This window comes from Phoenix dactylifera, chromosome 7, assembly GCF_009389715.1.
Source record: "Phoenix dactylifera cultivar Barhee BC4 chromosome 7, palm_55x_up_171113_PBpolish2nd_filt_p, whole genome shotgun sequence".
In the NCBI taxonomy this organism is placed as follows: domain Eukaryota; kingdom Viridiplantae; phylum Streptophyta; class Magnoliopsida; order Arecales; family Arecaceae; genus Phoenix; species Phoenix dactylifera.
The window spans coordinates 7,352,543-7,464,011 of NC_052398.1; the positions used below are offsets into that span (position 1 = coordinate 7,352,543).

Genomic DNA, 111,469 nt, shown 5'->3' on the forward strand with positions numbered 1-111,469 from the left:
GAGGAGTACGGCCATAGTAGGTGGCTGACAAGGGTAGACCTTGAGCATCAAGATTTTCCTAGGTCGGATGTCTTGAGGTCGGGCGTTCCGAGGTCGGACGCCGACTTCGGCTGTTCAGGGTCGGCGATTGTGCGGCTTCTTGGGGGCATTTGTGTCACTTGGGGGAAAAATCTTATTCCCCCAACAATGGGTACTCATGGTTTCTGGGGAAACAGTCAAGTTGTGGAGGCTTCAGGCTTGGAGGCGACAACACAAGGCCAGTCTCCAAGCTTTAGCATTATATATACTATCATAATCTATATATATATATATATATATATTCATAAATTATAGTATACGGATGCTCGTAGTTTTATTTATTTTAGGGCCGTGTAATCATGCCATGCTACAAAGAAGGGCGAAAAAAAGGCAGAATCAATAAACGTATTAACCATCTTAAAAATTTTTGTACAAATTGCATTGTTTTCCTTTCTGATTGGCTGCAGTAGAATTAGTGGATGATGTTGTTGTGCCTTAAAAACCTAGCGGCTTTGATAAGAACTCGCGCGAAGGAAGGAGTCCAGATGGAACTTTTCTGCACTTGGTTCTGCACTTGGCTCGTGGTCCAGTGCTTGGGATGGTCCATATCCAAAAATAAAGATGCTACTCCCTGGGGGTAGTAGGCGAAGCAGTGCTCACCCGGTAAATGCTACAAAGTTTGTGCCAATCTGGCTTACATTTTTCACGGCATTTAAAGACTTCTGCAGAAAAAAAAGAGGGAGAGAGACGGGTAGGCTCCATTCCGAGCGAGGCCCAAGGGCCAAGGAACAGCGTTCTCAGAAAGAACCATTATGGAAAACTGAAGACCTAGCTGTATTATCAAAGATTAATATGCGATTCACTTGTCTATCAACATTAAAACTTACATATCTGCAAAACATTACACTAACATTTGAAACAAAGAGTATCGCATTCGATTAGCACCACTATCCCCGGCAGCTAAATACATTGTGGGAGGCTTAAAACCATTGAACTCCTCAAGAGGCAGGATATTATTGCACACGAAATGACCTAAGAAAGAAATGAAGAAAATGGAAATCAACTGTTTTTCAAGTTACCGGTTGACGACTCTATGCAAGAGATATTACGCACCTAGAAAGTAAGTGATGAAGAAAATCGAACGCATCATGCAGAGTAACAGCCAAAATTAGGGAATCAGCATTTAGAGTTCCTGAAACACATCCCAGCTGTAAAAAAGATAGTTCGGACGCGCAACATAGTCGCGCTAAAATGGTAGAAGCACCTAGAAATTTCGGTTCTGTAATTTGACCTTGTATGAAATAAATGAAGTGTGCAAAAGAATACAATTTCAAACATAATATAGTAAATGTCTTCCAGCAATCTCACTGACACTATAAGATTAAACAGTGCGAGATGCACTTTCTCACCAAGCTCCTTCAAATGACCTATTCAACAAGGAAAAACTGAAAATTTACATCTTCAGGTATAACTAGAACAGCGCCTCAAGATTTCCCTCAGTTCATCCCCGAAATATACACTGAATTTGATTGATAATGTGTAAAAAATGGATGCTCCAAGCCAGCCCACGAGGCGCAGTCACCGAGTCATGAACCACGAACATGGATGACCGAACCAAAGATCAAGCATTGCTCTTAGTTTAAGACATGGAATGTGCTTCAGATAGCTCTGGGAGGGTTTTTAGAAAGATGACATTTTGGGAGGGGATCCTTTGGGTCGAAGGAGGCAAAACTCGGTTTGGGGTTTGAAACAGGAGATGGGCATCCAAACAGTGATTCCAAATGAGTTCTCTTCCCTGGCAATACCAGTATTTACTGTGTTGCTAGTTTAGCAAGAATGACCATGTCTAATATTTTGACTTCATAGGTGTCATCCAATTTCACTATGCCGTCAGAACCATCAATGCCAATGAGTTTTCCGGTGACTCCACGGAGTGAACCATTCATGATCTTGATTTTGTCGGATTTCTTTGGCCTCACCACCTCCAACTCTGTTGGAAGTGCCGTCACTATCTCTTTATTTGCTGCTGACTCAAGAGAAACCTTGCATGATCCATCCTGCAAGTCAAGCATTCATTTCATGTCAATTACAAAAAGCCACCACGATAAAAAAAATGAAAAGATAATATCCAGTGATGTTCACAATTCTAGTCAACTAAATAATCACATTTTGCATGTGACATGCGCATACCATCAGCACATCTCGGATGACTCCAACATGCGAATCCTCACCAGGCCTTTGAACATTTACCAAAATGTCAGGCATAAACCAATTGCCTTCTCCTTCACCTGCAACACAGCAATTGATTGTGAAGTTATTATTGTCTTGGACATGCTTGTCATTCTGAACAGTTCATCATGCTTTATGAACAAAAAATCAGCCTTGTGGCTTTGTACTTTGCAATGATACATGCGTGCATATGGTTTTGAGAAAATATTTTGAGAGGGAAAAGAGGACAGAACAAGAGGCAACTAAAAATGTTCTCCTCATAATGTTGCACATATAGCTAGATGCAGCTTAAACAGATGCAAGCATGTCAAATGGAAGATGGAAGCCATATTTAATGAGTCTAATTCACAAAAGGATGAACTAGGGCTATTTGCAAAGATAAGCTGATTAAGCAAGGTAAAATAATTCATGAAGATACTTGAAGGGAAATCATTGACTGGAAGAAGATAGGGGAGGGTAAGTCATGAAGATCATATATTCCAGTACAGAAAACAAAGAGAATGGCACTGACCAATTGTTGGAGACATGATATCCAGCCCAACATTTCCAGGTGTCATGGGCTGTCCACCAGGAGTACCAGGAAGATAAGAGGCAGAGTTAGGGGTCATTGGCTGTCCACCAGGTGTTGATGGTACATAAGGGCTTGGTGCACTTCCTGAAAAGAGCAGATGATCAAGTCATATGTGCCATCCATGATATATATAAAAGTAAATCACAAAGTCACAAATTCATATAACTACCATAACTGCTTTCCCTTGGTGTTCCAGATTCAGTATAACCTCCTGGAGTGTTAGCCCAACCTGAACCAGGAGTAGGTGCTTCATATGGCCTGGCAGGTGGCGTTGCGGGCTGAAATGAATTGGAAATGCATATAAAGTTGATTCAGTATCATTTGAATAAACTGATAGTAACACAAATGAAAAACTGTCTTAATATAACATTTAACATCCAATACTGTCTGTATCACCCAGAACGAGACAAGATACCAAACCTGATATTGTGGACTGACTCCCCAAGTGGCAGGGTTTCCATCTTCCCAACTATCCCTGGTACAATTATATTGAGATCACGAAAACCAATATAAGTCAGCCACCACTCCCTTCCAACTGCTAGTGAAAAAGATAATATTAAAAACCTAAGCAACAGCACGATTACACATTTCATGCTTTTAGGTAATTTACCTTAATAGAAACAAAATGAGTCTAAAATACACATACTATATGTGACACACCTGGTTTTATTTAAACGACAAGTTCAGAAACTTCTTTTTTCAATCATGCCAACATCAAGTAACTTGCCATAGTCGACATAAGAATGAAAAGTACAAATATGTCAATCTGATCTTGGAGTGTCGTTTCACCATTCATCCACCTAAGGTCACACCTCCATCATTTCTATCACAACTTGCATCCATCTTTTATTCTCATACTTGCCCTCGCAACCCTCTCCTTACTAGTCTATTTTACATCAGATGTAATTTACCTCTTCAACACCTGAATGTGCAAGCACAGATATACACACTACATAAGTCATACGATAAGATTCAGCAGCTCCTATGGATTGTGCACCCCGTCTGTCCCCCAGAGAATGAAATGGCACAAATTACAGGAGCTAGTGGATCTCTCCACGACCCACATGGCATGCTTTGTAGGTACCTGTGACGTATACAACTTCCTTTCCATCTATACCCCCACACCGCTTAGAATTTTCAAAGGACATCTCTAGATACCCACTATGACAACAATATCTTCACACTCATCTTATGGTCATGCACTAATTATTTCCTGCTCCAACCGATGTCCATCTTGTATTTGAACATCATAGCATATTCCATTTAGTCACACAGACATCAAGCAATTACATAATTACAAAATGTATATCCATGCCACCAACTTCACTAGGATCCAAGAGAACCATCCTCATTCTTTCATACAATTTAAAATGCTTATATAGAAAAAAAAATTACCTTAGAGATTATCCATATCTTTTCAACCAACACCATGGAACCACATTAAGTCGCATTTCAATTGCATAAACTTGATTATAGCCAGAACAGAATTCAAAACTTTTTTTTGAAGCATTCATCCACATTTTAGCTTAGGCTTATTAACCAAATAAATGTCCCAAAATATTTTGTACAACATTGAACTTCCTTTGAACATCACTTTCATTTCATGGAGCACTCATTTGGTGTTGCTTTAAAGAAGTCCTTTGGATACTTCCAAAGTAACATCAGTACTTCCTTAAAAAAAATAATTCTTTTGTGATATCATTTGAAAAGTGCTATTACGAGAACGTTGAGAAGCAAAATTCAAAAAAGTGCTCTTAGAAGAAGCTAGAAAAACTGATTTCTAGGTCTTCTTGTGAGATTGCTCATTGTCTTTCAGAACTGGTAAGCCCGTCCATAAACATATTCATACAATATGTCAGGACCAATCATTAAATATACCAAAAGGTTCTTTCTGTTTAAGAACCTAAATATCTCTGTTTTTGAGAATGACTTTTTAAAAAGCAAAAGCAACACCAAACACACTCATAAAAAACTTAGAAGTAATCAAGAGAGAACACCCCTAGCAGTCAGAAGCTTCGACCTATGGTGCAGCACCCACTCTGAAAACTCTCAATTATCTAACTCTTGTACTCGCTTCCTTATGGTTCCTTGATCTATTGGAAAAAATCTGGTTCCCCATTTCCAATCCTATGCCTGCTGCTACTTCAGGTAACCTAGTACTAGAAACTCATGAATATCTTCATGAGTCTTTGATTACCATTACTTCATCAGTCATGGAGTAATTAGTAAGCGCAGTGTGACAACTTTCTTTCTTAGTGCTAGTGTAGCACCAATAGATACAAGTAAAATTTTGCAAAATGGGGACTCAATAATAAATATCAACAAAATATGAAATAACTATTGTTAAAAAGGTGAAGTTTATTAATATAATAAAAAGATATTAACTTCTTTAAATATTTTATTATTCATTATGATTTTCCTTTATATTTCCATAAACTTCATATAAATTTTTTGCACCGTCAATTTCAAGGAGTAAACATCAAACAATGCATTCCACTTCTATAATAATAAAATGGAAACAACATGCTGTGCCTCAAGTATGTTTTACAATAATTGCACTTATAACACTACTTCATGAGAGCAATTGTCTCTCTCCCCTGACTGCATATCTTCAAACAGTAGTTAAATACATGTATATAGTCATCTCCCTGCCCTAAGCCTCAGAAAATAATAAAATACAGGGTCTTTTTTTAGCCCTTCGCCTCATTAGAACTCTTGGCATGCTTGTTGTTAGTAGTCATCTCATAAACCTTTCAAATTCTTGCTGGCATCAATTTTGCTTGCCAGCGATATCCTATAGCCTTACTGGAGGGTTCATAATCCAAAATATATGATCGTTAAGTTGCAGCAATACCCTACAAAGTCAGCTATAAAAGAGCTCCCAGAAGAATCTTGATTTTAGCATCAAAGAAATATCTACTGAAAACAAGAAGAGCTAATTGCTGACTGCAAGCAGGAGGCCTCTATTTTTTATTTATTTGAAAAATAAATAAATAAAGGGACTGGTTCTCATCCCTATGTTTCCTTCCAAGCCCATCAAAATGCTTTTAGTGACCTCAAATGAGAAATTAAATGCTAAACAGTTGAACCTGCTCATCAGAGATCAATGGATGTTCTAAGACATCGCATAATCAAAATGAAATTCCCACCAGAGTTTCAATTGCTTACAAAATATATAAGAATTTTTATGCATCATCATTTAAGACACAACAAAGAGATAGGAGATTGCCCTGACAAATTCCCTAGCTGCACAAATCAAATGCTTGTGCCACTGTAGTTTAAAAAATCTTATCAGATGCGAGACTCACCTTGCCTCATGTCTCAAAGAGACTCACCGAACACATTGAAGATTATGGGTGTAGCCTCTTAAAGTGTACTGTGAAAAGATGCTCATGTAAGTGCACGTATTGCACTTTTTGTTACAGTATATATGGGCAGCCATGATATATTTCTTACCAACAATGTTCTTATTAAAATAAATGCTCCTCGTTCAAACTCTAATGTTAGCTCAAGGATACCGCAGACATAAGTCATGACATTTTAAGTCTTTTAATACCCTACACACTGACCAAGATCCCAAAAAAACAAAAAGTTCAGTCCTACGTCATTAAGGTCAGCCAGTCTCATTTGGAAATATCCAAGTTTCCAATTTTCACCAATCTCTAAAATTTGCCATTAAAGAATTTGGTAGTTATCCAAGCATCAAATGTGCACTGAACTTGATAATACATGCATGACATGGACTCTTTAAGCTCGACATGAAGTCCAGGTAACACTGATTATCATGCACACTTGTGAATATGTATAGGCAATTAATGTAAAAGAATATCAGAAACTAAACTTGCTTGACAAAATGTTAATTCCATACAAGGATATAAATTGATCTTTTGGTCTAAGCATCATAAACAATTTGAACTTTCTTAGGGATTTGTAGTTTGGAATTACGAGCATTGTAATAATTATTTCAAGCTAAACTGATATAATTGCTATATAAAGTAGGCAATGCCACTTGACAAGGATGTCAAGTCTTGATGTATCTAGAAGAATATGACGCATGAAACTTCATGAAGTTCAACATAGGACACATCTGTCTTATATATTTTGGAGTCAGAAGTTCAACATAGCCATTCATTAGAAAGTGAATGCCGGGGCAGTATTTACTACATGATGATTGTCCTTACGACAGGACTCATGTTTGTTGGCTCAAAAGATTGGACTCACAAGCCCCAATGATAGAAGTTCAAAGGAGCACATTTGGTCATAGAAGATTGATAAATTTTTTGTTAAATGTGACAGACATAATGAAAGAAGCACATGAACGCAAATCCAAGACTAACATATTACTTACAATATGGCAGATATTGCAATAAGATAAAATGAAATATATAAGTGGACAAACCTTGCAGGGCTCATTGGAGCCCAGGCCCGCATCGGTGTTCTCATACCATCATGCAAGGGTGTTGCTGCACAAAGAAGAAGGATAATAAGGAAATGGAATTAGTAAATTTAATAAAGACTTCACCATAAGAAAAGGCAATTAAAACAAGATTCAGGTTTTGATTTGGAACATGTAAGCTGGATGCTTACTACCCTTGTCTTAAAATTTAGTATAGAATAACATATATACATATGTTATCAAAATAAATTATGTATGACCAACAGACCACAATATCATCAGGGCCGGCCCGAGCCCTAGGCGACTGAGGCGGTCGCCTAAGGCCCCGGGCCAATGGAAGGCCTCCGGGAGCAGAAGCTAGCTACGAGTCTTCCCCCTTGATGGAAGGGAGGTGGAGGGTTTCCTGGCCTGCAGAGGGCAATCGGGGAAGTTGGGGACAGTAGTTTTGTTTTGGGTGGAGAGAGAGAGAGAGAGAGAGAGAGGAGGGATTTGGTTGGCTTCATACACACCTGAAGCCACTCTTATCTTTCATCCCTTCTCTTTTTTGGTTTTGGTCTTGGTTTTCCTTCCCTCACATTACTCCTGATCCAGCTGGGCCATCAGGAAGAAAGATAGGGGGATTGGAGATGGACTTCTTGGAGGGTGGAGATTCTTTTAATTTTCTCCTCTCGGTTTCTTCTCCCCTCTTGGGTGGTAGAGAGAGAAAAGGAGGGAGGGGGTTGAATGGCTGCTGTGCCGTGATGTTGCAGTTGCAGCTTCGGTGCTCACTTGAAGGGGGAGATGGTCTTTAGCAAAAGAAAAGGAGGGTAGAGAAAGAGAAGGAGGGAGGGGGGGTTGAATGGCTGCTGTTCCGTGATGTTGCAGGGGCTGCTTGGGTACTCACTTGAAGGGAAGATGGTGGGATGGGACTTTTATTAATTAGATGGAGTGAATTTCCCATAATGACCCTACTTTCTCTTGGACAAATTTTTTGACCGTGAAGCGCCATGGGATGGTCTTTTTCCTATTCTGCTCTTGCTTCACATGGTAAACAGTATTGCCAAGAACAGTTCCATGGCCCTTTTTTTTTAAGTATTTTTTTAATATTTTCATTCAAGAATTATATTAAACTGAAGAGGCTTTTTGTCGACCTTTATTAGATTAATGCATCTTTGTTGAAATAGTGTACTTGACAGCAATCTATTTCCATAACATTTTTTTAAGTATTTTATATTTATTAAAAAAATTATTATTTAAAAAAAAGAGGCCCCATTTACTGAATTCGCCTTGGGCCCCCAGATGTATTGGGCCGCCCCTGAATATCATAATGCAAGAAACCAATCGGTTATGTACAAATGAAGTAAAAATAGATTTTTCCAATCATCTTATGGAAATTTGAAAATCAGAAAACTATACAATGACCAAAATTCACTAGTAGATATTGAAGCAAACTTACCTCCAGGATCTCTCATTGGAGTCTGCATTGGATGCAGCGGTGTCCGTGATGGATGCATGGGTGTTTCACTACCCATACCATATCGCGATTCACTGGTGAAAATAAATGTCAAATCAGGAAAAACATAATAATGCATCTAGCTACAACAAAACAGACATTCTCATGCAGTATTACCGGAATGGGGTTGCTATACTAGCTGTATCAGCAATATCCTCTCTCTTAACTGCAAATTTATAAATTGTCATTCTGCTATTAAAAAAAACAATGAAGAAAATTAAGAAGCAAACTGGCTCTTACCTGTAACAATTTTCATTTGCGAATCCAGCTCCACCCGCACCAATGAACCTGTAACCTCTTTAACACGGCCACGATATCCCTTCAAGGGGCCAGATTTAATTTTAATACATTTATTCACTAAAGAATCATGACCTCTGCCACCTCTGTGTCGTCCACCAACTGCATCAGATTTCACATGAGGTTTATTATAGAACTCCAATCCATAACAGAAGATATTATTTACACAAAGAGGCATGAAAAAAAAAAATCATGTAACATAGCAGCAAGACCCAGCCATACAATCTATAGGAGGTCCTCTAGGAGGCAATCTTCTTGGGGATTGAAGAAACTGGGATGAAGATCTCAAACCACCAAATCTCGAGTCAAAATGATCTAGACCCTACAGCATAATCATCTATGCATTAGACATGATATCAACCAGTAACATGTACCAACCAAGACCAGCACATCAGATTTCAATAATCCTGTAACAACCAAAAGCACTTAAAACATACATTTCTGTCATTATTCCCATGTGATCCACCTACGATTACACAAGACTGAGCTTTTATGCAGATAAAACCAGCATGCTCAAGATGATGGCGATCATAGATGAACAAGATCCCTTTATGTATGTGTTCAACAGGACCTTGCTTCCCCTGGTTGAGAATAATAAACCTATGTCAAAAAGAAAACACCATAGACCAAATACTGAAATGAAAGCATCAAGATCTTTTTTTTATTAGGTAATAGAACAAGGAACTCAATCTAACCTTGCAAGGTCCCTCGATAACCCGCACAACATCCTTGACTGACACTAGATTGTTTGACCGATCCTTGGCGCTAGTTCGTCGTTCAATCTTACTTTTTATTTCTCTCAATTTAACAAGCACAACCTCAGGTCTATCTGGTACTCCTTTGAGAACCTAAACACATGCAAGAAATCAGTTTAGGAATATAATAAGCAATAAAAGGGCCATTACTACCATATGGAATCTTCTTTCTTGCCTGAAATGCTTCACTTTCCACACGTATAATTACACCAAAGGACATATTGCTGCACAACATTCAACTAGTGAATAAGACCACGGAAAAAGGTTTGCCGCTTCACATAACAAGCCAACAATAAAATAGAAAACTTACTCTAGAAGCACAAGATCATGTAACTCATAATCCCCAATTCTTGTAAGCCCTGTAGTTATTTCAGAACTCTCCACAACATGGTCCGCAAAAACCCGGATCTGAGTGACATTTAAAAAAACATCATCAGCAACAAAGTAAAAATAATATCCTATATGAAATGCTTTTCCAAGGTTATATTGTAAGAGAACAGCTTACATCTTCCTTTGTAGTGTCTGATAAGATGATCAAAACATGGCCCTCGACTTTTACCACCATACCAGTGGCACCTTCTTGAACACCAGAGACCACTTTTACATGGTCTCCTGGTTTAAAATACTTGCATAATTCCTTTTCATTAAAAGCCAATGTTTTCTGCAAAAAAACAATGCAAATTACTTTACTTTTTTTTTCTTGAAGTTATATGCTAAAACTAGACACGGAAAGTAGCAAGAACACATAGTGAAGAAGTGATTACAGGCAACCCTGACATCTTTGGTCTGACATGAACAGTATCATCCTCAACTTTCTCAACCCATCCCATCAGATTTTTGAGATCTCCACGAACAACTATAACAGCATCACCTTTCATGAAATGGCCCTTCTTCCTGTTTGCAAATAAAGTAGATAAACTAGCCAGATCCCCATCAGCATCATCTCCAGGCTTCCGAAATTTTTCAAGTTCATCAAAAGTTGGCTGTATGTTTTGGGAACTAATTGATTTTATGGACATTGTTTTGTACAGAAATCCATCTTTGAACATCAATCCATCAACCATCTCGAAATATTCACCAGTATCTTTGTCCCTCCTGCGCTCAACCCGGATATGCATCTCCCTAACCACAATTAACCAGAAAAAAAAATGAGCACAATATTTTCTGGTATATAAAATTCATCTTATAAACAAAATGAAGAATAAGAAACAAAATTACCTTGCTTCATCAATGTTAAAAAAGCGTGGTGGAGGAACAAATGTCTTTTTCTTTGGAACCTCCCTACCTTCCTGAAAATGTATAATTTACATAAATATGCTTGAAAACAGAAAAGAAACAACAATGATTGCAATAAACATGAGATAGAGAAGGGGGGGAAGAGAGAAATATAGAGAAACTGACTGAGCAAATTGACAGAAATGAATTCAATAAAGCTCCAAGAAGACCAGTTCAGCATTCAAAATAATGACTAACTTAATTACTAATTTTGAATAGGAATAAGTATAATGCATTTGAAATGAAAAAGAATGGATTACACTAAGAAATAAATAAACCAGTTCAGAAATTTTCCTTGTTCAGCCAAAACACAAGTTTAATGCACACAGATATAAAGATGAAACGAGATGATTTCTTTCCTATTCAAGTGTATTAAAAACAGATTCATACCAATTTATTATCAAGAGCTTGTAAAGAAAATAGCACACACATAATGAGGAAAAGGCTGATTTTCTTTTCTATTTAAGTTTATTTAAAAGAGATTCATACCAGTTTATTAGCAAGGGCTTGTAAATCAATTCTTGGGATTAGTTTGACTATCACTTTCTGGCGTACATTATCAACATCAACAACCTGCAGAAGGAAAGCTTGCTTAGAAAAAGACGGACATAGAACATAAGACATAAGCTAGCAGTAAAGACAACCATACCTTAGCAAGATCTCCTTTATAGATTCCAATCTTCATCCGAACCCATGTATCCCTGGAGAGATCAACAGTTTTGCTTTCAACTGATAGAACATCAGTCATTTCTTTTATTGGTACAAGCATCACCTTCGCTGAAGAGTATATATTCCGCAAACCTTTGCAAGCCTGAATACATAGAGGTCAGCAGCAATCTAAAATTTTCAGGAAGAGGTACCAAAAGGATATAATAACAAGATCAGTTCAGACCTCTTTAACATGAGCTTCTTTCTCTGCTTCAACATATATATAGTTTTTAAGATGGTCCAGTGCAATAGCTGACCTGATCTGGAGATCTGACCTATCTATAGATTTTTGCATGAGGCATATAGCTGTCTCACGCTCATGACCAATCTGAAAGACATTTTGAAAGATGTTAACTAATGAAAGCAAAAAAATTAGGAAGACTATGACTACTAAGCAAGATCAAGAAACAATCATACCGCACATTTCACCATCCACAGTTTTGGGTCCTTGACTGATGGCAATAGAGCTTGCTGTTCGACATCAGTGGCATCCTCACCATATTCTACATGACTTGACTTTGCATATCTTTCATATACTTGTCTCTCCATCTCTTCAACATCTTCTTGATCCTCCTGCATCATAATTGATGGACGATGTACCCTTCTTCCCTCATCCTCATCAGGTACGTCAGCTCCAGCATCATTTATAAAATCTGCATTTTTCGCACCATTAGATATTTGTTAATCGATGAGCAAAGTGAAGTGGAGACAGGAACAATACTAATTGAACAAAGGGATAAAATCCAGTCAAAGGCTGAATTTATTTTTTTTTACACAAAAAAAAAAAAAAAATGTCCATGCATAGAAGGTATCGAGTAAAAGTCATTCAATGTACATGCACACGTGTGCACACGTATGTACAGGAGTATGTGCAATTGTGGATCAAAAGGTGCCAGAAGGGCACATGTCCCCTGACCCAATAGAGTCGTTTACGCCTCCATTCCAGCATCACATAAATAGCTCTGCAGGTCCCCATCCCCTTTCACTCCCCCATGGGCCCGCTCCTCATGCATTGCCTTCCACTTTCTTGCGTATGACTGTTCCCAAGCCCCACTCCACCAGGCCCATTCTGGCTTCTCCCAATTCTCAATTGCACAAAAATAAGCCATAATCTCTTACTCCATATCTAGTATCTCATTAGCTAACTTATCCCATACCACCTGTTCTGTTTTCCAATCCCATGTTGCTCTTAAGATCTTGCTGTTCCACAAGGATGACTCATTATGTCCAGGTCAGGCTTACAGAACCTGATATAATTATTCTCAATAATCTTTTTTATATAGGTGATCTCAAGGTTCGCAATCTCGATACCGGATCTCATACGGCACCATCCTGTTACCATATCGATGCACCCGATACGGAGGTTGGTTTGGCGTACCGACATTGGTTATGCCCCTCTATATTGCGTATCGCTTCAATACCAGTATGACGGTAAGGTCAGTACGCATCGATACTGACCAGTATGTCAAACCATGAGTGATCTATCAGTATACTCATTGAATTTCATGAATAGTTATCTTTATATGGTTAGGCTGCCGAAGGAGCCAATTTGCAAGGTGCCACGGTTATTGATGTTGATGACATTGATTGAATGTTAAAGAGATCTCCTGTTGCTTCTCTTAATTATTACTGAAGTAGCAAGGATAGATAACACATTCAACAACATTAATGCTGAAATACCTCTAATATAGAAAAAGCTGGCCATTGTTATTGTTTTCTCTGATGATATTTTGTTTCTAATATCTTTTTGTTTCATTTGAGATTCATTTAGATCCTAAAGCATCCAATAGGCTGCCATTACTTGTCAGCAACCAGACAATAAAAAACCTATCTCATACTTAAAAGTTATTCTATTTTCGCAGACATTTAGAAAATCAGGTACAAGTCAATTCAAAAAACAAAAAAAAAAATTCTGCTTCAATCTCTGAATATAAGGCCAGTACCACGAAACCCTATGACTTATATTTGTGATTAAGATTCAATAAACTCTCTTCAACAGCCACTAATAATTGGAAAATAGTTTATGAGAATGACGCTCCAAAGTCCAAACAAAAACCTTAGTTCGAGCTGACAAGGTTATAAAAGAATTTGGTGACAGCAAAAGATAATGTGTTCGACAATATTTATTTTAGATATCATAGTGTTGCCGCTAATTCTACATGAAACCATACACAAGTTTCTTTCCTTACCCCAAAAAAGTTTGTGAGAAAATTATAATATGATATGTCAACTATTCAAGTTAATTTGGTCACAGGAAGGTTGCATTAGGTTGGATTAGGTCGATGAGCTTGGTGGATATCATTCATATAAAACTTGGTACTTGTGAAATCTTTACCGTTCCTTTTAATTGTTTGCTGCATCTACTCAATATCAGATTCAATCATACCTCCAATGACAAGAATTCTTGCATCATGTTTCGAAGCATACTTCGAAAAGTTCAACTTCCTAAACCAAATAGAATCCCTAACTCTTATTTCCTCCAAAACACATTGGAAAACGAAGAAATTTATAAAGAAACATAAAATATCGATTCTTTTTCCCAGAGGACCGCAAGAAGAAAGAAGAACTAGGGTTACCGTCTTCTCCTTCCTCTTCCTCCTCCTCGTCGCCACTGTCGACAGCCGCTTCTAGGTCGAAGAACTCCGCACCGGTTCGCCTCCTCTGCCTCCGGCCCCGGCGGTCATCACCGCCGAACTCCTCCTCCTCCTCGTCTTCCTCCTCCTCCTCATCCTCCACCGCGGCGTCGTCGATGAACTGGGATCTGCCTCGCTTCCTGCCCACCTTCCCTTCATCCTCTTCCTCCTCGTCCTCCAGCTCTTCCTCCTCGTCCTCCTCCTCGTCGTACTCCTCCTCTTCGTCGCCGCGCCCCATCGCTGCTTCTCCGGGACCGATTAGGTTCGGGTCGACCGATTTCGATCGGAGGCGCTGCTAATAAGTCAAAGCGGCAACGGGTAGGGTTTGGGTCGGGTCCCTTATAACTGCATCCAAAACCCGTCGCAAGATCCGAACCCGTTTTTACAACCCTGTGGATTGCGCAATCATCGCTTCAAGATCCGTGCAGCTTGATGAATGAGGGCGTTGGAGTGCTTCGAGACTGTGCGGGGCGCGATCCAACGGTCGATCGTTCTTTCGCCCGAAAGATGCAACCCGAACTCGGAAGAGCCTCGGACTGGAGACGGGCCGAGAAGAGGTGGGAGAAAGGGAAAAAAGAGACTGAGGCGGTGGAATGATGAGAGGAGTATGGCTCCTACTCGATAAATTTATAAATATAATCATTGAATTTTAATCTAACGCTCGAGTTGTCAAACCATAATAACGTTAAGTATCAAATCAACAAATCCTACATTTCTCTAATATTGATTATAAAAAGTAAATTTATAATAACAATTTATATATATAATATTTGATAAAAACATGAGTTAACTCAACCTCCAACTGATTCGAGCTCGGTTCACTAAATTTTCGAGCTTAAATTTAGGCTTGAGCTCAACTTGTTCCTGAATTAGCGAGTTGATTTCGAGCTAAATTTCGAATTAAACACGGGCTAGGTTACAAATAGCTCATTCATATGATTGTCCTAGACTATTGCCATCACATCCTATCTATTTTTACTTCTACTACATTATTCCATGATAACTCTAAGATTGGGACTAGGATAAGAGTTTTTTCTTTTTTCAAACAACTAACTCATCTAAGAGTGAAGCATCTGCAATTTTCTTAATTTTTTTCTCCTATTTGTTAATTGTATAAACTTTCCTAATCACTTAAAATCAAGCTTTAACTAAATTACTGTTTAGTGCAAAAATTTAATATTTGTATGAATATAATATTAGATTTTAAAGGTTTGTCTGATCACTGATGATCCATCCATCCATCAATTGGAGGGCCAAGCTCAAACCCAACTTATTTTTAACTGGAATGATGTCTTACCTAACTTAGATCAGGCTCAATTATGATAAAATTTCACCAAACTAATTTATCTTAAACATATTTAGACGAGTTGATCAGGAAATGAAAACCTAATTTTTTACCATGGGATGGCAAACTGATAAAATGGAATCATTTGCAAAATTAAGAGTTTTATTAACTTTATTGGGTCTTTTAGCACCCCCAGGTATTGTTGGGTCTCCTAGTGAAGTTCCAAGAAGAGCTAGTCAGACTATTGATTGATGGGTGTGTTGTAGAAACCTGCAAGTAGATAGGATCGAAGTTATTGTTTAAGTATGCTCTACTGCAAAATAAAAACTTGGGTTCACAATTCAAAAACGGCTCTTGACAGATTTTTAGAGCATGCTTTAATATATATTATTGCTCATGAATATGAAAATTTCTTATGTGACATTCGTTGGGCTTCGAGAGGAATGGTTTCTACTTCACAGGGATGCAAGTGGTATCTTCTTGTCTTGTTCTGCACTAACACAAGGGGAAAATATAAATTTATACCCTTTTAAGTTTGCCCATTTTGCATCATGACCAGGGCCGGCCCGAGCCCTAGGCGACCGAGGCGGTCGCCTAAGGCCCCGGGCCAATGGAAGGCCCCCGGGAGGCTGACCAAAAGAAAGCAAAGGCCCCATATAAAACGGGATCTGGAGCTGGCTACGAGTCTTCCCCCTTGATGGAAGGGAGGTGGAGAGTTTCCTGGCCTGCAGAGGGGCAATTTGGGAAGTTGGGGACAATAGTTTTGTTTTGGTTGGGGAGAGAGAGAGAGAGAGAGAGAGAGAGGAGGGATTTGGTTGGCTTGATAGACGCCTGAAGCCACTCGTATCTTTCATCCCTTCTCTTTTTTGGTTTTGGTCTTGGTTTTCTTTCCCTCACATTACTCCTGATCCAGCTGGGCCATCCGGAAGAAAGATAGGGGGATTGGAGATGGACTTCTTGGAGGGTGGAGATTCTTTTAGTTTTCTCCTCTCGGTTTCTTCTCCCCTCTTGGGTGGTAGAGAGAGAAAAGGAGGAGGGGGTTGAATGGCTGTTGTGCTGTGATGTTACAGTTGCCGCTTGGGTACTCACTTAAAGGGGAGATGGTGGGATGGGGTGAATTTCCCATAATAACCCTATTTTCTCTTAGAGAGAGGTTTCTTTATGGACAAATTCTTTTCTTTATCTTGACGATGAAGTGCCATAGAATGACCTTTTCATGGTAAACAGTATTGCCAATCATTATCTTAGTTATTTAATCAGTTTCATGGTCCTTCATTTAGAGTAATTACTTTTATGTGCTTCCATTCAAGAATTATATTAAATTGAAAAAGCTTCTTGTCTATCTTTGTTAGATTCATGTATCTTTGTTGAAATAATGTACTTGATAGCTGTCTATTTTTATATATTTTTTTAAGTATTTTATATTTATTAAAAAAATTATTATTAAAAAAAAGAGGCTCCGTTCATTGGATTCGCCTTAGGCCCCAGAATGTATCGAGGTGCCCTTGATCATGACCCTCTCATTTCTCTCAAAGTAGTCCTCCAACTTAAATTTTGTGGCAAAGATATCTCTCTTATTTCTATGTTGACTTGATTGACTGTCATCCATAAGTAGCCAAAATATCACCATCACTGCCATCTTTTTCTCTTCCTTATCCCAAATGACCACCCTCATCATCGCCTATCGTTTTGCCATTGGCAAGCCTCCATTTCAAGAAGATGCAACCCCTTCCCTCCTCTCCATCACGATCCATTGCATCCAAAGCCAACGCCAAACTCCAAAGCAGTCTACTTCCAACTTTACCTATTGCATTTCCACACTTTTGAAACCAAAGCTAGCAGCCGTGGCAGCCACCACCACCATCTCCGATGATCCTATGCTGCCCCTTCCTCACCCTCTCTCCCTGTCCTTTGGCTATCACCTTCCCCCCTCCCCATTCATCATGATCCGTTGCTCAATTCCGATTATCATGGATAAGATTTGAAAGATCTTCATGTTGGCCATAACGAAGTATAAGATTGTGTACTATGCTAAGGTTGGGGGCAATCGCCTCTCCAAGGATGAGAGCATTGTCATCATTGAGTCTAATAAGGCTGAATAAAGGTCGAGCATATCTATGATAATATCCTCGCTACCACCATCATTCATGAAGGTTTATTTCTCTTTTCTATCATATTCGGTATATCTTAAGAGTTATATATACTCATGTACAGACTTCATATAAGAAAAATAGTATAGTCTGATATAGAATTACACTAATAATGAAAAATATTGCTAACTGATACAAGCTGTTATGTGATCTCTAAAATCACTCTAACAAGTCATGCTAACAAAAAAAAATAATATATGTTGATACAGAATCACGCTGATAAAGATAAATATTACGAGTGATGCAAGCTGTTACGTGATCCCTCAAAATATGTTAGCACCCCTTCCTCAAACTCAAGATAGTATATAGGTGTCAACTTGAGTTTGAAAACTGGATCACGAATGTACCGAAAATCGACATACTAAATAAAGAGCTGGAGTGGCAGCTTAGAAGCTAACGTGATAGACTAAGAGCTGATATAACAACTCAGAGACTGACATGGTGATAGATCAAAAACTGATATGGTAGAACACTAGCTATTATGGCAGCTCGAAGCTGATGTAGCAGATTAAAAGTTGACATAACAACTCAGAAGCCGATATGGCAGGCTGATGTATTTGACTGACATGACAGACTGACATATCTGTCGATTTGTCTGATAATGTAGCAGCGAAAAAACACATTGAAGATGACAGTTGTAGCGAAAACATGGCTCAGAGAGAAAGCAACCAAATATCGACGATCCTCGTAGATGGAGGCAGCATAGAAGAGGAGTAATTGGCTGATTGACTGATCTGATGATGTGGCAACGAGAAGATATATATAAAAAACAATAGTTGTAGTAAGGACAGAGCTTAGAGAGAAGGCAACCGAAGATCGACAATCCTTGTAGACGGAGACACCATGGAAGATGAGCAATCAACTTTAAATCGTATGGCAAAGGAGCCGAAGACAACAAATAAAACCAGAGATGGAGAGAATTGGGTCGAGCGATGGTGAAAAAAGATGATCGAAGATCTGAAGTGGAGTGAGGAGTTGCGAATCTATAGAAAATAAAGGATCTTCGGATATTAATCTATCATAATAGAAGATGCGCATAACTACTAAAGAGATTAATATTGATTCATTAGAAAATAGAAGATCTGCTGAGAAATAGGGATCTGCGGATCCACCGACAAATAGAGAATTTTCTAAAGTTGATTTACTTAAGAATAGAGATCAATAAATCGATAATGTGGGTCTTCAAAGCTTCTAGAGATGGTAACAATGGGCACAACAAAGATGGAAGAGATGATGGAAGCAGGTTACATGATTGATAGCTCTAATACCATGTTAAAATATTAGCAGAAAAAGACAAAAACAAGAGAAAAAGAAAGAGAGAAAAGTGATTTTTTTTTTGTCATATTCAGTACATCTTAAGGGTTATATATACTCGTGTACAGACCCCATACAAGAAAAATAATATAGGCTGATATAAGATCATACTAACAATGAAAAATATTACTAATTGATACAAGCTATTATGTGATTCTTAAAATCATTCTAACAAGATCATTCTAGCAAATATATATATATATATATATATATATATATATATATATATATATATATATATATATATATATATATATATATATATATATATATATATGTTGATACAGAATCATGCTAATAAAAAAAATATATTATGAGTGATGCAGGTTATTATATGATCCCTAAAATTATGCTAATTTGCTCCTCTAGCTTAATCATAGCAGCATCATTGATAGTGGAAGACCCAAAGAAGCATTAACAATGCTTCGTACCAAGAAGCTCACCAAGTAGTAGAAGGTGGATATCAAGAAGGTGTTTGAAACCTAGTCCTACGAAAGGATTACTTAGTCAATGTTGAGGCTGCCACCAATGTTGGGAATGATTGGAGGTGCCAACGATTGGAAGCGATCCTAGGGGCAAAGGTAGGATAAGGGTCCCTTAGGATGAAAGCAATAGGGGGGAAAGGGGTAATGGTGATATGTTGATGGTGGAAATGATGGTGTGATGGATGTAATGGTGAAGGGGTTCGTGGTGATACTGATGGTGATGGTGGGCATGCAAGTTTTTTTGGAAAGGGAAGAAGGGGCGATTGTGATGGTTTTGGTGATGGCATTGATAGTGGAGGTGATGGGCTTGGTGGTCTTGTTGTGCCGATGAAAATCGTGAGGGTGTTGATGGTAACAATACATGGTGATAGTGGGTGTGTGAGTTGCCGAAGGGAGAAAGGGGGCAATGATGATAGCCATGGTGATGGTGTTAATGGCGAAGGCGATGGGGTGGTGATGAAAGTGCAAGTGGTAATAAGTAATAGTGATGTTGGGCTTATGGGTCATTAGAGGGGGAAAGAGGGCACGATGATGAACGTGGTAATGGTGGTGATGGTATTAATGGTAGTGGTGATGGTGGTGGTGATAGTTATGGTAACGACAGCATGTCGCTTGTCAGAGAGGGAGGTTGAGGGATCAAAATCATTGAAAAATGAAGAGGGATTGAGGTCACCAACGTGGGAGATTTAAGAAGAGATTGGACTTGCACTAGAAAGGGCTCAAGAGGGTGAGAGAGCCAAACATGGAGGGGATTTGGAGCTTTTTCTTTTTTTCTCTTCGATTAGACTTAGACAATAGTACATTGAGAATTTTTGAAATCTCTAAACATGATGGTCGGTCCCGTGAGCCTTTTACTAAAGCCCATTTAACGAAGGTGGATAGGAGGAGATCACGCTGCAAAATGGTCAAACTTGAGTTAAAAAAAAAAGTAAGAACCGATGATGGCAGTCAATGCTTTTGGAGTTCGGTTAATAAGCTTAACCAAAAGAAGAAAATCTCTGTTAATAGTGTAACGGAGGATCCCCTCTGATTGGGCTCCGCGCATTCCAAGTTAATTTCTTTTTCTTTTTCTTTTTTTTGTTTTGAGTGCTTTTGAGCACATTTTTCTAAGGCGGCAGCGCATATGACAGGTGTGGGCCCTTTAATGGCTTTGATCTTAGAATCTTAGGATATATTTTTGCATGCCCATGAACCGCACATACATCTAAACATTCTAAGCAGATAGAGAAGAAAAATTATTGATTAGATCAAGTCCACCAGCTCAACCGTGGACCATCTAACCAGAAATGAAAACCGGTATTGTTTCGTTCCTTTCTCTTTTTTTGTGAATACAGTTGTTCGTTTGTTGTTGAACTGGTCCACTGCTGAGCTAGTGGACTTGGTCCAACAATAATATCTCGATAGAGACCATGCATAACAAGCCACCCAAATGTCAACGATGCCCTGAGCCCCCCACGCAGTTCTGCCATTTCATAAAAGCGACCTCTCAGCTCAAACCGGGTGTTGTTTTGACGGCTTATATTGTGTACCACATCTGGCTAGCTAGGAACACTTGCATATTTGAAAAGAGCAGCCAAGCATCTAGGTTAGTTCTGGAGAGGGCTCGGGCACAACCTACGAAGATCTCCCACCTTGGCTATGTAGGAGTTCTTTTGATTATTTAGGGCACCTAAGACTCTACATATGTTTTTGTAGTATCTCGTATGATGTTTATCACCTGGGAGCTACTCCTCATGAGCTTCCTTTGAGGTGAATTTCGACGGATGTGGGTTAGAAGAGGTGGCACTGGCTTCATCATCAGAAATCCTAATTTCAGATAGGTCGCTATAAGCAAGTGCTAGATATTCATCTATTTAGTTTTTAGGATAGAGTTGATAAATGCTTGAGCTGGCCTCAGTCATACGCGAAGCACCTTGAGGGTTGATACTATTTTGTTGGAGGGCGAGTCTGCGATGATGATTAGCTGGATTCAGAATCAGACTAGGGTCTTGCCCATGATCCAGAATATATGGCACTTAGTTAGCAGGTGTACGTTTTTTTTGAGGCGATACATGTTTACCGGAAGGTAAACAACATTGCAAATTGAATGATCTTGTATTTGGACGGACATTTCTGATTATTTGAGCCTGGTGTATCAATAGTTTTTAGGATATCTTATTTTCTAGTTCTCGGGAGGAAACAAGAGAGAAAAAAACAGCGACCCCTCCCTACAATTCTCACAGCACCAAACAGCCATTTCCGCCTACCAAATCCTGCACGTGGTGAGGGAAAAAGCTTTTTGGTATTTTAAATAGAAGAACAATTTGGCGTCATGTTGCGTGTTTGGCAGATGACTCCGCCTCCCCCGAAACCCTCTAATTTCCTCTCCCTCCGATTGGCGTCCTTTTATTTCTTTCCTTCCCTTTCTTTTCAATTTTAGTCCACCAGCGTTTGTTTCGTCGTCGCTCGAATGATCTTCGATATTCGGCGAATCCGGCGTGTCTGCTTGCCTCCCACGCCGCATTTGTTTCCGTGCATCTCGGACGGCGGCGGCGGCGGAGCAGCGGATCCGAGGGGTCCTCCGAGGAGGAGGAAAGGGGGCGGAGGAGGGATGTGAGGTGGAGCTGCGCGTAATCTAGCGGATCGGAAGCGTGGCGTCGTCGACTAGGGACGTGTCGAGGACGAGAGGCATCAGCGCAAAATGAAGGAGAAAAGGGGAAGAACTTGGAACGACAAGCGCAAGACATTGTCAAAGAGGCAACTCAGAAACTAAATCAAAACGGTAATTTCTCATATTTCATATGCATTTTCAAAGCACCTTAGATTTGGATTGGTAGAAGGGTATTCTTCTAAACAGCTTCTAAGAGACACCCTATCTTATGGCTATCACATATCCTAGGCAGTTCAGAGTAGCGACCCCTTTACTGGCCTGAATGGAATGCCAAGTGTCTTGGCAGGCACCTAAACTTATACTTATCTAATAATTAATTATTGTAAATAAATAATGTATAGTTTTATATGTAGATTCTTTTGTGGACAGCATGCTATGAAACTTCTACGATTAATATTTGTGGGAACAAGAAAACACATGTCGGAAAAAATCTAAAATATTCTCATGATTAGTTGTCAATGACTTCCTGTCATTCTAACATTCAAAGAGGAAAAGGGTATTTGATGGATGGTAGGTACATGTAATAGATTTAAGAAGGAAAAATGTATCTTGTGACTGTTGTGATCTCATAAACTGGTTGGTTATTAAATAAATTGATTAATACTTTAGGCCTTCTCTAGCGTTGATTTCATTTTATGTTGTTTCTTAGAGAAAAAGAACCCAAGCGAAAAAAAAAGAGAGAAAACCATGCTTGGTAGGCTAGTTCTTCAAAAAAAAAATTTCTGTTTTGTTTAAAAAAGTTGCAAGTGATATTTTTCTGAAGTTTTGAAAACAAAAAAATAAAACATCAGGCCATTGCCTCTCTATCTCTGCGGCAGGGCCGGCCCAATCCTTAGCCGACTGAGGCGGTCGCCTAAGGCTCCGGCCTGAAGAAGGCCCACCGCAGGAAAGGCTTCAAAGACAAAATAGAAAGAAAAAAAGGCCTACTGTCGCCTTAGGCCGGCCCACTGTAGGAAAGGCCTCAAAGATAAATCGGCCTTAGGCCCCCCAATACATTGGGCCGCTCCTGTGACTCTGCCACCATCAGCACCCACTACAAGTACCATCTGCCACTGCTGCCAACAGCACCACAACTACCAAAGCAAACACACAACAAGCACGCACTACAGAGAAATGAATAGAGCTATATACAAAGGGGAAAGTGGAGTTCATATACTGCGAAGTTCATATACAAGCGTTGCAAAATGAAAATCCAAACAATTGGATATGATCTACATGGTTAAAACTGCTTATACACTAAAAAGGAAAAAAAAAGATATTTTTAAGACCCGTTGCTTATGCATCAAGTCATCCCATAACTGAAAGGCATGCCATCAATTTGGGATGACTTGATGCATGAACATGATGTTTTGTTTACAGATATTTTAGATCATATACATTTTTATTTTGTGTATGACCAAGTTGCATTGTAGTGGTTCATATTCTCAACATAAGCACCAAGCAGCACTAAGGGCCCTCGTTGCCTAGGTGCTGACATTGGTGCCTGGCTGTCATTTTGCCTAGGACCCCTCATTGCGGCCGGTGCCTAAGGGTCACATCCTGAACATCTGCATTTGACAGCATAATCCCATGCTATTATAGTGTGCCTTTCATATACCAACTTATCTTAAGTGCAAGAAATAAAAATTAAGATGAGTTGCTTATAAAATGAGATTAGTCCACTCTATGTTTTATATGTGTTAATTTTATCCTTATCTGTTTCAAAGAGTATTGTTTGTTTGATACTTCAGTGAAAAGATAACTTTATGTGTGCGCATTCCTGCATATGTGTGGTTATGAGCATATGCATGTACTGGGGAAAGATTTGGAAGATACCATCCAATCGAAACCTGCAAACTATAATCAAATACAAAAACTTAACAAACACAACCAAGAGTTAATTCAGAGCACCATCGGGTACATCCGTCCATGATAATCCCATTCACCACCTCCATTTCTTTGGAAAAATTCCTGGATACCACCACAGACCAAAGAATAAAGAAGCAACCTATATGTTGTATTCCTCTACTCTTCAGGATAGTTGGAGTGAGAACTACTTGAAAGTTCTAATTCTTTTCCCAATTAATAAACATTGTTTCGATTTATTTTGGGTAATTTCCTTTTTTTATAAGCATTTTGGCATTACTTACTGTAAGTTTTAAGGATTGCAATGTTTAGTTTATTTTCTAATGTAATTCATATTTGATTGTAATATAACATGCATGACTGTTCTTTATACTTGGCCTTTTGGTGCTGCGGCATTTACAATTATATAAAGGAGTTCCTAATACACTTATCTCATGCTATTCGTTGTTCAAGACATTCGGGCTCTGGTCAAGGCAGGCTGAAACCTAAAACAGACTCCTGTAAGTTCCTTCAGATATTTTAGTTAGTAGGTTTGAATTTCTGTAAGAATGACTAAAACTTTACTTTTTACCTTTATCTGTTCACAATGAGTATTTCCATTTCAGTCTTATATGAAATGATGATTTATTTTAAACATTTCAGAAAGACAGTGGTTTTCTTCTATGAATCAGTTTTTGCTGCTCCGAAAAGATGGACGTGAATTGCAAAAGCTACAAAGGTGCTTCCCTGAGGTAGGTGAATTAAGCAAATGTCGAGGATGCTACTCAGGAAACCTATTGAATTTGAGCATTGTTATTACAGAAGAGGGACTTATCTCGAATGTGAGAACCAAGGCCTTATCTGATTTTGTTGTTAACATTTAGGTTAATTTTCTCAACCTTAATACCAATGTTCAGAGGACTGTTTCTCAATCAATTTCCTTCGGATTTACTTATGTGCTTAATCATGTAACTATTGATTTTAATATCAGTTTAAACTATCCATCATTTGAAAGCAACTAGTCAGCTTTCTCAAAGCAGTGGCTGATAATGTTAGTGATTCCTTCCACAAAAGAATGGCCAATTGATGCTTAAAAATGGAGAACCCTATACGTGACCTATTTAGATCATTAGGAATCAGGTTTCAATTCAGATAGTTGGCTTATCGTATGTGCCTTATGTATGAAAGCAATTTGCTATATCATGCCTTCCTCAACCTCTTAGTCTGGACTCTTTTAAAGTCTAGGTAACCGTGGAGAGTTGCTATTAGGTCAGGCCACTGCTTCGTTGATGGATACTGTCTACCTTCACCATTTCAAGAATGCCTGGAGTAATCACTCTTTTGGCTTCCCATGGTTTTGTCTTCATTTGATGTCCAGAACTTTTGATTTCAAAAATTTAATAGAGGCATGAAAAGTAGAGATCTTTTTTTCTACTTGAGGTTTATGAACAACTGTCCAAACTATCCTTTTTTCCCCTTCTTGGTAATGCAACCTCTAGAATCCTCAAAGGGATCCTACTAACAGTTGATTGGTGTAGATCATTACCCTTCATGGCCTGCGTTTTGTGTTCTGGTTGGTAATTTCAACTATCATTAATTTTATAATATAATCCATAGATATAGTTGCTGATCCATGACCAGAGTCTCTTTGAGCATTTCTTACAATTATCGGTGCATGCTCCAACTAATTTGATAATCAGGCAGATGAGAATGTTTCTCTGTCACCCATGCCTAGTTTCCATGTCTTTCATGCTTTAACAGTGGGTGACAAGTAGCATATGCCTAGGCACATATCTTCAAAGCTCTAATACCCTTTTGCGGTAATATGCCTGGGTTGTAAAAATAAGAAAAGCTAGGTGACTTAAATTGAACCCAGTCTGTGATTGCCGTCAGATTGTGATGTCTTCAATAGCTACTGTAGAGATCATATTTATTTTGGTTCCTTTATTCTCATTCATGAGTTGGGCATATGGAAGATTGTGTGCTTTGCTTATAATTTTTAGTGCTTCATTCCTCATTTTGCACCATTTTTTTATTCTCTTTGGTGCAGCTGGAAGAATGCAAAAGGTCCACACATAAGGTTCCTGATTATCTGGTTTCATCGACTTAAACCAGAGGCAACTGGGCATTATAGCACGGTCATCACTGAAAATTTACTTACCTTGAATTCCCAAGAAAAACTCCTGAGGTGGCGAAGCAGAAGTACGGAGTTGGTATGTTTAGATAACAGCAACACCACATTCTTTATTCTTTCCTTGTAGGAAACTTACAGGCATCCTTCTGTTCGTATGTTTAAGTGGGTATGCATTGCCCATCACGAGTTGAATATAGTCTTGTTATAATATATAATTCTGCAGTTCTCAATTCAGAGATGTGCCACAGAGCAACTGAGAAACTTTGCATATCGTTTACTCCAGTTATGCTGCAAGAACTGCAGCTTGTGATCTTTGTACTGAATACTGAGGCAGTTCAAATGGAGGAGGTAACATGCAGAGATCTGAAAAGAAATCTTAGTTTAGGTTAAGGTAAGAGTTCTCTCCTCCCAGAGGCCAGTATCCCTTACCACTCTGGCATTAATCTCTGATTAGCTGCCTTAACCCACGAGGTCTTAGTTTATCGTAAACAAGTTCTCAAGGGGCTAAATAGGATGAAGGGATGTATGATCAAGATTTACATTTTATTTGATCATATTCCTCGATAGGAACAATCTTTCTAGTGTGTATTTTTGCTATCTATCCATAAGGTAGGTTATACTTATAGGAGTGCTACAAATTTAGACATGATTGGTTGAATGGGTCAGTTTATTTTACCACTCTTTATTCTGGAATAAATTACTCCTCTTTATATGGCGTAGTAGTTTATTCCAGGATGCGAAAAGACGAAAAGTTGTGTTATAATTTTTTCTGAAAAATCCATTTTACCCTCTTAAAAAGCCATTTATTTCAAGTACTTCAATGAGTGCTTGGTCCAAAAAATGATGGAATAACTGGGTTAAATAACTTTTACTTCCTTTTATTCCACTTTAATTACAGTCATAAAGTGCATCTTTGTATTTGCAATCATGTTTGAAATCAGAGTTGGAAATTAATAATTGGTGCCCCTAAATCCGTTTGGTAGAAAGTCTTTTATTAATTGAGTAGAAAATTGATAGATCTGAATGCATCATGGGTGTTTATATGCATGTCAGATCTTCCAATTTCCTTTCAGAGCAGATAAACTAATTTTGTCCCGCTAATCAACTAAGGTAGAACCACTTAACTCGATTTTCAGATAATCTGACATTTTTTTTTTCTGTGAACGGGAATCGCTTCTGCGTAATAACGTGTATTTCCCATTACCCCTTGTTTTAAATCAGAGTTATCCACAACTATAATATCTTGCACGAGTTCCCTCTTTCTTAAGTATATTGTGGATATATATTATAAAAGGTTTTTTTGCGTGAATACTTTTGTGTGAATACCTTCGTAAAATTTATATTTATTTCTGTACCCTCATAATATACTATTTTTGCACAAATGCTCCTAATATAACTGTTCTTTTAACACCATTAATAAAAATAATATTTATTTAATTAAAAATAAAATAAATTTTTAAAATCATTTTTTTATTCTTTTTGCATATTTATTCATTAAAGATATTTTAGTCATTTTAATTTGAAACTGTTAATTTTTTAATGACATTAGATTGTGCGGGCACATGCAAAAACAAGGATAAAAAAAAGGGAATAAAATAGTAAATCAAATATTTTATGAAGGTATACATGCAAATATAAATTTTAAAAGGATATTCATGCAAAATTAGATATTTAGAAAAATATTCCTGAAAAAAAAACTTTACTATAAAATTAGGCAGGGATAATTTTTTATTTCTATTTTTTTTAAAAAAAATATGAAATACATTTGGCTTTTGCAATTTTTGTTTGCGTGTCTCGCAGCACTTTGAATGTTGATGTTGGCAATTACGGTAGCTGATAGGTTTTTTTTTTTGATAAATGAGCTACTCACACAGCTCTGGTATGAGTATAGCCAGCTACATCACTCGCAAGAAGAGGCTGCCCATCATTTTTGTATCTGCTTTTGCTCGGTTCATTCCCACTGGAAACAAGCCGAGTTGGTGGTAACAAATCACATGCGATCCACTTCGACAGGCCCGGTGGAAGCCAAGCAAACGGACGGAAAGTATGTATATAAAAATTTTAAGAATAAACGGGAAAAAGAACACCATCTTATTGGTGCCGACCAACCACATACTGTTAGTCTGACACCCACATGCATGAGTCACATGTTAAAGAGTGATGCACACATGCATGGCCTCACATGTTTTATCGTTTTTTATAGAGTTTGTGGACTCATTTACTATCTTTGTACGAGTGTGAGTGGAGTTTGGTATGATTTATCATACGTCTCCAATCATCGAGTTTTTATTTCAATCAAAAAAATCATCAAGTTTTCAAAATTAGACGGGACTTTTTTATCCAGGGGAAAACTTAGTGTGAATCATGAGATTAATATGATTATAAGATCATAAGATCCTTATCCGTAATATTTGTCAGGTATATTTGTGCAGGTTATGCATGGAATTGGCCAAAATATAAATTAAATTGTGATTTATTTATCTTGCATAGAATTCTTAAATAAGACCAATTATTTTAGAAATCTATTTATTTTCCATTTTTTTATTTTTTATAAGCTTGCTGTTGTTGCTGTTTTCTTCATAAGATTAATTACTCAAGGTTTACATGGATATAAATGTACGAACGTTTCTAAGAAAATGAATCTACAAATTTTGTAAGACTTAACGGGAACGCCAAATCAGCACTTCACATCCAAATAAGTCATCATGAATAATAGATAATATTAAAAATTTCGGAATGATTTGAATGATAGGCAACAAGAAAATCCATTTTTTCACTTGTTAGGGAGCACCCCTTACAAATCGAAAACTCACTGAAAGAGTTGCTCAAGTCCAGAAGAATATTTTCTTGTTCGATGTGGAGATGAAACGAACAACAATAATTGTCAAGCGTAAAAGTAGATGATAAGTGGGAAACACCAGCATATCATCTAGAAAGTAGATCAACTCTCACGTCATTGTTGTAATGGCATAAATGGATGTCATAGTGGGGCCTCCTCCGATCAATGTCGTCTAATTAATTCCTTGCAATTAATATTGTAATGCAGTTCAAAATACGACATTTCATGTTGCAATGAGCAACTTGAAAATATTGGAGCTTCTTCGACCCAGGAAGTGATTAAATTGGGATAATAATGTGGGGCTGCAACTAACGAGCTTATAACTTGCGGCGAACTCCGCCACGAGATTCTGGGGCCTCCATTATGTTCATATAGCATTTAGGACAATACTCGTCTTCTGGATGCGCCCACCTCTAGCTTTCTCAAGACTAGCTTCGACGGCAACATAATTGATGAGGGGAGATGCAATGTGAGGTTCGCCATCCGAGACTACGACGCCAAATTAGTTGCGGTGGGGGTCGGTGAATTTTTGATTCGTCAGTAGTGTGTGCCGAGCTTAGAGTAGCATATAAGGGTATTTACTATGCGAGGTGGACACTAGGTGCATATCGTATTATTCTTGAAGACGATTCAACCATGATCATTGAGTGGATCCGAGGACGGAGACGCACAACTAAGAATCGACCGTTGATCCATAAGATTCACAGATTGATGGAAGAGTGCTACTTTCACCGGACCTCACACGTATGTAAGGAGGCAAATGAGACTGTCGACTGGGTGGCTTTTCATGTGGCCCACTATTTCGATGGTTTTCTTTGGATAGACAGTAGATCTATGTCAGAATCTTTACATAATTTTTTATTTTTTAATTTTGTTAGCCGTATTTATTTTCATAGTGTGTTAGCTGCCGTTGTAAAAAAAAAAAAAAATCTCCGCGACTAGCTATATTCTGTGCTCGAGCCCCGCCTGCAGCTCCAAGTACCGGAACTCAGGGGAACTTCGAGTAGAGAACTAGTGGCAAAAGCCCGCCATGTCGGTTTCCAATCTCCTTGCGAATTTTCTGGGTGAGCTTCCAAACATCTTTAAAGTAAATGATGATCTGTGCGTCCCCACACTGCTCACGGTAGAACTGTGCGAGTCCTTGCTTTTGCTCACCCACCTCCAGGGTGAATAGTGCGTCCTCGCTTTTGCTGGATGGTACTGTCTCTGTCGGACATCATCCTGGATGCACCAATTCAGTACTTATACTATGTCAACATTGTCGCTGGGTTTGAGAGCACATGATAGCCAATTTCCAGTATATTTAACTAGCATTGAGTATCTACATGAAAAATAGTAGAAATTATGTTCCTATCTATTAGCATAATTTTAAAAATTATATAACAATTTATATCAGCCCATATTAGCATCAATCAATATTATTTTTTTCATTGTTAATATGATTCTATATCGAATCTATATTATCTTTTTTATAGAGTCCGTATATAAGTACATATAATTTATAAGATATACTGAATACAATAAAAATAAAAAAATAAAAAATATTTTTTTATTTTTTTAATAAATATTTTAACACTATTTAAATTATTTGGTTTTTTAATTTTGGTAATTCTAGCTGCAAAAGAATAGACATCAAGTAGTATTTGTTTTCAGAAATTCGGCTATAAAAGAGTCGAGATGGAGCGAAGCTGATATGATAGGTCCACTTGGCGTTTTCTAAGCTTCAATTAGGCGCGTTAAAAGAAATGATTAGAGAAAAAAAAAAAAAAAAGGGAAAGAAAAGAAATAAGAGAAAAAAAAAAAGGCTTCGTATGACGGCCAACCTTGACGTTGAGCCCTCCATCGCGACCACGAAACGATGCTAAAGCTCGTCGCCGGTAATGACGGAGGCGTGGGGGTCGACAAAACCCGGTCCCAAAGTTAAGTTACCCCGCGTTGCACAGTATTACGATCACACACATGATCTATTACCATTTACCAACGACAACGAGGCATCCTTCCCATATTTCCCGCATCCCCATGCAACAGGAACAGCTGTCCTTGCCCCCCTTACTTTATTTAACCATCTTAATTAACTGGTGCTTAATTTACCTACATCAATTAGCCGTTTGTTTTGTTTCTCGACTTTTTCCCTACCCACTCTCTGGCTCCCAATTCCCAGTTCCCACGCTCCCCACTTGCTCCGCTGCTTTGTTTAATTATATCTGTCGACCGTTCTCTCGTACCAGCCAGCTCCGGAACCCCTCTCAAAAAACGGTCGATTTCGTGGGTGGGTCCCGCCCTCGCTCGGCGCGCAGCGTGTCAGGCCGTGACGTTGATCAGATGCCAGACCCTGCGCTCATCAAATACTTACTTCCCATCCATTTTTTGACACGTACACAGAAGTCTCGCTTACATCTTTTTTGGCCCACTTATCATCCTCGGTTATCAGCACCACCCACGCACTTATCCGTCGGATCGACCAGCCGATCGAGACCGTTCCCATGTCGGCCCCACGTACCCAGCTCCACCCCGTACGTGGGCGGGCCCCACTACTCTCTCCATCTCTCTGAGACCAGCTTTAAAACCTCATGCCCTCCCGTGCTGCTCCGGTGACCAACCACTAAACCCTGCCTTCTCGGAAAAAGAAACCCCCCACTCTCCGCTTCCCCCTCCTTAGAAAAGGAGGCCCTTTTTTCTAATACTCCCCTCCCCCTTCTCCTTCCGCATGTTCCCTTTGTCGCAGAGCATGTGGCCTCTTACCGCCTGTTCCCTCCTCCTCCTCCTCTTCTCGTCGAGCACCCCCTTCTTCCCCTCTTCCGGTGAGTATAAAGACCCATCTGTGTCTCTCCTTTTTACGCGCATTGTGCTCTGAACTTGTTCTAACGTGCTAGTTTGTTTTAATTCCCCTCTGGGGAGCGCAGAGGCGGGCTCCATAGGAGTGAACTATGGGCGGGTAGCGAACAACCTCCCGCCGCCGGCGAACGTGGTGCAGCTCCTCAAGTCCCAGGGCATCGACCAGGTCAAGCTCTATGACGCCGACCCCACCGTCCTCCGCGCCCTCGCCGGCACCGGCATCCGCGTCGTTGTTGCCCTTCCCAACGAGCAGCTCGCCGCCGCCGCCACGCGCCAGGGATTCGCCCTCGCCTGGGTCCAGCGCAACGTGGCCGCCTACCACCCGGCCACCCAGATCCAGGCCATTGCCGTGGGGAATGAGGTTTTTGTCGACCCACGCAACCTGACTGCCTCCCTGGTCCCGGCCATGCAGAACGTCCACACCGCCCTCGCCCGTCTCCGCCTCGACGCCGACGTTAAAGTCTCGTCTCCCATTGCCCTCACTGCTCTCCAGAACTCGTATCCCTCCTCCGCCGGCTCGTTCCGATCCAACCTGGCGGAGCCGGTGATGAAGCCCATGCTGGAGCTCCTCCGCCAGACCGGCTCCTACCTCATGGTCAACGCCTATCCGTTCTTCGCCTACGAGGCCAACACCGACGTCATCTCCCTCGACTACGCCCTCTTCCGCCCCAACCCGGGCGTGCTCGACAGCGGGAGCGGGCTCAAATACTACAGCCTGCTCGACGCCCAGATAGACGCCGTTTTCGCGGCCATGTCGGCCCTCAAGTATGACGACGTTAAAGTCGTCATCTCCGAGACGGGGTGGCCGTCCAAGGGGGACACGAAAGAGACGGGGGCGGGGGCCGCGAACGCGGCGGCGTACAATGGCAATCTGGTGCGGCGGGTGCTCTCCGGCAACGCCGGGACGCCGCGTCGGCCGCAGGCGGACCTCGTCGTCTACCTCTTCGCCCTCTTCAACGAGAACCAGAAGCCCGGACCCACGTCGGAGAGGAACTACGGCCTCTTCTACCCGGACGAGGGGAAAGTATACGACATCGAGTTCACTTTAAGCGGTGGCGGCGGCAGTAGCAACGGTGGAGCGGGCTTAAGGTGGCGGGAGTACAGGGGGAGAGCGAGCGGAGGGGATAGCTCCCCGTCCCCTTCGTCTTCCTCCTCGTCGTCTTCTTCGACGGGGAGTGGGAGAGTGTCGGCGAGCTCAACAGGGGAGAAGTGGTGCGTGGCGAACGCGATGGTGGCGAGGGAGAGGCTGCAGGCGGCGCTGGACTACGCGTGCGGGGAGGGAGGGGCGGACTGCCGGTCGATCCAGCCCGGCGCTGGCTGCTACGAGCCCAACACCTTGGAGGCCCACGCCTCCTACGCCTTCAACTCCTACTTCCAGAAGAAAGGCCGCGGGGTCGGCACCTGCGACTTCGAGGGCGCCGCTTACGTCGTCTCCCAGCCCCCTAGTGAGTCCCTTAACCCTCTCTTTGGATCAGATTGATGGTGCTGAACCGTTGGATCATTGGGATCATATCTCCCAGATCAATGATCAATGAAGGGAGATTAATGTAGAGTTAGGAACGTTGGGTGAACATAGATTTTTTCCGTCATTTTTTTTCCTACAATATTCCCCAGTTACTTTCACTCTACCTCCAGTCCATAGGACTGTAGTCACGAGACAGTGTTGGCCCAAGGCACGATGCAACGTGACCGTGTGTCGCTTTGTGCAGTACGTTGGGGGGAGGAAAGGGCGCGGTGTGCTTTGCTTTTTTTTTTTTTTTTTATTTTTAACCTTGGTCTGGAAACCAGGCGTCGCCCCATCCATAGCTTTTCTTTTAACTTAGGATAATAAATTTTTAGCTATGTTACCTTTTCGTGGTGGTTACTGGGTTAGGGGAGGACTAGTGCAAGAACTTGGCACGTGCGATGCACCATAGATTTGGCTTGGATCCGGTTGTTCCCATTTGTTGTTGTCTGCTCTTATTACTGGCTCTCAAATGATGCAATTTTTTTTGTAGATGTTGGGAAGTGTACGCTCCCCGCTGGACCTTGAACGGTGGAGGAGGCCGGAGGATTGGGTGGAGATCACAACAGAAGAGAGATATAGTGAAGCAATGATGACAAGAATCTTTGCTGCAGCTGTTGACTGCTGCTGGGTGGCGGATGGGAGGTCAGCAGGGGCAGCTTGGATTCTGAATATATTTGTGTTTTTTTTTTTGGGGGGGGGGGGGGGGGGGGGGGTAATGTAACTATATTATTTTATGGTAGATAGCATGTGAGCCAGTGTAGCAGTTTGACCCTTTTATTCTTCTTTGTTTAGGGTTTCAGTGTATAAGTTTTATTAATACTACTTGCCCGTCTTAGTTCTTGTTACTGGTGTTATTTTATGGTAGGATCTGGTTATAATGTCTTCAGGGTGATGTCTTCTCAATGGTGCACCGCATTTTATATTGTATTCAAGCACCGTGGATCTGAATGTCTCTTGCAAGTTTTTGGACTCCGACCCCTCGATATAAATTGTTTTAGGTGTTCTCAGCATTGGGCACGCGTACAAGTTTCTGGGTGATTTGCGACTCGTATGAGAACGGGATTAGTTGAGCTTATGCTAAAGGTTTACTAGGTGCATCCAGCTACCTGGAGGAATTTTTTTTTTTGTTGGGGTTTCATGTTGATTTTCCCAGATTTTGGCCAATTAGTAACTGGTGACTGAAGCTCGCTTTTTTTTTTCTTCTTCTTCTTTTAATTTTTAAATATCTAAAATGATGGTAGGAAAAGCATCTTTTGATATTGTTGTAGTTACTAGTTTTCAGTATTTCTCAAAAATACAGAAATCGAGCTAATGATGATGTTTTGTGGTAACTCAGTTTTGTTTCTTTTTTTATTTTAAATTTATTCAGAAACTTTGTGGGTTTTTTTTCTCTCCCCGATAAGAGGGTGACCGCCTAGTGATTCTAGGGCTCGTTTGGTTCGCGGGAAAAGAAGGGGGGAAAGTGTGGTCAACGGGAAAGTAATGAGATGCCTCTTGTTTGGTTGGAGTTTTCAAAGGAGAGAGAAGGGAAAGTTGTATTCCCATGGGAATGTGATTCCCATATTTCATGGGAAAGTCTTTCCCATGAGAAACATGGGAAAGTTACTTTCCCATGAGGCGGGAATCACTCCATTTTTACTTTTTCCCAAAACGTCCCTTCAGCATTAAAGAAGCATTAAAGAGGCATTAAAAAACTAATTTTTATTAAGGGCATAATAGGAATTATATATAACTTTCCTAGGAAAGTGGATGGCCAACCAAACATAAGCACCTTGGAAATTTGTCACTTTCCCATGGTCAACCAAACATGCCAAAAGTACTTTCCTAGGCATCCTCTTCCTAGGAATTTGTTTCCCAGGAATCATATTCCTAGGAAGGAAAATGCTTCCCGCGAACCAAACGAGCCCCTAGTGTAGGCCGCCTAGTGATTCTAGTGTAGGTTTTTTAGGACTTGAAGCCCAAATGAGGCTATAAAATGTGGAATCCTGGGCAAGCAGGCAGATGGTGAAAATGTCGGCCCGGATTTGAGTCCAACCTGGCCCAGCCCAAGAGACTCTGGTACCCGTTTTATTGACTAGCTTCTGATCCGACTTCACCCTAAAGGTTGGATGCAGTGATTCTAGTGTAGGTTTTTTAGGACCTGAAGCCCAAATGAGGCTATACAATGTGGAATCCTGGGCAAGCAGGCAGATGGTGAAAATGTCGGCCCGGATTTGAGTCCAACCTGGCCCAGCCCAAGAGACTCAGGTACCCGTTTTATTGACTAGCTTCAGATCCGACTTCACCCTAAAGGTTGGATGCAGACTTCGGGCCTTGGCATGATGCAGCCCATTGACTCCTCTCAAGTGACCATAACATGGCCGTTATTTAACACTACCAGTTCTTAGAAAAACAGAAAAAAAAGGGTAAAAAAAAAGAGGAAGCTCCATCATGTCGAGAAAAATGAGGAAAAAATTGTGCACCTAATCATGTCGAGAAATTCTTACCCAACAAGGTCGATTTTATAGCATGATTATATTGTTTCCCATATTTTGTTTCCTTCTTCTATGCTGCAATGATAAAAGATAAATATATTTCAATCAGATATTTTTTTTGTTTTAAATTGTATTCTACATGACTTCTTGTTGTAAAAGCTCTCCTAGCCTCTGATTGTGATTGCTATTGATAATAGAACTTTTGAAAGTAAATTTTTTTTACAAAAAACTACTTTTTGTTTGGTAACTATATTTATAAAATGCTGTAAAATTTTAATAATCAAAAAAATACTTTTGGTATGGCAAAATAACAATAAAAGATATTGCATAATACTGAAAATAAAAAATAACTTTCTATTTTTTATAGAATTGATATCATTATTTGGTAACTTGTGTATGTCATTCTATGATTAATCAAGATGTGATGACTTGCATATTGATTATGCACGCTGGATTTATACTCCATGAACTAAAATTTCATTTAGAATCACAAATAGATTACACGAATAAACAATTACTAAATACAGAGGAGAGCTTGCACCCAAGCTCATGGTCTTGCATCCTAAACATGGATTGTCTTGAGTAGTTCTTTCATAGGATATGCCCGATTCAATGATAATAAAATTATTCATCTTTAAACCGTTATAATGGATGCTAGATGAACCATATGGACTATGAGGATTGTTAATTAAAAAATGTGACTATAAGGATGTCACTTTAATGAAAATAAAATATTATACAGCGTGATTCTTCTAAGCTATGTCTAGTAACATATATCTTGTAAAAATAATCATAATGAAAACACTGAATTACTATCTAATGAGCTCAGTCTTTATGTTAAAACCCCACAATTATAACCTATTTCTTAGGGTCTAAAAGTTTATTCAAGTCGCATATTTAACAGGGATATCTTTATCACACTAAGCTAAACTGGCTTCTTCTTCATTGTGCTTATTAGGACGATCCATGTTATTCAAATTTTCAAATGAAGATTGAACATGTTATTCAAACATATACAATCAAGGCATCACGTTCTACTAAATTACCCAGAAAATTCATGCTAGGTCGTCGGGATGGCCGATCAAATTATTTTTAGATCCATTGCCTCAGAATTTCCATATCCGATCGAACAGATTATCAATTATTTTCTTCATGTGATCTAGTAGACAACCAGATAGTCCAAATACCTCCTCTTTGATTCCATCTATATCCATCTGCAATCATGTGCTATCACCAAATTTTACGGCTTCTATGTGATAGCCAACCTATCTTTGGGCATATACAAACCCTATTGATAACACTTGTCCTAAGACACGAGGCAGAGCAGCATCTCCTCTTTCATTTTTTTTTTTTCCCCAGAGGAAGGAAAACTGAGGCAGGTTCTTGGGAGTAGGTAGCAACCCAACTTACTCCCTCCACGCGTCCCATTTTTTAAGATTGAGCAAATAATTGAAGATCTAGTGCTATTTGTACCGTAGAATCCGCCAAAGCCTCTCGGAACCTTTGCAATTATCCGGGGCTAGCGGAGAAAAGAATTTATGTTCCTTTGGAGGAGAGAAGGGGGAAGGAATAGTGTGGATGCCGAGATGGCATCATGGCGGAGACCGGCAATGGCATAACGTGGCTCGAAAGCTCACCAATTCATTTCCTCGAATCAATCCCCACTAAAGCTATTCATGGGTATTCTCCCATCTATAAATTCCCCCAACTTTTCTGAATAAAAACATCCCATTTAACCTCTCTCGTGGGCTTGAAAGAGAAAAAAATCATGTGGGGCGGGCATAAATACAGGACAAGCCTTTTATTCTATCGTATTTTTATTAGTATCTATTTTTTTAAAAAAATCTAAATGTTAAAAACTTTTTTTATTGGCTGGGTCGTCATGATTATAAAAAAAGGGCATCCATTTTCTTCTTTATTTTTAAAATATATTTGTTAATGGTACATACTATGTGGCCAGATAATACACATCAAATAAATTCATCATCTAGCAAATTAATACACATCTCTAGATAAATTGATATATAGCTTTCAGAATATGGTATTCACCAGTACACAGTACACAGTAAGATGATACACACTTAGCAAATTAGTCATCTAGTAATCAATACACATCTATAAATAAATTAACACATAGTTTCTAGAATATCATATTCATCAATACATATCATATGGCCGGATCATACATATTCATTTGACTATTTGATATATACGGTAAACTTCTTTGATACACACTTAGTAGTAATCCAATGCACATCTTTAGGTAAATCGATATACAATTTTTAGAATATGTTTTTATCAGTACACACTACATAAATAGATGATACAAATTAAGTAAATTAGTCATCTAGCAAGCCAATACTCATTTCTAAATAAATCGATACACACTTTTCAGAACATGATGTTCATCAATACCAGTACGCATTATACAATTTTCTAGTTTGGTCTAATTTGCTAAGAATGTATCATCTAGTCGTGTATTATATACTGATGAGTATCATATTTTGAAAACTATATATCAATTCACCTAAAAATGTATATTGACTTATTAGATTAATTTGTTCGGTATGTATCATCTAATAATATAATATATATTAGTAAAAAATGTATTTAAAAATAATGAAGAAAAAAATGTTGTATTTTTTTTTATTGCAGAGCAAACGATTCCATCAACATAAGAAACTTTTAACTTTAATTTTTTTTTTTTTTTTAAAGATGGATACTGTGATGTCGTTTTGAGCATCCGAAGGCATTACTAGAAAAGAATATTTATGAGCCTTGTGGACGAGAGAAGAGTAGCGTGGGTGGTGAGATGGCATCATGAGGGAGACGTGGTTAACCATGGTTAGCACTGGCCCCAGAGTAACGTGGCTCCAAAGCCCACCAATCCATTCGGACCATTCCCTCGAATCAAAGCCCATTTAGGGGCATCTCCGCCTATAAATAACCCCGTCTCGTCCGCCTCCCTTCTCGTCAACTCCTCCTTCATCGCCGCAACCGTAGACGCGATTGCAGAGAGAGGAAAAGAAAAAAAAAGAGAACGAAGAAAACAAAGGGAGGACACGACGGACGGACGGAGAAGAAATGGAGAGAGAGAAAGAAAGAAGCATCCATCTCCTGTTCTCGAACGAAGGAGCCGAGGAGGAGAAGTTAGATAGAACGGAGAGAAAGAGAGTATCGATATCGATGCCGAAATCAGGAGGAGGAGAAGTGTTTAATTCTGCGAGACAGCCCCTGCTTCGGGCGTCGTACACGCGGTGCCTCTCGCACGCCGGCGACGAGCTCAAGAGCTTCCGCTCCTGCCTCCGCTGGCTCTGCGTCGACCAGTCCGACACTCCCCGCGCCGTGGTCTCCTGGTTCCTCTTCCTCTTCCTTGGCCTCTTCGTCCCCGCCGCTTCCCACTTGCTCTTGATCTACTCCCCCGCCCGCCGCCCCTACAATCTCGCCGTGCAGCTCTCGCTGACGGCGGTCTCCTCCCTCTCCTACCTCTGCCTCTCGGCCTTCCACCGCCGCTACGGCCTCCGCCGCTTCCTTTTCCTCGACAAGCTGGTCGGCGAGAGCGAGCGCGTCCGCCTCGGCTACACCATCCAGCTCAGCCGATCCTTCCGCCTCCTAGCCTTCTTCGTCATGCCCTGCTTCGGCGGCGACGCGGCCTACAAGATCTGGTGGTACGCGACCGGCGCCGGCAGAGTCCCGGACTATCTGATCCTCTTCGGCGGGCGGGGGATCTCGTGGGCGAGCGACGCGGCGGCCTGCGGGCTGGAACTGGCGTCGTGGATGTACCGGATGGCGATATTCTTCTTGGTGTGCGTGCTGTTCCGCCTGATTTGTTATCTGCAAATACTGCGGCTGCAGGACTTCGCGGCGGTTTTCCGAGAGGAGTCGGACGTCGCGACGGTGTTGAGGGAGCATTTGAGGATAAGGAGGCAGCTCAGGATTATTAGTCACCGGTACCGGGCGTTCATTGTGTCGTGCCTCCTTCTCGTCACGGCCAGCAATTTCGCCTCGCTGCTGCTCACCACCGGCCGCCACCATGCCGAGGTCAACATCGTCAACGCCGGAGAGCTCGCCGTAAGTGCTTCATAAATCTCTCTCTCTCTCTCATCATCACCACAAAACGTAATTTCACTTGAACAATAGGCAGGGCTTGTTTGGTTCGGGAAATTTTTTTTCCCCTTAATAAAATATTTTCTTAAAAAAATTTAATACATGAATATATGATATCTAAAAAAATATTTTTTATATTTAGTTGGTTATAAAAAATAATATATTATAGAATAGTTTATATTTAGTTAAACAGCTTTTTTTTAAATATATATTTAAAATATCTATTTTGCTCTTAATTTAAAAAATCTTATTTTATTATATCTAAAAATTTAAAAGTATTTTTTAAACAAAAAGTTCCATATGAATTTTTCTTTCACCTTCTCATATCTTATATAAGATATTTTTTTATTTTTCCGCCTCCATATAAAATCTTATTGCGAGAACTACTTTTCTATTTTATCCTTTAAAAACTCCAACCAAATAAAAAGTATTTCTCCAGTTGGCTATTCCCTCTTCCTCCTCCCACAAACCAAATGAGTCCAAAGTGTAACATTGGTTTCGAGTTCAATTGCATCGCTGACTTTTGACAAACTTTGATGCTATAGCATTTGAAGGCTTTTCCGACATGGAATACAAATCTTATGGTATGATGCCCTTTCTTAACTCTGCCTTTTTCCGCATGCTGATTTATTGGACTCTGAGACTTTGATTCACCGCATGAGCTGTCTAAAAATATAGTCATCATATCCAGCATTCCACTTACAACGAGTGTTCCTTTTCAGTGTTTCCCTTTATTCCTTCAAAGGCCACCCCAATAGGAGAATCTAATTATACCAACAACAATAGGAAACTTTGGTCTATATAGAAGTTACTTTCTTGGCTTCAATGCAGGCTAAATATATGTCTGCTATCTATATGTTCCGGATCTTAAGATTCAAAACCGACTAAATTCTATAAGACTAATCGCACTATTGATGCTTGCAGTGAATTTATACTTCAACTTTTGAACTAATCAAATTTTCATTAATTTGCAATTTGGCAGCTTTGCTCGGTTGGGCTTATGACTGGGCTGCTCATTTGCCTACGAAGTGCTGCGAAGATAACTCATAAGGCCCAAGCAATTACAAGTCACGCTGCAACATGGCACGTTTTTGCTACCATAGAATCCTCCAGTGCAGACACTGAGGATCCCCTGTCACACACATCTGCAGCCGTCCACCCATCGAGCAATTCCGGGGGTGACTCCGATGATGAAGAGGCTAGGGATGAGCTTGAGTTGGATGACACAAAGCTCATGCCATCTCATGTCAACACCATTTCCTTTCAGAAGAGGCAAGCACTAGGTGAGTACTCATGCATGTATTCTGCTAGTTCAATTAGCTACTCATGCATATTGGTTGTCTTCAATACTTTGAGTACTGGCTGATTTCTTTGGTAAATTGACAATCCATTGTAGTTGTTCTGATCTTTTTTTTTTTTGCCCTCTCTTATCAGTGACATATTTAGAGAACAACAGAGCAGGGATCACCGTGTTCGGGTTCGTCGTGGATAGATCTTCGCTGCAGGGCTTATTTATGATTGAATTTTCTCTTGTTCTGTGGCTGCTGGGCAAGACAATTGGGATCTCTTAGGGCCACGATGCTTTCCTATATCTCCTTTGATTTATTCTTTTAGATACAGATTCTCACCCTTCTTAATTGCCTAAAGGAAAGAGTAGAGACGTGTGTGAATATGAAAGCAATGGTGGAGGTGTTCAGGTACAATTAATGAGTTTATGTGAGAATATGAAGTATCATGTACTTTTTGCTCGACTATTTCTCAAGGAGTAACATTTGCTCCTAATATCTTATATTTTTGTTTATTAACTTCCTAGAATATATCTCTAATTATAACAACCCAGGACTTCACCCAAAATGGCTAATCATAAGGTATTATTTGAGTTTTTTGATCCTGTATGAGTACTCAAGATCTTCTTGGTGAATAACCGATGTGGTACTAAACACACGTATGGGTTATTACACCAATCCTTCCATGACACATGTTCCATGAGCTAGCCAGCAGCTTTGAGTCTTTCTATCATAAATTGCAAATCCTATGAGGTTGGATTAGTGGAATCTGTGTTGAGGCACCTCCAATGCATCCACAGGTGGTCTTGCGGACATGGCCAAATGCACCACTATTATCTTGTGCCAAGCACAATTTGATTTCCTTGCATTTAATATGAGTAAGATATGGGCATGGTAATGTTGGTTTTACTTGATGATTTTTTCCCTCAAAATGCCAAAATTAAGATAAAAAGGTTGGTTGAATGATGTTGACTTGATATATAGTCATAAAAGATACACGCAACAATAAAACAGACCTAACTTTGGATTGTGGAATGAATTTATTATTAAATAAGTTGAATTAACGTTTAAGAGGATACTCGTGTGGCATCTCAACACAAGAAGAATAGCATCATGATGGTGCCACCTAAATAATAATCTCAGAAATTTGATAGGATAAGGTATATTAGATTTTGTCACACCTCTATGATTTTGCGTTTTTTTTCCCCAATTATCAGTAAGCCTAGGAAGAACTAACGTAAGCGAAAGCCGAGCAAGCAATTTTGTCAGTTTAAAAATGAATTATTATATTTTCGCAATTGTCATTTTTTTCTTGTTAAGTTACAGGTTATCAAGTATTTACATATTTACATGCATTCGTAATAATTTGATTGAGTTTGGTAGATAGCTTAATAGAGGATGATGATGAACTTCTTCTGTTGGCTTATTTTTTTTGGAATTTTTAGGGTGCACTCTTTAGTAGTTGGATGGGCCTTTCTGGGTGACATGTTTGCCTCTGGCATGCGTATTTTTTGGAGCTCTGAGTTATGCATTTCAAGTATACCGGCTCACATCATCTCGAAAAAAAGATGAAACAAAAGAAACTTCTCCCATTCGAGTATGTTTCGTTTTTCAACATTTTCATAAACTCTTCTGATATATATATATATATTGTCTCCTATTTTAACTTTGAAGGTCTTCTTTAACAATTTAGAGTCAAAATATATGATTAGTTCCAAGTTTTAGTCAAATTGGAGTAATTGGCATCTTCCCCTCTTTTTGGTGCATCGAAGTTGCGAGTGATCTTGGTAGGCCACTTAATTTCCTTGTGCTATAGGGCTACTGACTGGGGTACCGAGAGGGTGTGACTCCTTTCGAGCCACTCACATCTATCGAAAGGCAAATAGGGCTGCTGACTGGGTCACTTCTTTTACTAGATAATATTTGAGAGGAGTCCTCCAGGAGAATCACGAATTTGTTCCTTTTTATCCTTCGTGCATACATAAAAAGGTAATCCTAATGGCAATATTAAGCTTAATGAAATTAGCCTTCTAGTGCATTCAGAAACTACATTCTTCTGTGTATCGATTTCATTGAAGCTTGAAGAAAGCCATGAGAGGGTTGTAGACAACTTGTTTAGCATCAACAGCCATGACAAAGTCTGCGTGTGCGTAGTTCTCCACGTACTGAGTCGTCCACTTACTACCATCATGGAACTTGAGGCTATTCAGAAGGTGCCTGACATCTGCAACATCTGAGAGCTCATCCTGACCTCCATAACTGAGAAAGAGAGGGAGGTTGTTGGGGATGCTGGACATGTTGTAAGCTGGTGGAGTGGTCTGCCCATAGTGTTTCATGTTCTCATCATCATTGTTGTAATCATACTTTGTGATGGTGCCCCTTCTGATCACTGTTGATCAAATGAAAACTAAAAATCAACAAATATTTAGATGGAATTGCATGCCGAGTAGCCATGGATTTTGAAGTTTGAGCTAGGTTTAAACTCTTCGGTTGGGAATTTGTTTCTGAATCATCTCATAGTAGTCATGGATGATTTTTCAAATTAATCACTTAGAGATATTCAAGCTATGGTCTGTGACGGAATGGTCTTATAGGCGAAGCATGTATACCGATAAACCAATGGAGCAGCGGATTGAGTGACCTCATATGTGACCAACCACTTTAGGAATACTCTTTGAGTTGGGAAGAGGGAGTTGCCTGGTGCACTTCGGAACCTATTGTTTTTCAATTTTTTTGGCTGTATTCGTACCCGTATTGCATGATATATCCGATTTAGCAAATAATAATAATAATAATAATAATTGGTGGGTTGGTAGGAGGTAGGTTTAAGTTTGGGAAGCACTCAAGACCTCGAAAAACTTTGCCCATAGCTATCATTCTAGTTTAAGGGACAACTTACTTTGAGCCAAGTGAACCATGTTCTTCGTTGCAGTTGGTTGTGGTTCATGGTCCAAGAAAACGTCGACAGAGGAAGAGTTGAGGCAGCAGTTCTTACCTTAAGTTGAGATTTCAGAACACAAAGAATTACAAGATTATTCAGAAGTATGCCTTTCAGAGTTAAAACCAATATGCAAGCTGAGCAAGAGCTACCCGTGAAGGTTGTCATAAGATCGTAGCAATTGATACCAGGTTGCTTGCAAAGAGTTGTGAGGAACTTATGAACTGCTTCGCTGTCATAAAAATGAGAGAGATGCATGATTCTGTAACTCTGCGGTATGATCACAAAACAGTAGTCTTAACTAGATTAAATTTTAAATTGTAACTTAAGCTATGTGATCTGTAGTGTTTCCTATCATTTGTTTGTGGAGATTTAGTATATTGAATCCTTTAGTAGTTCCTAGCCATCATTTTATCCCTACTTCGACAAGAAGTTTAATTAAATTGCTGTGTTGAGAGAGGTGGTTGACTTGTTGTGCCGGTGAGTTGATCAATTACCCATTTGGATCAAATTCATCAAGTCCCAACCAACAATAAGCCTGCCAAGGAAATCATAAGCAATCATTCATCCAGATGTAAAGCTAGCTGAAAGAAATAATTCAACAAAAATGCTGTTGACCATTGCTTGCTTACTTCCGCAACGAAAGATTTAGCTGCTCCCCGTGCGATAGGTGATGACAGCTGATTCATGTAAGCTATTGGACTGAGCAAGGCTGCTGACCTTAGCATGCTCAATAGATTTTGTTCGCAGAAGGATGCAAGAGCAATCAAAGTTCCCTGACAATATGAAGCACGAGCTTCAGTTTTCACCAAAATTAAGACCTCTAAATCTCCAAAATAGAACTCACCAATGAGTGCCCAACGTAGTGGATCTTTTGCTGGCCTGTTTGTTTGTACACATACTTGAAAGTGGCAGGAAGGTCATAAGCAACCAATTCATCCCATGACCAATCCCAATATGCCTGAAATTAAGACCTCGATTCATTAAAAAAGTTGCAAGATAATAACATTTCATGGGAAGGAATCATGATATTGAAATGGAGTTTAGTTCATCAGAAGAGGAGCACCGAATCATCGGGCGAGAGCGATGTGTGGCCAAGGCTATAGATTGTTCCACGAGTGTTAGCTATCCACACATCATACCCATTGTCTGCTAGAATGTACCCCAGTGATTCATCAGGCGAATTCAGTAACCATGTAATCCCATCCTACCAAACCACCAAAGTTTCATGAATTGGAATTCTAGCTATCATGATAAGTTGGTCGAAATTCACCATGTCAGCAACATTTTTACCATCAAGAGCCCATGTTGCAGAAGAACTGGTGTCTTGCTTGCACTGGTCGGCGAACCCGAACGACCATTTGGAATTCTCTGCATGCTTAGAATGTAGCCATCTTCTGTTGTCACCTGCAACATGCTTGGAAATCTCAGGCAAGCTCGAGGACTAGAACTGGTTAAGGATTTAGGCTGCATGTCATGAAAAATTGTTAGGTGAAATAGCCAACTAATCAGATGATTCCGATTGTTCGATTAGTCTGGCTAGGCATCAAACCTATCGAGCGGTGGTGTGCTACTTTGGTTGCCATGGATCGACAAATTAGCCATGCAAATTTAAGTTCAATTGAGAATCCACGATACATGATTTATGATATGGGAGAGAAATGGGTCGAGAGTATTACGGTGTGCTCTTCGCATTCATAACCGTAAATCTCCACCCTTGACTTGCATGTACCATTTGTAGTGGATGGTGTTGGAGCCGGTGCTTGCATGCCAACTTTGCTCGTGCTATCGACTAATTTGAGCTCCTTCCTTGTCCCAAGAGCACCACCAATTGCTAATCCAAAACAAAGAAGCCAAGCAAACTTGAGGCACTCATTGCTAGCCATGTTCGAATTCGTCGAATTTCTCTCCTTGGCTTTCGGCAAACATTCTCCAGCCCCTTACACTTCTTATAGTAGAATGAAATTTCATTTTGGTCTTGTAGATGCCGTGCATTAGCCGAGCAAAATTCTTTCAGATCAACCCATCCAAGGCACTCCTTGCATTTTTTATCGCAAATGTCAATTTTGTGAAAATAACTATAGTATGTGGACCAATGAGCAGCCCCAACAAGGTAAGAACACTCAAATATTTGCAAACTATTGGCAGCATTTTGTTGGCTCTTGGTTGAGGACAATGACTACTTCCTTGAAGATGCATCGACAATTAAGGATTATTTGGCGTCAAGAAGATAGGGGAGGCTACAATTAGTGACAGACAAATAAAATACAGAACGACATAAATTGATTGATCAGCCACGGCGTTATACCATGGTGTGATAGAGTTCACACTTTGGTGAATTAGTTTGTTTCTATCAATTAGCATATGGGTCAAACATGGTTTCCCCCCACCCTTCACACATGGCTATTTTCCTCATTTTTAAAGGGTCGGCTGATGGTGATCCCAGAAAGACTACAAAAAAAAAAAAAAAAAGGAGCATTATGGATCATATATGTATCTTGATCACGACTTTAATTTATTTCTTGATGAAAGCCACCCTTAGGAGATTAATCCCTATACGACCAAGGGATCCATATAGATCCCTTCTGAGTTGTTATTTATTTTATTTTCTGATGCTCACTAGATTAGTTTAGTATATCCATTTTTACCTTTAAAAAAAAAAGTTGGAGTGGCAATAGGTCGAGTTGCTTCCATTTGAGCTGGAACAGAACTCAGACCGGCCTATCAACATGGCTACCACCCTGAATCCGCTGGTAGGTCATCTATCTTAGCTTCAAATAGTTAACCTGCTCATCCTTAGACCTGAGTCATTTTTGGTTATATTTTTGGATTGTTTACTACCTTGATGATTGTATAGAATTTTTGAAGGCTACTGGTTAAAGAGTAAATTACAAAAACTCTCTTGAAGTTTAAGTTTATTGCACTTTCACTGAATAATTTGTAAAACCTATATTTATACCCCATTAAATTGACAACACTAGTGAAACTGTTTACCTCATGTAAAAATCGAAATTGCCCTTAGGTAGAGAGGATAATAATATATTTTTCTTCTATCCTTAGGTGATTGTTATATCGCTTAAAGTTATTTTAGTTCTTTTCAAATTTTTTTTGATATAACATTTGGATTCTATTTAAAGTTAATGATCGACTAACGTTCTATTTAGATTCTAATGTTTTATTCATTCTTTATTCAATTTCCAAATCAAGCATTGATCAAGACTAAAACCTTTTCCTTTTATTTTTGCTTTTAAATTTTTTTGAGTGAACTCGAGACTCAATAGAGTAAAATTTTTAGTTTGACTAGGTCCATCATTGAGCTGATGAATCGGTCCAACTATAAATCAACATATACAACAAACATATCTGTACTGCATCTTTTCTCTTCTATTTTTTTTTTTGTGATCTATTTCTACGCGCGTTGGCTGGTTCGTGGTTAGACTGGTCCAACTAATAACTTCTCTTCATTGGGGAAAAAAAAAGGGAAAAATATTACCTATGGAAAGAGTCAAGGGAACCGAAAGAGAGCAAAGCTGCCAACTACCGCCGGGCCTACCGCTACGACAACCAAATTTAAGACTAATAAACCCACTCACAAGGCCAGAACATAGCCAGCCACAAACGAAGAGCCACCACCATGGCGGAAACTGGAGCCCACCCAACCCTCCATTCAAAAGCTAGGGAACAGGCTACATGACCCGTTTAATCAAAGCATAGGATGGCAGTACTGCCAAACAATTAATGGACTAAGAGAAACTAACCATATAAAAGCCAAAAAGAGCAACAAAACCGGCACACCAACTTCCTTCTTGTGCTTGGTGGAGCAAGTGGTCCTTGGTCCACATAAACTTGACCTAAACCTAACCCAAATCATTATTAGATTCATGAATTGGGTCTGCACTAATTGGAACCAGTCCCACTAGAATCAACCCAAAGTTGTTTAAAAGCCTAAGCAGATCCTAAAGTTCGAGCATGACACAGACCTAACCTGACCTAACCTCTCCCAGATCAAAATTAATCCATCCATAGATCTCCTCAACCCCTCTTAATAAAATCATGTGCTTTTGTTAAAAAACTCTCATTATGCTATGAAGCAAACTCTTGAAGCAACCATGAGCACCCTTTTCTTGAGGGGAAAAAGATAGCATCCTTGCCTTCTTGAGGATATTGATATCCCGAGAATATTATCAAATGAATAAATATATTTTAAAGCATGTCCACCTTGTTTGAGAGTACTAATTCTTTCTCTCTTTGTTTGAGAGAGGAAAAGGAGCCACGTAGCAACTTGGCAAGTATGCAACCAAAAGTGGGAGTTCAAGTCATCTAACATATATGAAATCTAATAAATTTCTGGTCAATAGGGATTTATGAACAATTCAGATTCATCTGTGGGAAGGGAGATAAGTTGCCCTAAATTTTAATGTGGTTTATTTTAGTATATGTGGAATATGAAGCTGAATCTAGAGGGTCGATCTTGTTGTTCCATTCCACTCTGGGTCTCCTATGTAAAGCTACAACTCTTAAGACCATAAGAGGGTTAGAGGATTGGACTAAACCTCTATATATAATGGCGCCAATGTTTGTGGACCATGCTATCCTTTTTTCGTGATATTTTATTTTCTGATTTTATTGGATGCATGTATTCATACTAGATTAGCATGATTCATTCAATCTATTAAAACAAACAAAGAAAAAAAACCAAGAGAAGTGTGAACCCATGCTCAGTTTGAATTACACAAAGGCCAAATCTGTAAGACCCCAGCATCTTGTCTTGTTATAGCATCAAAATTTGAGGATCGTTTTCAGACATAGTTTATCCTAGCCAGACTCATGCAGGCACAGACTTTATTCCTTCATATTAAGGTTTAATTCTATTTCAGGGGCTTTAAGGCATCTTAGACAGATATTTGGTTCGGTACACTGAAAAAAATAGGTTGAGCTTCCTGTCATATCCTCCTCTTACTGGTTAAATGCTCTTCTTATTCTTCCTTTTTTTTTTTTTGTTGAGAGAACACTGCGAATTTTAATAGCACAATCAGTTCCTTCTAATGATCATTTGATTGTATGTCCAACTTTGACCGACTAAATGTTATCCCTGTCATTTCATTATGAACTTTTCTAGTGCAATCAGTTCCTTGTAAATACCATTTGATTGTTTCACACTTCGTCTTCTTGGAGCTTGCCTCTAGTGACCGGGGACGTCTCTTGGTGATCATCAGACTAATCTGAAGAACTGCAAGGTGCTCCAATAATTACCTGTCTTCAGAATTCAAAAAGGTTCCATTATATTGCAATGCAATCCCAAACAAAATCTCTTCTGTAACTCGTCCATCCTTTTGAATTGGATAGGCATTTGTCTAAGTATCAATTCATCCATTTGCAACCTTCGTTATCGAAACTATGCATCTAGCATTGGATGACTTTTCCATTCCTGTGAGATCAACTTTAATCGATAATTGTGCTTGATCAACTGATTGGAGCAGTTCCATGCTGCAGTGATCTTAAATGGAAATCCTCCAGTACTTCACTTTCAGAAACTGTTGTACCTAAACTCTACTTGTAGCATAATGGTTGTCATGTATCTGCCACATACCTCAATAAATCTCCAAGCCATAGATCTACTACTTTGGCTTGGCCATAAATTTGCAACTAAAATACATCGAGAATATTAGCTGTATCATATGTAATGAACTTCATATCTCCAACAAAAACTCTCATTCTTGCAATTCATGTTTGTTGGCACAAGAGCTTTGGTGGAATCCTTACAGATAGAAAAAGATTGCAATCAGTTTGATAATAATCAAGTGACATTACTTCTTCGGTCCGAAACAAAGAATCAGTTAGATATGATGCAAAATGGATTTTTTCTATCGTTGATCAGAGATTTCTAAACTTTCTTTCAAGGGATGGCATGATTTGTTGTCCATAAATAACTAACAAGCCACAATACTTGGTCCTTTCCTTTCGACATCCGCCCATGGCATGGTCCATGATCAATACCTCTCATGAACTTTGTAGCACCAGACAGCAAGTCTAAAACTTGGAATTCTTCTTTTCTCATCCATTCATCTATCAGGATAACTTGACGCATGTCCTACTTCATTTCAACCGGCTCTCTGAATATCAAGGGCAAAGCTAAGACCTAATAATTCATCGACGCTATATTTAATTGCAATTACAGGAGAAGTTGCTTTTGTGCTGTGGTTACTTTAGCTGATGCTGCCTCGTCCACTTCTTCATGACTTGAGCCATTTGGCATCGGCCATCATTTGTGGCCACAAGAATAAAAGGTAACAAACCATAGTCATCTTATCAAGCCTATATGCTTATCTATACTGTTCGATGACTATTTCAAAATTAGCAATAACATGCCCGTCCAACTACAAAACCACAAAATTCCACCACCCATGCATGACCCACCACATCCCATGATGTGGAAATACAGAGAACCAAAACAATATGTAACAAGATCAAGTTTTCTTCTTTCCCCAACCCACCCTTTTTCTCATTTCCGCACTAATCACTGCCGTCGTCTCTACCATGCGAAATCCCCCCTGAAAGCAACCAAAAGGTGGCGAATTGCGTCCATACGCCGAATTGAATCCCCCCCACCCACAACTTTCACTTCCAGTACCGAACAACGCACCCTACCTTCTTCTCCTTCGTACCAAATCGTTTCCATTCACGAACCAAATGGCGTGGCGTAGCGGTTCGGCGACCAAACCCAAACTCCACCCAGCGAAGTGGACTTTGGGGCCCACTACGACCGGAGCCCTGATCTTGATCAAAATTAATGAAGGGGGAACAATCTTGATCGAAATTAGAAAGCAACAAAAAGAAAAGCACTAATTTTTCTCATTCATCGTTTCATGTTTTTTTTTTTTTTTCCTTTGTACAGACGAAATAAAGAAGAAAAAAAAAATGAGAGACTAGAGAAGCAAAACCCAATCTCAGATTTATGCTATAGCTAAATAGATTCGACTAGAGAAGAAAATATGACCCAAAAAAAAGACCACGGTAGGGAAATAAAAAAGAGAAACATATAGAGAAAATAGATTTATGTTTTTCTTTTTTTACTTCAGCTGCGGTGTCGATCGGGGGCATCAGAGGCGGAGGGCGGTGCAGTCGAGGCCGAGGTCCTTGTCGTCGGGCGGTGGGAGGAGGTTGAGATCGAACGGCAGAGGTGGATGGCGGTACACGGACGCGATGTCCCCGAGATCATCGTCCACGACGGAGGACGAGGAGCCGCAGTCACTGTGCAAGGCCTCCTCGCCGGCGAGGACGCGCGGCGGATCGGCCTTCTGGCTCCTGAGCTGAGACATAAGGGGAGCGGCGGAGGAGCGGCGGGGGCCGCTGAAGGACTCCACGGTGCTGCTGTGGCTGCTGGAGGCCGGCCACTGCGGCGGTGGTCGGCGCTGCCGAGGGTAGGGGGTGTGGGGAAAGGCGGCGGCTGCGGCTGCGGCGGTGGGGGAGGAGGAGATAGGGAGAGGGGCGGCTGGGAAGGGAGGGCACGGGGTGGGGAAATTGGTCTTGGCCTTGCAGCCGCGGAGGCTGATGGCGGCGGCGTCGTAGGCACGGGCGGCCTCCTCGGCGGAGTCGTAGGTGCCGAGCCAGACGCGCGTCTTCTTCGCCGGGTCGCGGATCTCCGCCGCGAACCGCCCCCACGGCCTCTTACGGACGCCGCGGAACCGGACCTCGAGGCCCGATCCAGATCCGATCGCCGCCTCCGCCGCTGCCGGGGCCGCGACAGCTCTCCCCTTCCGCATCGCTGATCGGTGAGAGAGGAGGAGACGGAGATGGAGGTTTGGAGCGATGCAAAGGGGCGGCGGGGGGAGAGGAGAGAGAGGGGAAGGTCTAGGGTTGGGGAGGTGACGGGGTGTGAGATTGGAGCTGGCTTTCTCTCCTTTTAACAAAAACGAGAAGCGGTGTCTTGATTTCTTCACCTCCTCCTCTTTTCTCTTGCTTCCCCTCGCACTCCCGTTCGCCCCCACAAACGACTTGGTTACTTTCTTGCACCTTCCCCAGCTCTTCTTTGTCTATTTTTCATGCCTTTGGCTTTTAGCCGGTGGAATGGCCAAAACGCCCTTCCCTCTTCAAACAGCTCTCTTTTTCTGGGCTCTATACACTGCAAAGTAGCCTTGACACGTGCCAAAAATTTAGCCACGTGTTGTTTATATGATTTATTAAACAAATACACTTTAGGAAATAAGAGCACATATTTAAGGCAAAATATGGATTTGGTATGCTTGTAAATATAACAACCTATATTTGATAGCAGAAAGAAAGAAATAGTATAAATAATGATTAAGTAATATAAATAATGAATTATTTTCTCCCTTCTAATTTACTCCCTCTATATTTTTGAGCAAAAGAGAAGACAAAGAAGAAAAATAAAGATATATATATATATACACACGGAGTATTTGAAAAATAAAAAATTTATCATTTTGATATGGTGTCTTACTCTTACTGTGATACTTGGACTAAAGTCTTGCATTTTTTTTGTACTCATGTGTTTATATTATGATTCATTTAGCACGTGAGACATTGCATGTTGTAGAAAATATCAATAAATGGCTATTGAGATTAGTAAATAATTTTTTTATTGTCATTAGAGTATGCAATTTAAAAATGGAATTGTGATTGATTCGACATTCTATTCCGCTAGAATTTTTTGAGGTTCAGATGTCTAATCATCTTCAGATGTCTAATCATCTTTTATTTGATAGTTTATTATGACGCAAAATTTCTACCATAAGATTTATATAAAGATTAGGTATGTTGGGAACTATTTTTTAGTATGTCAATACTTTATCTTTGACATTATTCTAGATACATAAACTCATTCCTTTTTTGTGCTCGGAGAATCATGAATATAGAATTCGAAAGAAAGATCGGAATTGGCTAAACATCATATCCTAGATTTTTTGCTGTCGAGCGACCAATTCTTATTTTTCTTAATTTTCTTCGTACACGTCAAAATTTTACCGTCGTGTTTCATTTAAAAGTTGAATATGTTGTTGGAGTTAACTTTTAGATTTTTCATTGTCGTGATGCTTGCCTTTCTATATTAATTCCAAATTAATCAATCTTTTTGTCGTCTACGAAATCATCAATATGCAATCTAGATTCAGAATAAAGATTGGTTGGCGATCCTGCCCTACAGGAATTCTCCTAGATTTTTTTCTCGTTGTTTTTATGCTTGAATTTTCAAATCAATTTCAAATCACCAATCCCTTGTTTTTGCATGTGAATTCATAAGTACAGTTGAAAGTTGGATGAAGATTCGCCAGACATCCTGCTCTATTATATTTCTATTCTATTCCTACGCAACATTTCTGAAGTTCACTTCTATAATTTTCTCTCTTACCATGCTCATGCTCTATATTAATCTTAAGTGCACTTTATTTTTTTATTTTTTTACGGATTTTCTTCACACTAGTAATCATGAAAGCCTATGGTGCAATAATGGTAGTCTCAGTTGTGGTAGATTTTCTTTGTTTTTTTTTCTATGCCTTCCTTGACAATCCATGAATTATAAAAATGTACTCAAATTAGCGCATGATATATATATGACATTCTTAATAAAGAAAATGACCTTACCTCATTTTATCTAAAAGCTTAAGAGTATTTTTAGAAAAAAAATTATCCTAATTTTTAGTTGGTGAGTTTTTTTTTTCTCTCATGAAAAATGGAATGGCACTTTTCTATTTTTCTTTTTAAAAAACTTTAACCAAATATAAGGCATTTCTTCTTCTTTTTTCGTTGGCCATATTTTTCCTTCCCTTCTTTCTGCGAATCAAAAGAGTCCTAAATCATGCCGCACTCTAAACAAGGAGTGCATCACTAATCCATACTTGAAGGTGAACCAATCCTTGCATGCATCATGGTTTGGTTTGGAGCCCCACAACAGAGATGTGGCTCAAATTATAAGCAGGCTATCTCAGGGAAGCACTCAACATGTAGGCTTGGGTGGAGCAATGCAAGTTTTCTCAGCCCAGTTAGGCTGAAAATTGGGTTATGAGTTTCCAGTAGGCCCAAAAGTCCAATTGCAATGAACTTCGTGCAAGTAACACCTGCGAACCAAAAGGCCAACTCAAACAATGGGCATATAAAAAAAAAGATATGCTTGGCATTTAACGTGGGACCGCAGTAAAAGCTTTGCTGCTGCCCTGCCACCTGGGCCCGTTAAACGTCGGGTCAGGGACGTGTTTTGGGCGCGGGACGGTGCGCGATTTTGATCCGGTGCGATGCCATGCGTGCTCAACGCGTGGATTAGCGGCGCAAAAAGCTTCCGCGCTCAGGTGAATCAAAGCCCACGGTTGGGCGCGCAAACAGGAAAGAGAGAGAGAGTCGACCGCCTCTATCACTCGCCGCCCGCCGTCGCCGGCGCCGTTCCGGCGACATCCATACCTGGAATGGTGCTTGAGCGGCGGTTCCGGTGAGGACGGTGAAAATGCCTTGTTTTTTTATTTTATTTTTAAATCTCCCCATTGCGGGGATGTAGGTGAACCTTTGCTTTTATATATTTTTATTTTTCCGTTTTCCCATTTAAGCTGGGGTTCCGTGCCGGAGTAGACGCCTCCCTCGGCTTTTGACTTGGGGTCTGTTTTAATGATAATACCCTAATCCTAATAACCCTCCAAGTTGCTTTTCGTCGATATGTACATCGGCGGCGAGGTTGGCACGGCGAGCTTCCTCGCCCCCAAGATCAATCCCTTAGGTCTCTCTCCCAAGATGGTCGGTGAGGACATTGCCAAGGAGAGAGCCAAAGAGTGGAAGGTCCTCTGCATCATCGTCTAGGAGTTGCGATGGCGGCGCAGGCGGGGGCAGGGGAGGGGGCGGCTAGGAAGGAGAGGAAGGCGAGGATGGGGCGGAGGTGGTGGTCATCCCTGGGATCGGGCAAAGATCATGGTGGCGCCACAGGTGAGGAGCCATCGACTGAGTGGGATTATTCATTAATAACGGCACCCCAGGATCCATCCCTCTCTCTCTTCTTTCCTCTTCTCTCTAATCTCAGCCTCCTGGCGACGAAGGAGAGGAGGAACGAGAAGTCCGTAACGCCTTTCCCTCCTCTCTCTCTCTCGGTCCAATGGGTATCGTCTCGTCTCCAATCAGTACCTGTTCGAGAAAGCATCAGAAGATCTACCAGGAGTGGTTCTTCTTGGCCGATTCAGGTTTGCTCCTCTTCCCGCCCATCCGTTCTTTCTTGATCTTCTCTACCTTTTTGAGGGTTTTCCTATCACCATCTTGTAGGGAAAAGAATTTTTATGTTTAGGATCCTTATGTTTTTATCACTGGAATAGATGGAGAAGGGCGCATCACGGGAAACGATGCCATCGAGTTCTTCGCCATGTCCAAGCTATCTCGCCCCGAACTTCAACAGGTTACTTCTTTTTAATTAGGTCCCCCCTTTCGTCATCTCTGTTTCTTCATATATGGTGTTAGTTATCTTTCATTTTTTCTGCTGCTGTTGATGTTGCTAACTTAATCCCATCTTGTTCCGTTACCTTGTCCCTTTCTTGCTATTGTTGTTGATTTCAACTCCTTTTCTCCTTACTGTTGTGCTCCTAGATTGTTTTTGATCTTCAAAACAATGATATCATTCTGTTTTTTTTTTTTTTTTCAATTTCAAAATTTTTTCCATTAAACCCGTTGCTTCTTCTTGCTCCCCTCTCCCTCCGCTGTTTTAAAGTTTTTATGTTGTAATTAGGTAGTTCTTATCTTATGGGCAAATTCTGGAAGGTTTCCGATATTGTTGGAGTATGATGCAATCTCTTGCTTCCTTTTGGAGTCAAAGTGTCCAAAACTTAGGGCTACCCTGTGCTCTTCTCTTTAGTAGCTGAAGATAATATGATTATGAGTAGCAGCAAGCATCTATAGTCGATTCATAATACGTATAGAAATATAATGGAATGGTAAAAAATTATATGGTTGTAAGATGTGGTCTTTCATCTTTGACAGTTTGAAAAAAAAGGACAAAGTAATCAGGAGGAAGGTAACCATAAACATGTTTAAGAAATTTACCCTGATTAACAAGTGCCAAATTTTTGAGCACTCGCCCTTCATTTTGTATAAGGGATAATTCTTCCTGTCCCTTTTGCAACTTTTTGAAACATACTCAAGCCAGATACCGTGCCATGGCATTATCATATTTCCATCACATATACATGCATCGTGGTCGGTTCATCATCAGAGTATGGTCCACTGCTTCAAATTCATATGCTTCCTCTAATGCACTCCTTTTAAATCTTATTATTTTGGTTTTGTATGCAGTTATGTTAGCATTTTTGTGTCAATGAGATGCTAATCTCATCTATCCTTGTCCTTTTTATTGCCCAACATATACTTTAGGCATTATTGTTGTCTCATATCTCTAAACATTAATGGCAAGTAGTTACATAACATGGGAACAACTCTTTTCTTCCACCTAACTTATGGATCTCTTTGGTTATCCTGTAACTATTCTTGTAATCAACATAAGATCCCTAGCCATAACCATCCAGCACAGTCCAACTTCTAGTTTCATGTTTATGAAAAAAACACATAGGTAATTTGTTGCTATAAGTTTTGACTATGGCCTTGTTTTCATTAATGTTGCGTTCAAATTCACATTCTATATGCTTTGTCTAGTCCCATTGATCATCCTTTATTATTTTCCTCCATGTTTCCAATCTTGCATCTAACCTTGTTCTCATTTCAATGATTACTGCCATATATAGGTCCGTTTATGACAAGTGTAGTGATCAATGGCGATCCCGTTGGAGAGAAAGAAGTAACTTCATCAACCTACTCAATTTGAATCTCTTAAGAAAAGTTGGAAAAAAGTAGAAAAATTGAGAAAAATAAGGTCTAGATCCTCTTTTATTTCATCAAATGAATTATAAGCTGAGTTAAATAGTCTTTATTTATACTAGCGAGGCCTGTCCTTTAACAATTCAAATCGGACTTCTTTTCTAGTTGGTAGAAGATATTGCTTTCCTGAAATAGATATGACTAGTGGAAATAACCATTAAAAAATTATAACCCTACAGGAAGTGAATCTTATCTTTTGCTAAAATAAGTGGTCCTCGAGTAATGAAGCTTTGGTGAGGCAAAGCTTTGACATGATAACTCATGTAACTTGTACAAGTTCAGAATATCAAGAAAAGCTCCACTATCCTGATCACTCAAAAGAGCGGGTGTCGGCTGCCAAGTATATCCAATGAGGGCATTAACCTAGATTGATACAAAATGGCCAAATGAGGAATTTGGTCATTGACCTGACGAGAGTACCACACAACCTTTTTAAATACAACTTGCCATTTGAACATTTATCTTGGTATAATTTCCAAGCTCTTGTTTTTGCCCTCAAATTTCATTTTGTTTTTAGTGTCCTCATTCAAATCTACTAGCCCGTGTCATATGGTCAAACATTCTCATTGTAACACCTCATGATCAAATACTGTAACAAATCATTGGACAGCCTACCTAGTTTCAATGGTTGAATCTTCCTTCAAGGACTTTTATATGCTCCTTTCGGTACTATTACAGAATTCTTATATAGGTGGTAGGGTGAATAGTCAGAGTTTTAGCCTACTTGCATACAAGTGCATATCTGATCATTCTTTTCTATGAAATGGATTAATAGGGGCTCATTTATTTCTCATCTTGTTCAACAGAAAAAGGGAACAAAGCTTGTTCTTGGTATTTATGTTTACTGGATTCACTTATGAACATGTCAAATTGTCATAATTATGCATTTCTTTATTCATGACCATCTGTAAGATATATTTGTAATTGTTCTTATTTTCGCAATGGGACCACATGTTCTTTTGCATTGGCATTTCATTGCCAAAATTCTCCTGAAGGTGTGGGCCATTGCGGACTCTAAGCGACAAGGTTTCCTTGACTCACATTTCCTTGACTTTCTAAAGATGGCAGGAAGACCCAGATATTTTTCTTGGCACTTTTTGAATTCCCATCAAGTTATAAATTTCTAATCTTTTTTATTTCTCTGTAGTATTCTTGCTAAAAGTAATGGCTTACATTATTGTTTTGGAGAGAGTATTTGTGATGTATTAGTGCTTATTTGTGGTGATCCTTGGTGTCAGATGATCCTCCTAAGTAGAGATTGTGCCATTCTATAGGCCGGAGCATCCTAGGAAACTATGTTTGGGATTCAAGCTTTGTTGATGATTAAGTAGTCTTCTTCTCTAGATTATTTCTTACTTATACAGTGGATATATTAGTTTATCAACCAAAATACATAAATAAGTTTTGAAATTTGAAAGTGATGAAGGACACTTTGGACACCCAACTAGCCTATCCTTCTCACTTTTCTCGTGGTTGAGAAGGTCGAGGTGGGAGGACAAAGAAATTTAACATGTTTTTTGAGGGGGGCGGGTGGCTGGGTGCAAGTTGTTTGTTTTCTATTCTGCAATCCCATGGTTTATATCATGCTAGAAAACAACTTTTAGATAGACTCAAATATTTTGGAAACTTTGGATTTCATAGAGTAATGGCTACTGCCAGTTTTTATTATTGCTCTTCCTTTTTCTTTATCTGGTTAACAACTTCCCTTATGTGAGAGATATCACATAACGAGTTGCAAATGGGTCGAGCCGACCTGTGACCTGACCCTACCTCAACCTGAACATTTCAGGTTGGTTCCTAGTCATGCTTGATCCAAATGACCTGCTGGGTCTAAAACCCTCTCCAGTGATCTGATCCATTTAGCTAATGGTTTGGTACGGGTCCAAAATCATGACCTGAATATGAAATTGAGTTGGGTTGGGTTAAGCATGGCTTGCTCCCTGGTCTGACACAACCCATCTGCAGCCATATTGGTAAGGTGATTGACAAAAAAAACAAGCATGAAGAGCAATTCTTGAAATTATATTGACTCTCTCTCTCTCTCTCTCTCTCTCACACACACACACACACACACACACAGACGTGCATGTGCCCACACATGCATGCATGCACTGTCACTTGCTTTTAGTTAAGAGTCCTAGCTAAGAAAATTTTAGAAAGACAACACAAGTTCCTCGCCCAAGTGTGGACAGATATCTATGCACTAGCCATCTTGTACAGAAATCTTATTGCTACCAAAATAAATGCACCTAGGACTAGTTCCCTAGAAATAATTGTGGAGTTTGGTTGAGGGATTTCCCCCCTTTTCCTAAGCAGTCCATCCCTATCATCTCTTTATTAATAATGACCATTCATCAGATAGCTGCAGAATTTTTATTATTTTGATCTGGCTATGTGTTATTTTTCCCCTAGTGCTGGACCTACATGCATTTATAGCTGAGTTGCAAATAATTTTGAATCCATCTCTATATAGTTTTATAGAATCTCTACTAGTGAAGAAATTGTTTCATGGTTCACAAGATTTGCTTGTTTGGAAACTTTATTAATGAGGTATCCGTGTTACTTGATAACCAGAATATTCACGTGAGGAAAAGGGTGAGATTATTTCCTTGATTTTAAACTCATATTTCCAACTTATCTGCTGCATTCTTTTTGCTTTTTGTTTGTTTGGTTGTTTGCTGTTGTTATTGTCATTTCTTCTTTTTGGTTTGTTCCTGGAGAATTTAATGAGCTGAGAATTTTCTAGCCTAATGTTTTTGGATCAAAAGAACCATGCCTACGGACGCAAGAAAGCTAATAGCGAAGTTTCTTATCTTTTATAAAATTGTTCATCTTTTTTATATTCATCGTTATGAACTGTTATGCTACCTGACATTTTGTTACAAAAAAAGTTCGAAATAAGGCTTGCGGCTCCTAGCTCTAACATTGTTTCTTCTGTTGCTTTCTCTATTCTGTGTAGATGCATAACTGTGTCGTATGCAAAGTTTATAAGAAAGAAAATGAACCTGGTTCAGATACATAAAACTGCAGAATTTTGATGAAATGCGAAGTGCCGAGTTAAATGTAGAAAGCACCAATGTTATGGAGCAATGGAGTAATTTGTGAAGAAGATAAAAAACGGAATTGGTTCTTTGGTTCTTTTTTTTAGGGGGTGAGGAAAGTACAGTTCTTTTTCAGCATAGGACTTATGTTTTGATGTTCATCCTTTTGTTCTGTGAAGTGTGAAATGAATTTTCCTTAGATGCAATGATAAGAATTCATCTGCGATGTTGAAAGGCCTTCAAGGTTCTCTTAATCAACTTCTTGCAGAAGATTGTAGGTTCCATAAAGCCAAAATCAAGAGCAACAAGAAGAGTGAAATTTGAGCAGGCTCCAAGCAACAGAAACTTGCATGGGACAAAATATATATGAAGTCAATTGAATAGGATCTGAAAGAAAAAAAGAAAATAAAATAAAGGGCCATATGGTTACGTAACTCAGGTGTCAATTGCTTCAACCTTAGTGGTACCCAGTATACAAGTGGAAAGAGTTTTTGAGGAGGCTGACCATAAAATGGGGTCGTTCTGAGTGGCCGTGTGACTATACCAATACTCATCCAGTAGCCATCTAATCCACTCCTTAGGCCTTGAGCTTGAGAAACATCTTGAATAATTCTCCAAGTACATGTTAAGAGCCTCTGTTTGTCTATCAATTTGTTGTTGGTGTGACGAACTCATTCATAAGCAAGTTGCAAACAAAAAAGGCTCGTTCCAAAGCTAACTGGTAGATGTGGGCTCTCGATCTGTGGCAATGGAGGTTGGCTTTTCATAGAGTTTGAAGATGTACTCCATAAAAATTATTTTGTCATTTGAAGGGGGTAGTCCATCGATGGTTCCATTCATCTATCACTCCAAATACATTCAAGTGTTGGCAAAAGGCTGAATAAGTCCCGGAGTCGCCACATTCTCAGCTTTATCATGCTGACATGTATGCCATACTTTGATTGCTTCCTTGACTTCTTTTTGTGATCCTTTCCAATGAAAACTTTTGGAAACACATTTAAGAGTTCTATGATATCCAGAGTGACTGCCGGCTATCATGCATCTCCCAAATATAAGATTCCATAATGAAGATGTAGGATTGATCAAAATTCGACCCTTTCCGCGTAGATTTCCATGTTTCAAGTTGTACCTTTGCCGGTTTAAAAGTCCTTCATCCCATTATTTAGTTAATTTAGTGAATGAAGATCTGTCTGATGTTCATATCTGAATTGCATTAACTCATCTGGTATTGGAACTAATAATGCAGCAAGCTCCATCCCCCTTCAGTCAAGTGCAATAATTCATCAGCTACTTTATTCTTCTACCACTCTTACATTCAATTACATAAATCATGCCGAGAGCCAGTTTCTGGTATGATGCGGCGGTTCTTTGATTTGGTAGAAGTTTGAAGCTCCTTTGATTGATTGTACTGTTGAATCTTCCTATTCGATTTTTTTCACTACGATGATTGAAGATGAGGCTTCTGCCTTCTAGTGCATGACTAATAAAAGCACTAGGGTTCCCTTTTTCGGCATCCGTAAGAGAACTTCTTTTTCTTGCTTCCATGGCTAGGATGATACTTTCCATCACAATTTTAACATAAACCCTGATCAACCAGCAGATTCAGTTTTTATATAGCTCATATTTTTACAATAAATGCCAGATTTACATGATCTTTCAGAGGGAAAAGTGCACCAGCATGCGCATGTAATCCCAGCAAGCATTCATGTTCTTGCCTGTTAATGGGTCCGTATGACAATCTCTATTTCAAAGTTATTTATGAGGATGGTTTGTTAGTTGAACGTCATTCAACACAGAAAACTCACTTAGAAAACTCAAATAGCTGGCATATATCTCTCCTATTATTTTATATATATTTCCAGCAGTGTCTCGAGAGCTATAGGAAAGTTTCCTATCTGTCATTTAATTTTTTTTGCACGAGATTTCTATCTTACTAAATTATTTTTCAAGAACTTTTGCAGCATTTTCCTTAATTATAAGCTAAAATAAATCATTTAGTATTTTTAGAAAACTTAGGATTTGAATCCTATACATCGTCCTCAAAGTTAAGTCCTCACGAGGTGGATGCCTTAGCCTGAGAGTAGCGTAACAAATTCAACATACAAATTTAATTTTAGTTAGGCGTGGTTTCTTACATTCATTCAATACAAAAATAAGTTCGATTCTTTCTCTGGAAAAAAAGTTAACAAGAATAAAATCACATCTTCTACGCCAATAAATATTTTTTTAATAGCACGGCAGCTGCAATAGCAGCAACAACAACGAACAACATCATTATTTTTTAACAACTTTGTAAAAGTATTTTAAATCAGCCATATATAGATTATTAAGAACTTTAGTTTAGCAACCGTGAAGAATTCAAAGAATCATTCAGTATACGAATACTGCTAAAGCAACCCAGAAATGTCGTACAACAGCGTTGTGTAGCTGGCTGTCAGCCAGTGAAGTGATAGAAAAAGCAACGTTGTGAGCTGTAAAACTATTTTTCGTGCGAGATTTCTATACGTCTCTGTCCGTTTCCGTCGGTGCAAATCTGTCACGCGTGACGTTGAGATTATGAATTCAGAGATTGCAGCTTTTTAATATACACCGTATTTCCAGCCAAAAAACCCGACCGGCCCCCGCGATCCCTCGCGTGATGCACGTGACGCCCGTGACGCTCCCCTCGCCGTAACAAGCGACACGATGGATGGGGGTTGCCGTATCCTTCTCGCCAAAGAAGGACCTTCCTTCGCTCGAATCCACCGCTGCATCGCTTTGAGATCTGTGTGATGTGTGATCCAACGGTGGTTTCGCGCAAAGGAGGATGAATCCTTCTTTCACGCGAGGGATGCAACCCCCCGCCCCTCCCCACGCGACGTACCGCATTGGATTCCGACGAGGTCGATGTTATTCTGCGGACGCGGTAATGGACAAGTCGACGCGAGCCTCTCCGCTCGGCTCAGCCCATTGAGTCCATCCTGTCCGGTGGTACGCGGCGTGGTCGGCTCTACGAAGGCGACGGCCGGGCGCCACATCAGGCGCATGGAACCCACATATTTGGAGATCCAGAAGAAGTCCTGCATGAAAACAGAGAATCACGAGCATGTAAATCACTGGATCTAAACGTTCTTCCATATTGAGTCACCGAGGGTGGATGGATACACCTCAAAATGGTCTTAGGATCATGAGCTAAAATGACTCTACAGACAACCTCTTCCCATAGTCGAGGAGGTAGCAAAGATATACTCCTGAAAAATGGTATATATGAACTGTTCTACGTACCTTCAAAAAAACACGCAAAGCAGGGACGATCGACGCACCGTTTTAGTGGAGAATAACACAATTATGAGAAGAACTGTCGACTTACCGTGAGAAGGCAAGAGATCACGTGGGTTGATGACTACGGCAAAGAACGCAACCCGGCCCCAGCTCACAGATTAACGATAACATCCATCTGGTTGGGACGTCGTACGTTCCTCCGTTCATGCAACCATTTGGTGTGTAGAGCTCATACTCAATGCATATAAAGCTAGTGTTATTATAAAGAAACTTAACAATTAGTACGTAGCCCATAAACTATACGTTCAGGCAGTATATTTAGAGGAACCGAACCGAACCATTCATTCATCGGGTTGGAACCATGTCACCGGTGCTACTGCGGGAGTCGATTTAATTAATTGTGAGAAAAGCTTTGTTTACAGGTAGCGGCCGGCCGCGCCACGGGGGCACTCCACCACCGCAGGAATGCTCTCCCGAGACGTACAATTTCTAGAGAGAGATCGCATCAGACGCACACAGCGTGGCACGACCGAACGGTGATCGTTCCACGCCATGCGCGTCTCATGCCACCCCTCCCTCCCCCTCTCTCTCTCTCTCTCTCTCTCTTCTTCGCCGAGCCAGGGAGAGAGTGGAGGTAAGAGGCCGCATGTATAGGCGGAAGAGACCCGTGAGAAATGGCGAAAATACCCTCCAAGATGGGATTGGATTCTGTTCCGCTGTGCAGTCGCCAGACGGTGGCGAGGTACTCCCAACTCGGTCCCTCCCCCCTCGCCGTCTGCGGTCGCTGTCTTATTTTTCTCTCGGAACGCGTTCCACCATCCTAGCCGTCCGTGGGGCATGATGAAACGATTTGACCGTCGGGGAGCATGATGTGGACAATACAGCACGTCGCCATTCCATTAGTTGGCGCCCAAGGGTACCGACGTGGCCTTCGGCTAATGGACCAGCTGCGCTGATCTTTGTTTTTTTAACCAATCACCGGCTGCCAGATAGGCAACTACTTGGCGAATGCACTAGGGACGGGGTGGCGGTGCTCAATGGTGTGACGCGGCTCGCCGGGTTGGTTTGGTCTACGCTCCGGTCATGGGCGGACGACAGGGACGTGGAGGCGCGGACGGAGAGGCATGGGCGAGCTCTTGTTGGATCATCCACTGGTCGCTTTGAGATTTGTTGAGACGGATGGAGGGCGGAAGCTGGAGGGCTTTGAGATATGTGCGGTGGGTGATCCAACGGTGAATTTGCGCGAAGGAAGGTGAATCCTTCTTTCTCGCGAAGGATACAACCTCGATCCGTAAGTTAGGGTGGGAATGGGAATGGAAATGGGAATGGGGATGGAGATGAGGGGGGAGCAGAAGGACAGTGGTCCCGTCACATGGGAAGAGCATGCAGGACCGAAAGCGACGGGCCTCACTCGTGACCACCGATCGGAATTGGCTGAAAAAGAATGGACAGGGAACAGCGAATTAGGTCGGTGAATCGCACACGACAGCCGACTGGGATTTCCTTGGGAGATGCCAGTTTACATCAATATCAGACATCTTAATTAATTTATCATAAAATTTTCAGCTTATTATCTTAATTAACTTAATTTCATAAAATTCAAACTATCAAACCAGATGATTATTTATATCTCGCAATCCCCACCTTAATATCAAACATAAATTCGATAGACGTTCGCCTTAAACATGCAGTCACTTGGCCAGGACACGAGAGAAAACCAGGAGAAAAGTGTTTTTTACAAGCACCAAGTTATATGTATGGTTCAATCAAATGTAAGAAGTCTCATGGGAATAGCTTTTGTTTCTGTCTTGTAATCAGTGGATTGCATTGATATAGATGAGTACGAGGTAAAGGTCAAGCACCAAAACTTTTTTTTTTTTTTTGTGCTGAAAACACCGAAGTTCAATTATGACCATATTCAAAGAGCACAAATTATTTCCTAGCCAAAAAGGAGCACAAATTATTAGCCAAACTAGAAAATAGAAAAGGAATCTAACCAAAATTGCGAAAAAAAACCTCATTAATATTATAAATAAGGGCTATGTACCTCATTTTAAGAAGTGTAGGAGGATCAATGAAAAAAAGAAGACTTAAAGCTCTACTTTCGAGATTCCTTCATCTTTTTCTAATTTTCTTTTGAGAGATTCGAGTTGAGCAAGTTGAAAAAAATCTTTCTTTTCACTGATTGAATCACATAGAGATAACAAGGTTAAGTTTTTTTTTAATATGTGCTCTCCACATTAATTCTTAAATCCAAATGCACCATTGCAAACTACTTATGCAGGCAGCCACAAAAAAAAGTTGAACCTAATACAAGCACCGACTTACATTGGAAAAAACAGCTAAGCTGCATTAGCATCAAACAGAAACATTACAAATAAAGTACAATACAATCCTTTTTCCTCCCTAACGACAATACAATCCCTCCTACCTCATCGTAGCTTTTTCAAGAAAGATCTAGATGGGTTAAAATACAAATTTACATAATTATGGGAGGATCCCTTCATAAATTTTCCGAAGGAGAAAATCTGGAAACAGAATAAGATAATGTCTGTTCATCAGCCCATTTACCTGGTCAATAGGCATACATTTCAGGAATTTAATTTGAGGAAGTAAACTTGGAAGAAAATGAGAAAGGAAATAGAAGAAACTTAAATGATGATCATTCATGAAATGAAAGGTTAATAGGGTTTACACTACCACTCACAGCATATGCATCTGAGTTGCACAGTGTTAAGAGGAATCTCTTTCTTGCTCACAGAATACTGCTCAAGAAACCCCTAGAAAAGTAGGAAAAAGATATTACATAAGCAGGATATATTCAAATTTTTAAAGTCTAGATCAAGGCCTGCAAAACCGGTACCGAGAACTGTACTAGTACATCACTGGTTTGGTACAATACAGTTCATGCGGTACAGTATGCATCTCGTGCCCAGACAAATTTCTTAATACTTTTTTCTCCCAGACATGGTACTACCCAAAACCAGATGGCATGGGCCGGTACTTGGTGGTATGGGTCGGCTTCGCTCAGTTTGGACCTGCATGGATCGGTTCAGCTCATATACCCAACCGAACGTTAACACCGTAGATACCATACCGGTATGGTATGGTACAATCGGTACAGGTCAATATAGCAGACCATGGTAATAGATACTCCAAATGTTCAGAAGATGGGATATGTCATACCAGAGTCCAGAAGTTGCTTTCTCTTTGTTTCTGCAATCATATCAAGAACAAAGCAATTTATACTATGTTTTCAAGCACCAAAGAGTACTCTAACATGGAAACAACTTACAATACAAATTACATCCGACCTATTAGCATGTCTTACCTTGGTTTTCCTAGGAAAGCATCATTAATTTCATCGCCTGTTGGTTTTTCTGGGAATGTAGCTATGATGACATATTTCTCCTTTCCAGATGGCTCATCGACCCTCTTGTACAGTTCGTAACGATGTGGGTAAGTCATCCTACAATCAAGAGTACAACAATGCTAGCATGAAACTGTTATAATTATGACATATATTGTTGAATTTAGATCTACTTGATCTGGTAATTTTTAGAAGCAAGAATTAAAGGAGAGGAGAGGGAGAATGCTCCATCAAACTTGTTTCTGATTACAATTTAACCGTTGCAAATCAAAAATGTTACAGGTGTCACAACAGATGGAGAAAGTAAGGAGATACAAGATGGCATCTTGTTTATGGATGCCTCAGATTGGACAAGGGGGAAATGAGATCCATATAGTCAACCCTTACATGATAACACAGGTTTCTTCATTATGTTTTATAACATGGTAGGCTGGATAAGTGACTTGAGTAAGCATATCAAATTGCTGATAAATGAGATATGGCCCCATGCCCACACAACAATAATTTTGACAGTGTACAGGACAATGCAATTTTAAGGAATTGAAGGTCCAACATAGTTAGTATGGTTATCAATATGAACATCTTACAAAAGTTTGCAATCCTTCATATAAATACACTGATATATATGCTAATATTCAGAAAGACGCCTTGGTGGATGCTACTTATAGATGATAAAGTGTTGGTTGATGAGAAAAGTAGATTAAATGCTAAATTTGTTTTTATGGATGAAAGCTTTAGGGAGGACAAAAGCTTAAAAATCAGTTGAACAAAGACAAAGTAAACAGAATGAAATTTTAGTGAAAACAGAGATGAAGATAGGTTCCTATTAAGACTGATAAGCAAGATTTACCACAAAGAGATAAGTTTCATTATTTAGGATTGCATAAATCCTAAACCCTAAACCCTAAACCTTGAGCCATTAACAAGGGAGAAAAGATGCAGCAGGCAAGCAGGCAAAAAAAAAAAAAGAAGCAAACAGAGAAGAAGCAGCAGCAGCAGCTACAAGCCAGCAAGGAGAAAAAAAGCAGCAACAAATAGCAAACAGGAGGAGGAGAACACCAGCAGGCAAAAATAACAAAAAAAGCAAAGAAGAAGAAGCAGCAGAGCAGGGAAGTGAAGCGGGAGGAGGGGGGTGAAGTTGGAGGAAAGGAGAAAAAGGAGGAAGAGGAGAAGAAGGAAAAATCAATTTAGATAGTTTGGGTATAGGCAATGAAGAACTGAGGAGCACTAGTAAGAAGAGCTACTCTAATTTTTATCGAAGGCGTAGAAGGAGGGGAAGGTCTAAAGTGACATAGGTGGAGATTGTAGAAAAAATATGGAAAAGCTTGAAATTACATCAAAGATGGCCACACATAGGAAGTCTTGGTGAATGAAGATGCAGTAGTTGGGATAAGGCTTGATTGGTTATGGTTACAGTGATAAATATGCTTGACTTTGAAAGAATTGGCAAACCTTATGTTCGATGATTACTCTTAATATTAGTTCTCCATTTATAACCCTTAGCGATGATGTATATATATTACATATTCTTCAATTTGCTTCATAGTTTACTCATATATTTCTATTATTTACTCTTTTGTTTCATTACTTTGGCTGTTGTCTAAAATCAGATGTAGAGGCATACTATTTCATTTTTTTCAGAACAACAAATTTGGTCATGGAAAAAATTATTCATTTTTTTAGATGTTTCATATGATGGAGAGGGTTACTGGATTTTTTTAAAAAAAAAAAATAAATATATCAGTATTTTTAAAAGTTTAAAAGTTTTAAGTCTAGCATCATCCATGTGTGAGTTAGAGATTGTTCGACTAATCATATCTGATCTAGCAAGCATCATCCATGTGTGAACTAAAACTTTATCCAATACAGAAGATTCAAAACATTTTTAATGAACTAACCTCAGAGCACCCATAATTGGGTATTGTGTGCCTGCATAATATAGAAGCCGAAAGGAGTAACAGTTTTCAAATGATGCAGCATACTCCAGTCTCTTGTCCCTTCCCATTGTCTTCAATGTTCAAGGTTCTGCTTAGTAAGTAAATTTGTGGATGGCAGCATATCTGAATCAACCAAAAGTAGATTGCATCATAGCACAGGAAAGGTCAAACTTACTTGCATTATGCCACTTGATCCCGGCAAATCCTGAAAGCATAAAATATCAGAGCATGAAGAAAAATTAGAAATATAGGCAACTGCATCACCTGTTTGATACAGTCCAAAACCATCTCAAGGAAACTATAACAGATTTGTTGAGCATGTGCACAGAGATACTCCTATTCAATTATAGGAAGCAGTTTACGTTGAAAAGTGGTACAGCGCACAGACATAGAACCAGATTTATGCATTACTCAAGGACATCTTCAATCTTAAAAACAGAATCATGCTACACCTTTCCTAAGCACTAAGCTGATGGAACAGCAACATAAAAAGGACTGCACATGTTTGTTTCCACTCAGAAGCATTTTTAGTCAGAAATAAATGAAATGATGATAACCATGTGGATGGAATGTAATGTGACTAGGAAGAAATACCTGCCCTGGTAAAAGACAGCATAGCAAGGTTATAAGCAAGGTTACAAAAACCAGTGGAACAACGGGGCATCCCTCCATCCCGAATGTTGGTATATGGCGCCTTCCCAAGCGTCGGTATGGGACAAGTCAGGAAATGGACATGATGATGGGCCATCCACTATCCCAAGTGTCCGGACATGGGGCATCCCGTTCCATAGAAAAACTAAGATGCATGGTTCACCGTACTGGTCCGAATCGGACGGTACGGAGCATACCGTACCATACCGGTTCGGTACCAGTATCTAGTATGGAAGACGTACCGACACTCGGTATATCAAAAAAATTTCGTACCGTACGGTACCGTACTGATGCAGTGCTAGTGTGGCTCCGGTTAAAGATCCAGTATCTAGACGGCGAATCTTGCTAAGACAGCCCTGTCCCATGGTATTTGAACCTTAATTTCAGGTAATAAAGGCTTGTGAACTAAGAAATGATCAAGATCTCCCAGCATATATACTTAAGAAAAATGTAAAAGCCATGCTTGAAAATAATTACATTAGCACAGTCTTCTAAGATGTAGAACATGTACCTAGAATAATATAACTATTTTCCCAATTAGAATTTAAAATTCTTCAAAAATTTCATAACAGGATCTTAGTTGTATCTTTAAAAGTCATTTTCATTTGATGTCAAGATCCTCTAAGTTACTGGCTTAAGTAGGTTTGACAGTAAAAGACAACAAGACTTGAAAGATAAGCGCAAACCATGTGTATACTACATGCTAAAATATTTTGTGCAAGATAAGTTGATGGATCCTATCTGCTTGGTGAAGACCTACTAAGAGAAAACCAAGAAAAACTGTAAACAACCTTTAGGCGAGGATTAACAAGGATAACAGGACGGTTACCAGCTGCATCTGTCATCGCTCTAAGATCCTGCACATCCAACTCCACGCTTAGTGAAAGAAAGCAAAATATTTTTTCAAACTATAGATATATGCAACATTTTTTTACAAGTTCCTCACATCAATTATACAGTTCCCAACAGCATTTTGGGGAGCCACTAGAATAAATATATCATCTTGTTCATCGACCTCTCTAGGACCTATGATATAACAGAGGATTTGTAAACCCAACTATTAATCATGTCTAACCAAAATAGGCATATAAAAATGGAAAAATAAAATACAGTAGACAACAGCATATCTAGATTCCAGCAGTTCATAGATTTCGCATGGTTAAACAGTAATGAATTATGGGCAAGAGAAACTCTGCACTGCTGCCATTATTACAGGCAGAGCCCAGAATTTGTAACGGGGGGCAACTGATGACTGAGGGATGTATCTCTATGTGTGTGAATCACAATTCAAAAATACTTCCTAAGTTTTTCTTACATAGTTCTCTTTCTATCTGACACGAACTTGACTCTAACAAAAATAAAACAGTAAATTGATAGCTGGCCCTCCATTGACCAGACATAACATTTAGTCCTTGTTGGCTGGGACTTTTAACACCTGCCCGAAGTTTTAAAGTTTGTTTAATTCCCGGTCCCTAATGGCTGTACGCACTAATTCTCCAACGCATACGTAGTTACGAATAACTATGTACACACAAATATGAGTGTGTGCAGCGACAATGTAACCGTGTATGTGGAGAATATAACTGTGTGCAAGAACTAGTAATAAGTATGTATAATACATGTGTAAGTGTGTGCTGGACTAAAAATTAAATGATAATGGTCAAGGGACCATGTGTTAAAGTCCAGTCAAAAGAAAGGATCAGGTATTAAGTTCCCCAAAATAAAAAGTCTAACGTAATTATGGTCATAATAAATGCAGTCGCAAATCAATTTACTCAAATAATGAAAAAAGAAAGAGACCAGCTTTCAATATCTCATCAAAACATAACAATAATAATTTATTCACCTCTACACTTATATCTTAAAAAAAGTAGAGAGAAAGCATCACTTTCTCACATCTGCATAGCTGAAAGCATGAGCTGTATTTAGTATATACATCTGAGCAGAAATGTAGAATCAGGAAGATAACATTGTTTAAAGTAATAACATCAACAAGAAAGGAGTCTGGAGCAATTTATTAAGAGCATCCAAAACTGGAATGCATAATATAGAAAGTTTTGACAAGACAACAACTGAACCTAATGAATTCCAGATTTAAGGTTTTAAATACTGGTGGGATGGTGGGGCATCCCACGGTCCTATATGTCGGCATAGGGCACAATCCCGAGTGTCGGTATACGGCACAGTCCCAAGTATTGGTTTAGGGCACGGTCCGCGTGTCGATGCTAAGTTGATGTTTGAAACTACTTCTGATTCAGGTTATGTGGTTTTGATATGGACTCAGTATTGCTGACAAAATTTTTGACAGCTTTTTTTGTAGAAATTACATAAAAAGATACATAGAGCAGAAGGATGGATAATTGGTGACGAAAAAGCAATAGATGAAACTTGGAAGTTGTTTCTCTAGGTGGTTTTGTAGACTCTCCGGAATTAAACAGAAGATGATTCAAAGGATGACATAAATGCAATAATAAGAAATTAAGAACGATAACCTTCTATGCATCAGATGGATTGCCGGTTTAGCATCGATTATGACTCTAACAAGAGAGAGAGAAAGAGAGAGAGTGCAGGGCTTGTGTGTGAGGCTGCTGGCTGGTCTATTTGTTGGCTATTGCTGAAGACGGTCTACATAACGTCCTTTCTGGTCCAGTTAATGCTGATTTCTTTGTAAATATGCTCCTTATATTTCTATTGTCACAGTTTTCCCTCCCTTGTGAGCCTTGGAAGTTACTTTATGTCCACTAACATCTGATAATTTATAATTTTATTACATGTATACTGCAGTGCATTAAAGAACAACTTCGTGAGGTGTAAGAAGAGGAGGATTATAATTGTAGAAAAAGGTGCAGCTGTGTAAGGTTTTCAATCACAGACCTATGGAGCCAATGTTAATAAAGGTGCCTTTAGCACCATGGTCGCCCCAATCCATAAATTCCAAAATTTTTCGGCTTCCAGCAAGCTGCAATGGCATACCAGCAAGTGCACCTTCCCCCATAGACCCTTGGATACAAACCTACTTAAAAAAAGGGAAAAAACTTCACCAATAATAATTCGCTCCCCATGATATTACACAAAAAAACCTCAGATGAAGAAAAGCTTGTATGCAGCAGAGATGATTTACCTTGACACGTTTTCCATCGTCAGCAAATGAAAGGGCGAGAGTTCGTACAAGTTCCATAAGGGTACCTATTCGGTAGACATCCTAAACATGACAGGAGCTGTAAGTTACTGCATAGGTTTGATATGAAGGGGGAAAAATGATCCCTTACCATTTCCGGGTTAAGTTCAGGAATGTTGATCTCCACCTGCGAATCTGGTAAATCAGTAAGACCTATGACCCCAACTTAGTTTTCAGAGAGAAAATACTGATTCAAGAAGTTCAGATATAGATTGAAAAAACAATGCAAGAAGATAACAAGCTTTCAGGTAAAGATGTATATAATGCTAAGGATCTTAATATATTTCATAAATTTGCTTAAGAAAAATACTTACAATTTGATGATGGGACTGCTATTAACAGTTTAAAATTAAAAAGAAGAATAAATTCAAGTTCTTGACCTTTAACCGGCTTCTTTTTCTTCTATGGCCTTCTGTGTAGCTTGTAGCACATCATAATAGAAATATTCCCTTATTTCCTTTGAGTGTGGAATATTATTCAATCGAGTAGGAATCCCTCGCCAATTATCCTGGGAAAGAATTTATAATACAAGATATATCGCAACTAGGTTGATATTTTAACATATGACAATATTTACTAATTATATTCAAACAGCAATCAGTAGATGTAAAGTAACAATTTGGTGCACACCTTGTTTGAAGTTGTCATTTTCAGATTGGTAACCAGTTTTCCTGGAAATAGATAAAGAGCAAAGAAAAATGAAGCATAAGAATTTTATACTTGTGTGGCGATAACAAGTGGTATGAACCTTTAAGTGCTTTCAGTACCAATCGAGTAAAAAATAATATATCATGAAAAAAGTTGCTAAATACTGACCTTTAATTTTGTCCAAGTTCTTGTTATTTACAGCATTATAAACCTGCTGTAATAGGGAGTCTATTTCTCCAAATACAAATTCTTTTGGGCGATTTCCATCTACCTATTTCCTTGAAAAATATTAAAATAAAAAGAACCATTCTTCAAATGCCTGTCAAAATAAATGTAACCCAGAGTATGCAATGACCTTTCTTAACAAGTCCAGATATGTTGGCAAGGTAGCTACAGCATTTCGTTTGTATGTCTCAAGACGTAATTTGACCTGGCCATATATAAGAAACAATAGTTAGACATGGCATTCTACATTCAGAAGGAAAAAATGTTAAATAAACTCTTGATGATGGATATACATTCATAAGCTAACCCATAAAAATTGCAATATAATGTTGGCAAAAGGACCTCATACGAATCCTGTCCCAGAATTGCAGAATGCAGATGCCTCATTATGATGATGTTACCAAGCTCAGCAGAAAAAGAAGAAATAAAAGGGAAAAAAAGACTCACTCTGTATTGCACAAAATCGATCTACAATGCTTGCAGAGTGTGGCAAATTCATTATTTTTAAGTGTAAACCATCTTCTTACGCCATTTTGAGTATTATCCATTAGTCAAGAGGTTTGAGTTACATCGACATATAATCATGAATTAAGTGCATGCCAGTCAATGACATAACATGCATACCTTCCTCACAAGATATAGGCAAGAAACAGGGTGTATGTACCATTATAACATGCTTACCAGTCTATCCATATCAGTCTGTACCAGTCGCATAGGCCAGTCTATCTGCATTAATCTGTACCAGTCGCACGGGCCAGCAAAGATTAATATGGAGTGACACAGACTCATTTTTCTTATTTATGAGCCCTGGAGTGAGGGAAGGCACATGAGCAGCAAAGCATGGCATGACATAATATGGTTTTGTACTGTTCTGGCCAGTGACCAGCAAGGGTGCAGAATGTGGTACTTACTATTATTGCATACAACAAGCCATCATATATAGAAGAGTAGAACTTGGAATAGATTTCCAGTATGAGTAATCTAAAGATTAATATGGGGTGACACTGACTCATTTTTCTTCATTATGAGCCCTGGAATGAGGGCAGACACATGACCGGCATAGCATGGCACGACACAATATAGTTTTGTACTGTGCTGGCCTGTAACCAGCAAGGGGGCAGCATGTAGTACTTACTATCATTGCATACAATGAGCCATCATTGTTATAGAAGAGTAGAACTTGGAGTAGATTTCCAACATGAGTGATCTTATGTCCAAATATCTACCCTTTTATGCAAACATGGAGTGAGCAGCCACTATGTCTCATAAAGTATAACTTATTCTGACAGGCAAATACTTCTCATAGTAATGTAGTGGAATTACATGGGTAACTAAGCCATGGAAGAACCATAACATCCATAATTCTACCACATAAAATTATGGTTGTTATCTTAATGAATATGTTTGCAATTTTAATATTGGTGTAGCTTTACAACCAGTATGCCCTGGATGCTTGTTTTATCAATGTGTTTAAAGACAATGAATAATTTTATAGTTCTGATTCATCTTCTCTCTCTGTTTATGGATGCATATAAACATGTAAGGAGCTTTATTTCATGTTTCAGCATTTTCTAAACCCAAATCCAATGAATCATTTGAAAGCCATTAGGAGTTAACAAAATTTAATATCTATTGTTCCTTCATGGCTGACCGGGGAGATTAGGTTTTATCTGATAGATCGATCAAGCTCATAAGATGAGCAGAAGCTGATTTGATGACAAGTCATGTAGGTATATTAATGCTTTTTCATTTTGGTTATTTTCCTTGTTGAATTGGCACCATGCATGGCACTTGCTCATGCAAATGGTCACAGGCTCACAGCTACATCAACAAATCTATAGAAGCACACAAAACATGTTTCCCATCTTTGTTATAAAGACAATAAAGTAAAACAAGAAGAAAAAAAGCATGAGAATAACAGAAAAAAGTTACCCTTTCCTGTGTATCATCAGAACGAGCTATAAGCCGTGCAGAAACTTCCTCTGTTTCTGGAGGAGAGTATTTAAGATGGTAAATTTTGCCAGTCACAGGATCCAGCCTTCTTCCAACACATCTGTCGATTAGAATTTCATCAGGAACCTGAATGTGAACAGATAAGATTTGTGAATAGTCAAATTAATCGGGTTCATGGGCCAAATTACCAGGTTGGATCAAGGTAGCATGAGTAAATCTAAATGCTTAGCTTTCAACGTGTAAAAATTATATGTACATTTATGCTTTTATAAATAGAAAAAAAAATGAAGGGCATCTATATTAAGAGAAACAAAATGCTTATCTTCTTTTTATGTTAATTGGCAATTCGAATTCTTTGAGAAGCAAATAAAGATAAGATACCAAGAGACCAGGAGTGTAGATCAACATTTAACAATGTTAATCAAGTAAGAGGATAGATTGCACCAACAAGTTTGAAGATATAACTGATTCTTTTGATGTATGCATGTAACAATTTATATGGTGGGTGGTGAGTAATCTGGGCATCCATTACAACCAAAAAATACCAAGATCTATATTATCTCTTTCAAGCTCGATGGTTTGCTTGGTTTGCACCAGCTACACATATCATCTTTTATAGCTGCTTGGATCATATCATGTGGCATATGATCTGCATCTCCATAGTGGTCAAATTACTTATATTGCATTTGTTGCGAAGTCAATTAGCTATCTAAGTAATCTGAACAAATACTTGCACCTTTACAAGCATGACAAACAACCACTCAACTTCCATCAGACACCTCTTCATTATGGCTTTCAATTAATCAATTAATTTGGCTCACATGTTCATGTCATGTAAATAAAAAAGTTGCGGGCTTGAGCCTTCTTTGTATCCAGCCAACTAGGACTAAAGTTGCCTAAAGACATTATATCTCCCAAAAAAGAAAGAAAAGAAAAGAAAAAAGAGCAACAATTCATCACCATCTAGATATGAACCACTATGTAGAGCTTTTACGTATAAAGGCATGTAAAGAGAGGCCAGATGAATCAAGATATCACATGTGGGAAACTCAATAGCAATGAAACAATCTCTTATATTTCTTCTTGGCACGGCCCCATTATGGGCCTGAACTTATGTTGTAGTTTCATGAAGAATATAGCACTAACATGATACAGAAAGGGTTCCAAGAAGAATCGTGGGGATAGAATTCTTACTTATATAAGCTAAGAGAAAAGGAAAGGACGAGATTCAATGTGGGAGCGTACATGGAAAGTTCCCAGTCATTCTCTAGCTAGCCAGGTGGTGCCTAGTAAAATTAACAAGAGGGCAACCACTTGTGAGTGATTCAGGCTCAAATACTGACTTATATTGCTGATCGCCAGTGATAGGTCTCATCCATCAGTTTAGCCTTGTAATTGCAGCCCAAATGCGCAATCACAATAATTTTATCCCAATCAGAAATATAGGCCCAATGATAGAAACAAAGCAAAAGGGGAAATGTACTAAGGTGTACCAATGGACCAAACTATTAATTGGTCCACTAGTGATATCCAACAGAAATTAAAAATGAACGGAAAGAAGAATATTTTGTTTTTTCCAATCGAGTATATTATATACAGCACCTTCATATATTTGAACAACCTTAACATGATAAAGAATCTATATTAAAACGTAAAGCAGATGAGCATACACCTGAAGGACAAAATCAGTATTGAAGCAGAAGACACAAGCTTTGAGACACATATGCACACAGTTATCTAGCATTAGCATGCTTTGATCATAGGAGCTCAAAGGACTGGTTTAATATAACAATGAAGAAGAATAGTGAATAAAAGAATTTAAATGGCATACATCTAGTACAATGTATATGTCTGGTCTTATTTTGATCCTTTCAAGACTCTGTGCTTGTGAAGGACTCCTGGGATACCCATCAAGAAGCCATCCTTTCTCTTTTACATCACGTTGTGATAGCCGTGATATCACCATCTAAGGGAAAGAAACTACTAATTAGAATAGTATTGGAACAGAAAAGGAAAAATATGCAGGATAATTGAAGTATAACATACATCTGTGATGATATCATCTGGAACAAGCATGCCATTGTCCATGTATTCTTTTGCTTTCTTTCCAATTTCTGTCCCTTGTGATACTTCAGCTCTTAGAAGATCTCCTGTTGATATGTGCACCAATCCATACTAGAAGGTACAAATCATAAATCATGTTAACCAAATTATACTTGAAGGCCAGAAACTATACATTTATGGAGCCTCATAATCATGAACGGAAAATCGAAAAGTGGCATCAGTATTGTCATCCCAGTACATTTTTACTGTAATCTAGCATATAATCGAGATATAGTAATTGCAAGTGAAAACAATAGTTATCCATAAGAAATATCCACCCACGACTTCAAGAACACAAACTCAAATAATGGAAATAATGAATTTCAGCTCCTTCCATGCATGTTGTACAATTTTATAGAAAAGTGAAGTGCAAGTCAAAAGGTTACATCCTTGTAATAAACATGGGATTTGACATGAAACTCTATTGTCCTCACATCCACTATATACCGATCACCGAAGTGAAGCCTAATGAATGTTTCTAACTTCGGAAAGCACTCTCCAATTGTGCCGGCATATGGTTCGCGCTTAGAGCTGTATTTAAAGAAAACCATTCATTCCTTAAGCTCCCTCTACTAGGATGTTCAGAAATTGAATACTTCTTCCCCTCATTTACTCCTATCTTTTTTCTCTCTATGCTTCTAATCCTCCATTATTTCAATGCTTCTTCTTCTTCTTTTCCTTTATACTCTCTTTCTTGCTGTTTTGACTATAATAAAAATAGAATATTCAGATATATCCAAATCTAGAGTTTATATTTTAGCTTATATCAAATTTCTTATTGACTCTAATGATAAGGGGCTGCATCTAGGCATCATGAGAGCAATGAGATCCTACACAATCATGGACAACAAGTGGAGAGAGTTCGCCAAGGGAATCAACAAAAAACTCAAGGCTGTTATGGAGGATATGAAAGAAAATGTGCAAGTTATAAGAGCAGCATGCTGTGTTCGAGATTCCAGATCCTTCATTGCCATCACCTTCTTCCAAGATCTTTACCCAACTTAGACATCAATAAGCCCTACACCCCATATCTTCTCCTTTCACTTTTAAGATGATAAAACATGCCTCATAAATTAGCAAACAGTATGTAAACGATCTAGTTGCGAGAGACCAGGATACTGAAAGGATAATACATGGATTGAAAGTGCCCAAGTGCCTTAAAAATTACAATGGCTTATAGTGGAAAGCAGATTAAAGTATTCTCTAATAAGGAAGTATAGAGAATTTTGTCCCGGCAAAAGTGGTGCAAAAGCTAAAATTTGAAGGTGCACTAACTACTAAAAGTAAATCCCCTTTAAGTTGCATAATTGCATCACCATGATAGTCTCATAGTAAAACAATAGTTCTTGATCCCTTTTACTATTGTATTATTCAAAGACTAAGTGACTTATGATGTTAATCAGAGTGCAGAATCAAGGCAACATATAGAGGTTTAGGCCAAACAAACCAGATATTTGCAATCACGGACATAAAGCATTTTGGCTTCACTCAAAAAACTTCCAATGCACATTCTATCTCCAGCAAAGAGATTAGTGGGAACCTAATCCTGAATAGGTGGAGCAGTTTGCGAAAGCAACAAAACTGTGAACAAGTTTAATGAAAGCAACTGATGCAATTGAATTTTTGAAAACTTAACAATGCAAAAAATTATATTTCAACTTCAATCTTTAGGTTTTTATATGAATTTTTCTAGCACTTCTCTCACTAACTTTTAGAGTGGGATTACTGCCTAGAACTCCTACTTTATTAGGTTTAGATTGAGTTAGAAAAGGTTCTGTATCATTGATTTTGTCTTTTTAAATGATTTCCATGTCTTTCCAAGTAGCCTTCCATGCAAATGCGAATAGTTCTATTTTTGTGAAGCTTTTTGCTGGGAAAGTGAGTGTTTATGTTGATTAGAAGTTCTATTTTGAGTTGAATTATGTTGAGTTCTTTGTCCATTGTAAGTAGGGGATCCTTTCTGTGATCAGGAATCAACATGTTAGTCTTGTTTGAGCATTGGTATACAAGGGTCCATGAGGAGTTATTTGCAGAATAAAGTAGATTCTTTTGAGAGGTTTTCTCTTTAATTTTTGTTGCCCTTCTATTACTCTGTACCTCATCATTTTGAACTATCATAACTCAAAAAAGAAGAATATTCACATTTGTCCAGATCTGAAATTTATTGGAGCATATATCCAATTTTGGTCTTAATGTTAAGTTGTTGGAACAGCTTACAATAAACCATACAGCTGATTCCATTACTCCCGAACCAAAATAGTTGCCAAAACAGGTATTTGTGCGATGATTTGCATTTACACCTTTAGAGTTTAGAGCATCACCCAACAGAAAGATAGCATCGTACATAAATACATGTAAATATCATAGGCCCTTAGCACTACACGAGGGTTGGGGAATTATGATTGCAAGACAAAAAAAATGAGCATATAGTGCCCCAACAACGCATCTCTCTAGATAGAGGGGACTCCAGTGCTTCTGTTCACTTGCCCCTTCTCTCAGCTTCATTCCCCCCTTCTGATGTCAGTGATCAAGAACCCCTAAGAATTCAAGCGTACAGGCAACACCAGTTCAACCAAAGATATATACTGCAAATGCAGGAGTTGAAGCTAGGGCCTTGTCTATGGGTGTGCGAGTGTAAGATCCCTCTCCGTGCATTTCCAAATCAACCCTGGTGGTAGACTCCTTACCATATCAATGTTCTTGTTCAAGAAAAATTTTTCCCTTTTTGCGCTCAACCCTCCAACCATAGGAGGCATGCCAAGTTTCCTGGCTGCTTTTTCTTCCCCCTGCAATGCTCTTTTATCCATTGTGAAACAAGGTTTAGCATCAAATCTCTCATTATCATGTCCAGCTGATCCCTCATGTTGGATTATGCTTCCGCGTTCAGTTTCTTGTTCTCTTTTACTGGGGAAAAATAGCTTCTTTTTCCAGTCTTACTCAAAAACGACGACGAAAATGGGGGAAAAAAAAAAAGGAAAGGAAATCTTTATGCATCACCTTCCTTTAAAAATTATCATATGATTCTTGACATTAACGTGCACAAGAAAACAGCATAAAGAGAAAAAGAAGGCACACAAGGGGATAAAAAGAACCCACCTTCTCGACGATCATCTGACACTGAGTGCCTTTCCCCGACGCAGGAGCCCCAGAGATCATCACCTTCAGCGGCTCCTGAGCCGAGCAATCCACCCTCAGCGCCTGCTAAACAAATTACAACAACATCAAGAAATCTCAAGAAGAGCTAAAAGAAATGGGCGAAACCTCCGGCAACTGACCTTAGGCTTAGGGTTTCTCTTCCAAGAAGTCCTGAATTCGACTCTAAGGGAGCGAGAGGAAGCCAGAGAGGAGGAGAGAGAAGAAGATGATGATGATGATAAGGGGGCGGAAGAGGAGAAGAGGAAAGCGGAAGGAGGGCGAATGGTAAGAGACGGCATGAGAGAGGCGTAGCGGCGGTTTCCGGGAGTTAACTGGGTCACGCCGGAGGTGGCCATTTTGGGAGGGAAGCGATAGCAGAGGCTTCTTTGGATGGAGGGGAACGAGGGACGGAAGGTGGAGTGCCCGCCGCTGATATATATATTTAGCAGAAATATGATAATCCGGGATTGTTGGTTTGTCTTCAAAGTCGGCAATTCGTTTGACGACTTTATGGGATTTCAACGCCCATGAAACACCAGGGGCTAATCCTTTTATTGCTGACTAATAATTAGGGACTGATAAATGATAAAAAAAAATCATTTAGGGAACTCTAGATAGTTTTCCAAAATATTTTGGACTCGAGGCCGTAAATGTTGTGGAAAAGTTATTTCTAAATATCCCTGGTTACCAGTGTCATATAAAATCAGCAGGATATATACATACGTACCTAATTTCTTTGGTTCTAATACTAGTTATTGGAAAGCCATGAAAAATTTAAGTACGAAGGAAGGCTTGGTATAAAAGTTCCAACCTAATTCAACCTAAAAATTTAAGCTATTCACTCTTAAATCCAATCATATGTATCACCCCATCCATCTTCTATTAATTATTTTATATAAAACTAACCTCATACGTGATCTTTAAAAAATTGATACTCGGCTCGAATAGAAGTCATCAGAGTTACCATGCATATCAAATAGGTAATTGACAAATGAAGCTTCCTTTTTTTTTTTTGATGGGTCGGGTGCTCAAACTACCCTCACATGAGCATAACTAACTATATCACTAACCAGGAGGCTACAAAAGGCAGGAGGAACTAAGAACTGCTAGGTCCATAGGAACTCTTCAGAATGCTAAGCAGCGAAGGAGGCGACCCAATCAGCAGCTTGGTTCACTTTTCAAAGGACGTGCCTAACCTGAATGATCCGACACTTCCGCATCATCCGACGCATATCGTACAATAGCGGATGCTCCACCTCTTTCCGTTTCTCCGACTGAAGGCGATTAATCAAAATAACGGAATCGCCCTCCAGAATGATCCTGTCAACCTCCATCACATGTTGCCCATTAGATAGCCCTTCTTAGACAGTCCTGAGCTCCATCTCAAATGCCGAGGCCTCAATGGAACAACGTCGCTTTTATAGCAATCAATCTAGTACTATGATCTCTGATAACAAATGTCACCCATGCCCAAGCTTCACTGACGAGGAGCATACGAAGCTTTCTTTAACACTGCCTGTTTCTTAGCTGCATTTGATATAATTAATCAATATACAGGTGATGGGACCGCTTCACAGACAGAATGGTCCTTTCTCGGGTAGGGACTGGTAATGGTGACCAAAGTCCCATCGATCGATGGAACTCAAACTCAAGGACACTTGACTCGAGTAAATCGCAAGCTAGCTGATGGGCAGAACCTAGTCTCAATGCCACCCCTTTTAACCCCTAAGCGTACTTTGAAGTCATTTCACATGAGAGCCCTAATTGTACTATGAAGTCATTCGCCTCCACAACCAATTATTGCATAAGAGCTTTACCCCCACAAATCAATCAAATTTTGGTCACTCAAATACAAATCTTAGGATGTCCTACACATTCAAATGCCGTCTAACTGAAAATGATATCAAGATTCTCAACAGAACAGAGGAGATCTAACAAAGACCTACGCATCTTACCAACTACTGTGACTGACCTTCCAGCGGCGAAAATGCTTGAGAACAGATTCAGTAAAAAAACAAATGTGCCTTCTTGAGAAACCAAAGCTCAAATGAATGCATCTTAAATACCAGATGACACACACACACACACACACACACACACACACACAGAGAGAGAGAGAGATTGCCCATGTCTCGATTGAAACAAGCTAACTGAGAACAACCCATGGTAAAAGAGCATCGATCCAAGCCGCCAAAGTCCGTGAGTCTCCCTCTAACACAACTCTGTCATTCTGAATTTTTTTTGTTGCTGATCTCAAAATATTGTTCGCAAAATATTGTTCTTAACATTGGCCGCTGGCCCTGGTATACTTTGTCTGCTCCACAATAAATAACTCTGTTTTGCATATCTATTAGTTTTTAATTCAGGGATTTGGTTTGTGATTATTTTTTCAGAAAAAAATATGTTAAATGAAACCGTAGACCAAACAAAATCATGTAGAACTGGTACTATAGAATATCATACAGAACGAAATTTTTATTTTGCCATATATTCTCTAACACTCATCTTAAACAGGAAACCCAAAAGTCAAATAAGAATAGAGCTCCTCCTACTAAAGAGTTTGTCAATCTCATAACTTTTAAAAAAATAAAAAAATAAAATTACACGTGCCAAAAAAGGTCGTCCACGAATAGAGACTGTTTGCATTTTTCTCTTCTGCATTCAGCCTCTCTATTTATCTTCTTTCTTATCAAGCCATCTATCTCATCCGCGAGATCTTTCTTCTCCTTCCTAATTTCTTTCTCCTCCTCCAAATTTCTTTTTTTTTAAGGATCTTTGTACATAAGAGTTTATGGAATCTAAAAAATGATATTTATATAATTTTTTTATGTCAGACAAAGCTAAGAAACTATGTATTAGTACTAATGAACACTATATTATGAAAATTATGTATTGGTTTATCTAGAGCTTTGTGTTAGCTTGCGAGATGATTAATTTATTTGGTATGTATCACCTGATTATATAATGTGTATTGGTAAAAAAGTATTTTCTAGAAATTGTGTATCGATTTATTTGGAGATGTGCATTGAATCACTTCTAGGTGTGTATTAAATATACTTGCAGTATCTATCAGAAAGTCAACGAGCATGTATTATTGTCCATATAGTGTGTATGATCAATATGATCTAAAAATTATGTATCAATTTATTTGGAAATGTATATTAGATTGCTAAATGATTAATTTGCTAAGTATATATCATCTAACTATGTATCATATACTAGTAAGGTGAACATAAGGTTCTTGAAAGTATGTATCGATTTGCCTATATGAATGTATTGATTTGTTAATTGAACAATTTGTTTGATGTATTACTTGGCCATGTAGTATATATCGTAATTTTATTTTATTTTATTTTTCAATCATGGGGTTGACATTTCGTTAGTAGAAAGAATCTTATAACTTTTGAATTTCTTTTTTAAATGGATATTGAAAGAAACGTAGCAAAATAGGAAACCTACTTCGTACTTATTTCTCTGGTGCCTGCCAGGGCCATATGGCATTCTTAGCAATTCCTAGATGAGTTGGCTACCATGTAATAAATTTAGAGCCAGCAAGGTGTCATGTTTTCCAATAAGGTAGCTGTACGAAGTTAACCCAAACGGCATATACTGCAGGTAACACGGGCTAAATCAATGGGTATATAATGAATTTTTATATTGTGTGTTACTGTAACATTAATCTAGTGATAATTTTAAAAAATATATTTGTTATTATTAATTATTATTTATTTAGAGAAGGCAATGAGGCTAGTGCAGTGGGGCAACATATTCTCCGAGCTGAGGTGTCTTCTATCACGGCAGACTGGATCGGTACTTATGCGCAGTTTGAGTGGGCTCAGGCTCAACTAATTAGTCTTTGTCATAAACTATTTCACACTCAAACATATCACCTCACTCTCCATCTGAATTCACTCTTTGTATTTAATATATGTTTCCATACACATCAATTTTGTCAGTGCTGATACACTGAACTAGTTTTGCTGCGGGATAAGGCGGGTCGAATCCATGAGGAGGATGAAGGAAATTTTAGGGAAGATTCCAATCTTGCTCCTTCAATCTTGATCAGATATATGCCCAATTTTTATCCTATTTATGCATGGAGTTGGACAGCTTGTTATTTTTTTCCTTTTCTTCCAGTAAATGGTAATTATATTTTTTTTTCCTTTCTATGAATATACCAAATTTAAAAAAAAAAAGAAAGTTGAAATGCCTTAATAGCTCGCTATAAGTTTATGACCATCATTAAAGGCATCATAAAGTCTTTTAAAATTTCTCAAATGGGCAATAGTTATTGTTGCTGGAATTTGGACCCAGGGGCGACCACTGGGCTAGGAAGGTGGAGCTCCGGTGAGAATCGGCGAGCTGCGGTCTGGCGGCGCGCAACGTTCTCCGGGAGACCTGCAAGAAGCCGATGGCCGGGGTTTCCGGCGCCGGCCCTCCGATGCTTAAGTCAGAGGGGGCAAGTGTATTAACGAGAGGGGTAGTGAATATTCAGAGTTTCAATCTCCCAGCCCCCTTTAAAATGGAGAACTTCCCCTTTTATAGAGGGGGGCTGGGTTACATGTGATGTGACGGGATAAACGGTCTGTCGTACGATTGGGCATGTAGTAGAAATTAATGCTCGATTGTGTGAATCAATGCTGTTACTGTAGAGGATCAGGCCGAAGCTTTCAAATCATCGTGGAGTCATGCCATCATTCGTAACCAAGCAGGTTTGCCGTAAGGGGCTTGATGTCCGTAGACAGCAGAAGCCATACGCTTTAATTGTTGAGTAAACTGAGTGCCTGTAGGGGCCATACGCTTTGATTGTTGAGTAAACCGAATGCCTGTATGAGTCATACGCATTGATTGTTGACGAAGGCAAGGCGTAGTTTTTCGGTCGCGCTGCGGGGGGATGTGACCACAGCGCGCGAGTCGGGCGTCTTTGGGTCGGTAGGGCTGCTCGGACGCTTCCAGGTTGGAGAGGCCACTTGGGCACCTCCAGGTCGGAGGGTCCGCTCGGACGCTTCCAGGTCGGAGGGTCCGCTCGGGCGCCTCCGAGTCGGAGAGGCCACTCGGGCGCCTCCGGGTCTCCTGGTCGAAGGATCTGCTCGGTCGCCTCCAGGTCGGAGGGTCTGCTCGGATATTCATGCAAGCGTGACGACTTGTATTTTTCCCCCCAACAGTTATAGCTCCATCTATTATCATGCATAGTTTAAGCTTTGTAAGGCAAAGCAGTTAAAGCGTAGCGTCCGCCTTACTTAATAACGAGCATTGACCCTCGTTCTATGTAAATAATGCTAAAAAATCTTCAAATACGCTGTTTTTATGCTTTTTCTGTTTGACTTATTTTCAAATCAGAAAGTCAATACCAGACAAGCTTTTTCATCCGAGCACAACCATAGCTGGTTGCTCTTATCAGCCAACCTCTTAGCTTGGAGCTCATCCAACCCTTCTAAGCTTGGAGCTCGGATTTTGGTGGCAACATAAGCAAACCAAAATAAAATTCCACTTGCAGGCCGTATCCACACCCGTAGGGTGTGAGCCGCCGATGTACCAAAAAAAAAATAAATAAAAAATAAAATTCCACTTTATTATCAAATGATCAAAATTAGTTGAGCTCACGATAATTACAAAACCCGGACCGAGTTGCAACTCAGTCCTGAGCTCTGGCACGGCTTCCGGCCCCTTCCGCCATTACAATTACTAAAAGACGAAACTACCCTGATTTGATGGAATCGCGCTCCCCATTACCGGGGGCAATACCGTCCGTTTGAGGAAGGGCTTACGGTCCAAAGCGTGGAGGGAGGGGCCTGAGAGGGTCCGGACGGCCCCCATTATTTTATTCCCCTTTTATCTCCCATTATAAATACCCCGAAAGAGTTCCTTCGGGCGCTCATCCCCACTTCGCTCCTCCCTCCCAATCCTCAATTCTCTCTCCACCTTTCCCTTTCTCTCTCTAGGGTTTCTTCGAGCTCCCATGGCCGCAGTCGACGACCCCGAGGAGTGGCGCCGCCGCGCCTTGGAAGAGGAGGCCGTCCTCGCTGCCGCTCAGGTGCTTTTCAGTTTCCAAAACGCTTGGCTTCCCGATCCGCCTCCGTCGTCGGAGGACGACGAGGGGCCATCAGAGGTGGCGCCACCGCCACTGAGGTGGGGATCGGTCAGGAAGAGGTCCCGGCAGATGACGATGGAGGGGATACGGGAGGGGAGAAGGGAGGAGGCGGCGGCGGTGAAGAAGAAGGGGAAGATGAGGGCCAGCCCGCCGTCGCCTCTCTACTACAGCGGCGGATCCAGCGCGTCGACGAGCGGTGGGAGCGGCGGCGATGACGGATCGAGCTCGCCAGAGAAGTTGGCGGCGGCGGAGCGGCCGAGGCCCGCCGAGCCCCACACCGTGCGCGGTGACGGCCCTCATCCAACAAAGGTCAGGTTCTCCGCCTCCTATCGCTGCTTCCTCTTTTGTTTTTTTTGATACAGTCTCTCTTTTCTTTATGTGTAGCACGAAAATACCCCTACCAAGAACCGAAATTAATTACGGTATTTTGGTTGGCTCATCTCCTTCCATTTTTTTTTATCTTTATTGCTAATTTTTCATGAATTTCCAATCACTTGCCTCGCTTTAGATCTCCTTGCTGGCCGACCTCACAATTTTCTTAATTTTAATTTTTTTTGCCTTTTTAATTTTCTTGGAGATGACCAGTTATTCAGAGGGGCATTTTCGTCAGTGGAATAAAGAAGGTGAATTCGACTCCCCGTCCGACCGCGGGCCTTTCTACTTGCCCTCTTCATCCCTGTTCCTTTTCTTGAGCGGCGGGTTTTCCCGCATCCCACGAGTCCAAAGCCCTGCTGCCCCTCCAACATGACCAAAATACCTCCACTTGAAAGAGGCATCCATGCACTTACGGGGGGCTTTTCGGTCAACAAGGGTCGACTTGTTTGTTTAAACGCCACGCCCGCACACCTCCTTTTACGGCTTCGCGTGTGCTGGCGAGGTGGGGGGTTCGTTATGGGCCCAACTGTCCCAAATTAAAATATAAATAAGGAAATGATACTTATACCCGGAGTAATTATACTCCCGCCTGGCGTTGGACGCTTGGATGGAGACAGCCAGAGCAGCCGGTGTAAAAAAACAAAGGCGTTGGAATGGAAATATCGATTATTAGTATAATAATATTTAGAGAAATAGAGAGGAAAAAGGGTCTTGGTCGGTACAGGAGGAGGGGGTTGGTGACTTGGCGTTACGTCCACGTTTGGTTTATGCTTCTAATTTATATTCGTATTTGAATTGGAGTGGATGTGGTCGTGATGCGACTCCGACGCTGGTTTTATTTTCTTGAAAACCACTGTAACGTCTCCACGTGGCATCCACACAAAGCCGGAGTGCGGAACTTGAGACTGGGTGGTGCACCAGAGGATCCCTAGCAAGGATCTACGTTCTTCCGATTGTAAACCGCCACGTGGCCATCTTTTATGCGGTACTTATACCGCGTTACTGGATTCTTCGTCTTCATTCCTCTGGTCCGGTGTAGTGATTTTTTTTTTTTAAACGTGTAGCAGTGCTTTTCTGACGCGTTTTATTTTGGTGTGCTGTGTTTCAGGCGCTTGGGAGCGAGCGGCCGCCGTTGGTCTTAAGAGCTCCGGCACCGAAATCCATCAGATGGTCGGGGAAGAAAAAGGTGACCCGTCCTTATTGACCTTTCTCCCTTTTCTTATTCTTTTCTCGCCCGACCAGTGGTCGTACGGTGCAAAAGTGCCGAATCTATATTTCTGCCTGGCGGTAAGTTTAAGCTTACTTTTACTCGAAACTAAATGCAATCTTGCCCGTTCCACCCCCAACCCCATCCAATGGACGGTTGCAAGATGGGCTGGAACGTAGGTGGTGGGTAAGCTTATCGCCGGGTGAGAAGTATATGCATTGCTTGCCTGTATTAGATTAACAATTAAATATTAAATGGGGTGGCCCTTTTGGATTTGGCGAGCAGACGATCCCGGAGCTCCAGGCGTTGGAGATATCACTGCTGGAAGAAAGAGGAAAGCTCCAGAAGGTAATCGTTTCTTACTTCCATTTTGATTTGTTGTTTGTAGTGGTTTTTTTGTGGAGATAACCGGCTGGTGTGAAGTACTTGCTTGCAAAAATAAATCGGTTGGGTACGTGAACGTGTAGCAGGAGGTGGAAGCGCGGCGGAAGGATCACGAAGCGCTTTTGGCGGAGAACCGGAGGCTGAAGGTGACCGCATCACCCCCTCCTCTCTTCTTCCCCCCCCCCCCCCCCCCCCTCTCTCTCTCTCTCTCTTTCCTTCGTGACTCCCTCGGAACGGCTGCCTGGTCTCCGTCTCAGTTTTGAGGCTGCGTGTTTGCCGTGTCCGGTGCCAATTGGCAGGCATGTGGGCCCACACGGTAGTCTCACGCTACCCACTGTCTGAGCCGATAGGCAAAAAAAGGTGATGGGTAGCCGCTGCCTAAGACAAAAGACAGCTGCCGGCCCCACCGCGGGAAATCCACTCTTTGCGTTGAAACGAAGTATGTTTATTAGGCTATTTGGGTAAATAACTGAATAACTAATGGGCCGTATGTACCAGAGAAAAATGGGCCGTGCACTTCGGTTATTGCATCTCTCGATGTAGTGGTGGATATGACCCTAATTCATTTCGCCGTCAAATCTGGCTTTTCAAAAGACGTAGTGTTTAGCAAAAAAAAAGACGTAGTGTTGCAAGTTTACAATTCAAAATCGACTAAACCAAGCGCGGACTTGGGGATTTAGCCTGTCGCAGCCTCGATTATTTCGTTTCCATTCATTATACATTACATATTGATACATATATTTACATACATAGAGATACACACATATACATATCTATATAGATACATATGCATGTATATACATATAGATAGATAGGTATATATATGTATCTATATATATATATATGTGTGTGTGTGTGTGTGTGTGTGTGTACATATGTGTACATACATACATATACGGATACATATATGGAAAAAACATACATATGCATATGCATATACGTATATGCTTATGTATGCATTCATATATGTGTATGCTTATGTGTGTGTGTATGTATGTTTGTATGTAGAGTGTGTGTAGTGTGTGGTCTGTGTTTGGGTGCTCATCAACTCATCAGCGTGTGCTGTTGCCTGTGTGCGGGTGGTGCAGGCATGACGTTGTTATAACCACTAGTTGACTCAGAATGTATGACTTGAGTTCTACTGTTTGCATGACCACATGGAACGGGGCTGTTACTTATGACTGCGTTCTGTTAGTTGTACACAGATAGTGAACATGGGCTAGAAAGGATTTGAAAATTTTGATGTAAATTCTTGGCATATATCATCTTAGCATTTTCACCTCCAAATTCATTTCTAAAATCTTCATGGATATAGATCTGGCTCTTGATCATGTAAATGCATATTGAATTTAGATTAGGATCCATGTAGGACCTGTTGCCAATCTGATGCATTGCCATTCCTTTATGTAGTGTCAGCATGGATTGTCCATGTCTTTAGGCTTGTAGTCATAAGTGAAACCCTTCCTTTTATTAGCCGAATAATTGTAAATAATCTCCATAGGCTCCACTATGCGACTATATGCACACGCGAGCAATATGAGCTGAATATCATGAATGGGACTGCTTTCATTTTTTTGTTGTAATCTTTTGGTGATGCATTCATCTATCTCGTCCAGAAGCAATAAGCTAGCAGTTCATTTACATATGATGATTAGGATCTGATGCAATTTTAATTCTTGCCCTTTATGTTTTTAACATCAGCCACTGGTTGTCAGGACAGCCAGATGACAGCGGGCCATGACTGCCTGCATGGCTGCCTAGACCTTTTCTTTTTATGGAATGGTTTTATGGTTGAATATACCATGGTGGACAATTTGGGTGGTCTGGCAGCATCAACTATACTAGTTTGCTTGTAAGGAGACCTAGCTGCCAAAGCTGCCTCCTTGTGATGACATTTCACTACCATGGACCCTCTAACGTTTATGCTTGTATTAGTACATTTGTGACTTTGCTATTTTGCTTGGCTTTATGGTTTTTTGCATTTCAATGGAGTGCTAAGGTGCTACATTTGGGAGATCCTAATTTTCTACTAGGTTTGTATATGCACTTGTTTACTGCAATGCCTAGATGTTTATTAGATGTAATGGATTAAACACTTCATAAATTCACTATTAGTTGTATAATAATTTCATGTTAGGAAAAGGTTGATTGGTTAGGGCATTACTGCTCAAAGTACCATGACTTCTTCAACTTAAAACATGCCTTTTTATGCTTAATCTCCTACTTGTTCAAATTTCCTAGCAAGAGCACTCGACACAGTATAAAGTTCCGTCAGATTGTAGATCTCCTCTCCTCTCAAAATTATTTATGTGGTAGAGCCAGCAGGATATTGGATAAAGCAAAGTACAAAAATAAAGTGTCAAAAAATGTGATGTATTAATTTGCAAGTGTTCATCCAACTTGAAATAATTTATCAATTTCACCGATAGATCTAGCATTTAAGATCTTCACATTGGTTATCCAGTCCTTTCGCAGGCATGGCTTTTAGCTGTATCTTACATCAAGTCAGAAGTGTATGTCTAATTTAAGAAGCCTTCACGGGGAAAATTAGTTTGTCTTGTTTGAAATGCTCCATCCTTCTTCGTTTTGCTCAACCTATGACTTGAATTTTATTCATGCCATTTTAGTCATCCAAAAGAAGTAAGCAGTTTCTTAATAAGCACTCTGTTTCATGCAGCTGAGCTTCGAGTTGCAGAGGACGAAGGATACAACTACTGTCTTGCCCATACAAACGAAGCAGCATGAATCATCCCACCATCTTCCGCCGTTGCCGGTACAGGATTGCAGGGATTTCCTCTTCCTACCCGATCTCAATGAACCCTTACCGGAAAATCTGGACTGACATGTTGGGACTTTATGAAGGCAGGGACTCGCTAACTCATTCGTGTTCTGCGAATAACCCAACTGTACATAAAAGGAGACCGGTGAAGGTCATTAAAAGAGTGAAGGTTTAATCGCTGATAAAGAGGACTTGGAAAGTTGTTTTAGCTTCTGAAAAGGAGTACCAGAGAAGAAACTCTTAACTTATTTGTTTTGTTGGTTATTTAATGCTCCCATGTTTCTGCAGCTATTTTACAAATCTCTCCTTTTGGGTAACATGTAATTATTTCGGCAATATGATCCAAGTAATTCTGGAGAGTCGAAGAATTGTTTTTTTTTTTTTGAAAATTTCTTTAATCTAAAGGTTTCTGGTGTGCAATGGATGATCCACCCTTCTGTTTTTATATGGTTTTGGTTAAAAGAAATATCCATTTTCTGATCCTTCTTGAGTTTACCAAATGGCCAGATGATACTGTTTTGACTGTATATAAGTTCAACCTTTTAGACTTTTGTTTGTCTCAAGGTATATGGAACATATGCTTTGACTGCCTGGTTTGTATTTGCTGAGAAGATACGACTGCGGTCTGTTTTTCCTGCAGTCAATCCATAGATGCTAGAGCCATTAGACTTCAAATAGGGGATGGAGCACATGAATTTAATGATCTGAAAGCTCAGCTGTAGGTCTAATTAAACACAGGTCAACCCCTTCACGCTATCAGAGAAAAAGAAGAAAAACGGCATGACTTTTTGACAATCTTACGTCCTCTTAGCCCCTCCACGTTTCTGCCATCTAGTCCAATGTGAAAATAATTATCAAAATAAAAAAACTAAGGGCATTTACCATAATAATACATGGGTAGCTAAGGGCTGCATATAATATTAATATATCTGGATCTACATCTTTATAAAAAATATTGTTTTAAGATAATAACACAAATTTTTATATATGCACGTACCCAAAAAGAAAAATTATAATTTTTAGTGCATATTTAAGTCGTCCCTGTAGCTATTCACGAAGGAATTGGTATGATAATGTAATAAAAGTGAAAAGAGACCATTTATATGAAAAAACCTACAGATTAGTTATTTAAAAAATTAAAGAAAAGAAAAATTAAGATAAGCCAAGCCTTTGATTGTCGAGACCATATCTTGATTTGTGCATATCACCAGTCAAATCCAACGGTTCGTGAGGTCCGAGTGCAGTTTATCCAAAAGGACTTTCCAAGATAACATTTGATTGTGAAATAAATTTGGAAGGAACAAGAAAAATTAATAGTATACTGGGATACGCTTATTCGAGAAGGCAAGCATCTTTGGTGGGAAAGGACAAAGAGAAAGAAAATTATAATTTATTAAATATATTTTTGATTTTGTAATGGTTTGAGATATAATTACTCTACGACTTTTTTGTGTATTTAAAGACGGATTGAAATAATAAAAAATTGATGCGGCAATTATTTTTTTGCTGGAATATGCGGCAATTATTCACCATCCAAACACCAGCCTGAAGGCAACCCGGCCCCCCGCCCCCCAGCCCTCCGCCCCCTTATCGTTTTGCGAGGTCGGCCAACGGCTCACACGCTTCCGGAAGTCCTCCGCCACGCCGCGCCGCCGAGGGGAAAGGAAGAAGTGAGGACCTCCCTCGCTTCTCTCTAGGGTTTCGCCCCCCTTCCGCGTCCGATTCAGGTACCGGCCTCTCCATCCTCTTCCCAGACCGCCGAATTCCAAAGGATTTCGGGGGAGATTAATGCTCTCTAAGCCCTTTCAACGCTTTTGTTTTTGTTCTTTTTTGGTGAAACTGTGTAGGATTTGGCAGCAAAATCTTTTCTTCTATTGCCTTCTCGATGTGTCTTGGCAAAAGCAGCGGTTCCGTCGTCTTTTCTTTCTCCGCTTTGGGTTGTTTAACGTGTAAATGTGTCAGGATATTGCTTTAACCGATTCTGTCCTTGATTTGCAGCGTATTCCTTTTAGTCGTAGAGAGTCTTGTGTTGTTTTTGATGATTTCGCGGTGCCTAGTTATGGGTTTTTAGGGTAACGGGTGACGGATTTGGTTTCTGGCCACGGGGTCGAATGGTTAGATGGAGTGGAAGGTAATATTGGAGCGGAATCTGAGGATTCCAGATGCAGGGAGGTTTTGAAGTGAACTACGCAGCTGAATGCTCATCGGTCTAGTGGGGGGAGAGGTGGAGAAGTGATTGTGTCCGCACTTCATGAAAGTAATTAATTCGTCCGAAATAATATAGCTACATATGAGCAGTTTATTTTTGATGCGATAAAGGTTTGCAAAGAATTGATTTTATGACTGTTAAAACTAGTTCATGATTTGTTCTTTGAGGGTTTTGTGTGCTATGACAGTGATCGCTCATTCAAAGGAAATGTTGTTACTTAGATGAGGAAGGAACTGAGCTACAACACTGTGTCAATTGTGTAAAATGTGATTTTCATTGGTATGTTGATTCTTTGAGTAACAAATAGGTTTTATATTGATTGTTAACTTCATGGTCCATATTAGAGGTTTTTTAGAGAGTGTTGGTATAGACTGATGAGGAACATGTGTACAAAAATAAACAAGTGATGGAGAAAAAGAATGGGAAACAGTTCTACTTTTAATGGAATTTTGATCAAAGTCTGCAAAAAATTGTGATTAAATAAAATCGTCTGGTTTACTTGAAAAATGGGAATCTAGTTGAATCTTCAGGCTAGAATGAATAGTAAATTGTTAGGAAGAGAGCCCAAAGCAGTCCACAGCAAATGCCTTGAATCCAATCTTTTGTCATGGAGAAGATCAGTGGCATATATAGTTCTTGACTCGATGATTACCTGTTACCATAGATGTTGTCTAATGTTTCACTAACAAACATTTGCTAGACCATTTTTCACCATTTTTATAGGTGGAAATCTTGTTAGGTGAAGGCAATGGTCATAACGAGAGAGAAAGTATCAATATGCCATGCATATAAAAAATCTGTTGGCCAAAGCTTAAAGCAGGAACTATAACTGATATTCCTATTTATGGGGATTTAGATGTGGATAATTTGAATAAGTGGCTGGATCAGTCGGAATGATATTAAGATGGATATAGCTATGCTAAAGGTTAAATCACCAATCTCCATTTATGCTATACTTGATGGAGTTCTTCTATCTTTGAGATCATATCTGTAACCATGATGTTTCCTGTAACAATTAGAGAGAACCAAACCACCATAAAAAACAGGATAAGAGGTTCCTTAGAAGAACAACTGTGATCTCCCTAATCAGTTTGTTGTCTTTTTCATGAAAGAGAAGTGATGGAAACTTTACCATGAGTTGCAAGGAAGAAAAATAAGAAGGATGGCAATGAAAATGTAAACAAGAAAACAAGGTTAAGGATTGCCTAAACATAATATGGCTGACTTCATGATAGCCTATAAGAGTCGGAACTTAAAGACTGCAATGACACCAAAGGGGCAAAAAAGAACAAATACTGGGTTAGACAAAGCAATAGACAGCCAACTAGTAGAAGATTTTTTAATCTTAATCTTTATTTTAATTTGTTAGGAGACTATATCTGTAGAGAGAGAGCCTTGACCTAAGAGGATCACCTAATACATCATGGATGAAGAAGATAACTTCGTACATCATAGATGAAGAAAATCATGTAATACCTCATGGATGGAGATTAAAGAAGATAAGAGACCCATCTTCCAACGTTGTAGTCATGCATGTGTGCTTGTAAGTTGCTGATATTAAACAAAGACAATAAGCAACAGAAGAGTCAGCTTGCGAAAGTTAGTTTGCCACTGTGTGTGTCTTGACTATATATCCATTTGAGTCTGATTTGCGGCATTGCATGGTTTACCTTCCAAATCATTTAGTCAAGCTAATATCTTCAATCTTCATGAAGAGTGGTCGTGATGTACCCTTTGTTATTGCATCAACTAGGGAACTGTTGGAGCAAATATTAGTTTACTCGAAAGCACTTACTTGGATTTCTTAAGTATGACTCAGCTTAAAGTCATTCGTCTCTAGCATGTAGGCATTAACAGTATTGCTATGCCAAATAAATTAAGGCTTGTAATAGTATGGTATTATGACCCTACTAGCATGAAATGATATCATTGTACTTGAGGAAAGAAATGTCAAGAATTACGTCATTGTTCTTTTTTTTAAAAAAAAAAATTGTTTGGTTACACTTAACTGTTATATGCTATGAGATTTTACACCAAATATGAATCATGTCAGCTACTTTTTTATGCTTGCAGAGAGATAATTGAAGATTGAATTTGTCAATCTTCCTCTATACCATAACCAGTCTCAGCATGATGGCAATCATACCGTGTGGAGGTACTTCAGTACCTCAGTTGGGAGTACATCCTCAATTAGTGTTCAGATACACATCTCGAGGAGCAAAGGCATGCTGCTTTAGCACCAAGTTGCTGACGCCTCAAACTGGGTAAGCATTTCTTTTTGATATCTTACCTCAGCAATAAATTTAGTATCTAGATATGCTTTACATTTTACGAGTGCATATGGAATTGACACATATACTCTAGGTTAACTTTAACAGTTCATTTGTTCTGTCCTTTACTTTTTTTCTAGGCTTTAGGTGTTATGTTTCATCAATTATTTTTTTTTGTTTTTAGCAGTTTATACAAAATCTTACTTTTATACAAAATAAACAATCAATATTAGAGCAGCTGACTACTTTAATATTCACATTACTATGGCTGCCTGGGTTCTAACTTATTTGACCAACCCTAGAGGAAGCACACTAGGCTTTTATCAATAAGTTGTGAGCATGGCTTGACCACTTGTCTCTTTTTTCCTTTCTCTCTATTTCTCTAGTCTACTCCTTAACTTCTGTAATTCTCTTCCTTTTCTTTTCTTTGCACTTATATATATCTATATTCTCTCATCTTTGCATCTTGATTATTTTCTCATAAATCATACATATTATAGGTCTACAGGTTTGTTGCATTCTAATGGTTGGATAGCCTTAAAGGCTCTTTGAATAGATAGATGAATGTCATCTATGAAGACTTTGCCTTCAAATGGTATTTGAGCATTTCTAAAGCCTATTCTCGTCTTTCAGCAAAGAGCTATCTATCTTTGTAATTACAGTTCAAAATAGCTTGGAGGCTATGGTTTTGATCTGAAAACACTTTCCACTTCTTCTCCTTCTCTATGTGGTTGTTTGGATGCGTCTTATTGTAGATTGGTATGGGTTGATGTTCTTTCATTCACATATGGCTTTTGTGAAGGTCAGTGTCTTTTTGTTGATGGCTGATGGTTGAAATAAGCAGTGTTTTACACATTAGTTGAAGAGTCAGTACTTGTGTGTTACCTTGCCTTCTTTTTTTTTTTTTTTTTTTTTTTTTTTTTTTTTGCTGGAAAAAAGGGAGCAGGGGGGAGGAAGGGACAAGCCCAACCCCGCGTAGCAGCCCCCACTGGGGCCCCCACCCCGCCAGGAGAATGTTCGATGCGGGCAAACCGGGTCGTGTGTTGGGCACGCCGACCTATTTTACTTATACCCTCCCCACCCGTGAGCCGGCTTGGTTACCCGACCCGACCCTCCGTGTGAGTACGTCACACCTGGCACCACCCAGGCTATCAGCCGACCAGTAGCACTTCCAGACCCCGTGTCCAGGCGTGGAGCATTCGGTCCCCAAATTTAATCGACGCCCGCGCGTTTCGAACCTGGAACCACTTGGTTGGAAGTAAACGCCCCGTTCCAACTGAGCTACCACCTTGGTGGCTTACCTTGCCTTCTTTAAGCAAATTACCTTTGCACTAAGCTGTCACAAACTGTTGTTATAGTTATGTAGTATCTAGTTCAAATTACAGCAAGCATGTCTGTATTTCATGACTGCCTTATTATTATGTGGGGCAATCAAATAATTATTAGCTTGTCGTGTAAGGATCTTAATCATCTCCATTAAGCTAAACTGTAAGAATTACATGCAATGTTCAGTTAATTTGAGGAATATATTGCTACCTCTCTTTTGATAAGGGACAATGTGAAATTTGAACGCGGGCATGGAGATCCTAAACCATGACTGGATAGCAAGGAACGACACATTGTATATGTTTTCTAGATTTTGAAGGAAACTCAGGACGCATTGCAGGCTGCAAATGAGTTGGGTCTCACCGAACTCTAGTCTGGACCCTTGACCCAATACAGCCTAAAACAAGCCAAATCATATATAATACCAGGTTTCTTCATCTCAAGTTAATTGGTGTGGTGCTGAATTTCTAGTTGTAAATCACTGATGAATAAAATGTTTTTTAATCTGAACTTCCTAAGAAAGTACAGCAGCAAAGTTAGCAAGTTACTGATAAAAAGAAAAAAAAAATGTCTCTAGAGTCACAAAATCTGCAGTGCTGTTGTCTCATCTAGCTGTTGTCGGTGCATTGCCTGATTGATCTTAATTCTAATTATAGTCACTGTGATAAAAAAGACGATATTTTCTGATTCACTATATCTTACAAGGAATTATCTTTAGAGTCTTCTTACTGAAAAAATGGTCATTGCCACTTCTCTCCTGGGACTTCTTCTTCGTCCTTTTTTCCTATGACTTGCTAAGCTGCTCTTGATATCTTCTTCTTCTTACTTCCTATGACTTGCTAGACTACTTTGTTTTTCAGTTTGCTATGGCATGCTGTAATTGGATTGAATTATAATCTCTGTAAAGTGGTAGGGAGACCGCTTCATTATGATCATGAGAAAAAAGTGATGATGCTTTTTCTGTTGGCAAATATAACTTTATATAAAATGGATGGAGAAAAAGACTCACCTGTTGATAACCAAGCAGCTGGCTGGACAATGCCATTTGTTCTGGTTATATTACTGCTTTAAGTTTGTAGTCTTATTTGTGGCTTTGTGCATTCTTTTTCTTACTAATGGTAGTTTATTTGCAGTATCTTAAACAAGGAAAAATATTTGGCATCATCATGTGCCAGTTTCTTTGCCCCAGTGCCTTCATCTACTCTATTCAATAGTGGGCCATGTCAAAATCTTCGACGTAATAGGGGGGCAAGGCTTGTTGTCAGAGCTGATAGCGTGAGTGTAATTTTGATTTCCTACTTCATTTGTTATGATCAAGAATTCAATAATTTGACAATTGATAATGCAAATTCTCATATTTATGTAAATGCATATCACTTGGTTGTATTTATGCTCGGAACACTTATTTTACAGGATTACTACTCTGTCCTTGGCGTGTCAAAAAATGCCAGTAAATCAGAAATAAAAAGTGGTGAGTGCCATCTACTAGGTTATGTGTTTGATTGGTATTTCTTTGTAATGCTATAGAATTTTTTTTTTCTCCTGTTTTGGGCTTACAGCTCATTTCTTTCAGTGATGTTTGCAATTCTAAAGTCAAGGTACTGTTGACAACTTGACCTTTCAGAACATATGTTTCTTCTTCTATCTTTTTTCCATATCAGAAAAATATAATCTTTCTCATGTGACTAAATATTTTTGCATATTTTGTAATTTTATTTTAATTTTTAGTGTAAGGTAATGAATAGGCTAAGTCAATATCAACTAAGAATATTTGAGTTGTCTGTTGGCCAGGCAAGTCTTGGGTGAAGTTGACCTGTGGCTTGTAAAATTTAGACCAAGCCTCAGGTACTTAATCTACCCATAAGCGATTGATCCGACCATCATTAAATTGCATGATCCCTCTTATGGGTTTCATGTTATGACCTTAGTACCTTACAGGCATGGGCCCATGTAAAGAAACCAGTGAAAATAAAATTATTTTAGATGTGTTTAAAAGACTTAGTATATGCTTTAATATAAACATTAAAATGCATATGGTGTTATAATAGGCTAGCTTGCTAGCTCCTTAACTTCTAGACAAAACTGGGCATCTATTTGGGCCTACTTGTGGCCCCAGCTTGTCTGTTTTAAATGCTGCATAAGTATAGAGTTGTGTTGGGCTTAATTCTGGGGTCTAAGGGACTGCCTGACTTATTAACAGTTTTGTTTTAACACTCAATCTAGGGATGGAACTTTCATACTTCATTTGATTACTTGTAGTGGCATGAATACATTAATCAAGTTTAGATTGCCAAAGCATCTGATTCAGCAAAACCAGAAAATCAAGTATTGGGATTAACCTGGAAATATATCTTGTAATTAAGATACAAGAAATATGTTAAAGATTTTTTTTTTTAACGATAAAAATCAGCTTCTTCAATCATTTTCTTCATGTTTATCATTTTTATATATGCTAAAAAAATTGTTTTAGATTTTGTTATCTTTATTATTTACCTTTTTTATTGATTATAAAATATATAGAATTTTACATTGTGAAATTTCAAGAGTTCAATACATTGAATTTGATGTTGCAATTTTAGAGGATGCATATTCACATTTTGTTTTATGCATGGATGTGAGGTCTAGATAACATTCCTTTCTTAAGAAGAGTGCATCATAATTTCAACTTTTGGTTTTCAATTTGATTAGCACCATCTGAGAGACGTATAGAGCTTGAGTGGTTTATAATTTCTTAGTTCTACTTTTAGGTAATTGCTTGGGCAGCGAAGAGGGCTTAGCTGGTTGGTTACCCAATGTCCATAACTTGAAGCCCAGTATCCTTATTAACTCTCCTCTCCAATTTCCCACCCCCTAGTGAATTGTGCACTATAAGCATGAGGGGAGAGTAAGGGGCTACTGATATTGTTGCCACTGCTACAGGAAGCACTGGTGTTGTTACTGCCTTCTAGTCGCTACATATTTTATGTGATTTATTAATAATTTCTTGAGCTACACCTCTAGAATCACCTAGCATCTATATGCTGGGTAGCCCTTGAATGTCCATCTACTGCAGTCTTTTTAAAGTCTTGTTAAGCTTTATGCCAAATGGAGCAATAAGAGAGTTCTTATATGTTTGGCAATGAAAGAGAAACATGTCAGGCCAGATGCATGACTGTGCGCACCTTTGTATGTGTAGCTGTGCATTTGTGTTGTATAATGGAATAAACCTTCATATGATGTAATGCTAATGAACAACACTATATCAGGGTTATTATAAATAATTGGAGGAATACTTTGGGAACAAGGGATGTATATCACAGAACCAGATCAGAGTTATAGAATTAAATTTTAATGGAAATCAATGGGGAAAGAGACATGGTCATAGATGATGGAAAATAGTAACCCCAAAGTGACTATTCACGCTACTTGAATTTATTGCGCAAAGGGTTAGGAGGATAGCTTAGTAGAATTAGAATTGATGAAGTGGAAAGGGGCTCCTAGATTGTTGTGCACATCTAATGTTTATGAAACAGATTTAATATTCCGATTGTGTGTATATATGTGTGCACATGTTAGTGTAGGTGTAAGTGCTGGCTTTCAAATTTCAAAGGCCTTATAATGTGGTTATGCTTTTGCACAAAAATGTATGGGGATTATCCAAATTTATGATCGAAATGATTTATTAGAATCTACACATCTTAATCACTTGGGCACTAAAATTCAAGTGGCTGGAATAGTCTTCGAGCATATATTAAGAAAGTGTCTTTTTATTGAAAATTTGATCATAATATGACCACTTGATACATACATACATTCATATATGTATTAAAGCATTCTGGGAGATGGAATGGACAATATGGATCATCAATTAAATTTTGATTATCAATTTGAATGATTTTCGATGCATTCTTGCACACAACCACTTTTAGCTTGAAGAATGTTAAATGTTCGAATGATATGCGCTAAAAATCCTATTTGGAGGATTTGAGAGTAAATTTTATAAATGCAGGATACAGAATGAGTCATCAAAAATTTATGATCCACTTTGTTAGTCATATCTATGACATTTGAAATATGCATAAATCATAAGTTAGACATTTCTTGTTTCTTGCTTATGCATTGCGAAATCTATGATATTGGTACAATCAGGTTGCCAAAGCAAAGTGAATGATGGGCTATGTTTAAAACCATAAAACTAGTGATGATCTGTACTTCTTAAAATATATGTTGACCACAATTTAGTGGTTTTAAATGCTTCCAAACCAGAGCAATCTAAATCATTGTATGGCCATTGAACTCCACATTTTGTATGGGCGGACTTAGATGGCATGGTGTCTGGTGAGCCATATGCATTGAGAATCTATACTGCAGGTCATGTTCTACATATTTAAAATATGTATTGATTAATATTTAGTGAATTTTAATGATTCTAAACCTTAATCAACTTTAGCTTTTCACTGGAAACCTAGACATTTCGCAACCACTTGATACACATTTGAAAAGGAAAAAAAACTCTTTTTTTTGTTTTTAGGCTTCTTAAATGCTTGTAGATCATAATAAACTGGGTGATAATAAACTGCATGCATTTTCAATAAAAATGGTAGATTAGGCATTTAATGTTGATAAGATTTGAGTCCAAATTTCACTGGTAGGATTCCAATTCATGCATGTACATGCATTATACATTTTTCATTCATGCATTTCATATACATGCATGGGAAAAGAGATCTGAATTAGAATTCTTAATCATGATTTACAATTTTCAAACTTCAAAATGCCACAAACCAACTAGCTGATACTTGGTACGGCAATATAATTTGAAATTCTATACTGGTGATCATAATCAATGTATCTCAAAATGCATGTGAAAATTCGACTCTTCTGGATGCTTCTATATTATATATTTGGTTCTCCATTAAAATTTCTCCATTTTGTGACCATCAGATGAATGGGTAAGAACCTCTAAAATATTTGATGTTTGGTTCTTGAACCTCTTAAATGTTGTAGATCATGATCAACAACATGGTTTCTTAATTTAGATGCTCTGTCATGTATGTTAACTGGTGGAATTTGGTTGGAAATCTTATTGTTTAGGATATGACTCAACTGAATCTGTAGGTAGGTGCCCACTCCTTCCTTTTGTAAGTCAGAATGCTGGCACAATACATTAGAGGGTATTGACGTCCACTTGATATCAATCATCTTTTCCTGGAGCCTTCTTTAGTAGTTGTCACTGGTGTAAATTTTTTTTTTTGATAGTCACCTGCCGCTTCTTGTCCATAAGAAATCTCTTTCTTCAAACAGACCCTTCCTATCTCTGTTGTATGGTGCTAATAAAAATATATGTAAAAGGGTCACTAGACCTGCTTACTGTATTAAATTTTCTTTAAACATTAAAATGTTTGAAATGAGGTTATGCTGTAACACGATCAATGTGATTTTATATATCTGCATGCTTATATATATATATATATATATATATATATATATATATATATATATATATATATGATGCTAATTTCTGTTTTCTTATAATTGCTGTTTATCATATCTGCTTATGTTTTTTTATTAGCTACATTTTATTTTGATAGAATTATATGCTATTTTATTTGTTCCCAGCTTATCGAAAGCTTGCGAGGAGTTATCATCCGGATGTGAACAAGTGAGTAAAAAATATTCTAGTATGTGCACATTTACAAGGATGTAATCATTATGTTCCAGTCATCAAAATGCATTTTTGTGATAGCAAGTTCTTTTTCCGCTTCAAGAATAGCATTTGTTATTGGACATGATTGTCATAAGTGACCTATTGTGTATTTTAATTGAATGTCATTATTATTCTACTATTATTGTTGTTATTGTCATTGTTCTGAGTTGATCTGGTGAAGTCTTTTCTTTTTTCTTTTTTTTCTTTGCATCATTGATCTTACCATGGCTGAATTTTCAAAATGGTCAGGAGTAGGCGTTTTAAGCATTTTAAGCATTTTTCTTTATATTGAATATTGTGCAGACGAGCTTTGTGCACAATAACAGCGGTGAAAGAATGCAAATATTAAAGAATGGTTCATTGTACCGACCCGTATAGTCTGGTGCTAGGTACACCATACCGTATTGATAAGGTATAGGTATAGTATGGAGGTTCAATACGATACAGGGGCCGAGCTGGCCTGTACCAAGTGGAATTGATTGATTCTATCCAATTTCGCATCATGCTGATCCATACCTCCCATTTCTAGTGATAACATGATTGGGCTCCTAACACTGTGTCAGTGTGCGGGGGCGTATTGGACTGCACCGGCCATTGGACGTACTATACCCTATCGATAAGGTATCGATACATTGTCCAATTGTAGAAAGAACCTTGTATTAAAGTCCAGAGAAAGTGCCACCAGTATTGTCTAACATGTAGTGTCTGAGGAAGATGCCAATGTCAGAGTTGTTAAAGTCCCTGGGAATTGTTACCAGCGGCATGGGTTTGAGTCCTTGCCTTCACCATAATAGAAGGGATATGTGTCTGCACCCCCTCTAGTTGAGGATAGAGAAATATATAAATAGATAAATAAGAGAGACAACTCTTAGTACATCTCTTTCCTGAAATTATTTGAACAGATTGAACTCTTTAAAAAATACAAAGTTAACTAAGACTAAACTACTAACTTGATCATTGAACTGGATATCCGGACAAATTGAAAACCTGAGTATCCAATGGGAAATTGCTAAGCACATCTCCTGGTTAAACTTATATAAGCAGATTGAACTCTCCAGTAGCTAACATCAACTGAATGTAGTAACTTCATTCTTACATGTTGTAGGGTGGCTTCATATCTTTAATAAACTGCTTTTCGTACAGTTGGCTGCTCACTAGTAACTATTGTCTAGTTCTGAGCGTGGCAACAATCATGTTCTGTTTGATGAAGACAAGTTCCACATTCTGCCAGAACTACCCTAATGTGCTCTGCTAAAGCTTTCTGACCATCATGGCTTGTTAGCCACTTTTATGCTTATTTGACAGTTGATGATACATCTTCTACATTGGCGTTCCATGTGGTTATCCATCAGACACGTATATTGTCAGTGCATAACATCTCTGATTCTCTTTTGCTACCAAATGTTGCTGATCCTTGTAGACTCTTTTCAAATAGCTTATCATGCCTAAAACATCATGATAATTGAAGCAGCTACATATCCTATGACAAATAAAAACTCATATATGGGTTTCAACAATGATGAATTAATAGTGGCTATATATATCCTATGTATAAATGCTGATGTGGTGTGACATTCCTCTTCCATTCTAGCCCTAGTAACAAAATTCTCAAACCTATTGTAAATTCTCTAATAATTCTCAAATTTCTATAAGAATGTTTTTCCTGCCAACTTAGTGAAAATCATGCTAGTATGAATTTCCAATGACTTTTGCAAATAATTATAGTTTTAAACCATAACCTAGTAGGGATGCCTCATCATTGTGGGTAATTTGATTCTTTTTTAGGTGGTACCCCACAATAAGGGCATTGTGTAGTAGGTGTTATTTTTAGGTTGTGTTCACCTACATGCATAAGCGCTTTTAGCCTAGGATTTAAGACTTCAGCATACTGGCCTTGAATCAGCCATACAGTAGCAATCATGGCCCCCGATATATGGAACCCTTGTGCCCTCCACATCGGACCTGAAGCACCCCGTATCACATCGTATTGAGGTGTACTGCCCTATATCATGCTTACTGAAGTGTCTTACCCTGTTTGACCCCGTACGTCATGATGCATCCTTTTTTTCGCTCATTTGAGTCGTGGCATATTGAGCCTGTATTGCCCCCAGATCATGCGCTGTACTGTACCAACTCAGGACTGTACATGTCCATGCATCAATATCTAAATTCTTGCATTTGGTACATTTCTTCACGATTCTAAAATTATTTTATAGTTATTTAATGATTTTTCTAAATGCCCTACCAACTGAAATGGTTTACTTATGTCCAGTGTGAAGCAAATTGATGGTTGACCACTTTTCATTGTCTTGTTGCAAAATAGTTGAGCCATGATTAGAGTATTGAGTGTCTTGAAACCATACCCTCTAGGAATGGTTTGACACAGAACTGCTTTCATGTCCAAGACACAAAAAATAGGCCAAGGAGCACGACATGTTGGCAAGGACAGAAACCATAGTAGTTTAGAAGAATCAAAGTTACATGATTCACTTCTTAGAGCGAAGAAGTTAATGACTAGTTCGTTGTATAGCCTAAAAGGATGCCACTATGTCAAGATTGCTAATTCCAAACCTATCCTTAAATGAATTCCTGCAATGGGGCCTTGGAGATCATAATAATAACATGTCAGTTACCAAAAACTCGCCTAGCAGTTACTATAAACACCATGGCACTTTAAGGCAAGCGAGTTATTTCCTACCAAAGATACCATGAAATGCTGATCTGTAACACTAGGTTTTGCAGTGCAAGACACTGTAAGGAGACACTGTCAATGTCAATGTATGCAGACCATAAGAAGTAGTACTTTGTAGTTTATTTTGTTTAATAATTTGTGAAAAATGGGAGTAGGCTGTCCTCTATTCTCTCTGGGGTGCATCTGGATTGCTTCTGATGTTCTCTGATCCTTGTGACAGATACGTTGATGTATTATCTCTGTTACTGTTAATTTTGTCAAAACGTGGGCCAGGACTCATTCTTCCAATATATTCTTTTTTTGTAGAGAAGCTGGAGCAGAACAAAAGTTTAAGGAGATAAGCAATGCTTATGAGGTTAGTTCCTATTCTTGCAAGCATACTTTCATCAAAACTTCGATATTTGGCACCACGAATTATTTACTTTTTCCTACACCTCTTAACATTTATTGTACTTCAGGTGTTGTCAGATGATGAGAAGCGAGCTATATATGATAAATATGGAGAAGCTGGTCTTAAAGGCTCTGGCGTGGGCATGGGGGTGAGTTGAGCAAGAGATGGGTTATCTGTTGGATCTTCTGATCTTATCAGTTAAGATACTGTTTGCTGCTTGCTTTATGTGGTTACTTTCATTATTGCAGGATTTCAGTAACCCATTTGACCTCTTTGAGTCATTGTTTGAAGGCATGGGTGGAATGGGTGGAATGGGTGGAATGGGAGGAGGCAGAGCTGCTCGTAACCGGCCAATGCAGGGTGAAGATGAGAGCTATAGTCTTGTCTTAAATTTCAAGGAAGCAGTCTTCGGCGTGGAGAAAGAGATTGAAATAACAAGGCTAGAGAATTGTGGGACCTGTGATGGGTCTGGTGCCAAACCTGGTACAAAGCCAAGCAAGTGCAGCACTTGTGGAGGTCAGGGCCAGGTTGTATCTTCTGCAAGGACCCCGTTGGGTGTATTCCAGCAAGTCATGACTTGCTCTACTTGTGGTGGGACTGGAGAGTTCTCTACCCCTTGCAACACATGTGGAGGGGATGGCCGTGTGAGGCGGACTAAGAGGATCAGTTTGAAAGTTCCAGCTGGAGTAGACTCTGGTAGCCGGCTGAGGGTCCGGTCGGAAGGGAATGCTGGAAGAAAGGGTGGCCCGCCCGGAGACCTTTATGTATTCATAGAGGTTCTCTCTGACCCTGTGCTTAAGCGGGACGGGAATAACATCCTTTACACGTGCAAGGTATCATATATTGATGCAATCCTTGGGACCACGATCAAGGTCCCAACAGTGGATGCAATGGTGGATCTGAAGATCCCGGCAGGGACCCAGCCAGGCACTACGCTGGTAATGGCAAAGAAGGGGGTCCCTTACCTTGGGAAGCCAAACACTAGGGGTGATCAGTTGGTTCGCGTGCAGGTGGAGATTCCAAAGAGACTGAGCAGCGAAGAGAGGAAGCTGATTGAAGAGCTTGCAAACCTCAACAAGGCCAAAACTGCAAACAGTAGGAGATAGTTGAGATTAATTTACCCTTGTGAATTTTGGATTTATTTATTCCTGAACAAGTGTTATATTGACCACCAATCATGCAAGGGGAAAATTCAGAAACTTAATGTGTGACAAGGTCGGGACATCCTCGTTGTTATAGTATTATACCCTTTTGCTGCATTAGATCATTTAAAAAGAAATGAAATAGGGGAGAAGTTGGAGCATGTAGGAGAGAACCAGTAATATCTGTATTTATAGTTGAGGTGCTTTGCCAATTTGATGTTTTTGAATTGTATTAATAAATAGTTTGTGGATGGGCTTCAAGGAAACACTTGAGTTGCAAATATTTGCAGCGTCCAAGTCTGACATAGAAGGATAATAATTGCTTTCCTGCAATATAATAAAGCTCCTGACCCTTGCAAATTTTTGTGGCGATCGGGCTTTTTCCTTGAAATTGGAAATTGGTGAGTACTCATGTACTCGTATCAGGTCTTTGTTACTGTAACTTGTTGCCAGGCAAATTGAAAAAGGAGAGGAGCAATGACAAGCTAAAGTATTCTCAGAACTTGTTGGGCCGTTTAGCCGCCCGCTTCAAGTTTTTTGTGGGGAAAAGGAGCAGTAGGAATTTGACTTGTTGGAAAACTGTTGTCTAAGAGGGTGCTGGCTCTTCATTGAGCGTCTTGGAAGTTCTAACAGAAATTTGAAGAAATGGCATACCAATTCCGCAGAGCTTGCAAGCTGATTTGGCCAATCAGGTGGATTGGATGCTGAAATTGGTTTCTTCGAAAAACCTGGCAAATGTTAATGGGTTGCTGAATCAACATGTTTGGAAACTAAGTAGAACTCAAATTTCACCAGTTTGGATAACTTTCTTTGAAAAGAAGGGGGACTTCACAAGCAACGTATGTACAAACCATGATATGCCCAAAGCAAAGGTACCATGCGACGGTTTGGGTTGTTACTTTCGCGCCAAAGAATGATTGCTCTTTTTTTTACGATATCGACCGTTGGATCGCGCCACACAGATCTCCAAGTATTCTAAACTTATTTATTCATCCGTCTACATAGATCTCAAAGTGACATGATCCAATTATGGATTTACGGAAAGGAAGGTAAATCCTTCTTCTGGGTGAAAGACAACTCCCGTCCCCATATGATGTTCAAAAGCATGCAAGTTTGCCAGGCAGGAAGCCTGTTAGTGTTCAGGGGCGACAAATGCTGACTGAAAGGACTATCATGGAAGCATTCCTTGTGAGTTAGTGGATTATATGCAATGCAAAATTTACATTCAATGTGTTTCCATGGTGTTACAAAACAAAGCCCTTCATAGTTGAATTGGTCGCATTGGCGGCAATCAATTTGTATATGAACTGTGAATTTTGTGAATAATTCGATGATTATTGATTAATTTTGTGAACAACGCCTCCATGGATTTTTTTTTTTTTTTTGTTAGGACGGTCGATTCATATTTGATGAGTACGAATACACCCAATAAAGCCAGAAAACAGAATATCGTAGAGTGTCCGAGGCAGCTCCCCATTTTCAGCCCACATGAAACTACCCGTATGGCTAGCCACATAGGCAGCCACCCAATCCGCAACTCCATTAGTTTCACAGAAGATATGCTTGGCCTGAAAGGCCACTCCATCCCTCGTCATGTTCCAGATGTCATGAAGTAGAGGGTGGTCGTCACCCACACCCCTCGGACCTTTTGGATCCATCTAATAACCGTGGCCTAGTCGCCCTCCAGGATGATTGAGCGAGCTCGCAAACCTAGTTGGGCATGTTGAAGGCCTACCCACACGGCCCTCAACTCTGCACTAGGAACCGAAATATCGAATAGCTGACAGTCACCTGCTGCCACCACCCTGGTGTTCGGGTCCTTGATAACAAATTCCACGCCACCCTACGTACCTCCATTCGAGATAGATCCATTAAAATTGACCTTGAGGAAGCTCAGAGGTGGAGGCTCTCGGGTAAAGAACACGGTACGAGATATTGCCGGAGCAGAATGGGATACTCCCTTTATGGATTTTATTAGGCAAAACATCTTGCGCATGAAAAACGCCAGGGAACTCAATCAAATGAGTGAGTTTGATCCTGCTTGCCAAAACTAGAATGGTAGACTAAAGTTCTACTTCTAGTATGTATGGGAGACAAGCAAGGAGAAATAAGCATGTGCGATATAATGTTAGGAGCCAATCATTTCAAAAGCTTTAGCGACCAGCCTTCCACAGACACTTGCCATTCCAAGGGGATGTATTACGGTCAGATATATTGGGCTATATGTGCACACCTAATAACCAATCAAACGTTCGGCCAGCTGTCCTCGAGATATCAGTCTGGAATCTCCCTATCTTTGTCTTCACACCAAATAAACGTGAAGCAGGCAAGGGTCGTTTTTGAGGACAAGAGAGTTGGTCGGAGATGCCACTGGACCCAACAACTTCCAAACCTCCTTTTTATTATTATTTTTTTATATGGTGGACAGGTCAGACAAGTCTAATACCAATATATTCAAAAATATCAAATAAAATATAATATTGTAGAGGGGAAGAAAAATAATACCATAGCCCGCCCATAAAATACCACATGAATGTCGTGCCACATAGGATGCAACCTAATAAACATGAGTTGCACGAAACGCAACGCACTCCCTCGTTAATCTGTGGATGTCCATAACCCATACTAGGTTGACTCCAAAACTATCCAATCACCATAGCCGAGTCATCTTCGAGGTGAATGATATATGCTCCAAGGATGTGCCTTGTATAGCTAATGCCCTCCAAAGTAGCCCTCCACTTAGCTTCAGGGATAGAGGTGTGATAAATGCGACTGCCATCTACCACAGGAAGTCTGGAATCAAGGCTTCTAATCACAAACTCTGTCCCTCCATTGCAGTCGCCATCAGCCACACTGTCATCAAAGTTGAAAAATTGGAGGTGGGAGCTCCTATGCAATGACGATTGTCCGGATGGTTGCAAGAGCCGAATGAGAGTCTCAAATATCACAGGCTCTCTAATTGGAAAGGGGCTGGATAATCTCTGCCGCTTGAAGCATGGCCCTTTTCAGAATAAGTCTCGGAGGCTGCCTTCTCACCTCAAATACCAAGTCCTGATATCCCTTTGGTTGGTGGCTGGTCTGCTCATCAATTTAGGTCATGTAGATACTCGTACAACATTTCCTATTCTTAAAAAAGCAAGGAACGCTCCAACAATATCCAACCTTAGAAGCAAGCCTCTCCCACCGCACATACTCCTTCCCTTTTTGATGACATTTCAAGAAGCAAGCAGGCTGAGAACAGCCGTGGAAAGGAGAACTCCTTGTAGTTCGACTATATGGAGCTGCCGGTCATGCTTCACCAGTAAATAAATGGAAAATTCTCCTGAGGCCAAGGAACAGTTTGACGACCAACAATAAAGGCTACAAAAAACTATGCCTAGAAGATGAGATGGGAGGTGGTTCCTTTCACAAGAGACCATGAACACACGCCAATACCAAGAGATGGGAGGATAGTGAGGCGGATGGACTGATGGACAATAAACGCATGGAGAAAGAGACTGCCTTGGATTTCCAAGGGAAAAAGGGTCAATAAGAAAGGCACATCAAATGTTGGATTTTGTTTTCCTCCGGGTTGAAGTTTGCAAACTCTGGTTGACATGGAATTGGAGGAGGAAAGATCGATGGGTTACTTTTGGGCGTTTAGTGTCGTATAAAGTTAAGACATTTGTGTCTAAGCGCACGGTTCAAGTAGAACTTGACATTAATGGGCACCTAGCGACGTGTTAGGCACCTAGCGAGATGGTTTGGCTGAATGAGACTTCATGGGCGAGTTCGAAGTTGAGAGTGACTATTAGACGTCGATGGATTTGCCATGATCGAAGAAATGTAGGGTAGGAAAGGTAAGATAGAAGTCAAGTACACATCGGGTCAGGGACATCCCTGCTTGCCATCAGGAAAAGTCATCCTTTTATCGAGTCATGCATCAAATTCCAGTGAAGATCTCGCTGTGGATGATGATGTCCCGACTGTTAATTTGAAGGCACCGTAAAAATAAGGTTAAAAAATAAAGCCAGTTCAAATTGCCATTGTGATAATCCAGAACCTCATCCAAAATAACTAGCCAGAAAATATTATTTGAATTTCTTGATCCTATATAAGTACCCAATATCTGCCCAGTGAATAACGATGTAGGACTAAACACGCTCGCACGGGTCCTCACATATCTCTTGTTCAAGTCATGATGTCATCGTCAGGCTAAGGGTTCAAATCTTTTCACAAACATCATGATTGATTCGTGGTCAGCCCCAATAGATCTGTGCTGCAGTATCCCCTAATCCATATAGGTTATGGGCCGGGTCGCTCTGATACTATTTGTAACAATTCAGAATCTCATTCAAAATGACTAGTCGGAAGGTATTGGA

At 39.5% G+C, this 111,469-nt stretch overlaps 9 protein-coding genes, 1 long non-coding RNA gene and 1 pseudogene across 16 annotated transcripts; 7 read left to right on the forward strand and 4 right to left on the reverse strand.

The window, feature by feature from the left end:
* Positions 1-1,283: 1,283 nt before the first annotated feature.
* LOC103718524 (putative transcription elongation factor SPT5 homolog 1) lies at positions 1,284-14,653 on the reverse strand. 2 transcript variants are annotated; one of them, XM_039128157.1, is made up of 22 exons: positions 14,318-14,653; positions 12,159-12,394; positions 11,926-12,069; positions 11,683-11,844; positions 11,523-11,606; positions 10,977-11,047; positions 10,523-10,880; positions 10,264-10,419; positions 10,069-10,166; positions 9,934-9,982; positions 9,699-9,851; positions 9,441-9,584; positions 9,226-9,325; positions 8,947-9,105; positions 8,824-8,872; positions 8,650-8,741; positions 7,218-7,281; positions 3,239-3,293; positions 2,988-3,096; positions 2,759-2,902; positions 2,209-2,306; positions 1,284-2,075 (listed from the first exon to the last, which is right to left on the reverse strand). In XM_039128157.1, the coding sequence occupies exons 1-22, from the start codon at positions 14,610-14,612 to the stop codon at positions 1,830-1,832; spliced, it is 3,066 nt and encodes a 1,021-aa protein (XP_038984085.1). In that variant the 5' UTR covers positions 14,613-14,653; the 3' UTR covers positions 1,284-1,829. The 2 variants fall into 2 exon arrangements, with proteins under 2 accessions (XP_038984085.1, XP_038984086.1); XM_039128158.1 differs by having other exon boundaries at positions 2,994-3,096; positions 14,318-14,612.
* A 4,353-nt stretch (positions 14,654-19,006) lies between these two features.
* LOC103706528 (eggshell protein 2A-like) lies at positions 19,007-20,240 on the forward strand. The gene is made up of 3 exons (XM_039128447.1): positions 19,007-19,052; positions 19,805-20,079; positions 20,121-20,240. The coding sequence occupies exons 1-3, from the start codon at positions 19,007-19,009 to the stop codon at positions 20,238-20,240; spliced, it is 441 nt and encodes a 146-aa protein (XP_038984375.1).
* Positions 20,241-21,816: 1,576 nt separating this feature from the next.
* LOC103706449 lies at positions 21,817-26,528 on the forward strand. 3 transcript variants are annotated; one of them, XR_005512514.1, is made up of 5 exons: positions 21,829-22,369; positions 24,557-24,603; positions 24,746-24,834; positions 26,133-26,295; positions 26,440-26,528. It is a non-coding gene; the product is annotated as an uncharacterized LOC103706449 (long non-coding RNA). The 3 variants fall into 3 exon arrangements; XR_005512515.1 differs by lacking the exon at positions 26,440-26,528 and having other exon boundaries at positions 21,817-22,369; positions 24,746-24,924; positions 26,133-26,433; XR_603969.4 differs by having other exon boundaries at positions 21,828-22,369; positions 26,133-26,528.
* Positions 26,529-31,634: 5,106 nt separating this feature from the next.
* On the forward strand, positions 31,635-34,283 carry LOC103706450 (glucan endo-1,3-beta-glucosidase 10-like). The gene is made up of 3 exons (XM_008790545.4): positions 31,635-31,856; positions 31,959-33,335; positions 33,888-34,283. Exons 1-3 carry the CDS (start codon positions 31,763-31,765, stop codon positions 33,920-33,922), a joined length of 1,506 nt encoding a protein of 501 aa, XP_008788767.1. The 5' UTR covers positions 31,635-31,762; the 3' UTR covers positions 33,923-34,283.
* A 4,568-nt stretch (positions 34,284-38,851) lies between these two features.
* Positions 38,852-41,762, forward strand: LOC103706529. Its single transcript, XM_008790662.4, has 3 exons — positions 38,852-39,942; positions 40,961-41,261; positions 41,413-41,762. Exons 1-3 carry the CDS (start codon positions 38,956-38,958, stop codon positions 41,547-41,549), a joined length of 1,425 nt encoding a protein of 474 aa, XP_008788884.3. The 5' UTR covers positions 38,852-38,955; the 3' UTR covers positions 41,550-41,762.
* Positions 41,763-43,326: 1,564 nt separating this feature from the next.
* Positions 43,327-46,088, reverse strand: LOC103706530 (triacylglycerol lipase 2-like). The gene is made up of 9 exons (XM_008790663.3): positions 45,882-46,088; positions 45,496-45,609; positions 45,269-45,409; positions 45,050-45,163; positions 44,835-44,978; positions 44,700-44,740; positions 44,355-44,434; positions 44,164-44,259; positions 43,327-43,653 (listed from the first exon to the last, which is right to left on the reverse strand). The coding sequence occupies exons 1-9, from the start codon at positions 46,086-46,088 to the stop codon at positions 43,334-43,336; spliced, it is 1,257 nt and encodes a 418-aa protein (XP_008788885.2). The 3' UTR covers positions 43,327-43,333.
* Positions 46,089-50,521: 4,433 nt separating this feature from the next.
* LOC103706451 lies at positions 50,522-52,240 on the reverse strand (annotated as a pseudogene).
* Positions 52,241-54,424: 2,184 nt separating this feature from the next.
* On the forward strand, positions 54,425-60,338 carry LOC108511293 (EH domain-containing protein 2-like). 2 transcript variants are annotated; one of them, XM_039128159.1, is made up of 3 exons: positions 54,425-55,376; positions 55,456-55,585; positions 60,014-60,338. In XM_039128159.1, exons 1-3 carry the CDS (start codon positions 55,011-55,013, stop codon positions 60,019-60,021), a joined length of 504 nt encoding a protein of 167 aa, XP_038984087.1. In that variant the 5' UTR covers positions 54,425-55,010; the 3' UTR covers positions 60,022-60,338. The 2 variants fall into 2 exon arrangements, with proteins under 2 accessions (XP_038984087.1, XP_017698109.2); XM_017842620.3 differs by having other exon boundaries at positions 54,460-55,376; positions 55,506-55,585; positions 60,014-60,333.
* A 5,319-nt stretch (positions 60,339-65,657) lies between these two features.
* On the reverse strand, positions 65,658-80,981 carry LOC103706453 (probable adenylate kinase 5, chloroplastic). The gene is made up of 20 exons (XM_039128160.1): positions 80,697-80,981; positions 80,518-80,622; positions 77,365-77,493; positions 77,150-77,284; positions 75,298-75,444; positions 73,496-73,570; positions 73,309-73,411; positions 73,123-73,163; positions 72,880-73,000; positions 72,584-72,627; positions 72,436-72,516; positions 72,189-72,327; positions 70,261-70,340; positions 70,106-70,171; positions 68,839-68,868; positions 68,625-68,734; positions 66,688-66,825; positions 66,543-66,572; positions 66,064-66,394; positions 65,658-65,927 (listed from the first exon to the last, which is right to left on the reverse strand). Exons 1-19 carry the CDS (start codon positions 80,910-80,912, stop codon positions 66,262-66,264), a joined length of 1,923 nt encoding a protein of 640 aa, XP_038984088.1. The 5' UTR covers positions 80,913-80,981; the 3' UTR covers positions 65,658-65,927; positions 66,064-66,261.
* A 5,433-nt stretch (positions 80,982-86,414) lies between these two features.
* LOC103706454 lies at positions 86,415-91,816 on the forward strand. Of its 3 annotated transcripts, none has more exons than XM_026804425.2 (5): positions 86,415-86,956; positions 88,131-88,208; positions 88,515-88,577; positions 88,697-88,759; positions 91,291-91,816. In XM_026804425.2, the coding sequence occupies exons 1-5, from the start codon at positions 86,516-86,518 to the stop codon at positions 91,453-91,455; spliced, it is 810 nt and encodes a 269-aa protein (XP_026660226.2). In that variant the 5' UTR covers positions 86,415-86,515; the 3' UTR covers positions 91,456-91,816. The 3 variants fall into 3 exon arrangements, with proteins under 3 accessions (XP_026660226.2, XP_008788772.2, XP_008788771.2); XM_008790549.4 differs by having other exon boundaries at positions 86,416-86,956; positions 88,700-88,759; XM_008790550.4 differs by lacking the exon at positions 88,697-88,759.
* A 1,075-nt stretch (positions 91,817-92,891) lies between these two features.
* LOC103706531 (chaperone protein dnaJ A7A, chloroplastic-like) lies at positions 92,892-107,415 on the forward strand. The gene is made up of 8 exons (XM_039128161.1): positions 92,892-93,119; positions 95,675-95,865; positions 98,331-98,472; positions 98,611-98,668; positions 102,796-102,838; positions 105,882-105,930; positions 106,034-106,114; positions 106,215-107,415. The coding sequence occupies exons 2-8, from the start codon at positions 95,732-95,734 to the stop codon at positions 107,070-107,072; spliced, it is 1,365 nt and encodes a 454-aa protein (XP_038984089.1). The 5' UTR covers positions 92,892-93,119; positions 95,675-95,731; the 3' UTR covers positions 107,073-107,415.
* Positions 107,416-111,469: the final 4,054 nt, after the last annotated feature.

Excerpts from the sequence above, each read along its gene's own strand:
- LOC103718524 (XM_039128157.1), bottom strand. The coding sequence starts at position 14,612 with ATGGGGCGCGGCGACGAAGAGGAGGAGTACGACGAGGAGGAGGACGAG. Across the intron at positions 9,983-10,068 it reads CATGATCTTGTGCTTCTAGA|CAATATGTCCTTTGGTGTAA; the intron begins GTAAGTTTTCTA and ends AATGTTGTGCAG. Across the intron at positions 8,742-8,823 it reads AGTATAGCAACCCCATTCCG|TGAATCGCGATATGGTATGG; the intron begins GTAATACTGCAT and ends TATTTTCACCAG.
- LOC103706528 (XM_039128447.1), top strand. The coding sequence starts at position 19,007 with ATGGTAACAATGGGCACAACAAAGATGGAAGAGATGATGGAAGCAG. Across the intron at positions 19,053-19,804 it reads GGAAGAGATGATGGAAGCAG|GGGTTCGTGGTGATACTGAT; the intron begins GTTACATGATTG and ends GTAATGGTGAAG. Across the intron at positions 20,080-20,120 it reads TGGTGATGAAAGTGCAAGTG|GGGGAAAGAGGGCACGATGA; the intron begins GTAATAAGTAAT and ends GGGTCATTAGAG.
- LOC103706450 (XM_008790545.4), top strand. The coding sequence starts at position 31,763 with ATGTTCCCTTTGTCGCAGAGCATGTGGCCTCTTACCGCCTGTTCCCTC. Across the intron at positions 31,857-31,958 it reads CCCCTTCTTCCCCTCTTCCG|AGGCGGGCTCCATAGGAGTG; the intron begins GTGAGTATAAAG and ends TGGGGAGCGCAG. Across the intron at positions 33,336-33,887 it reads CGTCGTCTCCCAGCCCCCTA|ATGTTGGGAAGTGTACGCTC; the intron begins GTGAGTCCCTTA and ends TTTTTTTTGTAG.
- LOC103706529 (XM_008790662.4), top strand. The coding sequence starts at position 38,956 with ATGGAGAGAGAGAAAGAAAGAAGCATCCATCTCCTGTTCTCGAACGAA. Across the intron at positions 39,943-40,960 it reads TCAACGCCGGAGAGCTCGCC|CTTTGCTCGGTTGGGCTTAT; the intron begins GTAAGTGCTTCA and ends GCAATTTGGCAG. Across the intron at positions 41,262-41,412 it reads TCAGAAGAGGCAAGCACTAG|TGACATATTTAGAGAACAAC; the intron begins GTGAGTACTCAT and ends CTCTCTTATCAG.
- LOC103706530 (XM_008790663.3), bottom strand. The coding sequence starts at position 46,088 with ATGGCTAGCAATGAGTGCCTCAAGTTTGCTTGGCTTCTTTGTTTTGGA. Across the intron at positions 44,741-44,834 it reads CTAAATCTTTCGTTGCGGAA|GCTTATTGTTGGTTGGGACT; the intron begins GTAAGCAAGCAA and ends TTTCCTTGGCAG. Across the intron at positions 43,654-44,163 it reads CATGGTTCACTTGGCTCAAA|TGATCAGAAGGGGCACCATC; the intron begins GTAAGTTGTCCC and ends TTTGATCAACAG.
- LOC108511293 (XM_039128159.1), top strand. The coding sequence starts at position 55,011 with ATGGCGGCGCAGGCGGGGGCAGGGGAGGGGGCGGCTAGGAAGGAGAGG. Across the intron at positions 55,377-55,455 it reads GTTCTTCTTGGCCGATTCAG|GGAAAAGAATTTTTATGTTT; the intron begins GTTTGCTCCTCT and ends ACCATCTTGTAG.
- LOC103706453 (XM_039128160.1), bottom strand. The coding sequence starts at position 80,912 with ATGGCCACCTCCGGCGTGACCCAGTTAACTCCCGGAAACCGCCGCTAC. Across the intron at positions 73,001-73,122 it reads AAATGACAACTTCAAACAAG|GATAATTGGCGAGGGATTCC; the intron begins GTGTGCACCAAA and ends ATTCTTTCCCAG. Across the intron at positions 70,172-70,260 it reads TTGGGAACTGTATAATTGAT|GATCTTAGAGCGATGACAGA; the intron begins GTGAGGAACTTG and ends TTGGATGTGCAG.
- LOC103706454 (XM_026804425.2), top strand. The coding sequence starts at position 86,516 with ATGGCCGCAGTCGACGACCCCGAGGAGTGGCGCCGCCGCGCCTTGGAA. Across the intron at positions 86,957-88,130 it reads ACGGCCCTCATCCAACAAAG|GCGCTTGGGAGCGAGCGGCC; the intron begins GTCAGGTTCTCC and ends GCTGTGTTTCAG. Across the intron at positions 88,209-88,514 it reads GATGGTCGGGGAAGAAAAAG|ACGATCCCGGAGCTCCAGGC; the intron begins GTGACCCGTCCT and ends TTTGGCGAGCAG.
- LOC103706531 (XM_039128161.1), top strand. The coding sequence starts at position 95,732 with ATGATGGCAATCATACCGTGTGGAGGTACTTCAGTACCTCAGTTGGGA. Across the intron at positions 95,866-98,330 it reads TTGCTGACGCCTCAAACTGG|TATCTTAAACAAGGAAAAAT; the intron begins GTAAGCATTTCT and ends GTTTATTTGCAG. Across the intron at positions 98,669-102,795 it reads TAAATCAGAAATAAAAAGTG|CTTATCGAAAGCTTGCGAGG; the intron begins GTGAGTGCCATC and ends ATTTGTTCCCAG.